Source organism: Palaemon carinicauda, chromosome 28 (genome assembly GCF_036898095.1).
Source record: "Palaemon carinicauda isolate YSFRI2023 chromosome 28, ASM3689809v2, whole genome shotgun sequence".
Taxonomy (NCBI): Eukaryota; Metazoa; Arthropoda; class Malacostraca; order Decapoda; family Palaemonidae; genus Palaemon; species Palaemon carinicauda.
This window is the reverse complement of record NC_090752.1, coordinates 56,493,090-56,637,268: the sequence shown is the minus strand read 5'-3', so window position 1 is coordinate 56,637,268 and position 144,179 is coordinate 56,493,090. Positions and strand designations below refer to the sequence as shown.

At 41.9% G+C, this 144,179-nt stretch overlaps 1 protein-coding gene across 1 annotated transcript; it reads left to right on the top strand.

The window, feature by feature from the left end:
* The first annotated feature begins 23,925 nt into the window (after positions 1-23,925).
* Positions 23,926-133,211, top strand: LOC137621609 (golgin subfamily A member 2-like). Its single transcript, XM_068352033.1, has 18 exons — positions 23,926-24,004; positions 49,409-49,486; positions 51,209-52,160; positions 60,808-60,926; positions 61,540-61,741; positions 62,530-62,695; positions 69,490-69,631; positions 81,959-82,153; positions 91,677-91,877; positions 104,026-104,244; positions 104,587-104,693; positions 106,516-106,714; positions 110,180-110,312; positions 110,787-110,945; positions 119,705-119,866; positions 120,003-120,130; positions 122,265-122,370; positions 132,799-133,211. Exons 1-18 carry the CDS (start codon positions 23,957-23,959, stop codon positions 133,101-133,103), a joined length of 3,621 nt encoding a protein of 1,206 aa, XP_068208134.1. The 5' UTR covers positions 23,926-23,956; the 3' UTR covers positions 133,104-133,211.
* The last annotated feature ends 10,968 nt before the right edge of the window (positions 133,212-144,179 follow it).

Below are 144,179 nucleotides of genomic sequence, written 5' to 3'. Positions count from 1 at the left end.
GGAAATATAAAACAGAGATAAGTTTAGTTAGGAATTATTGATGGAAGGGTGAGTTGGGAATTGGGAATCCAAAACAAAGATAAGTTTAGTTAAGAATTATTGATGGAAGGGTGAGTTGGAAATTGGGAATCCAACACAGCGATGGTGGGAAATTGGGAATTCAAAACAGAGATAAGTTTAGTTAGGAATTATTGATGGAAGGGTGAGTTGGGAATTGGGAATCCAAAACAAAGATAAGTTTAGTTAGGAATTATTGATGGAAGGGTGGGTGAGGAATTGGGAATCCAACACAGCGATGGTGGGGAATTGGGAATTCAAAACAGAGATAAGTTTAGTTAGGAATTATTGATGGAAGGGTGGGTGGGGAATTGGGAATCCAAAACAGAGATAAGTTTAGTTAGGAATTATTAATGGAAGGGTGATTTGGGAATTGGGAATCCAACACAGCGATGGTGGGGAATTGGGAATCCAAAACAGAGATAAGTGGAGGTAGGAATTATTGATGGAAGGGTGAGTTGGGAATTGGGAATCCAACACAGCGATGGTGGGAAATTGGTAATCCAAAACAGAGATAAGTGGAGGTAGGATATATTGATGGAAGGGTGAGTGGGGAATTGGGAATCCAACACAGCGATGGTGGGAAATTGGTAATCCAAAACAGAGATAAGTGGAGGTAGGAATTATTGATGGAAGGGTGAGTTGGGAATTGGGAATCCAACACAGTGATGGTGGGAAATTGGTAATCCAAAACAGAGATAAGTGGAGGTAGGATATATTGATGGAAGGGTGAGTGGGGAATTGGGAATCCAACACAGCGATGGTGGGAAATTGGTAATCCAAAACAGAGATAAGTGGAGGTAGGATATATTGATGGAAGGGTGAGTGGGGAATTGGGAATCCAACACAGCGATGGTGGGAAATTGGTAATCCAAAACAGAGATAAGTGGAGGTAGGATATATTGATGGAAGGGCGAGTGGGGAATTGGGAATCCAACACAGCGATGGTGGGAAATTGGTAATCCAAAACAGAGATAAGTGGAGGAAGGAATTATTGATGGAAGGGTGAGTTGGGAATTGGGAATCCAACACAGCGATGGTGGGAAATTGGGAATTCAAAACAGAGATAAGTGGAGGTAGGAATTATTGATGGAAGGGTGAGTTGGGAATTGGGAATCCAACACAGCGATGGTGGGGAATTGGGAATCCAAAACAGAGATAAGTGGAGGTAGGAATTATTGATGGAAGGGTGAGTTGGGAATTGGGAATCCAACACAGCGATGGTGGGAAATTGGGAATTCAAAACAGAGATAAGTGGAGGTAGGAATTATTGATGGAAGGGCGAGTGGGGAATTGGGAATCCAACACAGCGATGGTGGGGAATTGGGAATCCAAAACAGAGATAAGTGGAGGTAGGAATTATTGATGGAAGGGTGAGTTGGGAATTGGGAATCCAACACAGCGATGGTGGGAAATTGGTAATCCAAAACAGAGATAAGTGGAGGTAGGAATTATTGATGGAAGGGTGAGTTGGGAATTGGGAATCCAACACAGTGATGGTGGGAAATTGGGAATTCAAAACAGAGATAAGTGGAGGTAGGAATTATTGATGGAAGGGTGAGTGGGGAATTGGGAATCCAACACAGCGATGGTGGGAAATTGGGAATTCAAAACAGAGATAAGTGGAGGTAGGAATTATTGATGGAAGGGTGAGTTGGGAATTGGGAATCCAACACAGCGATGGTGGGAAATTGGGAATTCAAAACAGAGATAAGTGGAGGTAGGAATTATTGATGGAAGGGTGAGTTGGGAATTGGGAATCCAACACAGCGATGGTGGGGAATTGGGAATCCAAAACAGAGATAAGTGGAGGTAGGAATTATTGATGGAAGGGTGAGTTGGGAATTGGGAATCCAACACAGCGATGGTGGGAAATTGGGAATTCAAAACAGAGATAAGTGGAGGTAGGAATTATTGATGGAAGGGCGAGTGGGGAATCGGGAATCCAACACAGCGATGGTGGGAAATTGGTAATCCAAAACAGAGATAAGTGGAGGTAGGATATATTGATGGAAGGGTGAGTGGGGAATTGGGAATCCAACACAGCGATGGTGGGAAATTGGTAATCCAAAACAGAGATAAGTGGAGGTAGGAATTATTGATGGAAGGGTGAGTTGGGAATTGGGAATCCAACACAGCGATGGTGGGAAATTGGTAATCCAAAACAGAGATAAGTGGAGGTAGGATATATTGATGGAAGGGTGAGTGGGGAATTGGGAATCCAACACAGCGATGGTGGGAAATTGGTAATCCAAAACAGAGATAAGTGGAGGTAGGATATATTGATGGAAGGGCGAGTGGGGAATTGGGAATCCAACACAGCGATGGTGGGAAATTGGGAATTCAAAACAGAGATAAGTGGAGGTAGGAATTATTGATGGAAGGGTGAGTTGGGAATTGGGAATCCAACACAGCGATGGTGGGGAATTGGGAATCCAAAACAGAGATAAGTGGAGGTAGGAATTATTGATGGAAGGGTGAGTTGGGAATTGGGAATCCAACACAGCGATGGTGGGAAATTGGGAATTCAAAACAGAGATAAGTGGAGGTAGGAATTATTGATGGAAGGGCGAGTGGGGAATTGAGAATCCAACACAGCGATGGTGGGGAATTGGGAATCCAAAACAGAGATAAGTGGAGGTAGGAATTATTGATGGAAGGGTGAGTTGGGAATTGGGAATCCAACACAGCGATGGTGGGAAATTGGTAATCCAAAACAGAGATAAGTGGAGGTAGGAATTATTGATGGAAGGGTGAGTTGGGAATTGGGAATCCAACACAGTGATGGTGGGAAATTGGGAATTCAAAACAGAGATAAGTGGAGGTAGGAATTATTGATGGAAGGGTGAGTTGGGAATTGGGAATCCAACACACCGATGGTGGGAAATTGGGAATTCAAAACAGAGATAAGTGGAGGTAGGAATTATTGATGGAAGGGTGAGTTGGGAATTGGGAATCCAACACAGCGATGGTGGGAAATTGGGAATTCAAAACAGAGATAAGTGGAGGTAGGAATTATTGATGGAAGGGCGAGTCGGGAATTGGGAATCCAACACAGCGATGGTGGGGAATTGGGAATCCAAAACAGAGATAAGTGGAGGTAGGAATTATTGATGAAAGGGTGAGTTGGGAATTGGGAATCCAACACAGCGATGGTGGGAAATTGGTAATCCAAAACAGAGATAAGTGGAGGTAGGAATTATTGATGGAAGGGTGAGTTGGGAATTGGGAATCCAACACAGTGATGGTGGGAAATTGGTAATCCAAAACAGAGATAAGTGGAGGTAGGATATATTGATGGAAGGGTGAGTGGGGAATTGGGAATCCAACACAGCGATGGTGGGAAATTGGTAATCCAAAACAGAGATAAGTGGAGGTAGGAATTATTGATGGAAGGGTGAGTTGGGAATTGGGAATCCAACACAGTGATGGTGGGAAATTGGTAATCCAAAACAGAGATAAGTGGAGGTAGGATATATTGATGGAAGGGTGAGTGGGGAATTGGGAATCCAACACAGCGATGGTGGGAAATTGGTAATCCAAAACAGAGATAAGTGGAGGTAGGATATATTGATGGAAGGGTGAGTGGGGAATTGGGAATCCAACACAGCGATGGTGGGAAATTGGTAATCCAAAACAGAGATAAGTGGAGGTAGGAATTATTGATGGAAGGGTGAGTTGGGAATTGGGAATCCAACACAGCGATGGTGGGAAATTGGTAATCCAAAACAGAGATAAGTGGAGGTAGGAATTATTGATGGAAGGGTGATTTGGGAATTGGGAATCCAACACAGTGATGGTGGGAAATTGGTAATCCAAAACAGAGATAAGTGGAGGTAGGATATATTGATGGAAGGGTGAGTGGGGAATTGGGAATCCAACACAGCGATGGTGGGAAATTGGTAATCCAAAACAGAGATAAGTGGAGGTAGGAATTATTGATGGAAGGGTGAGTTGGGAATTGGGAATCCAACACAGTGATGGTGGGAAATTGGTAATCCAAAACAGAGATAAGTGGAGGTAGGATATATTGATGGAAGGGTGAGTGGGGAATTGGGAATCCAACACAGCGATGGTGGGAAATTGGTAATCCAAAACAGAGATAAGTGGAGGTAGGATATATTGATGGAAGGGTGAGTGGGGAATTGGGAATCCAACACAGCGATGGTGGGAAATTGGTAATCCAAAACAGAGATAAGTGGAGGTAGGAATTATTGATGGAAGGGTGAGTGGGGAATTGGGAATCCAACACAGCGATGGTGGGAAATTGGTAATCCAAAACAGAGATAAGTGGAGGTAGGAATTATTGATGGAAGGGTGAGTTGGGAATTGGGAATCCAACACAGCGATGGTGGGAAATTGGTAATCCAAAACAGAGATAAGTGGAGGTAGGAATTATTGATGGAAGGGTGAGTTGGGAATTGGGAATCCAACACAGCAATGGTGGGAAATTGGGAATTCAAAACAGAGATAAGTGGAGGTAGGAATTATTGATGGAAGGGTGAGTTGGGAATTGGGAATCCAACACAGTGATGGTGGGAAATTGGTAATCCAAAACAGAGATAAGTGGAGGTAGGATATATTGATGGAAGGGTGAGTGGGGAATTGGGAATCCGACACAGCGATGGTGGGAAATTGGTAATCCAAAACAGAGATAAGTGGAGGTAGGATATATTGATGGAAGGGTGAGTGGGGAATTGGGAATCCAACACAGCGATGGTGGGAAATTGGTAATCCAAAACAGAGATAAGTGGAGGTAGGATATATTGATGGAAGGGTGAGTGGGGAATTGGGAATCCAACACAGCGATGGTGGGAAATTGGTAATCCAAAACAGAGATAAGTGGAGGTAGGAATTATTGATGGAAGGGTGAGTTGGGAATTGGGAATCCAACACAGTGATGGTGGGAAATTGGTAATCCAAAACAGAGATAAGTGGAGGTAGGAATTATTGATGGAAGGGTGAGTGGGGAATTGGGAATCCAACACAGCGATGGTGGGAAATTGGTAATCCAAAACAGAGATAAGTGGAGGTAGGATATATTGATGGAAGGGTGAGTGGGGAATTGGGAATCCAACACAGCGATGGTGGGAAATTGGTAATCCAAAACAGAGATAAGTGGAGGTAGGATATATTGATGGAAGGGCGAGTGGGGAATTGGGAATCCAACACAGCGATGGTGGGAAATTGGTAATCCAAAACAGAGATAAGTGGAGGTAGGAATTATTGATGGAAGGGTGAGTTGGGAATTGGGAATCCAACACAGCGATGGTGGGAAATTGGGAATTCAAAACAGAGATAAGTGGAGGTAGGAATTATTGATGGAAGGGTGAGTTGGGAATTGGGAATCCAACACAGCGATAGTGGGAAATTGGTAATCCAAAAAAGAGATAAGTGGAGGTAGGAATTATTGATGGAAGGGTGAGTTGGGAATTGGGAATCCAACACAGCGATGGTGGGAAATTGGTAATCCAAAACAGAGATAAGTGGAGGTAGGAATTATTGATGGAAGGGTGAGTTGGGAATTGGGAATCCAACACAGCGATGGTGGGAAATTGGGAATTCAAAACAGAGATAAGTGGAGGTAGGAATTATTGATGGAAGGGTGAGTTGGGAATTGGGAATCCAACACAGCGATGGTGGGAAATTGGTAATCCAAAACAGAGATAAGTGGAGGTAGGAATTATTGATGGAAGGGTGAGTTGGGAATTGGGAATCCAACACAGCGATGGTGGGAAATTGGTAATCTAAAACAGAGATAAGTGGAGGTAGGAATTATTGATGGAAGGGTGAGTTGGGAATTGGGAATCCAACACAGCGATGGTGGGAAATTGGTAATCCAAAACAGAGATAAGTGGAGGTAGGAATTATTGATGGAAGGGTGAGTGGGGAATTGGGAATCCAACACAGCGATGGTGGGAAATTGGTAATCCAAAACAGAGATAAGTGGAGGTAGGATATATTGATGGAAGGGTGAGTGGGGAATTGGGAATCCAACACAGCGATGGTGGGAAATTGGTAATCCAAAACAGAGATAAGTGGAGGTAGGATATATTGATGGAAGGGTGAGTTGGGAATTGGGAATCCAACACAGCGATGGTGGGAAATTGGTAATCCAAAACAGAGATAAGTGGAGGTAGGATATATTGATGGAAGGGTGAGTGGGGAATTGGGAATCCAACACAGCGATGGTGGGAAATTGGTAATCCAAAACAGAGATAAGTGGAGGTAGGAATTATTGATGGAAGGGTGAGTTGGGAATTGGGAATCCAACACAGCGATGGTGGGAAATTGGTAATCCAAAACAGAGATAAGTGGAGGTAGGATATATTGATGGAAGGGTGAGTGGGGAATTGGGAATCCAACACAGTGATGGTGGGAAATTGGTAATCCAAAACAGAGATAAGTGGAGGTAGGAATTATTGATGGAAGGGTGAGTTGGGAATTGGGAATCCAACACAGCGATGGTGGGAAATTGGTAATCCAAAACAGAGATAAGTGGAGGTAGGATATATTGATGGAAGGGTGAGTGGGGAATTGGGAATCCAACACAGTGATGGTGGGAAATTGGTAATCCAAAACAGAGATAAGTGGAGGTAGGATATATTGATGGAAGGGTGAGTGGGGAATTGGGAATCCAACACAGCAATGGTGGGGAATTGGGAATCCAAAACAGAGACAAGTTATGTTAGGAATCATTGATGGAAGGGTGAGTTGGGAATTGGGAATCCAACACAGCAATGGTGGGGAATTGGAAATCCAAAACAGAGATAAGTTTAGTTAGGAATTATTGATGGAAGGGTGAGTTGGGAATTGGGAATCCAACACAGCAATGGTGGGGAATTGGAAATCCAAAACAGATAAGTTTAGTTAGGAATTATTGATGGAAGGGTGGGTGGGAATTTGGGAATCCAAAACAGAGATAAGTGGAGGTAGGAATTATTGATGGAAGGGGTGAGTGGGGAATTGGGAATCCAAAACAGAGCGAAGTACAATTGGGAATCATTGACGGAAGGGGATGTAGGGAATCGGGACTGCTCAATGGTGAGGGGAAGGAATTGGGAATAGCAGGGGGAGTGGCAGTGAGGAATTAAACATTCTAAAAGAGATAATTTTGGATAAATTGTAGACTTAAGGGGTCTAATGCGAAGGGTGACTGAGATAATCGGGGCTTGACCGGAAGATTGGGAATTCAAAGGGGAAGATTGGTTGATTGATTGATTGATTATGAGTTACCTGGCATCCTGACATCTAAGAGGAGAAGTTGGGAATCTTTGGGGAACGTGAATTAGAAATAGGGAATTCTGATGAATAAGAGGAAAGTGTTTGGAAATATGAGGAAAAAGCAAAGTGGGAAATTGAAAACTGCCTGAGAATGAGGAGTTTGGAAATGGGAAAATGGTATATCACAAAAAATGGGAAAATTTATTACAATATGGAAGGTTGGGAAAAATTTTAGGATGGAATGGAAGGGATTTTAGAATCTGGAATAGGCTGGAGAAAATTGAAATTGAATTATAACAGAGAAATTGGGTGAAATGATTTCGGATGGCCTATTTCAACTATCTTCTTCATTGAAATGGGGAGCTATCTTATGGTAGAACATTGGAACTAAAACGATGTTCTTCTGTGTAATTTGATATTTATTTGTTAATTTTTTCATTCTTTGTCTCAATCTCTGTGCGTCGTCTTCGTGATTATTTTGACTAATATTACTGTCCTTTGCTTTAACACCATTATTATTATTATTATTATTATTATTAATATTAAAATTATTATTATAATTATTAGATAAGAGAGATTATTATTATTAATATTATTACTATAATTATTATCATCTAGGAGAGATTATCATCATCATCATCATTATCATTATCATCATTACTATTATCATTATCATTATTATATAGGAGAGATTATCATCATCATTATCATTATCATCATTACTATTATCATTATTATTATTATATAGGAGAGATTATCATCATCATCATCATCATCACCATTATTATTATCATTCACACCCAAGCTCCTGTTTCTTAGTACATCTAAACAAACATAAGATTTTCCAGAAATCCCAAGTCGAAATAAGAACAGTTAATATGAAAATAAAATCACTGTTTTACAGCATAAAAGAAAAAAAACTGTTGTTAACCCTTGAATTAAAGGTCGTCAAGATTAGCAAAGAAATGGTCCACTAATCCGATCGATACAACATTCAAAAAAGGTCCTCATAAGAGGCTTTAATAAAAGATAGATTATTTAGGAGAGATAGCTATTGATCTCTCTCTCTCTCTCTCTCTCTCTCTCTCTCTCTCTCTCTCTCTCTCTCTCTCTCTCTCTCTCTAAACAGACAGATTGATAGATAGATAAATGCTGCTTTTATTACCCTAATCTCCCCTATATAATAAAGAGCAAGTGTCTGTGTATATATATATATATATATATATATATATATATATATATATATATATATATATATATATATATATATATATGTATATATATATATATATATATATATATGTGTGTGTGTTTATATATATATATATATATATATATATATATATATATATGTTTATATATATAAATTTATATATATGAATATATATATATATATATATATATATATGTGTGTGTGTGTGTTTATATAATATATATATATATATATATATATATATATATATATATATATATATATATATATATATATGTTTATATATATAAATTTATATATATGAATATATATATATATATATATATATATATATATATATATATATATATTCAAGTAGGAGGTAGAGGGAGAGTACATAAGAAAGGGGGAGGGGCTTACAACGGTTGAATCTGTACGTGTGCGTATGTGCATATCTTACTAAATATTTAGCCCTCATTTTGACGGGTCGCATACACTCGTTAACAATATAAAGAATGGTACAAAATTTCCAATTTTGAACTATAAAATTAAAGTCTTCATTTCGATTTTTTTAAGAAGAAAAGGTGAGACAATTATCATTAGGCCTAACTACCTCCCCCCCCCCCCCACACTCACACTAATTTCTCATTCCCATAATATATAGAATAAAACAAGTCTGGCTTAAGAACGACTAAGAAATAAAAACATAATAAAGAGAGACGTAGATAGAGGTTCGGAACCCCAGGGGTGGACCGAGTTAGTAAAGAGGACCACCCTCCCTCTTAATTGATTGTAAATTTAAACGCATACTTACATGCTCTTATTTTCTGACCTTACTTTGGAGGCCTCCCCCCCCCCACACCCACCCCTCATTTGGAGGCCCTGGGAGACTTTTTCAAAAATACCACCGCCCCCTTAATTAATGCACCTTGAGAAAATGCCATCTTTACCAAACGTCCATTACTCCAAATGCTTGGAAAAGCCCGTCTTAGAATTATCACAATAGCCTCAATTTTCGATAACTCCAATTCTCAGACCACAGGGAAAACCTGCATACAAAAGCCTTAATCTTTAAATGTCCTGAAAGAAAAAAACCGAAGAATCACTGTTTTCAGAAGGCACCGTTCTTCCAAAACAAAGGCTAAAGCACGCTATCTAAATGCGCTACTTAACGCGTTTCTCCAAAACCCTGGCTAAAAGCCGGTTATTGAAGAGCAATACTTAATAGGTTCTTTAAAAACTAATGCTAAAACCCGCTGATGAAGAGAACTACTTTACGCACTTATCAAAAACAATGGCTAAAGCTCACTGATGAAGAGCCCTTCTTAAATCGCACTACAATTTTCCGGTCTGAAAATTAACTCGTTCTTTAAAATCAATATCTCTAAACACACGTCCAAGTGGAGCTCCAGTTTTTCAAAGTCTGAAAAAAAGTCAGACTTTATCTAGACACATCACAAACCCGATGGAAAACCTCCCCGCCATAAATTCATGTCCTTAAGAAGACCAAGAACAGCCTATTATTGCTCACCTGGTGTAAACAAGAAGAGGACCAGATGAATATTGGCTTGACAGTGGGTTTAGGCCTATGAAATTCCAGGAGAAGAAGGTAATTCTATTTTCTTAAGCTGCTGCAATCAACGGATAATAGATCTGGTCATACTCAATGCACACACTCGATCATCAAAGCTCGCGTGGAAGTGCACAGTTGCACACGCACACATCTGTACGTTCACTAACAGATGCGCGCGCACACTGACGTGACTGACCGTTAACAAAAGATCCCAGTACTTGGTGTGGTATCACAACACAGGACCTAACGACTGCTAATTAACTGTAAAAAAAATGTCCGAATTTGAGTCACCTGCTGTAAATATGGTGTAGATTTTTCTACATTTGTATAAAGGGTAATCAGATTATACAGAAACATTGCATTTATTTATTTCACAATACACCTCTTCAACTTTTGGAGGATAACTTTAGGGATGAAGTCCCTATCGGCAAACTGCTGGTTTCTTTGTTCCTCTGATATTTTCCGCTAGTTCCTGCTATTTTCCGCGTTAGCAAGAAGTTCTTTTAACACTTGTTGGAGAATTGGTAATGTTACTCCATTGTGTACATGTGTTTGTGGTAGCTCTAGCCCAGTTGATTACCTCCCAATTCCCATAACTCCCATATTATCTCATTTTTTAACGTCTTTTGGTAAAATGACTTAATAGGTATGCTGAGAGTAATCACTGTTCCCTAGTTTACAATTTGGCTTTCGTAATGCCATTCTTACAATTTCCAATGCTATACAGAGATCACTTCATCGTGGTCAGGAAATTTGTATGATTGGCCTTGATTTTAGTGCTGCCTCTGATCGTGTTAATCATTAGATCCATATTTTCAAACTGAAACAATTTGGTGTAGGTGGGTCTTTTCTTTGCATCATTATTAAATTTTTGAGTAATAGATTGCAATGAATTGTGAATGAGGACCATAGTAAGTGTGATATCTGGTGTTCCTCGGGTAGCGTTTTTGGCCTATTACTTTTTATATAGATGATATGTGGTTTGGCCTAGAAAGCAGGCTCGTTGCATATAGGCTACAGATGGTGCTATTCTCTTTATATCAATACTATCTCCTGAATGTAGATCCAGGGTTGCTGAATCCCTTGATAGAGGCCTAGCTAAAATTAGTGTGATGTGCATATTATTGGGCATGAGGCTGAATCCTAATAAAACTCAAAGTATGATTGTAAGTAGGTCGAGAGCAGTGGCTCCTTAACGCCCGAATCCCAGTATTGATAATGTTTCTTTAACTGTATGAATCTTTTAAAATATTAGGTGTGATTCTCGACAGCAAATTTACTTTAGAGAAACACATTCATTCATTCTTTTCTTTAATTACATAAAAATTGGCTTACTGAGAAAGTCTTTTTAAGATTTTCAGTGGTCAATCGATTCTGAAATAGTGTTTAATTTTTTTCATTCTACCTTGTTTCGAGTATTGATCTCCTGTCTGGTCTTCAGCTACTGATTCTCATTTTAATGTGTTGGACAGGAACTTACGGTCTATTAAAATTCTTATTGCTAATCTAGATATTAATCTCTGGCCCCGTCGTTCAATTCGTTCTTTATGAATACTGCCTAAGATTTTTCATAACTCTGACCATCCTTTGCATTCAGATATTCCCAGATAGTAGGCCTACCATTACTAGGTATGCATTTAATTCTATTAGGCCTGCCTTCTCCATCATGAGGCTCAATACTACACAATAATCTAGAAGCTTCATTTCATCTGTGACTAGATCGTGGAATGACCTTCCTAACCAGGCAGTTGAATCGTTTGAAATTCATGAAGCTCAAACTTGCAGCGAATGTTTTCATGTTGAGAAGGCTGACATAAATCCCTCTTCATGGTTCATATATGACAGATAGGTCTATTCTAACCTTGTTACTGATCTAAGATATTTTAATTTGATTATTTATTACTTCTCATGAAGTTTATTTATTTCCTTATTTCCTTTCCTCAATTGGCTATTTTACCCTGTTGGAGCGCTTGGGCTTATAGCATCCTGCTTTTCCAACTAGGGTTGTAGCTTGGAAATATTTGTTTTACAGTTGTTACTATTTTTAAAATATTTCATTTTTCCTTGTTTCCTTTCCTCACTGAGCTATTTTCCCCGTTGAAACCCCTGGGCTTATTGCATCCTGCTTTTCCAACTAGGGTTGTAGCTTAGCAAGCAATAATAATAATAATAATAATAATAATAATAATAATAATATGTCTCACCTAAGGGGAACTGATCTCAAATATACAAAGATACATTCCTACTGATAAAAATGAACCTTTTATCTTATAATCTACACGTACGTACAGTTGGACACAGGAGTCCCTGGCACACCTCGCTCTGAAGAAATGCACCTTGTCACACCGTAACTCCACAGCGAGTAACCAAACAGAAAGATGGCAGAGCAGGTGGGCACTTCCTGTGTCCAATTGTACATTACTACAGAGGCGAATTATCAAAATGCAAACAAACACTCGCAAAAAAAGAAGTTAATAACAGAAAAGAGAAGATGGGAAGAAGGTGATAACAGAAATAAACAGAAGATGAAAAGAAGGTGATAACAGAAAAGAGAAGATGGGTAGAAGGGGAAAACAGAAAAAGAGAAGATGGAAAGGTGATAATAGAAAAAAAGATGGGAAGAAGGTGGTAACAAAAAAACAGAAGATGAAAAGAAGGTGTTAACAGAAAAAGAGAGGATGAAAAGAAGTTGATAACAGAAAAAGGAGAAGAAAAGTTGATAACAAAAAAAAATTTAATAGAAGGTGATAACAAAAAAAATTTAATAGAAGGTGATAACAGAAAAAGATGAAAAGTTGATAACAGAAAAAAAATTGAAAGAAGGTGATAACAGAAAAGCAGAAGATGAAAAGAAAGTGATAACAGAAAAAGAGATGAAAAGAAGGCGATAACAGAAGAAAAGAGAAGAAAAATTGATAACAGAAAAAAAAATTAAAAGAAGGTGATAACAGAAAGAGAGATGAAAAGTTTATAACAGAAAAAAGATAAAAATGTGATAACAGAAAAAATTAGATGAGAAGTTGATAACATGATAAGATAAAAAGGTGATAACAGAAAGAAAGATGAAAAGAAAGTGATAACAGAAAAAAGAAGATAAAAAGTTGAGGACAAAAAATAAAATATGAAAAGGTGATAACAGAAAAAGAGAAGATGAAAAGTTGATAACAGAAAAAAAGATAAAAATGTGATAACAGAAAAAAATGGAGATGAGAAGTTGATAACAGAAAAAGAGATGAAAAGGTGATAACAGAAAAAAAAGATTAAAAGAAGGTGATAACAGAAAAAGAGATGAAAAGTTCATAACAGAAAAAAAGATAAAAAGATAACAGAAAGAATGAAGAAAAGAAGGTCATAACAGAAAAACAAAGATAAAAAGTTGATAACAAAAATAAAAGATGGAAAGAAGGTGATAACGGAAAAAGAGATGAAAAGAAGTTGGTAACAAAAAGAAAATATGAAAATGTGATAACAGAAAAAAAGATGAAAAGAAGTTGATAACAGAAAAAAAGATGAAAATGTGATAACAGAAAAAGAGAAGATAAAAAGGTGATAACAGAAAAAGAGAAGATGAAAAGTTGATAACAAAAAGAAAAGATGAAAATGTGATAACAGAAAAAGATAAGATAACAGAAAACGAGAAGATGAAAACGCCGGGTCTCGCCTTCTCTTGGTAGCGAGGTCAGGACTGGAATGCTCTGGGCTAAAAAAAAGAAAGAAAAAAAAAAGGTTGGCAAATTATATTCCAAAAATCCAAACCGTCTGGAACTTCAATTCTGGGATTGGAAAAGATATGAGAGTGAACTCACGTAAGGTCTCGTAACCTTCCGGACATTTTGGGAATTCCCCAATCTCTTCTTTCCCTCTTCTCTTTTCTGTTTAAAGGTTTAAGGTTTAAAGGTCACTCGTGAATGGCAGAGGCAAGGGACAGTGACATTGCCCTGTCAAGCAGGACAATGCCCTAGATACTGACCATATATACATTAAAATCAAACCATTGTTCTCTAGTCTTGGGTAATGCCATAGCCTCTGTACCATGGTCTTCCGCTGTTTTGGGTTAGAGTTCTCTTGCTTGAGGGTACATTCGAGCACACTATTCTATGTAATTTCTCTTCCTCTGGTTTTGTTAAAGGGTTTTCATAGTTTATAAAGGAGATATTTATTTGAATGTTGTTTCAGATCTTAAAATATTTTATTATTCCTTGTTTCCTATCCTCACTGGGCTATTTTCCCTGTTGGGGCCCCTGGGCTTATAGCATCCTGCTTTCCCAACTAGGGTTGTAGCTTAGCAATTGATAATAATAATATGGTCAGCGGCCAAGCCTCCTCTTCACCCAAGCTAGGACCAAGGAGGACCAGGCAATGGCTGATGATGATTCAGCAGATAGACCTATAGGCTCCCCCCCCCCATCCATTGCTCACAAGAATGGTAAGGTTGCAGCGACCAAAGGAACTAACGAGTTTGAGCGGGACTCGAATCTCAGTCTGGTAATCACCAGGCAAGGACGTTACCACCCGGCCACCACAACCCTTGAAACCTCTTCTCTTTTCCTGTTATTAACTTCTTTCCATCTTCTCTTTTCTCTAATGAACTTCTTTCAACTTTTTTCCATCTTCTCTATTCTGTTATCAACTTTTCATCTCCTTTTTTCTGTTATTAACTTCTTTCCATCTCTTTTCTCTTATGAATTTCTTTCATTTTTTTTTTCATCTTCTCTTTTCTGTTATCAACTTTTTTCCTCTTCTCTTTCCTGTTATCAACTTCTTTTCATCGTCTCTATTCTGTTATCAACTTTTCATCTCCTTTTTTCTGTTATCAATTTCTTTTAATTTCATCTTCTCTTTTCTCTTATGAATTTCTTTCATCTTTTTTTTTATCTTCTCTTTTCTGTTATCAACTTCTTTTTATCTTCTCTTCTCTGTTATCAACTTGTTTCATCTTCTCTTTTCTGTTATCAATTTGTTTCATCTTCTCTTTTCTCTTATGAATTTATTTCGATTTTTTTATCTTCTCTTTTCTCTTATTATCAAGTTCTTTCAACTTCTTTTCATCGTCTCTTTTTGTAATCAACTTCTTTTCATCTTCTCTTTTTTCTGTTATCAACTACTTTCAACTTTTTTCATCTCTTCTATTATCACCATTTCATCCTCTCTTTTCAGCTAGCAACTTCTTTTCCTCTTTTCTTTTATTTTTTCATCACCTTTTCAGCTCCTCTTTTCTGTAATCAATTTCTTTTCATATTGTCTTTTCTGTTATCAACTTCTTTTCATCCTCTCTTTTCAGTTATCAACTTCTTTTCATCCTCTCTTTTCAGTTATCAACTTCTTTTCATATTGTCATTTCAGTTATCAGCTTCTTTTCATCCTCTCTTTTCAGTTATCAATTTCTTTTCATATTGTCATTTCAGTTATCAGCTTCTTTTCATCCTCTCTTTTCAGTTATCAACTTCTCTCCATCTTCTCTTTTTTGTTATCAAGTAATCAAGTTATCAACGCAAAAAAAGAAAAAAAAAACTCTGAAAGAAGCCCATTTTCAAATATAGATGAAATATGTTAGCTAACGATACGTGACCATTAGGAACCCGTAAAAGTATGGAAACTATTTGCCTAGTGTCTGAAAAAACTGCTCTTTTACGTCGATTAGCGAAAAGTCGAGGTTCCACTGTGTCACGAATCCTATCGTGTTCTTAATCACTGCCAGACGTTCACGGAATGTTGGTATTTACAGACTTTTCTTTTATCGGTGTTGCTTAGTATTTACTTGTTAGTTAGTTAGTTAGGAAATATAACAGCTCAAAAACTTGATTTAGTAAAATAAATTTAGAAATTATAGTTAGTTAGTTTGTTAGTAAAAGATGCAAACTATATATAATATTTTTTTTTTTTTTTTTTTTTTTTTTTTTTTTTTTTTGAGGCGCCTTTGCACCGACTCGCAGCGGTGCCCTTTTAGCTCGGAAAAGTTTCCTGCTATCTGATCGGTTAGAATTATCTTGCCTAACCAATAAGCAATCAGGAAACTTTTCCAAGCGAAAAGGGCACCACTGCGAGTCGGTGCAAATCTGCCTCACTAAAAAGAATTGACTATAGTTAGTTAATTTGTAGAAGTTACTTAGTTAGTAGAAGATATTAGAAGTTAGTTAGTTAATTAGTTAGTTAGTTAGCTTGTTTGTTTGTTTGTGTGTTTGTTTGTTTGTTAGTGAGAGGGATTAAAAACCCAAGGTTACTTCTGGTAGAAGTAAATGTCGGAATTCAGTCAAGTGGAGTTAGACACAAATTCCTTATTAAGATATTACAGTTTCTTCATCGAAAAAAAATTGAATGAAAATATTACTTACAATTTGTATTCTTAGTTCAGTACGTTGGACAGTTGTTCAATGAGATCTGCCTAGTTAATGGAAGGATATCTTTAATAGAAGGATATCTTTTAAATGTTTAAAGACCACTCATGAATGACAGGGGCAAGGGACAGTGACATTGCCCTATCGAGCAGGACAATGCCCTAGACTCGGACCATATATATTGTACAAAGGATTAGCGCCCAAGCCCCCTCTCCACCCAAGCGAGGACCAAGGAGGGCCAGGCAGTGGCTGCTGATGACTCAGCAGATAGACCTATAGGCTCCCCAAAACCCTCCACAAGGATGGTAAGATAGTAACGACCAAAGGAACTAACTAGTTTGAGCGGGATATTATAGATATTACCAATAAAAAATGAATTTATGTGAAAGTCCATTGGTTAGTTTGCATCAGATTGGCGTCACAACAACGGGGGTCATCAGTTCTGTGTTTAATTTTGCTTCGTTAAATCCTGTAGTCAAAGGAAAACCTGGATTTCTTTAATGAAATTTTGGGGAAACCAAGAAAGGCTAAAGAAAAATTTATGGGTAAAAGAATGGGACTGGGCCCATGATACCTTTATTCATATGTGTTTGTGTGTGCAAGTATATATACATAAATATATATATATATATATATATATATATATATATATATATATATATATATTATATATATAGATGTATATATATATATATATATATATATATATATATATATATATATATATACATACATATATATATATATATATATATATATATATATATATATATGTGTGTGTGTGTGTGTGTGTGTGTGTGTGTAAAAGTCAAGTTATATATATATATATATATATATATATATATATATATATATATATATATATATATATATATATATATATATATATATATATATATATATATATATATATATATATATATATATATATATATATATATATATAGGCTATATATATATATATATATGTGTGTGTGTGTGTGTGTGTGTGTGTGTGTAATGTGTGTGTTTGTATAGCAGGAAAAGTATACTGACCACTTCAATAGTATCATGAATACAAATACCATTATTTCTTTTTTGCTTATACAACGTGTTAAAAAAATCCACATTTTCTCAAGTACACGACATCAGCGCCAACACAGATACGCCATAATGACGTCCGTATCTTTAAAAAACGACCCTTTTTGCGGACAGCGTTTGAACTTTTTTTTTTTTTAGTCTTTATCTCTAGGTGGTAAATTACACTCAATTAACTTTTTCTATTGACAGACAGACGCTATAAAAAAAAGGGCGAAAAAAAAGCTTCGATCTACAATTATTATCCTTTTATGCCTTAGAGACAAACACGAGGTAAAATCTCCTTCAAAAGCAGACGTTGTTGTTTGGTGTCGTTCTTTGCTGTGCCCTTAAAATAGAATCGTTTGTCGCTCTATCGATTGCTTTGGCCTCTATTAAGCCCCAGATCTGTTTATTATTATTATTATTATTATTATTATTATTATTATTATTATTATTATTATTATTATTATTATGAGTTCGTAATGGAAAAGCATGTTTGGTCTGGAGAGGCCGAAGGGGAAGGTAAATGTTTGTTGGATTTTGAGTTAGCATTCGTGATAAAAAAAAAAATACTCCCCTTAATTAAGTATTAAAGTAAGTGTTATTTCTTTCCATTTGAAGACCCCCCAATATTGTTTTATTTTCATCATGACGCTAACAAAAAGGGTAACCAATTTATTTATATCCAAATCCAACCAAAAAGGCAAACAGTTCATTCGCATTTAGATTCTGACGGAAAAGATGATGTGTTTTTTCACGCTAGAAAGGAGAGGTAACAGTCATAGATTTGGAGACCGAATGAAAATGCGACCAGGTTTGTTTCCTTTATTTTTATTATCGATCGAAATAGCAATCAAATGGGTGTGCGTTTGTATGTGTGCGTGTGTCATTTCATTGGTCAACGGAAAAGACAAACTGCTATTGTTTTTATTTGAAAGTTTATTAAAAAGGCATCCAGACTGCTCATAATTACAGTACATGAAATACCTACTGTAATCATTTGCCATTAGAAGAGACGTGTAGACTCAATGCCAAAATACTACTGAAACGAAGAATTTGTAGAGAAAAACTTTCGAGAATGTGTAATTTGGCGAGTGTTATAAGCATAAGCCTAGATCCGAATTACTAGCTTTGTCACAATGTGCCCATATTCAGCTATTGATAATCCAGAAATAAATTAAATACATTATTCAAATAATAATTCACGATTCATTTGCTGAACATAAAAATAAGTAATTTATAACTGACTCATCTTTATGGAACTTATTCATAACCGAATTGCCACTAATTCGAAAGTTATAACAGACTTGTCTCGTCATTACTTACTTTAAGGGCTGCTTTCCTGGTCCTATCACAAATGGGAACCCTGCACCCTACAGGACCTGCAAAATTTGTTTCGTATAAATTCTCAACTACCGAGAGTATCACAAAGCGTATTCCGTGTTAATTGCCAAATCCACACCATCGAAGCACTTAAAAATCAAGAAAGTCTTCAGTTTCTTCTTGAAAGTCTTAATAGCTTCAGTCTTTCAGATGTCTAGTAGGACCTTGTTGTATAATCTTGGGGGCACATATTTAAAACCTTTAGAACCTTTCAATAACTTGAAACAATCTGTAACCATTTTCGTGTCGACACGATTTGCTGGCTACACGATATATAGCAATTCTCTAAGATATTTCAGACGTCTGGTTCTGATAACTTGGTCTTAAATTATGGAGAAGTGAAATTTTTTATCATCCGCAAACAGTTTAAACTTCACTTCATGTCTCTGTAGTACTTCCGACAGACAGATAGTATAGATACAGAATAAGATTGGGCCTAGAACATTTCCATAGGGTACCCCTCTGTCTAATTCTAATGGTTCATTTGATAAATCATAAATGAGAGTTTCAAATTTGTACATAGTAGTTTCTGTCAACCGAATAGTCTTTGGGATACTCAAAGCTTCAATACCGATGGGCCTTAAATCATTAAGTAGGAGTTCAAGCAGAACTGTATCAAAATAATCATCCATCATTTCCAGCAACTTATTTACATCAGAATATATTGCTGTCTCCGCAGAATCTAATTCTCTGTATGCTGACTGGTTGTCTATCAATGCTTTGATTGTTTCTGAGTGACTAGCTAGTTGTTCAAGAATCACATATTGAAAATTGGCCCAACCAAAAGCTATCTACGTTTGAAAGAGCAGAGCATCCAATACTGGAGGTATGAAAAAAAAAAAAAGTGGGCCTTTGACTCAGTTCACCAACAATGAAAAGTATGAAGAGGAAACTTGTAGCAATTACTGGGTTATGGGAGACTCCATCGCTTGGTGTTATTCGCCTCTTCCGCCACGGCGAGGGGTCGCGGCCTAAAACAGTTTTTAATATATGCTAAAGGACAAAAAAACTCTACATAGATGAATCACGTAAAAAATAATTTTTATCTTGACCTGTCCTTTTTGATGGCTGAAAAACGTAACGCCTACCTTTTTTTATTTAATTGTTATATCAAATTTATATTAAAGAAGCGCATTTGTGCAAATAGAGACTGACCATATACACATAAGATCAGCACCCTAGACCCTCTCCACCCAAGCTAGGACCAGGGAGGGCTATGCAATGGCTGCTGGTGACTCAGCAGGTAGATCTATAGGCTCCTCCAAACCCAACCCCTTCTTAGCTCACAAGGATGGTAAGGTTGCAGACACTACAAGAAACTATTTGAGTGAGACTCGATGTCCCGTCCAGCAGAACGCTAGGCAGGGACGATTTCAATAGGGCCGTGACCTCTGAATGGAAAAATATATTCCTGCAGAACGTGTTTCATCGCAATTTCCATTTGGGAAAACTTTTAATAAAACGTTTTGCATCAAGCATTTTGGAAAAAAAATTATTACCCGAAAAGCAGGAAATAAGGAATCTCTTCATCATTTTTGTTTGGGGGGAAAGTACGATATTGAAATATCGAGTAAAGGAAGGAGGAGGAGAACTGAATAATAAAAGAAAAAACTGAGTAACACCAAAAGTTCTTGAAGGTAAATTTCCTCACCGAAACACTTGGTTGGAAAACCATTATGTTGCTTCTTCGAACTAATTCTTTTTCGCTTTCATTCGTGAGGGGAAAGGGGGAAATTTTCATGAGTTGAGGGTAGGTAGGGTAAGAGGATGACTTTGGGATGCTCTTTTCATATTTCTATTTTCATTATATTCAGTTGGAGGCTTTTTAACACGGCACCTCAGAGGCAAATAATATCATCTCACAACTGGATAAAAAAAGAAAAATGGTTCCACAAACAACTACGACTTTAGCAGAGCAGTTGTCTATAGGCCTATGAGTATGTTTCAATACCAAGTATACCTATACATTAAACACATTATTTGAATGTATTTACGTGGTGTGATTGATAGCATGGTCACCCAAAAGCGAGAGACCTCAGATTAGAAGATTAATCTTATATTTGAAGGGCTTTCATTACGGCTGAGGTTTTGACAGAATCAAATGCTTTCTAATAGTCTAGAAATTCCATACATAATATATTCCCAAAAGGAAAGGTAAATTTTGTATCAATAAAACAAATTTTCATCAAATCGAATTTTCTTATACATTTTTGAACAAATATATACTGTATATATACATACATACATATGTATATATATATATATATATATATATATATATATATATATATATATATATATGTACATATATATATATATATATATATATATATATATATACACACACACACACACACATATATATATATATATATATATATATATATATATATATATATATATATATATATATATACATACACGTGTGTGTGCGTGTGTGCGTGTATTAAGAAAATGCCGGAAGGACGTAAAACTTTTATATGAGGTGAACAAACTACAGAACTAATAATTGTGTGTTTGATAACGTATTAGATTACGACATAGAAGATGGTGTACATTTTGTGACTTGTTAAAAACAGCTGTTGTACAATCACCAGTTTTATCTGTTAAGCTCTCTCTCTCTCTCTCTCTCTCTCTCTCTCTCTCTCTCTCTCTCTCTCTCTCTCTCTCTCTCTCTCTCTCTCTCTCTCATACATACACACACAAAGCATGGCAGTGTAAGTGGTAAATGTAGAAATTATAGATCATGATGTTACAATAACATTGAAGAATATTGAATCATTTTGGCAAATGACTGGAAAAAAATTCCTTTTATAACAAAGATATACATTCATACTCATAATTATTATATACCTTTTGTATAATTATTTCAAATAATTTATATTCTTTATTTTTTCTATTTTTTTATAATGTACTTTAAAAGATTATCAAAAAAAAGATAGGCGTATAGCAGGGGTTGATGCACGGTAGATGTTGAGTGTGCATTAAGCTAAATGATAACTTAAGGAATCAAGAAATTTAATGTTATAGACCTAAAAAACGTTACAATGGAAATGATTGACATATAACATGGAGAGTGTTGAAGTTGTGTTGAAGAAGATAATTTGTTGAGAGTAACTACTGTAGGTCTATTGCATGAAAAGTAATGAATGTACCCCTTATTTCGAAAAATAGGAATGCCAATACTGAAGTCTAGATCCTTCTAAATAGCACATGCAAATACTGGAAGTTAGATCTTCCAAAATAGCACATGCCAATACTGGAGGTTAGATCTTCCAAAATTTAACATGCCAATACTAGAGCCTAGATCTCCAAAATAACACATGTCAATACTGGAGGTTAAATCTTCCAAAATAGCGCAAGCTAATACTAGAGCCTAGATCCTCCAAAATAGCACATGCCAATACTGGAAGTTAGATCTTTCAAAATAGCACATGCCAATACTGGAGCCTATGTTCTCCAAAATAGTACATGCTAATACTAGAACTTAGATCCTCCAAAATAGCATTTGTCAGCACTGGAGTCTAGATCCTTCCCCCATGAAGACCTTTTACATGAAAAGTACTCTTTAGATTCCTTATTTAAAAAAAAAAAAAAAGGTTGTGATAAAAGTAAAGCAAACAGTGTACTATTATAAGTAGACAGGGCAATAAATGGATTGGCGTTAAAGTGGGTCTCGTGGCTCTATGGATGAAGTGATAAGAAAGATAAGAAAAACAGAACTAGACGCAGGCTGTAAGTTCCGGGATAAAAAAAATGTATGATTTATGAATTAGCTCATCGTTACAAGTGATACAACACTAATTGGAGCTAATGGAGAGAAACTGCTAAAACTAATTGGATAGATTGAAAGTAACTGCAGTTGTAAGTGTAGAAAGTAAATGCAAGTAAGAAGATAATGAAGTAAGCCTACATGGAAACCAGGGATGATCAGCAATGAATATTATTTTTCGTAGATGACAGTTTACCATAAGAGACATTTTGGAATTGAATGTAATAGAAGATGATAAAATGAAAGTAGAGATGAGTCAAAGAAAATGTGAAGCGAAAAAGGTAGCAGAGTTATGCAAACACGTGGAAAAGAAGAAGAATAGGCCTATCCATGGAACCCAATTGAAGCCGTTAACCGGATTCGCCTTCAGGAGGGAAACGGCGAATATTAAATACGAAGGTAAAGTAGATTTTAATCATCTGAAATTAGATGAATTACTATCTTAGGGTTGGAATGGATTGTAAATGTGAGAAACATATGGAGCCTTATAGAGAAGTCTAAATATTTGATAGGAATAACATAAGTTTGGCCAGAGAAGATGGCTAGACGATAGTTAATTAAAATGGTTCTATATAATAGCCTACTCTTAGGGAAGAGTTATTATAATGGAAGGACATTCATATCCGGAATATCTGTGTACAATTGGTTTAAAGTGTTATCAATGAATTTTTGGGGAATATTTATGAAGTGGACGATGCTTCGGTAATATTCTCCACAAGGAGAATATTACTGGCATAGTGTAGCTATATACTTTACAATGAGAATCTTATATGAGCAATGTAGAAATTATTGAATCATTTTAATTCCAAGACTAATGGATAAAGTGAAAATCAAGGGTCAAAAGGATCTTCGCCAACAGTACACAGCCCACATGCCGCCTTTAGGCATGTGTGCCATCCACCGCCATCTCGTAAACATACTCCCACACTTATGGATAAATTGGATATTATAGTATTCCCCATCTGGCCCCTCAGCCACAAAATATACCAGTTGTTTCCTATGTTTCTCCATGCATTGTAACCGCATAATACCAGAATTACACTTTAATGTCCATAATATATCACCGTATACTTCCTTCACGACACGAAGCTTTACGTATCTTGTTTTAGATTTTCGCATAAATTAAACCACATTGCCATGTGTTCGTCATATATGTTTAATTTGATACCCTTTCGTATATCTTTCATTTGAAAGTACATAAAAAGCTCTATTGTTTTTCTTATCGTCAACGTATAATAGATCCGCTTGGGATGCTGGTTGCATAAAACATTATAAAATGACGTCATAGGAAAACCACAGTAGCTGATGACGTCAGAGACAACGAATCGTCCAATCACAACAAGAAATTGCAAAGTTCCAACATGGCAGATAACGTCAGGGAGCAGAAATTAGCTGCTGCTAGAAAAAAGGTAAAGCGAGTCATATTCATTCTAGTTTTCTAATCAAATTGCCCGATTGAAGACGACTGAACATTATTGGAGTTCATTGTAAGTGTCATAAGAGGCCATCATGTAATAATTATTCCAAAAACTATCAAACAGGATAGTGGCTGACACTTTCGGATGTAAACAAATCGTGCAACCGATCAGCTGATTCTGTCAGATTTCGAAAGCTGACTTGAGTGTCATTGTTAATGATGCATTTATACTGCTGTATTTATTATCCTTTTTCTAATGAGAAGCATAAGTAGCAGAGGATACCATATAATAAGGATTTCAGTCACTTGCATTACTTTCAAATCGAGTGCATATTGCCCAACTGTTTACTTTTACTAAGCAAACATGCTGTTAACTCGGCTTATAAATGGTTGATAGAATGGTAATTGACCTTAGATTTGCTGGAAATTTCGAGCTCCTGCAGATCAGACGGCATCAGTATTCTATACTCAACTCAAACCAGCATAAAATAACTTAACTTGGTGAAAGCTTTTCTCTCAAATCTTCGCTACCACCCCTAGCCTTCTACTGTTTGCTAGTTTTAAAGTACATACTATAGCTGCAGATAACTCGAAAATTAATTAGAAATCATTTACATTTGCTGAGAATCACATAGCTTAACAAGAATTCAGTAGGTTAAGCCACCCTCTGTTAGCTAGGGTCAGTAGAGGGGATTAAGCCTTAAAATGGTAATACTGTACCACCCACCCAGAATTCTATATAAGAAATGGTCAATTGCTGGCCATTTTGCTTTGTGTTGTTTATAAATAAAAGGGGCAAGAGATATCGTGACACACCTAAAGCGAAATAAATTTCAACAGTACTGCAGTGTATATTATATATATATATATATATATATATATATATATATATATATATATATATATATATATATATATATGCTGCAGTACTGTTGAAATTTATAAATATATATATATATATATAATATATATATATATATATATATATATATATATATATATATATGTGTGTGTGTGTGTGTGTATTCATTGATAATGGAAAAGCATTGGGTACTAATTTTTCATGCCCTATTACCAATTACTTTTGGAACCTCACCTTTTTTAGCTCTGTCATAATTTATGTTAGTACTCAGATATTGCAGGGGCTGAACCTTCCCATAATTTAAGCAAAAGGTGGGGACACAGTACCTTAGGTAAGGTAGGTGTGGCTAGGTTACGACATATCCCTGTTTTTCCTTCCTCATCCCACAACCCCAATTTCCTGTGACGTACATGACGGATGTATTTTTTCCAAACATTTTTGGTATGATATATGTATATTTGTCTTTAGTGCATGGGGTAATACGGTGGTTAAAGGGGGGTTACGTTACCCAAAAAGACCTTCCCCTGGTATTCCCCAATAATCGTTTCATTTGAGTGGAGATGGGAAACAAAAATGTTTGGTTTACATTGACAAGAATTGTCTGCAATGCATAAAACAAAAGTTAACAAGTTGAAAAATATGTGGTTCATGTATTTGTTGGGAAATTAAGTCTACTACAATAATACAGTACTACTGTATGTAAATATTCCATGCATGAAGTGATATAGTAATTGCTTTTTGACTTTAATCGTATATGCCAGTTATCGTTTAAAATACGCTCACCATTGCTGTAGTACATAAACAGAAATATGAATAGTAAAGGGAAGAAAAATAACTTGGTTATTTTTAGTTGATACTATACCGTTGTACCTCAGTTTATGAGTGACTTTGAATACAAACAAAACAGTATACGAGTATAAAAATTAAATCTGCTTACAACCATTGTGTCAGTCTGCTAGCAAACGTTTTCCTCTGTATGTGAATATTTTGTGGACTAGTACTAATGAGACTAGCACGCATACCCGTACACCACCCATGCAGTGTTCACAGGCTTTTTACACTATTTTGTTTTGTATTAGCTCACAACCACCGTCTTTGCTTGGAGACTAACTCTTTCACTCTCCAATTAGCACTGGTAAAGGAACTATCTCTCCCGCTTGTCTTTGGAATTTTTTATTGTATAGTTATGACCGCGTGTTCTTTGTCGAGTTATGATTACTACGATTCATCATAAGGACATTTTGTGCTTGCGTTGTAAAGGTTACAGTATCGTGACAATGACCCTCAAGAAGATTAAGAAAGATGGTAAGAAGGAAAAGATTGTGCGTGTGGCGACTTTCAAAAACAGCACAGTACATTCATACTGTAACATTCGTCTGAACAATAGACGATACAGAACCAGTGCTGTCATTGACGAATCACCGGCAACATGTTGTTAACGCTGAAAGGTTTCTGCTTATCTTTATTGGTGAGAAGCAGTTAGGAGGTGATACTACAGTATTACCGAAAACAATATTCTTGAAAAAGCAATAATATTGGAGCTAGATAATGTGCAGCATCAAAAGAATCCAGAGGAGATGTTAAAAATGTGCGAAACTCTGGAAAATTATGCATAACAAAAGAGTGCAAAAAATAGCAAGTGTCCAGAAAGCATAAATTAAGTGTTGAAGTTAGTGATAGTGAACACCGTTTATTCAAGATACAGAACTCCCTATAAAGTTCTCCTGGAGGTAGATTCTCCCTCCAAGTAGTAACCCCTTCCTCATCCTCTCTAGTCTCCAACACTCCAGCTACGATTTTCCTCAAAGGTAAAGTGCTAGTTAATTTGTCAATACCGTACAGTGTATTCTTATTTTCTTTATTATGAAGTCTTAATTTGTATTCATTTCTGATGTTAGGGGTTAGAATTTTTTCCTTAAATCATTACAAACCTTTAAAAATGAGTGTACAGTGTATTTATGGGTATTATTGCATAAGTTGCCATTGTTCGATAGCTCAAAATACTATGCAAAATCGGTTAGAGCATTAAAAAAGCGATATTTTCAATACCATAAACCTCAGGCGCAAATAAATACCAAAATTGATAATTATATAATTCTTAATAGTTTAAGCCAAATTCATATCAGAAAGTGATAGAACAGTGTGCTACCGGTACGGCTCTACTTGATTGTTCATTATTTTTCGTGTGACCTGCAACGGGGGCCCGGCGAGCTTGTCCCCCCAGTTAGGTTAGGGACCTGTTTCCTTACTAGGTTAGGTTAGCTTTTTATTAGATATTAAAAAAAATGAAGGCGAAGTCCTAGGGGAACCATGCGTTCAGAAAGTGTCTTTTTTTGTCGTTATGTCGTAAGTTGTAAACATTGTTGATGGTTGCCAATGCGTTTTCACTTTCGTGAGTACAGTACTTGTTTTCTCAGTAAAATTGGATAAAAGAATTGTTTTTGTGGCATATTTTCACGTGTTTTGAAAGAAGTTGACAGTTTTTTACTTGGAAATCCATAGGTTGTGGAGTTGAGGCAGTCAATACCCAACTCCACAACTGGTTCCTGGTTCCTAATTTCTCACTACGGGAAATAAGTTTGCGATCACTCTATCGCCTTCTAGATAGGTGCAAAGCTTCTAAGCTTATTTTTCTTATTGTATTATTATTATTATTATTATTAACTGCTAAGCTACAACCCTAGCTGGAAAAGCACAATGCTATAAGCCCAGGGGCTCCAACAGGGAAAATAGCTCAGTGAGGAAAGGAAAAAAAAAAGAAAATTAAATTTTTAAGAAGAGTAACAACATTAAAATAAATATCTCCTATATAAACTATAAACACTTTAACAAAACAAGATGAAGAGAAATAAGATAGAATAGTGTGCCCGAGTGTACCCTCAAGCAAGAGAACTCTAACCCAAGGCAGTGGAAGACCATGGTACAGAGGTTATGGCACTACCCAAGACTAGAGAACAATGGTTTGATTTTGGAGTGTCCTTCTCCTAGAAGAGCTGCTTACCTTGGCTAAAGAGTCTCTTCTACCCTTACCAAGAGGAAAGTTGCCACTGAAAAATTACAGAGCAGTAACCCCTTGGTCGAAGAATTGTTTGGTAATCTTAAGTGTTGTCAGGTGTATGAGGACAGCAGAGAATATGTAAAGAATATGCCAGACTATTCGGTGTGTGTAGGCAAAAGGGAAAATGAACCGTAACCAGAGAGAAGGATCCAAAGTAGTACTGTCTGGCCAGTCAATGGACCCCATAACTCTCTAGCGGTAGTATCTCAACGGGCGGCTGGTGCCCTGGCCAACCTACTACCTATAAAGCTTATGTAATTAAGCTTATTTTACCTGTACCATAAATAAACTATGGATTTGCGCCGATAATCATCATCAGATTCGTTCTGTTATCCACTGGGAATTATTGGCAACTTATGCAAATTTACCTATTTATAGACCTGTAGAAAGCATCAAGTGAATTTCCTTTATTTCTCATGGGAAAAAAGGGTTTGGGTTGTGAGCTCGCATCTTGTAAACATAGGTACCCCTGTATGTAGGCTATATGGAAATTGTGGAGCATGGCCCAGAGTTAGCACTTCTGAGGTCATTTACTGTTGAGGTGCAACTGTAGTAATAACCTGCAACTGCACTAGCAAAAGTTGAAAGAGGTTGGATGACAACATAGAAGTACAGTAAAGTTAGAAGACTCAAATATGAGAACAGCCGTAAACCTTTACCTGTGCATGAGCACAAATAAAGTTGAAACCCCCCACTGTTTCCTAACCCAACCTAGGATGCAGTGTCCTTGTTTATCAGTAGGGTTTAGCCCCCACAACCTCCTATTCACTTATCTTGCAGTGTTTTTAGTCATGGTATATTGAATCATCTCTTAACAACGCACAAGTGAAATTACACGAGGACAGCTAGATGCCACAGGGATGCTTCAAAGACTTTTCACTAATGCCTACGGGGCATTGACGGAACATGCCCTGGTTAAAATGCTTCTCTGATGTTGGCAATGCTGATATTCAGAGTCAAGATTGATGATAATAGTTTTATTTTATTTTCATTGAAAATGAATAGCCCAACTATATTTAGTGTACTTAATTTATTTTAATTATCATTCTTGAGATGACAAAGAACTGCTCCACTAAAATGAGGTGAGAGTTATCAAACTCTGGGAAAACCAGCAGAAATATTTCATTCTAGTAATGGAAAGCATAGTTTTACCTAACCTGCTTATGACTGAAAATAAACCCTAATTATGACCATTTTGGTGTATTTTCAGGGCATTTCCGATAATTTTGGTCCATCTCAGTTTTCTTATATACCAGGATCAAAGTACTAATGTCTTCAGTTGGTTTATGTCCACATTCATTGGTGGGTACAACTTTTATATCTCAAAATTAAGGTACTAGATATGAATAAAAATGTAGGATTAGGTTAAGCTTTTTTGTTTTATAGCTCATTCATATCTGCAGCACATTCCTTTGTTCCATAATTGACATACAAACCACGCTATTTAATAGGGGTTATTACTTTCGGCGTAGCTGAAATGACGAGCCATTAGAATTTTAACGAGGGTTTACTACCCCACCGCTAGTTAGTGGGGGGTATGGAGGGTAGCTTGATACCCCCCCCCCACACACACACACACACACACCTGTGCTTGAGCTCACTTTGCTCTCGGCTCGGGTGGTAGTCGGACATGTCCGCTCTCACCCTCGCCTCTCTGACAGCCATTAATGTCTTTTTGCTTTCTCTCCTACAGGTTTGTGTGCCAAGTTGGCCTCTGCGAAATGCGCAAATATCCTGGTTTACCCGACCGCCCTTGTGGTACATTTATGTCGGCGGTCGAGACAGACCCTCACACCCTTTGTCCTTACTGTAGGGGCCAACGGTGTGATAGTAGTAATAAGTGTGGTAAGTGCAGGGAGTGGTTTACCTCCCAGTGGGAGAGGTTTTCTCGGCAACGGAAGAAGAAGTCCAGGCGGGATATTTCTCCTTCGAAGATTTCTTTGAAATGAGAAAATCCCAGGTACTGTACTCTTCTTCCGCTGCCCAAACCTCCTCCGAAGCTCCCACTCGATCAGTTTCTTTCGAGAGACGGTCGAGTGGTAGCGTAGACCGTAGTTCTGTTTCCCGACCTCGGGGTTCGAGAGATGGCGTTGCCTCCCCTAGCGAGGCAGCTCCACCTCTTCCCCCGGGGAAGGATTTAAATGTTAATGTAACTGATTTATTCCAGCTTTGGTCTTCCTTGGGGCTTGAGGGTTCGCCCTCCAAGGAAGCATTGATTGACATCATCCGGTTGGGTGCCGCTGTCAAGCAATCGCTGACTTTGGCAGAGGTTGATCCTCTGTCTATTGTCGTCATTGTGGTGTCAGAGGTATCCAATGCAGTATCGCCTAATACCTCTGCAACCTCTCAACCTGCAGTAGCTGAAGGCGTAGTTTCTCCCGGTCCTTCACAACCTACGAGGGAGAAACTAAGTCCAACAGTCTCTCCTGCCGGTGATTCTCTCCCTCGGGGGAGTTCACTCACAGAGACTCCTCTTCGGAGGACTGCTGAAGGTCAGCTTGCTGACCTAACGGCTCCCAGAGGGCGTATTCGTCGTAAGGCTCGCCTTCCTCTTCGCCGGAGAGGCCTTCCTTCACCTTATAAGATGGTGAGGAGGCGCCTCTTCGGTTCACCATCACCGTTGCAGTCCCCCGCAGAGGAGCCTCGCCATCGATCTCCGACTGTTCCTGCTACTATCCTGGACCTCTCTGCGGATCGTTCGCGATCCCCTTTGGTGGAAGGTCGTCCTTACAAAGTGCACGACCTTCTACCCGTCAGACCTGCAGACCTGCCGTCGCCGTTCCTGGCTGCTGATGCGGTTTATTCGCCAACCAAACCTGTTTTCAAAAAACAGGCACCGGTCCCTTCAGGGCATCAAGGGCGTACGCGCAAATTAGCGCATACGTCCCTTACGCACCATGCCAAGCATGCACGCCAACGTTCTCCTGACCTCACTGAGGTTTCGGAGATAGTGTGTAAGCGCTCACCTGCTCCTGCTGTTCCTGAGTTAGCGCGCCAGCACTCACCTGCTGCCGAGGTTCCCGATAAAGCGTGCCAGCGCTCACCTGCGCGCCAGCACCCGCCAGCGCGCCACTGCACGCCTGCTCATCAGCGCTCTCCGAGCCAACGATCTCCTGCGCGCCCACGATCTTTGGATCAGGGTGCGGTAGTGAAGTCTAGGACTTCCCCTACTCGCCAGCGCTCGCCAACGCGCCGTCGGTGTTAACCTGCTCGCCAGCGCGCGCCTACACGCGCCCACGAGTCTCCCACAGCAGCAACGCATCATCAGCCTGATGTGCGCCCACAGGAGGCGCGCCAACGAGCACAGGTTCTAGCTGCGCGCCCGCGTGCAAGGGATATCTCCCCTGCGCGTGTGCGACCGATGATATCTTCTGGGACACACGATCTCTCCCGCACGGGCTGTTCATCCTGATCCTGCGCACTCTCCTACGCGCCATCGCTCGCACGCGCGCGCCCTTGCAATCGCCCTTGCGCGCATGCGCATCAGCAGCCTCCCACGCGCGCACGCATCAGCAGTCTCCCGCGCGCATGCACGCGCGACCCCGGGTATTCCCCATCGCGCGAGCGCCAATGCGCTCCCCAGCGCGATCGCCAATGCGCTCCCCAGCGCGATCGCCAATATCCTTCCACGCGCGAGGCTGCAGGACAACGCGCGGCAAGGTCGCTATCGCCTCATTCCCCCCCCCCCCCCCCACAAGCGCAGAACAGCGCGCTCGCCGGTAGGGTGGAAGGTTCCAGAAAGGTCCAGGGACATTTCTTCTTTATCTTCTTTTTCTTTACAGGCGAACCCCCCTATGGAAACTCCTCCCAGGGATCTGTCCCTCCAGAGGGAGTGACTGATAGCGCAGCCATCAGCCAGCAGCCTTGGTTTGGGGCACTTATCAGAGCGGTCACACAGGCTATCAAGCCTGTTCTCTCTGATTTGGGCCACAAATCCTTGGCTGCGTCTACTCCCTTGAAGAGAAAAAGAGGAGTTTCAGACGCGGTGACTTCTCCGAGGACTAAGCTGTCTCCTCGTAAGCCTTCGAGGCAGGCCCACTCCCCCCTCAGACTTTTTCTCCCTCCCCTTCGGACGAGGATTACCTGTCCTCATGGGAGTCACGTGAGGTGGGACGTTCCCCCATCGCACCAATGAGGGAAACCCCACCTCGCGCTGGAAAGTCTTCTCGGGTAGGGGCGGAGAAGAGCCTACCTCTGTCGTTGTTGGAGTCCTGCATCCCTCCCAGGAGGGAGTCGAAGGACTCCAAGACAGTACCGAAGTCCTCGTCAAGACTTAGAATGGAGCCAGCCAGTCAATCGGAGAACGTCCGCGAGTCTACCTAAGAAGAGCCTTTGGGGACAGGAGACTTCGCTGCTATTCCATCCGGAGGAGAGCTGCAGGAGTCAGAACATGCCTTTTGGCAGGTTCTGACCCTTATGAGGACTCTCAATGGGTTTGCTGACCCAGAGATTCCTCCTCAAGAGGGTAAAGACACAGTCTTGGACCGAGTTTTTGGGACTCAAAAACCCTCTAAGGCCAGTGCAGCCTTGCCCTGGTCTCAGGGGGTTAAGAGTTCCAGGGACAAGATCGCAGTTCAGCTCTCTGAGCTAGCCTCCTCCAGCTGATCCAGTGCCGGCAACAAGCTCCTCCCACCTGCTCGTGTGCAGCAGAGGAGGTACTTCGAGATCGTAGAGGAGCCTTGTTCAGCTCTTCCCCTTCACCATTCCTTGGAAGAGCTTACCAGGAGAGTCCCTCTTGAGAGGCTCTCCAACCGGCAGGTCTCATTCTCGGCGACTGAGATCCTTAATCAGGAGAAGATTGCGAAGTGTGCCATGCAGGCCAGTTCATGGCTGGATATCTGGTTAGGGACCTTAGGTATCCTGATACGTTCGGAGGATTTATCCAAAGAACGTACCAGGAAAGCTATGGAGACCTTTCTACTCTCAGGCACTCGCGCGATCGAGTTTCTGGCCCACCAAGTCTCGAACTTGTGGGTGAACACCATCCTGAAACGTCAGGATGCGGTGTCTGAGAGGTTCCACCAGGTCCCTAGCACTGAGATAAGCAGGCTCAGACATTCATCCGTGATGGGAACGAACCTGTTTGAGCCTAAGGACGTGGAGCAGGCTGCTGAGAGGTGGAGGAAGTCCCACCAAGACTCCCTCTTGCATACTGTAGGGCTCTGACATCCAAGCCCTATAAGCCTCCAGCACCCCAGCAGTCCCGTCCTTCGAAGACCACGAAACCGACAACGGTAGCGAAGACAGTGGTATCTAAGCCCTTTCCTGTCAAGGACATGAAAGGCAAGAAGCCCTCCAGGGGAGGGAAGAATCCTAGAGGGAGCAGCCGAGGCCGCAAATGCTAGGATTGGCAGTCCCCCTGCATGTCCACCAGTGGGGGGATGCCTTCAAAGTTGTGCAGACAGGTGCCAGCAACTCGGGGATGATTCCTAGACAATTTCCATAATCAGTCAGGGATATCGCGTCCCGTTCACAACATCTCTACCTCCCTTGACGACTAATCCAGTGTCGTTGAGCTCCCTTGCCATGTGATCAGCAAGGGGGCAGGCCTTTCGGGCAGAAGTCCAGACCATGTTGAAGAAGGGCGCTCTCCAGGAGGTCCTTGACAGGTCCCCAGGCTTCTTCAGTCGACTCTGTCTTGTAAAGAAGGCGTCTGGAGGCTGGAGACCAGTCATCGACCTCTCGGCTCTGAACAAGTTTGTCAAGCAAACTCCGTTCAGCATGGAGACCGCAGACACGGTCAGACTTGCAGTGAGACCTCAAGACTTCATGTGTACACTGGATCTGAAGGACACGTACTTCCAGATCCCAATCCATCCGTCTTCAAAGAAGTATTTAAGATTCAGCCTGGACAACAAGGAATACCAGTTCAAGGTGCTGTGTTTCGGTCTCTCCACAGCACCACAGGTTTTCACCAGAGTGTTCACCCTAATATCGTTGTGGGCACACAGGATCGGCATCCGTCTCCTTTGTTATCTGGACGACTGGCTGATCCTAGCAGACTTGGAGTCATCCCTTCTTCAACACCGAGACAAACTTCTGGGACTTTGCCAGGATCTGGGGATCATGGTAAATCTCGAGAAGTCCTCTCTGCTTCCCACTCAAAGACTGGTATACCTAGGCATGATTATAGACACCAATCTCCACAAAGCCTTCCCATCAGACGACAGGATAGCAAGGCTGAGGAAGGTCGCAAGCCCTTTTCTCAGACGAGAAGAGTTTCCAGCCCAATCGTGGTTACGTCTCCTCGGTCACCTCTCATCTTTGGCTCATCTAGTTCCCAATGGTCGCCTCAGAATGAGATCTCTCCAGTGGCGACTCAAGTCCCGGTGGAATCAAGGTTGCGATTCCCCGGACGTCATGATCGCTATGGGACCTGCGGAACGGACGGACCTCCAGTGGTGGGTGACAGACGAGAACCCATGAAGAGGAGTGGATCTTCTCGTCCTCCCCCCGGATTTGATGCTATTTTCGGACGCCTCAAAGAAAGGGTGGGGGGCCCACGTTCTACACCACAGGACCTCAGGCCTGTGGTCAGAATCAGAAAAGTGCCTCCCTACAAATCTTTTAGAGATGAAGGCCGTTTTCTTGGCCCTTCAGCAGTTACAACAATACCTGGCGGGTCACTCTGTGGTGGTGATGAGCGACAACACCACAGTAGTGGCTTACATCAACAAGCAAGGAGGTACCTTTTTGAGGCAGCTATCCCATCTTGCAGTAGAGATACTGAGATGGACCGAAGTCCACTCGATCCCACTATCGGCACGTTTCATTCCAGGCAAGAGGAATGTGCTCGCCAACAATCTGAGCAGAGCGTCTCAGATAGTGAGTACCGAGTGGTCTTTGGATCATCTAGTAGCCAACAAAGTCCTGACTTTGTGGGGTTCCCCGACTGTGGATCTGTTCGTGACAGCGTTAAACTTCAAGCTTCCACTATACTGCTCCCCAGTCCCGGATCCCAAGGCGCTCTGGCAAGATGCCTTCCAACAACGGTGGAACAACATCGACGTGTACGCCTTTCCCCCGTTCTGTCTGATGAGGAGGGTGCTCAACAAGACCAAAATATCTGTCAATTTTTCAATGACCCTCATAGCTCCGCTATGGCATCACGCGGAATGGTTTCCGGACCTTCTGCAACTCCTAACGGAACTTCCGAGATAATTCCCTCCACGACACAATCTACTCAGACAACCGCGTGCCAACATCTTCCACAAAGCCGTAGCTTCGCTAAGACTTCACGCCTGGAGACTATCCAGCATCTCCTCGCTGAGAGAGGATTTTCGCAGCAAGTTGCGATTAGAATGTCTGGACATCTGGGAAAATCATCCGCATCTGTCTACCAGGCAAAGTGGAAAGTCTTCTGTGGTTGGTGTCGTGGAAGGGGTATCTCTCCACTCGATGCCACTATTACAGCAATAGCGGAGTTCCTCGTGTATTTGCGGGAAGAAATACGCCTTTCAGTCTCGGCGGTGAAAGGTTATCGCTCAGCCTTAAGTCTAGCCTTCAGGCTCAAAGGAATAGACATTTCTTCCTTGTTGGAACTTTCCCTACTCATACGAAGTTATGAAAAGTGAGACCTCCTCCATGGAACGTGGTTCGAGTTCTCAGGTCTCTTAAGAGACCTCCCTATGAACCATTACGCCAGGCTTCAGATCGCCACCTAACTTGGAAGACGGTGTTCCTACTAGCTTTGGCATCAGCCAAGCGAGTCAGTGAACTTCATGGTCTCTCATATGACATCGCCCATTCAGGGGGATGGGGGGAGGTAACGTTCAAATTCGTCCCTGAGTTTATTGCTAAGACTCAAAATCCGGGGGTACCGGACCCTCGGTTCGACTCCTTCCAGATTTCGAGTCTTCGTTCTGTAACAGATGACCCAGACCATCTCCTACTTTGTCCAGTAAGGAGTCTGAGGCTATATCTCAAAAGAACATCTGCAGTCCGTCCTCAGGTGCAGGCATTGTTTGTTAGCACTGGGAGGACTAAGAGGAGGGTCACCAAGAACACCATCTCGGCATGGATTCGAAGGGTGATCCATCTGTCCCTGAATCCAGACCCTCCTCCGTCACGACACCCTAGAGCACATGATGTCAGGGGCGTAGCTACGTCCCTGGCCTTCAAGAAGAATTTCTCAGTGACGCAGGTTCTTCAGGCTGGGTTGTGGAAGCGTCAGACAACCTTCACAGCCCACTATCTGCAAGACGTGACCCACAGGAGGTTCGATACGTTCTCTATCGGCCCTGTGGTGGCTGCACAACAGCTGGTTTAGAACCTCAGGCTCCTTAGTTGACAAGTAGCAGAAGGTTGAGGGTATTGTTACCCGGTCTTAGTCTGCATGAATGGAAAGGTTTGTCTGGCCCTTATTCTTTTCTTCATCTTCCCTTCTCTTGGGGAAAGCAGCATCCTGGGTTCTCTGCACAGCTGACCTCAAACCACTGTAGGTAAACCATGTTTCCTTGTGTTCCTAGTATTAAGCTAATACTGTCACGTCCCCATACCCTGACGAGGTGGTATTGGGAGAGTCCTAGCCTAAAGTTTCCATCTAAAGGACTACAGTACAGGTCAACTTCCTAGGACGAGTCACACTTTATTATACCTTCACACACAGCTTGCGTAGGCCGCAGTCCTTGCGTAGCAAGGTTCTAGCGAGGTGCAGGGACTCCTTATTGTTGAGTGCTGACACACTTAAATAATGAGTCCCCTGGCAAAGCCAAGAGCCAGTACTGGCTGGGACTTTCCACCCTTCCCAAGGGGTGAGTCACCCCTATTAAATAGCGTGGTTTGTATGTCAGTTACGGAACAAATGTCAAATTCGTAGATAATTTGTATTTTTCCTAACTATACAAACCTTAGCTATTTAATCAAACTTGCTCGCCAGCCCTATCCCCCTTGAAGTCCTACCTCCTAGCAAAGTGAGCTCAAGCACAGGTGTGTGTGAGGGGGGAGGGTAGCAAGCTACCCTCCCTACCCCCCGCTAACTAGCGGTAGGGTAGTAAACCCTCGTTAAAATTCTAATGGCTCGTCATTTCAGCTACGCCGAAAGTAATAACCCCTTATTAAATAGCTAAGGTTTATATAGTTAGGAAAAATACAAATTATCTACAAATTTGTCATATTTAGACAGTTTATAAGGCAGTTTTGAGTCTGCAGCATGCTTAGCTTACAGGAGTACTGGACAATACTTTAGACCCTTATCCAATAGGTTAACCTGAATGATTTTTGTTAGATGTTCACTACACCATAGCATTATCACAGGGGGAGCTCGGCTATTAGTTGTGAATTGGCAATACTGTATGTATTTTCTGGTTCATTTGTTTAAAGTGAATTTGATTGTGGATGTTTGTCAACCATACATAGTTTTTGAGTTGGGGAGAAACCCCTTCTCTCAAATGGAAAACCTGTTAATTTCCCAGCAAAAATTTTACTTTGAAACTTAAAAATTTCTGAGTAGGATACATTGTAACCTACCCTAGCCTAACATTTGGTGCTACATTCTTCCTGGTCGAGGGTACCCATGAATACTTCAGAAAAATCTAGAAGTTAGACAAAGCACATGAAAATGCATGAGGAAAACTTTACTCAATATATAGTTAATTGTTCCTACACTAAATACAAACTCTCATTCTTTACTATAGGAGATATTCTAGCGCGAGTTGGAAAATACGGCAGAAAACCTTAACAAGGTCGTTAACGACCGGGCCGGTAGTTATCCCCCTGTTGGGGGTGGGGGACTGCCGGCCGGTAGCTACTGAGTACCTTCAATCGATTTCTAGCCGTCGCAGTGGTAACACCGCTGCTCCCGCTTTTGTTTGACTGGCAGACTAGCCTTTCTTTAAGTGTGTATTTTTCATTAACTTTTTCTTTTACTCCTTAAATAGATGTGATGTCCTCTAATATGAGAAAGTGTCCTGGGATTCCCCCGAAATCTTGTGGCACATTTATGTCACCATTGGAGGTGGATCCTCATTCCCTATGCCCTTCATGCAGAGGTCATAGGTGTGCTGAAGGCTCCCCCTGCCAAGTATGTAAGGAATTGTCGCCTACGCAGTGGGATAAGTTCATAAAGAGGAAGAAGAAGAAATCCAAGAAGGATTCGTTACCTCCAGGTTCGCCGTCGAAAGGTAAGGAGTCTCGGGCCTCTTCTTTGACCTCTCGATCTCTTCCTTCAGTGTCTTCCTTGCCTCCTTCCTCCGGGGGGGAAGTCAAGGAAGAGCGACACCATTGACTTACACCCATTCCCCCGGGGCAGGCGAATCGAGTTGCCCCTCCCAGTGGGATAGTTTCTTCCGTCATCGGAAATAATAATATTACCGCTTCTATTCCAGATAACGTGCGAGCGGTATGGCCTGCCCTTGGACTTTCTGATTTTCCTTCGGTGGAGGTGTGGAACCAGTTCCTCGCAGGCACAGTTTTACCTCAGGTCCCTTCTGTTTTGGAACCCTCGGGAGTTCCGGACCTCGCCGACATCTCGTCAGCTCAATTGGCGGCCGCTGAAGTGTCAGCAGAGGTAATAACGTCAGCCCTTGCTGAGCCTACTTCGCTCCTCGCTTGCATTACTACGAAACAACTTCGCAAGCGTGATCATCGCGATACCTCTTCCTTCTCCTCCTCCTCCTCCTCGTCTTCGTCCTCCTTAGAGGATAGGAGGGAGAGAGAAGAGGAAAAGGAGAGCTCGCTCTCCTTTGCCAAGAGGTTCTCGTCGGAGAGAAGGGCGACATAGGAAGAGACGTCATCGTTCTTGTTCTTCCTCGCCTTCTATCTCTTCACGAAATGTCTCGCCGAGAAGTGATAAGCTCTCTCGTCACAAACATAAGAGGAATACTTCCTCGCGTTATCGCTCTGCTTCGCGATCGTCTTCCTCTCGTGGGAAATCATCTAGGCGCTATAAGAAGAGCAGCTCTACGAGACGTTCGCTCTCTTCTTCACGAGAGAGTCCTCTCAAGCACAATAAACGCTCCCGTTGGGGCGAGCTTAAATCTGATTGCGCCCAGAGTGCAACCAAGGAAAGATAACACTCTTACTGTAGCGCGATTCCTCTCCTTCACATTTTATCGCGAGGAGCTCAGTTCGCGCTTGGGAAGCGAGAGAGAACACTTCTTCTCGCCATCGCCAAGTATCATCAGAGAGAGAGCGCTCCCGTAGGTCAAACTTCCGAGCGCGCAAGTGTCCAGACATATCCGCGCGAGGTCATTCACCGCGCCCTCGTGTTTCAGACAGAACAGCTCCCATTCCCATACTTAATAATGAGTTACGAAATATGGGCTTCGCGAGAACTTCGGAAGAAGACGCAGGGGTTCAGCCCTTCTCCTCTTCGGCTGATAACAGAGGAGAAAGGCCAGACCGCCGATCATTGCATTCTCTTATTGAGACAGTACCGTTAATTCGGTCGCCTTCGCCTAAACCTTCAAATTCCAGGCAAGATCTTGCGCGCGCGGTGCCATCAACCAGCACTCAGCCTTCCTCTGGATTGTCGGCAATGGAGTATGATACCTCGCCGTTACCTTCAGACATTCGGGCTTCGACCGCCCTCCCTCACGAGGAATTAGCGCAACCTGAAGATTCCTTGGAGGAACAACCATCAAAAGATTTAGAGTCCGCCTATCTGAGGGCTCTAAGAACAATGTATAATATCTCAGGTCTAGGAAATTTACACCTGTCACCTCGCCATACCGACGCTCCAGCTTTAGACAGGCTATGTCGTCCTCCACCAAACGCTAAGACCAGAATTGAACTTCCCTGGTCTATTCACACTGCAGGCCGTCTGAGGAAGGTCTCGCAGGCGGTCTCGGGGGAAACGAGTTCCTTGAAGTCTCAAGGATCCCATAAACTACTGCAGTTTCCTTTTTCGAGGCAAAGGCGCTTTTACAAGGTCAGAGACGCCAACCCTTCGCCTCTGACACTAGATCCCCTCACAACAAGGCTTATACCTGGCTGCTCTGCAGAGAGACTATCTTCCCTTCCAGTCTCCTTCACCGCCGCGGAAGCCTCGACAATGGAAGCAGCGTCGATGTCTCTTCTAGAGGCACTATCCTGGTTTGACACATGGTCTGGCACAGCGGGCTACCTTGCAAGTCACGAGGACCTTTCAAACCAAAATTCCATGCAGTCCCTGCATGAAGTCCTGGCTGCTGGGGCCAAGACAATGGACTTTCTAACTGCTACTGCTGCAACAATGTGGGGCAACTGGATTCTCAAAAGGAGGGAATCAGTAGTCTCCAGACTGCATAGGAGCATCGGTAAATCTGAGAAATCTGATTTGAGGAACTCTGATCTTTTACAACCTCTCCTCTTCTCTAGAAAAGCAGTCTCCTCTACCTTAGAGACTTGGAGGAAGGGGACGCAGGACACCGCAATGCAAAAGGCTGCTTCCTTTCGTCCAATGCAACAGCAGCCAACTCCACAACCCAAAGCAACAATCGCAACTCCACTGCCAGCCAAAAACCTCAGCCGCTCCTCTTTTACACCCAAACCTATGGGCAGAGGAAAGTCGGCTCCTCCTAAGGCTAAAGGCAGAGGGAGGAACCCTAGACAGAAATAGGGTCACGACTCCCCCCTCACAGTGCGTAGGGGGGTGCCTGCAGGGGAGTTGGAGGAAGTGGAAAGCTATGGGGGCCATGCAATGGATCATAACGGTGCTTCGTTGGGGATACCGCATTTCCTTCATAGACACTCCTCCTCCTCTAATTCCTCCCCTGATCTCGTCCTCCCAGGTCCCTCGGGATCCCGGGAAACAGCAAGCCCTAGCTCAGGAGATACAGAGCATGCTTCTAAAAGACGCCATTCAAGAGGTCTCCGACGCTTCCCCGTGTTTTATCAGTCGCCTCTTTCTGGTAGAGAAAGCCTCGGGAAGTTGGAGACCAGTGATAGATCTTTCGACTCTGAACCAGTTCGTGAAGCAGACTCCATTCAAAATGGAGACAGCGGCCTCCGTGACCCAAGCGGTAAGTCCAGGAGACTTCATGGCATTTTTAGATTTAAGAGATGCATATTTCCAAGTGCCAATCCATCGCACATCTCGGAAATTCCTACGCTTCCTGGTTCAGGGTCGAATCTTCGAGTTCAAAGTCCTGTGCTTCGGCCTCTCGACCGCCCCACTGCCCCACAGGTCTTTACGAAGATCTTCGAACTCGTATCTTCGTGGGCGCACAAACATGGAATTCGTCTGCTAAGATATCTGGACGATTGGCTACTCGGCTACTCCTGTCCTTGTACAAGGAGCTAGCTCTGGCTCATCTGAGAAGACTTCTGAATCTTTGCAAGGATCTGGGGATCCTTGTAAATGCAGAGAAGTCTTGCTTAACTCCGACCCAAGTCTTAAACTACCTGGGTATGTCCATCAACACCCAGGCAGGGAGTGTGTTTCCGTCGGAAGACAGGCTTCGGAAAGTGGATCAGTCCATCGCCCATCTCTTGTCTCCACTGCCACCTTCAGCCAAGTCGTGGCAGTGTCTTCTGGGCCATCTTGCCTCTCTGGAAAAACTGGTTCCAGGCGGGAGATCGAGAATGAGAAGTCTCCAATGGCATCTGAAGACCCATTGGTCTCAAAAGTCAGATTCCCCATTCAGGGCAGTGGAGGTTCCAAGTCTGGTGCTACAAGATCTTCATTGGTGGTCGACCAGAGAGAACACCCAAAAGGGCATTCCCCTCCAAAACCCGAGTCCGAAGTTAAAACTTTTCGGACGCGTCGCTACGGGGATGGGGTTCCCACCTAGGCTCCAAATTAGCATCAGGAGTTTGGTCTTCGATAGAGAAGTCTCCATATAAACCACCTAGAATTATTAGCTGCCTGGAAAGGCCTAAAATTCTTTGTAGAAGATCTACACGGACGAGAGGTGGTTCTGATGAGCGACAACTCCACAGCCGTCTCGTACATCAACAAGCAAGGGGGTACTCTGGCAAGAGACCTCTGTCTGTTAGCAGTCCAGATCTGCCAGTGAGCAGAAAGCCACAACGTTTCTCTTTCAGCCAGGTTTATTCCGGGCCGGAGAAACATGGTGGCGGATCAGCTGAGCAGACATCACCAAGTGCTGAGTGGAGAATGGTCTTTGGATCCTCGAGTAGCGAAGACAGTAATAGCTTTGTGGGGTTTACCCACAATAGAGCTGTTCGCCACTTCTCTGAATGCGAAAATTTCCTGCTACGGGTCCCCAGTTCCAGACCATCAGGCAGCGATCCAGGACGCCCTTCAACACTCCTGGGACAACCTGGACGCTTATGCCTTCTCTCCCTTTTGCCTGCTCAGAAGGGTGATCAACAAACTCAGGATCTCACGGAACTGCAAACTAACACTAATAGCTCTGGCTTGGCCAAGCAGAGAGTGGTACGCAGATCTTCTTTCCCTGCTGGTTCAAGTGCCGAGGTTCCTGCCTCCAGAACCCCGTCTGTTGACGCAGCCACACAGTGGTATCCCCCACGGGAGAATCCACTTCCTGAAACTTCACGCCTGGAAGCTGTCCAGTCTCTCCTCAGAAGCAGAGGCTTTTCAGGAAAGGTGGCTGAACACATGTCCAGGCACCTGCGCCAATCTTCCACAAACCTCTACCAAGCAAAATGGAGTGTGTTTGCAGCTTGGTGTAGAGGGCGAGACGTGTCTCCACTCGATCCCTCTCTTCCTTTAGTGGCAGACTTCCTAGTTTACCTCAGGGAGGAGGAACTCCTTTCAGTCTTGGCAATTAAGGGCTATCGTTCAGCCTTAAGCCTCGTCTGCAGACTGAGAGGAGTTGATCTTTCCACCTCAGAAGATATCACCTTGTTGATTTGAGGTTTTGAGAGATCTTGCCCCCCAGTGGAGATTAGACCACCACCTTGGGACGTGTCCCTGGTCTTACGCTCCTTAAAGGGACCTCCATATGAGCCCTTATATAGGGTCTCTGATTTCTTCCTTACCCTTAAGACCATCTTCCTAGTAGCTCTGGCCTCGGCAAAAAGGGTTAGTGAACTTCTCGGTCTATCCTACGAAGTCACCCATACTAGAGGATGGGGGAAGTCTCTCTCAACTTCGTGCCAAGCTTTGTGGCCAAAACCCAGAATCCTTCATCTGCCGATGAGAGGTTTAGAGAATTTCAATTTTCCAGCCTCAATAGGGCAACTCAGGATACTGACCAATTGCTACTGTGCCCGGTCAGGGCACTAAGGAAGTACCTGAAGCCCACCAGACCAGACCACACTCCGTCATCTCTTCCTCAGTACCAACAAGGTTAAGAAGAGAATCTCGCAACACCATCTCTTTCTGGCTCAAGTAAGTTATTGCGAGAGCCATTCACGGAGACCCTGAGGCAGCTCAACCCAAAGCCCATCAAGTTATGGGAGTGGCTGCCTCGCTGGCATTTAATAAGAATTTCTCTGTCTCCCAAGTCTTAAGAGTTGGAGTCTGGAAGCACCAATCTACATTCACCTCTCACCATTTATCAGATGTGACACATAGGTCTCTAAACACCTTTTCTATAGGACCTATTGTGGCAGGTCAGCAGGTGCTGTAACTACCTGTGTGCCCTTTCAGGGGACAGTAGCCATTGATCGAGGATTCTGAGTTACACTTGGTTTAGAAGAACATCCATCTATCTTCTGCTATTTTCTTCTTCCTCCCATCTGGGTATCCTAGTCTGTGACCAGTTTCGGCTGGACTCATCAATGGAAATAAGGTATGAAACTCATCTGACTCCTATCACAGGGTATAAGTTATACTCGTAGTCACGAGGGTTCCCCTTTTCAAGGTCAGGGGAACCCTTTGTATGAAAGGGTCCTGGTATTGCTCCCGACACTCTTCATGCTGAAACTTTGGTTTCTATGTATTTACAAACCTTCAGTTATGCTGGATTTTGGGGATCTACAAGGAAAGTTAATGGGAGATTGTTCGTTAATAGAGTCTAGTCTGAGGACTATCTTCTCTATGAATAGATAACCCTTCATACACCCTGACCTCAAGACTAAGTCTCCTATAGTAAAGAATGAGGGTTTGTATTTAGTGTAGGAACAAATGACAAACTTATAACAGAGATTGTATTTTTTTTAACATACAAACCCAAATTCTTTACTCAAATCTTCCCTCTGTCACCACCCCCTAATATAGTCTTAGCTAGAATCCGATTGAAGGTACTCAGTAGCTACCGGCCGGCAGTCCCCCACCTCCAACAGGGGGATAACTACCGGCCCGGTCGTTAACGACCTTGTTAAGGTTTTCTGCCGTATTTTCCAGCTCGCGCTAGAATATCTCCTATAGTAAAGAATTCGGGTTTGTATGTTAGGAAAAATTCAAACTCTGTTATAAGTTTGTCATTTTTTGTTTGTTTGAACCTTCATTGGAGAGGTAGTCAATCAGGATAAAGTTTTCTCTGACTATACAGTACATTAGGAATACTGTACTGTATATCAAAATTTATGGTATACTGTACACCATTCTGGCACCACAGTACTGTATAGTTAACTATTAGTAATACAATTTTACATCATTATCATCATATCCAACACCTATTGATGCAAAGGGCCTCCCGAGGATTCATTGGCTAGATACTTCAAAGGATAGCCAGTTTCTTGTATTGCGCAGTGCCTTTTTAACTAAGGCAAGTGACTACTGCTGGTCCATACTAATTCTAGTAAGATCAATTGCCAGGCAACAAGAGTAAAAGCCGAAGAGACAGTTTGTCGATTGCCTTAAACCCAATCCGTCACCCTGCTGCCAGTGACTTCCTTGAGATTTAGGTGGTGCATTTCCTCCACACCCAAAGCTCTCATTACTCCACCAGGTTGCTCATCCACTTACATGAGTATAAGTGCAGAAATTCTGTTATGTAAAAATGATCTTAGTTTCAAATAATTTTGATGTTCAATTCCACTGAAAATGGTTTCTTACCCAATTTTGGATGTCCTTAGTGGGAACCCAGGGCATTAGTAGCAGCTGGAGCAAAACGATGTCAATGAAATGCAGGAATATGATAAAATGAACACATCCTATCCTGATCTAGGGTACCAGTTCAACTTGGCCAAGCTTCATTCTTAACATGTGGTATGCTATTTGGCAGCAGTATTTAGCAAGATATATCCTTAAAATACATAAGGGTGCTTGCTCCTACATGGCAGAGTTTAAAACCGCACCTTGGACATTTAAAACCATAGATAGCACCAAGTCCTGTACACATTCTTCAATGTCTCTCACTGTTCACATCATTTTCCCTCTTGGAGCAAATTAATCGTTTATCTAGGAACCACACATTCGGCTTTAAGTATAATTTTGTTTCTGCACAAATACAAACCATCGTCTTTTAATAGGAGTATGATTTAAGCAAAGCTACAAACGGTCTTTAGACTTTTAGTTAGGAGATCGTGGTTGCTGACTGGTTGAGGGTAGGTCCCACCCACCTAACAGGCATAGCAACCATCACTTTAATTTCAATTGTAGTGCAGGGCACTTAACTTCTCTGCTGGCTGTTTACTAGGCCGCTTTAACTTTTTCTCTTTTCAGATTGTGTTTGCTTTAGTAATGGAGACTCCACAAGCATACATAAGGGTGTCCCCCTGGAAACTTGCTCATGAACAAGCCCTTAGCAGATCCCCATCAACTTAATACATTTTGGAGGGGGGGGTGGCATGATTGTTTGCAGTCATCCCCTTTGGGATGAGTGTAGATCATTGCCTCCTCTGCCGTGGGTTAAGTTTGAAAAGAAGAAAATGAAGGCTAAGAGAGATTCTTCAGCTTTAAGCTTAGCAATGCTTAAGCTGATGCTCAAGAAATTTTATGGTTCCTTTTTTCTTCCGAAAGTTCGAACTCTGCTGTCTCCAGATTCCCCTAAGGTTGGGTCCTTTTGAGGAATTCAGAAGAGACTGACTTACTCTTTGGGCCTACTTTGAAGGGAGCATACTGCAAGTATCACCTCCCTCTAGTAAAAGTAATACTCCTATGCCTATTTCTCAAAGTTAGCCTGAGTGCTGCTTGAAGGGTACTTGAACCTGCGGAAGTTGTGTCCTTCCTTGAGTATCGATGGCACCCTGTCGGCGGGGAAGCTTCTGGAGATTCTGGCTTCCACCAGGACTTTGAAGACTTCCCTTGCTGCACCATCCTCATTGGCTATTCCACCTGCAGAGGAGTTTCGCGACATGGTAACCATCAACAACTCCTTGTCTGCTGCTGGGGAGAAACCTGTTTCTTCTTCCACTGCAGGATTGTCGTTGTCAACCCCCAAATCCTTGACGTAAAGGGGGAAAGAATCGTTTGCGCTTGTCTTCTCTTCCCCCCCTCGGCACTCCTGTATCTTCAACCTTGCCATCTGCTGAGCCTTTTTGTGAGATGCCTGACACTCCGAAGAAGAGTAAGAAGGAGAGGTGGTGCGGTACCAATACCCAACGCAGCTTCACTGTCATCCCCTTCCTACTCCTGGATGTTCACTTGACTTGTCGGTTTGCCTACGAAAATGACTGCCCCAAAGAAGTCTACCCCTGGTGGAGGAGCGAAGTAGAAAGTAGGTTTCTTTGTGATCGTCACAGAAAAACCTGGGTCTACACTCCGTCTCCTAGGAAGGGAGAAAAGGGAAGCTGAAATCGACATTCCCCATGGAAGAAAAGCACTTGCATGTTAACCTGCTAGAAATGCTAGCAGTGCTACTAGTATGGCAAGCTTTCAGACAGAGTTTGATAGGGTACAGTACTTGGTAGCCTTGATGAGCAACAACATTACCGTTGCGGCCTACACCAACAAGCAAGGGGGCACTGTTTTACAGACCTTTTGTGAATTGGCAAAGCAGGTGCACACTTTGGCTTTCAACAATGCGGTAGAGTTGTCAACAAGGTTCATTTCAAGCAAGAGGAATGTTTAGCGGACATGCTCAGTCACCAGAGACAGGTAGTAGAGCCGGAGTGGTTCCTACATCCCTGCATGACAGAAAGGCTTCCTTCTTGGCCTTTGGGGTTCCCAATCGATCGATTGTTTGCCCTCCGGCTGAATAAAAAGCCTCCAGTCTATTACTCTCTGGTTCCAGACCCATCTGCAGGCTAGAAGACACCTTCCAACATCCCTGGAATGGCTTAGATGCATTCTCCTGCTTGATTCATCAATTGCTAAACAGACTGCTGGCAACATCATTGAGTCTCAGGATAACCCTTGTGGCTCTCGAGTGGCTATACACCAAGTGGTATCCAGCCCTTGTCAAGGAACTGAGACAACTACCTCAGTGGCTTAACCTCCTGCGTCAGCTCCATCTACAGAGGTACCACAACTTATGTCATACTGTACTTTGAACTTCATGGGTAGCGACTATCCAGATGTCTGGATATATGCAAAGATCCTTTGCAGCTGTCTATTAGGGGAAGTGGGCCATATTTTGCAGTTGGTATCGTAGAAGTAATACTTCTCGGGTCGAAGCCACTCTGCAATTGATTTGGTAATTATCTCATCTGCCTTCGTCAAGAAAAGCTCCACTCAGTATCCCCAATGACAGGCTATTGCTCAGCTGAAGCTAGGTTTCAGACTAAGAGCTTAGACCTCTTTGTGGGAATTGTCTAAGTTCATGAGAAGCTTTGAACAATCTTGTCCTCCCAGAGAACTCAGCCCCCAGCATGAGATGTCACTTGTGTCCTCAGCTCTCTCAATCGAGCCTCTTATGAGCCCTTGAGAAAGGCATCAGATAGAGATCTTGACCCTCTAGACTGTTTTTGTACTAGTCTTGGTGAAGAGGATGGGCAAACTGCATTTGAAAGGAAGCACCTTCGACTTTATCCCAGACTTTGTGGCCAAGACCCAGAACCCAGCCATTTATGACTCAAGGTTCAAATACTTATCCGTCTCCTTTTCAAGAAGCAGCTAGTGGGGATCAGGATAGACCTACTTCTCTGTCCTGTGAGGGTGCTGCTGTGTTACCTGATGAGAACTCGGTGCTTCAGGTTGAAATTCCAGACTCTCTACCGTAGCAGCGGAAGAGTAAAAAAGATATTAAAAAACAATTTCACTCTGGTGTGAGTTTTGAAGGCTTGAGTTTGGAAACGACAGACAACCTTTGCCGTCCACTATCTATGGGAGTATACCCACAAGCCCTTGGATACTTTTACCCTTAAGTTGGGTTTATGCTGTCGAACGGTTGGTCGAACCCGGTTGTCAAATGGTTTGAATAGGTGGATTCAGTCACAAATGCACAAGGTTTGTGGGCAATGAAGCCCCGCCCACAAAAGTCAGGCGAGAACAGACTTTTTTTGAACCGTTCGATGTGCGTGTTCGACAACCGAATACCCGGTTCACACGTTCGAACAACACTTCAAACACTTGTTTGTCAAACGGCGTTCGATGAACCGTTTGACCGTGTAAACTCGCCTTAAGACTAGAATGAAAGGTTTTTGTCCTTTTTTTTTTTTTCTCTTCCTGGGAGTGCAGCAGTCGTGCCATTATGTGCTGGACTGGATGCTAGATACAGTGTAGCCTCACGATTCAGTAATTTTTCTTGAAAGCAATGTTTTTGTTGAAGTATCTCCCCATCCTCCCAGACGAGGGGGGTGGTGGACAGAATGTATGCAATCCAATTTCTCATAAAAAACTATACATCCAAACATCATATCCTTAGGGATATAGGTTATAGGTTCTTCCATGAGCTCTTACCAATCTCCTAGTAGGGACCTAGTTTAACATCTGCGACATCTCCATGCTCAGGTTGTTAGGAGGTTGACGGGAGTCGACATTTTCGTACCTGTACAGGACCAGAGTAGCTTGACATTTTCCAGCTTAGTAAACCAATCAGTTTGGTTATAGGGACTTTCGCCCTCTTAAGACTGCAACTCTCATGTGATGCCAGACATACGTGCGGAGTGACGGATGGAAGTAGAACATACATATTGAGTTCTCATGCTCATGTAGTGTTGGCAATGGTAATATAACTACCCTGAAAATATCTAGTTACTGAGTAAAATAGTAATTTTTTTATCAATATTTTTGTGTTTGGAAGTGATCTTGGCCTTAATTATAAGTCTCCTATTAAAGGGTGATTGTTATTTTATGAAGTGACGGTGGCTCTGATTAGTGGGTGGTTTAAGCCTACCTCCACCTACCAGCAACTGCAATCACCTCACTAAAAGTTTAAACGGCAGTTTCCAGCTTTGCCAATATCATACTCATATTAAAAGGCTCAGCTTTGTATACAGTAGTTAGTAAAATACAAATTACTTTGAAAATGTGGAATGTTACTATATACGTATTATCTATTTACACATGTGATTGTCTTGTTTTTTATTCTTTATAGCTATGATTATCCAAACATTGAATTTTTATCTCCAGGCTGCATGATAAAGTTCTGTAAAGAATTATTTAGGTGAACAATAGCTTTTCCCCTTTTAATGGGTGTGCACCTACTCTATGTATGCAGGGCATTTATCATCATAAATTTTCCCTGTATTAGAGCACTGAACAGTACAGTACAATATTGTCATTTATGCTGTGGGCTCAGTGATTTGTCTTTTATGTTGGAAAATTCTTGTAAATTAACAGTGTGTATTCTATTTTATAGCTGAGGCAGTTCCAGAAAAAGAAGGGCTCAAGACGCGTTGCGGAAAACATCAGCAAGGAAAGTACCCCAGATGTAGAGGTGTGTATTTTGTTCAGTGAGGTTCTGCTAGAGTGTAGGAGTATGTGTTATACAATGATATTTCAGTGTAGTTACTGGTGTCTATGTACTTGTGGAAACATTTTCACTGAACGTATTATAGTAGTGCATGCAAAGGTAACTTTAAACAGAAGCCCCTTGTTGTTGTTTTTACTTTTGCTTATTAACCAGCCAATTATGCTTTTGCCTACACGAACACAAACTTTCGTCCTTTAATATGAGAATTGATTCAAGTGCAGATGGAGTTCAGTACAGTAGTTAAAACTTATAAGGAGATGTCGGCAGTAACAGGTAGTTAGCAGCTGGCGAAAGGGAGGTCCTGCCCCTTCTCCCGGTACACTGAACAGTCACTTTGATTCTGGTCACCGAATAGCACAGACTTGCTTTCAGCATCTGTGCAGACTTGTATTTTAAAATGTTCTTTTTTAACTCTTGGACTCCTGGCCTCTTTGATGATGCTGTGTTATGCCTTTGGGAATGCACTTGCAAACCTCTAATACATTTTCACTAGGAACTGTGATTGTTGCTCAGCAAGTCTTGTATCTGTACTTATCTTAGCTCCTTTACAGAACCAAAACTATCATGTCATAAGGTAACAGTTACAAGGTAAGCCTAAGATGAGAGTGAGAGAGTGTAACCCCCTTTCATTCTTTCTCTCCCTTGGGATATAGCGATTGGAACTCCATAGAGCTGGACAGATGTTGATTCAGGTCAAACTCCACTGATAACTAGCATCATTTCTGTTTCTGTTAAAATAGAAATGTTTGTTCCACCAACTTCTTCACAAGGGGGAAAAGGGATACATACTGGTAAACTCATTAATTTAGTTTTGCCTTACTTAACAGACTTACTATTCAAGAGAGAGAGAGATTTTCTTGCACAACAGCCTTAGTTGCCTGGGCTGTGAACCTGACAGTACTTTTGACCTTGGTTCACAAGATGCTTAGGATTCTACGGTCTGTACCTTATCAGTTCCAAGATTAGCTGTCCCGGGATTTTAGCCAGCCAGTTTGGTAATAGGGACTTACACCTACCTAAGAATGAGTCTTCTGTCAAAGGACGGAGGTTTTCATTCGTGTAGGAACAAATCACAAATTTTTAAAGTAATTTGTATTTTTCCTAACTATAAAAACTTGAGTCCTTTAACTTAACTTCCCGTCTTCACCTCCCCCGTAAGTCCCAGAAGCAATCAAAGTGACTGCTTAGTATACTGGCAGAAGGGGCGGATTCTCCCCTCCTCCGCTAACTACCAGCTATTGATGACACCTCGTTATAAGTTTTTAACTGCCGAGTCCCAGCTCCTCTTGAAGCAATTTTCATATTAAGGAATGAAAGTTTACGTACTGCAGTTAGAAAAAATACAAATTCCCTTTAAAATTTGTGCTTTTTAACTAGTCCTAGTTTTGCAATGAAGTTGAGTATTGGTTTAACCAAAAAGTACAGTATTACAATTATCTAGAAAGCTTTCATAGAACTTACAAGCATGGGTAATCAAGCATTATCTTTAATTATTCTTTACTACAGTTATGCAAAGGCATATGAAAATAGTCTATGGCAATTAAGCTTATTAATAATTAGGATTTTATCACTAGCAGGTTCTTTTGAATTAGATTCAATATGTAGAAAATAATTTCGATTGTGTCAGTATGTGTTAAGTATTTTGTTATATTTATTAAGTAATTGAAAGCTATCGTCCATTTTCAGGGCACAGCAATAGAAGAATCAAGCTTATTGTCAGAATCTGGTACGCTGTCCTCTAGGGCATCATCAGTCGACTTAGCATCAGAAGAGTTCCCTGACCCACCCCAAGAAGTAAAGATAAATGATAACCTAAAAAGTTCAAGTGCAATACCAGTAGATCAGTACGTTAACGGCGAGGCAACTAATTCGTCGTGCAGCCCAATATCGGAGCACGAACCACCTGATCATACGCAGCCTGAAGCTTTGCAGAACTCTTCCATTGTTGAAACCAGGGTAGATTCAGTCCCAACTCAAGCAACAGAAATTGCTCCTTTGCCAACAAGTACTGCCGAATCAAACTTTGGTCAAGTGTTAAGTGGGGTCATTGATAATAATTATGAAAACACAGTCAATGGAGTACCTGGTATATTACATCAGCCAACAATAACATTAGCAGAGCAGCAACAGAATTCATTAGCTTCTTATTTCCAAGCTAATGCAGTACAGAGTGATCCATTTGCATTCATTTCCGAGACATCTGTTGATGCGGTCTCGCATGGTGATACGCCTTACAATAATTTTGTCGGCCAAGAGGAACATCTGCCAGTTGTTGCAAGTCCCACTGTTATAGAACCAGATGACATTGATAGTCAAGACTGTATTGAACCAGAAAATGCCATATGCCATCAAGAACTTCCTGCTTCATCTACTAACATCCTTGAGCAACCAAAACAAGATGCCCCTGAGGAGGCCTCAGCTCCCTCCAAAACGACAGACAACTCCGATCGACAAAGCGCTGTCGACTGCATTGACAGAGACGGTTCTGTCAGTTCAGAGACCACAGCGAGCGTTACGACGGCAATACATCTGACATCAGGTGACCAAACAAGTCAGCCAGTTTTGAAGTCTTCCTCAGAAAGTCTTCGACAGATATCCTTGCAACTGAGTGGTCTAATGAGTGAAACAGAAGGTGCAGGTAAATGCCTATGTATGAATAGTATTTGCTAAATTTAGAATTATTTTCTTCTTGTACAATAATTTAGTTGAAATTATTGTTGTTCCGTAACCGAAATACAAACCACGCTATTTACAGAGGGCTACCTTTTAGCGCAGCTGAAATGGCGAGCCATTAGAATTTAACGAGGGTGTATTACCCCCGCGCTAATTAGCGGGGTTAGGGGAGTGTTAGCTAGCTACCCCTCCCCCCCTCACACACAGATGAATGCACACTACTTTCACTTTTGGCTCAGACTGTGACAGACGTCTCTGTCTTGGTCCTCTCTTGGCAGCCATTGTTTGTTTTGTCTTTACTTAAACGCTTACTTTTCATTTACTCAATATATATGTACACTAAACATGTTTTCATGTTTGTATATATATTTGAGTATAGAAATAAGTAAGTTTCCTTTTCAGAGTTGTGTGTGTAGTGTACGATATCTACGTGGAGTCCTCGGCAGTTAGGCCACCACGGCGTTTTTTATGGGTGGCGATCGAGTTTGACTTATGTCTTTCTCTCTCTCTCTCTTGAGGTCGTTCACCCTTTTACTGTGTGTTACTACGCCCTTGTAGCTTCCTTTCCGTGTGGGGGGGGGTTGCTACGCCGTACGTTTGTCTCAATTAGTTATGAATCTAATTGTAGTTGTTTTTTGTTTTTCAGCTTGTAGAACGATTCCTTTCGGGATTTTCGTTCTTTCTTTAGTGTTCATTCATTTTTAAATTACATAGTTACATAGTTACATAATTATAATTGTTATAATTCTGTTTTTGGTTACAGCTCTCCTTCCGTGAGTGTAAGTGGTTGTGAGGGCACGTGCCTGTTGTGTAATTCTTGTTTCCTTTCCCTCGGGATTCCTCTTCGGAGCCTTCCCGGGGGAATGAATGTGTACTAATATTATTTGTTTTATTTTTTTTTACAGTTACCGATCTAGTTCGTTTCTGTAATATGGCAACGGTGTGAGCTGTCTTGTTGAGTCCTGGGGATTCGGCTGTTGCTGCCTCCCCCCTTGTATTTTCGTCAGGGGCGTGTCTCCTTCTACTGGAAGTACTCCCGTGATGACGGACAGCTCTCCAGTTCATTTTAGAACTCTCAGGAGGCTTGCCTCCTTGGGCGGGTAACTTTCCTTCCGAGGGAAGTTTTTCCTGTCCAGGCTTGAGTTTTTCCCCTTTTGGGGGGTTCTTCTCTTGCCTTTTTTTCGTGCGGCTATGCTCTTGGTGCTGAGCGGTCACACCTGCAGTTTCGCTCAAGGGCCTGGGCAACTGCAGGAGCTCCTCTTCGGAGGATTGCTCCTTTTAGGTCACTGGCTGACCAGTCTCTTCTACGAAGTGTTTCTCTTTCGTTCGCGAGAGAGTACACTCATAGAGACTCCTCTTCGGAGGTTTCTTCTGTTGCTGTTGCTGTTGGCCTCCCTCGCCGTAAGGCCCACCGTCCGCCTCGTCGTAAGGGCCTCTCATCTCCCTATAAGGGTGCTTGAGGCGCCTTTTTGAATCTCCGTTTGCAGCCTACAACTCCTTTTTCTCGATCTTCCGCCTTGGTGCAGATGGACAGCAGTCTGATCTCGTCTTCCGACGGGCAACGGTCTTCCCGACGGACAACGGTCTTCCCGACGGACAGCGGTCTTCCGACGGACATCAGTCTCCCGGCGGACAACGATCCCTTCGGGGCAAAGGGTTGCCTCCCACGGGGGTTCTTCCCTTGTGTGTCAGGGTTTCCCTGCGCGCCCTTCTGCTGTGTTCTCTCCTGCTCCTGCTCAGTGTTAGCGCACAGGCGCTCTTCTGCTCATCAGCGCTCTCCTGTTCGTCAGCGCTTACATGATGATCATCCCTGCTGTTCCTGTTGGTTCCTGTTACGCGCCCTGTGCGCCCACGTTCGCCCTCGCGATCTAGAACTTCGGTTCAGGTCGGGGTCAAGGACTCTTCTTCTATGCGCAGGCTTCCACGCGTAGCCTTCTGCTCGTCAGCGATCATCAGCTCGTCAGCGATCATCAGCTCGCCAGCGATCACCTGTCTCTCGGCGATCTCCGGATCGCCCGCGTGTGTTACAGCCGGCACGCCAACGTTCTCCAACACTTCTGAAGGAACATGGTTCACCAGCTACTAGCTCACCTGCGCATGCTGATCGCCATCGCGCGACCCTCAACTGCGGATGCTGATCGCCATCGCGCGACCCTCAACTGCGGATGCTGATCGCCATCGCGCGACCCTCAACTGCGGATGCTGATCGCCATCGCGCGACCCTCAACTGCGGATGCTGATTGCCATCGCGCGACCCTCAACTGCGGATGCTGATTGCCATCGCGCGACCCTCAACTGCGGATGCTGATCGCCATCGCGCGACCCTCAACTGCGGATGCTGATCGCCATCGCGCGACCCTCAACTGCGGATGCTGATCGCCATCGCGCGACCCTCAACTGCGGATGCTGATCGCCATCGCGCGACCTCACACCTGCGGATGCTGATCGCCATCGCGCGACCGCACACCTGCGGATGCTGATCACCATCGCGCGACCCTGCGCATGCTGATCGCCATCGCGAGACCCTCAACTGCGGATGCTGATCGCCGTCGCGCGACCTCACACCTGCGGATGCTGATCACCATCGCGCGACCGCACACCTGCGGATGCTGATCGCCATCGCGCGACCCTCAACTGCGGATGCTGCTCGCCATCGCGCGACCCTCAACTGCGGATGCTGCTTGCCATCGCGCGACCCTCAACTGCGGATGCTGCTCGCCATCGCGCGATCGCCCACCTGCAGAGGCTGCTCGCCATCGCGCGACCGCCCACCTGCACATGCTGATCGCCATCGCGCACCTTCGCATACTGCTCGCCAACGCACGATCGCTCACCTGCGCATGCTGCTCGATCATCGCGTCGGCATAACACAACGCGCCGTCGCCAACCTGCGCGTTAGCGCTCACCAGCTCACCACCGATCGCTTGTTGATCCATATCGCCAGCGGTCTTCCTCGCCCACGCGGCAGCGCGTTTCCTCGCCATCGCGCTAACGCTTGCGTTCGCCGCCTCGGACTTGCGCTCATCCACCTGCCCACCCTCATGACCGCTCGCCCGCGCGACCGCTTCCCTGTGCACCCGCGCGACCATTCGCCTGCGCGCCCACACGCCTGCACGTCTACGCTCATGCGCGCGAACCGACGGTTTTCCATCGCGCGGACGGATGGTGTTCCGTCGCGCGAACCTACAGTGTTTCTTCGCACAAACGTCGGCTTATTTCTTGCAGTATCCATTGCTCGTCTATGGGTTATCGCTCGCCGACCACCAGCTCTCGCCCTTCCTACCACGCTCGCCCTCCTTCTGCGCTCCTTCGCTCACCTTCGTTTGCGTTACCGCGCATGGGCGCTTCCACGTTCGCCCACGCGAAAATCTTTGAATTACCGTCGCGCGAGCTCCAGGGCGATTGCGACCACGATTCCCAATGGGGTTTTCGCAGCATGGCCAGCCTGGCGAGTTCTTCTGGAGCGTATTTCCAGAACACGGCCTCACCCCGTAAACGCAGAGCATGGCACTTGCAAGAATAGGAGAAACTTAAGGGAGATCTGAGCAACACTCCTCTTTCCTGAACCTGGGTTAGCCCTTCCCCGTCATTCCCTGGAAGGATTTTTGGCGGGGGGGGCTTTCCGTTCGAGATTTCTCCATCGGACAAGGGGTGACTGCTTACCCCTTCCTCTGGGAGCTTACCAGGTTCTTTCCAGGTTCTTTCCCTCCTCGGTTACGGCCCGAGGTTTGGTTCAAGGAAGCTACAGGAAGATCATGGGTACTTTCCTCCTCTCGAGCTCAGGCACCTTGGCCTTTCGTCGTTAAGTATCTAACTTGCGGACAAGCTCGATGTTGTACCATCTAGACGCGCTGACTGAGGGCTTCCTTCTTGTGTCTCATCTGTGGAGGTCGACGACCTCAGACACCCTTCCATCCTTGAGAAGAGTTTGTTTGTGCCCAAGGACAGAGACTTAGACAGCGGCTGTGCGGAGGAAATCGACTTCCGTTTTCACTCCTCCAAGGCGCTTTCTTCCAGACTCTGCAGGGCTCCAGCGCCCTTTTCTTTCAACCACGTCGGCCTAAGTTATCGGCTACGACAACTGGGACAAGGTGTCCAATTGCAGTTTCCTCCTGTCAGGAACAGATGGCACGGGAGACTCCCCCGGGGGGGCATAGTCCTAAAAGGAGTTCACGAACTCTAGGATTGCAGGTTTTTTGCTGGGAGGATGCTTAAGGTTATTCATCCGAATGACAGCTTCCTTATGCCCATTCCCGCACAATCTCTGTGATCAGCCAAGGATATCGCGCCTGCCGTCTCTGTCAGCGAATTCAGTGTCTCTGAACCTCTATGCCATAGCGTGAGCAGAGTTGCCCGGTTGGGCAGAATGATCCATACCTTAGGCGAAGGTCTTCCCTAGGATCATCGACGGCTTCACCCCTGGCCTCCTCAGTCGATCCTTTCTTGTAAGGAAGGATCTGAGAGGGGATGTCCGTAGTCGACCTCTCAGCCCTGATCAAGTTTGTCGAACAAACTTCGGCCAGCGTAGACCAGCAGAATCGATCAGACTGGTAACGAGGCGACAGGACTCCTTAAACCCTGGATCAGAGGGACGGGTACTTTCAGTTTCCATTCCATCCATCTTCCAGGGTGCTCGTCGAATTCAGCCTAGACTGCAAGTATTCCTGCTTATGATGCAGTGTGGCTATCCCGCCGTGGCATAGCAGGTTTGTTTCCCCAGAGAACTCTCCCTGCCTTCCTCTTGGCCGCTCAGGTGCAGGCTTCCGCCTCCTCTGCTTTTTGGAAGGCTGGTCAACTCCGGTAGGCTCGGGTTCGACCTTCTTCAGCGCCGGGACAAGCTTCCGGATGCTTACCATGAGTGTGGGCTCATGGTATTTTGCTTGGAGCCTTCTCTTCCTCGGCCTCAACATCTGGAGTATCTGGCCATGATATTGAGTCAACGGCCTTACCACGTTGGAAACCCCGCTTCTCGTCCGTCCAGCGAGGTTAAGCAACGTCGGTACTTGGATGGGTGACCACCTGGGGACGCCAGATTCTGTTACCACATCCTCCGAGCCTTCCTTTCGGTTGACTGTGGCAAGACTGAGGAGAGTCGCAGTACCTGTTCTCAGTCAAGCAGAGCTTTCAGCCCTACCTTGGAACGTTTCCTAGTTCTCCTTTCCTCATTGACCCGTCTATAGTCCGAACGGTCGCCTCAGGATAAGTTCCATGTGGGGCGATCCAAGTTCCGGTGGCTTCAGGCAATGTTTAACCGGACTTCCTGGCCCCTATGGGACCAGCGGAACTATTAGACCTGCAATGGGTGTTGACCTATGGAGCCTCTTGATGGTAGTGGATATTCTCGTCCTTTCCCCACATTCTTGATGCTGTTCTCGGACTCGTCAAAGGAAAGGGGGGGGGGGCATGTTCCGGTCCAGGCCTATGGTCAAGACCTGAAGGATACCTCTCCATCATTCAGGCAGGCTTAGGGGCCTTAGTCTGGCCCCTCTACAACTCCTGCCGAGTCGCCCCGTGCGCGTCGACTTCATGATTCTTGCGTATTCTAACCGGCAGGGGACGCATTTTCACACCTTCACATCTTGCAGTAGAGATACCGGGATGATTGAGATTCTCTCAATACCACCATCGGTTCTCTCATTCCAGGCAGGGGAATGTTCTCTCAGACTATCCGAGCAGAGCCTCGTAGAGAGAGTGTACCTGGGGGTCTTTGACCTTGGGTAACCAGCAAGTACTGGTCTGGGGGACCTGATCGCGACAGCTTGGAACCTCAAGCTTCCGCTATTCTTCCCCCCAGTCTCAGACCCCGAGACTCTGGCAAGATGCATTCCGGTGATGGTGGGACAACTTCGACGCCTGCGTCTTCCCTCCTTTTTGTCTGTGTACAATGGGTCTCAACAAGACCAGGTTGTCTGTCAACCTTTCAATGGGAGAGCTCCACTGGGACTATGCGCAGAACGGTTTCTGGACCCTCTGCTTCCCCTGACGGAACTCCCGGGAGAGCTTCTCCCACGGCGCAGACTACTCAAGCAACCACACTGCGACATCTCTCCCGAACCGGGGCGTCGCTTCGGCTTCATGCCTGGAGACACTACGCCTCCTCCTCAAGAAGAGACAACCCGACACAGTCGCGGTACGGAGGTCGCGTCATCTGCGATAGTCATCCACAGGGGTCTCCCAGGCAAAGTGGAGAGTCTAAGGTGGTTGGTGCCTTGGGAGATATACCTCTTCCCTTGAGGCCTCTTCTCCAGCAATAACGGTCTTATTGCCTTTCGGCGGGAGGAAACTCCTTTCCGCTCTCGGCAATGAAGCCTGTCGCTCAGCCTTTCCCTGACCTTCAGGCTTAAAGGAATAACTTTTTCCTGCCCGCTGGATCTATCCTCGCTCATGCGAAGCTACGATCGTCCCTGCCCTAGTCGGAGGAAGACCTCCAACTTGGAGCATGGCTCGGACTTTTAGTCCTTTAAGAGATCTTCTCAAGACCCTTTACGACAGGCCTCGGATTGTATTCCGCCTTGGGTCTCCTGCTCACTCTGGCCACGGCCAGTGTGTAAGCAATCTTCTTGGTCTCTTACGACTCCGCCCTTTCTAAGGAAGAGGGGAAGGCAACATTCAGGCTCGCTCCTGAGTTGTTGGCTAGACTCAGAATCTGGGGGTCCCGGCCCTTCGGTCCGATTCATTCAAGATTTTGAGTCTCCATTCTGTATCTGATGTCCCAAGACCTTCTCTTTCTTGCCAGTAAAGGAATCGAGAGGTTAGCGCTGGGAACAGCTGCAGTTTGTCCTCAGTTGCAGCCGATTTGGGAGCACAAGGAGGACATGGGGGAGAGTCACCAGTATACCTCTTCAGCCCGGACTCAAGGACATTCATCTCGACCTGTCTCCAGACCCTCCCCCGTCACGTCGCCCTACAGCACGATGTTAGATACATCGCAACGTCCCTCGCCTTCGAGTAATACTACTCTGTGACGCAGGTGCTACAAGCTGGAGTCTGGAAGCGTCTAATGACCTTCGCAGCCCGCTTCCTGCAGGGCGTGACCCACAGGAGTCTCGATACGTTTTCTATCGCTCTGTGGTGGCTACACAACAGCTGGTCTAACCTCAGGCTCCTTTTTGGACAGGTAGCAGAAGGTTGAGGGCATTGTTATCAGGTTTTAGTCTGCATGAACGAAAGAAGTATGTCTGGCCCTTACTTCTTTCTTCATCATCCCCTCTACGGGGAAGCAGCATCCTGGTCTCTGCATAGCTGACCTCGAACCTCTGCAGGTAAACCATGCTTCCTTGTGTTCCGAGTATTGAGTCAATACTGTCGCGTCCCCCATACCCTGACGAGGTGGTATTGGGAACGTCCTAACCCAGAGTTCCTTCTGGAACTCCAGGTCAACTGCCTAGGACGGGTCACACTTCTTCCTTCACACACAAGCTTACGTAGGCCACATGGTTCCTTGCGGAGCAAGGAACTTGTGAGGTGCAGGGACTCCTTTTCTCGAGTGCGACTCACTCGGATTCTGAGTCCCCGGGTAAAGCCAAAGCCAGTATGGCTGGGGACTTTCCACCCTACCTAAGGGGTAAGTCACCCTCTGTAAATAGCGTGGTTTGTATTTCGGTTACGGAACAAATGACAAATTCGAAGATAATTTGTATTTTTCCTAACCATACAAACCTTAGCTATTTACACATATTTGCCCGCCAGCCCTGTCCCCCAAGACAAGTACTACCTCTAAGTGAAAGTGAGCATTCATCTGTGTGTGAGGGGGGGGAGGGGTAGCTAGCTACCACTCCCCTACCCCCCGCTAACTAGCGCGGGGGTAATACACCCTCGTTAAATTCTAATGGCTCGCCATTTCAGCTGCGCTAAAAGGTAACCCTCTGTAAATAGCTAAGGTTTGTATGGTTAGGAAAAATACAAATTATCTTCGAATTTGTCATATTTTCATGATGTGTCATTTGTTTGCAGCTCTCATACTTGGATTTTGAAATGCTTTAGAGATGAGCGATATATTTTAGAAGTGATGTTAAATTATCACAACATAAAGTATATAATTGTTGCTTAGTCATCAATGTTTACAAAATTATGTAAAGAGATGTTTAGTTATCCAGCAAATTCTAATCTCACTTATATACCATAGGTGCTAACTATGGAAAATATTTAGATAAGTGTATTTTTGGTAGTTCAAAAATATTTTCTTAGATGCCCTGGTAGCAGGACAAGATATTTGCCAAATTTCAAGTTTAATGGTCTCTTTTTTAATCTTGTCATACTAAGATGGATTTAAAGATGTAGCCAGTCAAGTACTAAATTTTGCTCTAGATATTATAGTACTAACATCAGCCACTTGCTTCCATATAAGAATACAAACACAGCATAAATACTGTAGCAAGGTGAAACAAGGCCACAGTACTTTGCTCAAATATAATTGCTCTTAATCAAGAGGAATCTTATTTGTAATTCAGTATCAAGAGCAAAATAGTAATAATTGTGGTCATAGAAAAGGTGGTTTAAAGAAAAGCCTTCAGTATGATAGCAATTGTAACCAATTGAGAGGTTTTAATGGCACTATTTTTTTAATTAGTGCACTTTTTTAAACGTTGACCCAATACTGAATATCACTCCAGTTTCAGACTCGGCAAACATGACCATAACAGAGTTGGAACGGCGTAATAGTGAACTAGCTGCATTACTGCAACAAGAACGCCAAACTTCACAGCAGCAAGCACAGCACATTGACCAAATGGTAAGAGTCCTTATTAATTTTATCAGTTATTTTATTCATGGAAACCAACACATTAACATCATGAGCAAACTCTGGACTGACAAGTGAAGGCAAGGGTGCAGCTTACATCCCTTGTCTTTAACTCTGGAGTCCTGGGTTCGATCCTGATGTGGAGTAGAAATTTATTGTGTATACGACCAAGTGCTAATATCCATCATATTTACTCCACTTAATTAAATGAGATACTGTAATTTCATCTCTTATCCTTTTACACTGTACCTTATTTTAGGACACAGTAGATTGTACAAAAGGCTCATGACATTGTCCCTTTCAACACAACTGCATTACCTTATGTTTATAATCCATTCCTTTTTCTCTTTCCTCCTAACTTTCTCTCCTATATAAATCTACCTTTCTTCATTTCACCACTCATGAAAGAAGAGTCTAGGAATGATTTAGTTAAAGTAATATTTTTTAATGATTATAATGATCCTGTTTTCACAGCTTGGTTAGGGTCCTACCTCAAGTTTGCTCTTATGGCAAAAGAGCAGATTGTATATCAGTGGATATTCATTAGCATATTTAAAATGATTTTGGTTGACTGACAATTCTTTATATTTTCATGTCCGTCTAGAAAGCACGATTAGAGAGGGTTGAAGCCGAGCTGAGTGCCGCTCAAGTTCTTAATTCCAGCGTTGGAGGTGGCGTAAGAGAAATAGAAAGCATGAGGGAACAATTGCAAGTCCATATACAGACCATTGGAATTTTAGTATCGGAAAAATCAGAACTCCAGTCTTCCCTTACTCATGCCAACCATGCCCTCAAACAGAAAGCAGGTGAGTGTGTTGTTTGACAAGAGCTAGTTTGTTTCACTGCAGTATTTATGGATTTTTTCTTTTATTCTATTTCATCTTGCTTACTCTCACATGACAAGGTATACAAAAATCTTTAATAATCATCATCATCATCATAAACATCTCTTTGCCCCATCTTTCTTTTTCGATTCCGTTCTCTGTCGTGTTAAAGTCATATCTTGTCTAACTCTTCATCTGTTTGTTTTTATATGATTTCATGAGCATTCATACAGGTCTTTATTTTTTACTCCCTGTTACAAGCAATTCGTATTTATATTATAGAGTTTGTAAGTCCCAGTCCCTTAGGGTTGTCACCACTTATAGTCTCCCCTTTCCTCGGCAATTGTTGTTTGTACCTTTCACCTTTCATCGGTTCTTAATGGTGCCTTTCCACTTTGCTGTGCAATTCGACTTTTAATTTTCAATTTTCATTATTGATTAGGTTATTGGTCTGCCTAAATTACTTAGTAATGACATAACAAAAATAAATATAATAATAAATGTTGCACTTAGGTTTAGGATTAGATAATATAGTACTGTATTTTAAATTTTGCTGACAGTTTTTTTATATCTCTTTCAATAGCGTTCCTGTATGAGAATTACTGTACATTAAGCATATATTACAATAAATAAGATTTATTTCAAATGAAGAATTTGGCTAAAGATGTTTGCATAAAATGCTCATTTATGTTTCTCTCATATTTGGTGTGGGAAGTATACAGATGTATGCAAAATTAGGATCTAAATATCCCACTTTATTTACATTTCAGGTGAAGTATCAGAATTGGATGGAAGGCTTAGCGGTTCTCGACAGAGAGTGAGCGAGCTGGAATCCAGCCTAAAAGACTTGACATCCCAGTATGATGCTCTGAAAGGCCAACAAACTAATATTTCCAAAGACCTAGATGTCAATAAGATGTCCAATTTCAAGCTCAAGTATGTATTATTTGTTTAATCTTATTGAGTAATTTGTCTTAAACTATACAGTATGCTTGGGTATGCATTCTTTGCCCAGAAATAGATTTTTCCTTCATCAAAATCCCTTTTGTGGTTTGAAAACTCAATTTTCATGAATGTTTCAAAAACCTCAAATTGTTTGTGAACTGATTTGGAGGAGTTTGTTATTGCAGTTCTATAAGCAATTTGCTGTACTGTGCTATCCTTCAGGCAGAATAATTTTATCCATCTCTTTGAATGACAGTACATTACTACCGAACAGTAAACTATTACTAAATAGTATAGATCAACCTAATTGTAATTACAATAATTTATGACCTTTAATCTAGTTGTTTAAAAATTTTATAGCAATGAAAAAAACTATAATGATGATAAAACAAATAGGGAACATCTCTTTCCCTAGAGAATATTCTTTAGTAATGCATATTTTAAAATAAAATACATAATACAACTTGATTATGTAAACCATACTTTCCTGGTAAAGCATTAGTGGCATATCTAAGATGCAAATAGGTTCACAGTACTACCAAAATTTAATTGTTCTTATACGTATACGAAGAATTTAATTGTTCATATACGTATACAAAGTCTTGTCCGTTAATAGGAGTACAGTACATTAGGTTTTCAGCGTAGCTAAAATTTGGCTGTTAGAATTATAATGAGGTGTTGGTAGTTACTGGTGGGAAAGCCCGGCCTCATCACCAGCATGCCGAGTAGCAACTTTCTTTCAGCCACTGGTTAGTGGAGACAAACTTCCGGCACCTTCATCTAGCTGTTTTAATCTTTTGCTTTTCTTTTAGATAATTTATTGGCAAAGCATCATGTATGAGGGAGGTTAAGGAAGACAGGACTTGCAGCTGTTTTCCAATAACTGTAACTGTGTGGCAGTTGTCTGTGCAACTGCCAATGTCCACATTCTTGTTTCTGTTAGACAGCAGTCCTGTTTGCTGTTTATTTCTTTGCAAGTGTGATCTTGGGATGAGGACGGTAACATAATCATGATCGTTGGAGGAAGAAGGCTATGCTGCTACCAAATTTGAGGGAAATTTTGCTGCCCTTCATTCCTTCAGTGTATTCCCAATCCCTGGAAGACATTAAGAAATTATTATTATTATTATTATCATTATTATTATTATTATTACTACTGCTATCTAAGCTACAACCCTAGTTTGAAAAGCAGGATGCCATAAGACCAGTAAGGAAAGGAAATGAGGAAACATAGAATAATGAGCCTGAGTGTACTGTCAAGCAAGAGAACTCTAACCCAAGACAGTGGAAGACCATGGTAGAGAGGCTATGGCCCTACCCAAGACTAGAGAACAATGGTTTGATATTGGAGTGTTCTCCTAGAAGAGCTGCTTACCATATCTAAAGAGTCTTTTACCCTTACCAAATGGAAAGTAGCCACGGAAAAATTACAGTGCAGTAGTTAATCCCTGACTTCCACACGTATCTGAGATCCACTTTCTCTGGGTACCAACATACAATTGGCCTCCAGGCATTAAGACTTAATACTATTACTGTACTACTTTTTCAGAAGAAAATGACACCATCCTAGAAGGATTGATCGGTAGCAGTTGTCTCCCCGATCGACCTTGCTCCACTTACACAAGGAGGGTACGTACCAAGAGGAATAGTACATGCCAAGAGGAACGATACATGTCAGGATGAGCCATATATACCAGGATCATGATCATACCCAACACAGAGTTGTTTTGGTACATTGCTCCCTGTAGTACTTGGTCTCGCAAGACACCAAATGCTTTCTCCTTCATCAAAGATAAGGCAATGGCTCTCTTCCTTTTCCTTCATCATAGAGCTCATGAAGTCTCCTAGAAGGTTTACAGAAGATGTCTTGGAAAAAGTCAAAGAGCCCAGTCGATAAGAGTTATGTACGCATGATTCTACCTTTTCTCTCCCTTTGGGAAAGAGTTAAGTACTGAGAACATTTCACTTGGAAAAGCGATCGCAGTACGATTTTGCCTCGTTCACTAGGTTAGTGGGTACACACCAGGAAGGTTTTTATTGCCAAACATACATGTCTGTGTAAGGTACAGGTGCTCACATGTCTGCTACCTGTTCTCCGTTTCGTACGAGTTTGAGAACGCTTAGTGCTGTTAGGAATGTAAGGGCCTGCCCTCTTTTCCCTTATTGGACAATCTCTCTTTTGGTAGAGAAGGAAGCAGTATGCAGAGTTACCTCTTCAGGAACAAACATCGGTACCCTCAATTTTGTGTCACAGATGATCTCTCTCCGTATGCCGTATGCGACGATGGTACATACAAAGATCGTACCCAGCTCTAACCAGTAGAAGATACAGTACTGATATTCACGCACCTGTTACCAACACACAGTCTTGTACCCTTGATCGGGATAAAGAGCTCTGCTCTCTTTCCCATCCTTCATCTGACAGTTAATGAGAGATGAGGAGATCATGACCAATCTCAACACACTGAAGATCATTGGGACATCACGTCACATACAAGCTATCAACGACAAGACTTCTCTCCACCAACAGGCCTTCACACAAAGTGCCTGAGCAATGCTCATTGCCACACTCTTATGCTTGCTCATCAGGAACTGAAGTAATTAGGGTTTCTCCAGCTTTTAAGGCCATGGGAACTTGGAGCACTTCGGCCTCTTAGGAGTCAGACCTTCAATTTGTTGTCACTTTCTCTTCCATTTTACTTTGATTCCATTCTCGGTCTGGTACTGTACCAGAATACATAGGATTTTCGTGAGCTGATAAGCCTTTGGACGTGACACCAGATGTTCCGAAAAGAAGAAGAAACCAACTCTGAAGATCGTTCATTCAACGTCTTAGAAGACAATGCCTAACCTCGCCCCATGTACGCATGAGAGGGTCATTGTGTCACCCTCCAACCCAACACAGGGAGGTGGGTTGGTCTGAGGTGCAGTTGCTCACTCTATTGCTACCAGTACTCTATTCGTTTCGAGAATGAATACACAAACTGTTGGTCAAGATTAAGGCCACTGCCCTTGCCCTCTACCTTCTTCAGAGAGACGTCTTCACTCTGAAGAATGAACTCCTGTGACCTCTCGTGTCAAGAGGAGGAGTCCAAATCTCATGAGACTGACCTTTTCCTCTACAAAGTTTCGTAGGAGGATGAGCGCTTTACATAAACCCAACTCTCCAACGGAAGTGTTTTGGTACAAGATACAGGAGATCGCACTCCTACTGCCAGGTGACCAACCACAAGCGCTGCCACTCAGAATGTTGGTACCCACGCATGTTCCTCTCCTGCGCCGGAACATTTCCATGGCACTTCAGTGGTGCTCAGACTTCAAAGAACATGAGAGAACCACTGGTACATACTAAGAGCATTTCCACTCTGTTATAGAATCTTGGTACGTTCTTACCACCTAAGCAGGCCAAATGTTTCATATTAGGAATGTTTCCTTCCTAAAGAATACATATCTGTACACAGCACAGCACAGTATATGGAGTGCATAAGCCTTCTTTCATTGCTCAGTTTTCTACTGAACATGCGCACTCCCATGCAGGAGGATAGGTACTACCTACCTTCCCTTCCCTCTTCAGAGAGTTCCAGAGACAACAACCCAGACCTTGCCTTCCATATCACCACACTGCTTGAGTTGTCCCGTTATGACCAATCATAATGAAATTAGTATTATACACTGGTCATACACCACGCGATTGGACACCTAAGTGTTACAGAATTTTTGGCATCTGCTTCATTCCAGCTTTATCAGTTCAGGATACTGGTGAAAGAGGAACCTAAGATCGTTCATTGCAAGCATGGGCTGCAAGAAAATTTAGACTACCTTCGTAGGACATCACCCATTTTCTATGGTACCTCAACCCGGCCTATCATCTGAGATTTTTCTCAGGTGATGCGAGGTGGACAGGAGTCAACACTTTTATACCTTCCCAGGTCAAAGTGTTCGGACATCCCTGGATTTTAAATCGGCCAGCTTTGTTATAGGAACTTCATCCTTCCTTAGGAGATGTTTTCTATTAAAGGACAAGAATTTTTATACATGTAGAACAAAATTACAAGGTTTTAAAGTATAGTAGTTTGTATTTTTCCTAACTAAACAAACCCAAGTTCTTCAAATTATTCCACCAATAGCTACCAAAACCTCATTATAGTTTTAACAGTCGAGATCTAGCTACACTGATAGCATACAGTATTCCTATTAGGACTTTGGGTTTGTATGAGTAGGAAAAGTACAAATTACTTTGAAAATGTTATATCTTTTAGAAAAACCAGGGCCCAGGTTTACCAAGGCTTAAATGTCATGAGGATCTTATTTTCTCAGTATACTTTATAGAAGCTACATTATGTTTTTAGTTAGTAAGCATTAAATGGTTTCTAGATTTTAGATTCTCAACAAAGTCTAATAAGATAGTACTGTACTCTACTGTACTTCATATAATTTTTTTTTTCTTTTTTTTTTACTTTTGATTTAATTTTTTCCCCAAGAAGTTGTTTTTTGGAACGGTATCTCTAACATCATGTTTACTAATACCATGCTTCCCTTGAAAATAAATTTGTATATTGTTAATTGTGAATAGAACAAAACTGACTATTCAAACATTAGTCTGCTAAGGGTGCATTATAAGTTTTAAATCAGATTCAAGTTTATACTACAATACAGGTATTGTGTATTATATACAGTGGAACCTTGACATACGAATTTGATTCGTTCCGTTACCATCGTTGTATATCAAAACAGTTGTATCTCAAAGCAATTTTTCCCATTCAAAATAATATAATATGCATTAATTCGTTCTAGCGCTATTAAACCACACCAAAACACAGCTAAATTACATATAATATACACTATTTATACACAAATAAACGAGTAATAACACACATAATGATAAAATAATATAGTGATGTGATAAACGATAATAAATTTAATAAGATCAATAAAAAAAAAAATAAAGGAATTCAACTTACCACAACGAAAGATGACGTGAGGCCAGCAGGAGGAGGAGGTAGGGATGGGTGGCAGGGAACGATTTGTTTTCTTTTTATTTACGTATGTAGACTAATAACTACATAATAAACAAATATGAAATAACATTGCTAAACGAATTTTTATTTAGTTTTTTTTTATTACGTAAACACTTACTCATCATCACCTTCATGTCTGGCCTTTTGGGCTCCACTTTCCAGACTTTCATCACTTTCAGGTCTGGGCCTATCGTGCCAACTCTTTGGGTTGTCTTTATTTTTCGCGATTTTATTCATCTTCACTTTTTTAGCATTCATTCGTCATTTTTATCTAATTAATCATTCTAAACGCCTTCTAATCCCTCATTCCACGTATTCCCATTCCTATTTTTCATTCCTTGTCGCATTTCCCAAATTCATAGATTTCGCTAATTTATTTGATTTAGCGTAGATTTATCTTAGGAAATGTGCTACTGCAAGGTCCAGACAATCTGAACACATGCACGCACGCTACCGCTTCCCCCTGTCTTGTCTCTTTGTCATTTTGTTTCGTCCTTGTTTCTCACTGGCGTTTTACTTAACTGTATCCAATAATAATGCATGTAATATTCACATTTTAGTATCATATTTATAATTAAAAACATAGCGAATTATAATCTTATGCATTGTTTACATTCAAATCAGCTGATCAACCCTGCCTAGTCCGTCGTCAGCCTCAATTTTCGAATCAAATAATTCCCTTATTAATAAGACATGCTACCACCGATGCACGATATTTTAGTTTTTAGCTCTGTGGTGCTTGATTATACAGCGTCTAAAGAGATTTAGCAAAGAAAAAAAAGATTTCATTTATTTTACACACACACACACACACACACACACACACACACAGAATTCATATTTCTCTCTCACCAAATATTCTATTTCGTTTTGGAAGCATTATTGCCTTTTCGAAATAATTTTCTTATGTTTTTACTTATCACCTGCTTTGTCTTTAGCTGTGGGACCCATGGTAAATCATTTATTACAGAGAGAGAGAAAGAGAGATCATTCATATTTCTCTCTCACACCAAATATTCTATTTCGTTTTGGAAGCATTATTGCCTTTTCGAAATAATTTTCTTGTTTTTTTTTCTTATCACCTGCTTTGTCTTTAGCTTTGGGACCCATGGTAAATAATAAAATAGACAAAATAACACGAAAAATAGGCAGAAATACAACGAACTACACAACAAAGTGTTAAGGATGCAGCAATAACAAACAAACAGACCGAACGCCTTCTATCGGTCGCCTATAGAACTATCACATCCCAAAATCGTATCTCAAATATTTCATTGTATATCAAAGCATATATTTTCGAAAATTTTCTGTTGTATCTCAAAACATTCGTATATTAGGGCAATCGTATGTCAAGGTTCCAGTGTATACAGCATCTGCATGATATACTTTATATTAGTTGAAGTTGTTTGGCTCGTATAGAATTTATACTTATTAAGTCTTATACTGTACCTTTGTAATATTTGTTAATTTCTGTTTACAATTGGCAGACCTTGTGAGTAAATTTGTTTTTGTAAATGTGACTGGGTAAAATTACTTAATCATGATAATATTGATAATACATTGTAGTGATAATAATTTACATACAGTTCATGACTTGACTGAAATGTTTATTCTAAGCACATTGATATTTTTTCAATGATTTACAAATTGCTTTTATCTTTTTCTTCAATTAATATTTACATTACATATCTTTGCTTTAAATAATTCATGAGCTTTTTCTTATTCACAAGGAAATTAGTGTATACATATACAGTATCATATCCTCAGCAAGCTGTGTGAAGAACTCAAAGCATCGGTTGCAGAGCTTACAGAGCGGCTCAGCGTCAAAACGAAAGATTATGAACAGCTCGCAACTCAACTGGCAGATACTAAAAATCAGCTGGCCATGTCACAGCTGCACGTGCAACAGGTAATTATTATCACGTACAACTGATAGTCATTACCAGCGGGTAATCATTATCATGTACAGTGCAACAGGTAATCATCCAATTTTTAGTTTACTACTTTACCTCCATTCCCAATTCCTTTCTTCCATATGCTGTCCACTCTTAACTTTTGTTTCAGTGTACCCCAATGCTGAATGATATCACCTGCTCAGCACTTGGTCGTGTAACTCAGATACAATAAATCTAACCACATAAATCAACAGATAATCATCATCAAGATCCTTTGCTGGAAAGAATTCTATGCTGTGTCTGAACAGCACTCTACAATAGTACTAACTTCGACCCTAGTTGCATTTTTTCTGCTAATTGTCGGTACTTTTCATCAATTGCATTTTGATCTCATTTCACTTTCTTTTCTAACTTCTAGAACTTCTCTGTGTTTAATTTTAAGTTCTAATTTGAAATCAGACCCAATAGGTGAGCCTAGGAGAGAGTGGCTAAACAAATCTGTGGTTCTATTAAATGATTTTATAGTTATCTACCAAAATATGCGGGTGTTAGAGGTATGAGCATGCAGATTTGATGATTCATGAATAATCCTTGGTATTCAACCTGCCATATAGGTTAGGCAAGGCCACCAGAAACTAATTGTTTCAATGAATTGGGTCATAAATTGAACTTGGAACACATATCACCCAAGATTTTTTAGAAACCACGGCAATTATAAGTAACCAATGAGAAAAAAAAAACCACACCAATATTCTTTTCAGATTGAATAAGGTTAATGTCACTAGTAAAAACTCTCAATCCCACTCTCATATAGAAACTGATTTTAAATGCCTTTTGCATATACAATACTGTCTTTGCAATAGCTCCTTAGTACTCTTTTCTGATCTTTATTCATATGAAACTTTTCTGTTATCCTATTTTACATTTTTCATAGGAATGTACTAGTATTTTTAAAAATATTTATAATATTTTTCTGGGCTCAACCTGTGCTGGCCAGTGAAATGCTCCTATAGCACCACTTCTAAGGAATATAACTGCTAAAATATTACCAGAGAAAAAAATGTATAGGAATGCTAGGTTGAACTAGCTCGCTCACCTATAGGTGTCGGTATAATCTAGGGCGAAACAGACCAGAGGTCTCGTACCATTTAGATATCTCCTCTTCAAAATCCCTCAGTAGTGAGGTGCGGTTCAACCTCCCCTGCCGCGCAGACTAGTACTACTAACTCTACCCACGCTTGCCCATCACTCCTTTTTTAGCACCTGATACAATTTAGTTTGTTTTGTTTTTTTTGGTGTTTTTTTGCATTATTTTCTCCTCTACGCATCGATGGCAGAATCCCAAGTTACTCCATCGAAGTTAAGTACTTTATCCATGAGTTTTAAGCGTGAATGGGCAGTGTAACCGTTGTTTTATTATTTCAGAAGTGTTTTATAGTGTTAGCGTTCCTTCTAACCGTTCATGGTTTCACGGTCCTGCCTTTTCTCACTAGTTCGTTCGTTGCTATTTTCATTATTGTTATTCGTTCGAACTTTTTGGGAGATTTTACCTTTACACCGATTATATTCTTGCAACTATAGCGTATCATTATCATTATTATACTATGGTATCAGTGTTAGCGTATCATTAAGGCTCAGTTATGTTGGTATGCCTGCCTTCGTGCATATAGTGGATAGCGTTCCCGCGGGAACTGTTTTGCTGTTTTTTCTAGGAGCTTTTCACTTTGATGTTATATTGACTATTAGTTTTATTTTCGCTCCACATAGTTTTACGTTTTGGTTCGAGTGGGACTCTCGCGTAGCTCTTTATTTGTGTTACTGTTCGGTTCAGTAGTAAGGTTGGTACCCCTGTTTTCCATCTTCCGAGATGACGTCATGCCTCCTCCCGTGCCACTCGCTCGAGTCCCTCTCTTGCCTTATTAACTTAGCATGCCTAGCCATTTTTACGTGATTACGCTTTTTTCATTATTTACTTTTAAGTATTTTTAACAGTTCATATTGTTTTTATTGCCAAACTCCATTATGATCATATTTTTGGGTATTCCATGTTGTGTTGAGGGGGTCTCCAGTTGGTAGCCCTGCCTACCACCACCTGTCCACGTGATTCCCCTGTACAAACCCCCCCATCCCCCCCCAGAGCACGTCTCTCCTCTCACTCAATGGTTGTTGGTTATGACATACGGGCCAAGCATGCTTGTTCCTCAGTCTTCCCTCAACATTCCAACATACTGAGGAGTCCCAGAGTTGCCAGGTTTTATAAACGAGAACAGGCCAACTTCTAATCATCCACAGCTTTAAAAGGCCAACCTGTTATTAGAAAAAAGGCCAAAAATAGAGTATTTAAGACCCAGTTTTTTCATTGTTATTAAAGGCCAACCAATTTCAAAAGGCCAAACGAGGTTTTTGGGCCTGGAAAAAGGCCAACCTGGCAACCCTGCTGAGGACCGAGATTATCTCACGGGGTGCTACATAGTCTCATTCATCCCGGGCGGTTCTCGTTTCCCCCCCCTCCTCCCGTCGTCTCGATTGGCCATCAGTCGGGGGAGGAGGAGGGTCGGGACCGCCGGGGACTATATCACGTGCCCTATCCACGTAATCGGGCAGTCTACTTTACGCCTTCTTAGTATGGCTTTTGCTTTTAGCTTAATGGAATTAGGAATGAGACCTTATCTATAGGTTAGGAGTGTCCCCATCATACGGTACCTCCTGCCATTATCGTTCGTAGTAGGACATATTATTAACCTACAATCATAGCATTCTACACGAATCATTACCTTCGTCCCGGTACATTCTCCCACCGTACCCTCCCGTCATTAGACATTGGGACCTCCGGGCTTACAATACTGCCGGATCTGATGACACTGACACAGTTTATGATTCCTACTTTCCCTACGGGAACCCTATATTTTCACGGATGTTAATGTATTGGATCATAATTATAGGAGTTTTTTATTATATGTATTAAGGATGTAACTTTAAGTTTACTTTAAGTATTTCTGTTCCCAGTCCGGGACTATTATTTTCTACTATTTAATCCCTTATTTATACATCCTTTTTATACCTCCCTGGTAATGACGGGATGGTATATTCCTCGCTATGACAATATTATTTCTTTGATAATCTTAACTTATTATGTTTCAACAATGTCAGTTAATTTTTGATAATTTTTTCCCCGGTTACTATACCGGTCCGAATTTTGTTCATAGCCTTTTGCCCCGATTTCATATTGGTCTATTTTAAGAATCCGGTCCACCCGGATCTTTTTAGGTTATTAACCTATTATGGGATACTCATGTATCTGTATTTTATTCTATACTTCCCAAGTAACGACGGGATAGTGTATTTCAAGCTATGACAATATTATTTCATTGATAACCTTAACTTATTACGGAATTGTTTTAACAATGTCAGTTTATTTATAAGTTTTTCCCCGGTTACTAAACCGGTCCTAGAGTTTGTTCATAGCTTTTTGCCCCGGTTTCATATCGGTCTATTTTAAGAATCCGTAACAAACGGATCCTTTTAGGTTACTAACCTATTATGGGATACTCATGTATCTTTATTTCATTCTATACTTCCCAAGTAGCAACGGGATAGTATATCTCTCGCGATGACAATATTATTTCATTGATAATCTTAACTTATTACGCAGTTTCATATTGGTCTAATTTAAGAATTCGGAGCAACCGGATCTCTTTAGGTTACTGACCTGCTATGGGATACTTATGTATCTTTATATTATTCTATACTTCCCCAGTACCGACGGGATAGTATATTTCTCGCTATGACAATATTATTTCATTGATAATCTTCACCTTTTACGGAATTATTTTAACAATGTCAGTTAATTTATGAAAAGTTTTTCCCCCGGTTACTATACCAGTCCGGAATTTTGTTCATAGCCTTTGATCCCGGTTTCATACCTGTCTATTTTAGGAAGTCGGAGCACCCGTATCTTTTTGGGTTACTACCCTACTATGGGACACACTGTAGGTGCCCCTGTCATTACTATCTATAATTTTAACTTCGGATATAATCTTTTGGGATTTTCATTTTATTTCCTTTGTGATTGATCGGTTTAAACATTTATTCTCGATCTATTTATTTTACATTCCCAACGGAGTTACCTTGTTCATTAGTAACGATATACCCTCTTTCGGAGCTCGCAGTCTTCCCTGACTTCTACCTTGGCGACTCTTTAGATCTGGGTTGGCGGGTTCGCCCGGAGTGTCAGGCCAAAGAGACCCTGTGTCTCTTCCTTTTAGGGGTTTTCAAGGAAGAACGTGGCTGATGTCAGGCCACGTCCTGTTGTCCCTAAAGTTAAGGCTACCCGCCAGCCCCTATCAAAGACTCACAGGTCTTCCAAATCACCAAACCAGTTAAGTCTTAGGGACCACGGCTAGATAAGGTCCCTAAGGAGACCGTTACCTTCCCAAAAGAACAGGCTCAGTCTGTTTGGGTTAGAACCCTGAACGAGTGGGGTTGCACGAACACCATGCTGACTCCCCACAAGAGCACATACACTATGTTTCTTGTGGACGAGCAGACCCCTACTCCTGGCGTCACCAAGATGGTGAACTTAGCTCTTCAGGCAGTGGCCGAAGACAAACCTTTGCCCCAGCTTCGGGAGACAGACCCTACATCTCTTCTGCTCCCATCAGGTAATGAATGTTGGCTTAACATTCAGTCAACATTTACCTCTGGTAAGTTATCTGCTGATTGTGCGTCGACGCGATTTAGGGAACGTCTTCCAAGACTTCCTGAAACCTTATTTCGACTCGAGTTCGAGTCCCGGTCTAAGTTTAGAAGGAGCCTAAACGTCTCGACGGTGGGGGAGATGTTTTCCCACAACAATGGGGGGAACACGATTTTAAGGTCATGATAAAGGCCACCTTACAATCCTTGTTATCGGATTGCTATGACTTCTTGGTAGCCAGAAGACGTTGCCGTAGACATGTTCTATCAGAGGCTACTATCCGCCATGAGCCGAATAAACTCATTAAAGCCTCCGCTTGGGGCCCGGACCTGTTCCCGGAGGACATGGTCAACTCGGTGTTAAGCGAAGCTGCCAAGGTGAACCAGAACCTCAAAGTCCGTTGGGGTCTCACTCCCAAACGGAAGTTCGAACAGTCGAACGTTCAATCCCGGGGCAGGAAAAGGCTACGTCCTTATAACTCTGCCCAGTTCCGCCAGCCTCTCCAGGTAGTCCAGCCGGTCCCGGTTGCTCAGACCATCCAACCCTCCACCTCCAAGCCTCAGCCCCAAGAGGAATATGTTCTCTTCCCTAAAAGCCAAGTGGCTTTGAGTTCGTTCACCTCACCGGCTTATAACCCTGCCTATGAGTCCCGGGGTTCCTCTCAAGGATACCAGCGAGGCAGGGGCCTTGGTTCACGAGGATCCTTTCAGAACAGAGGCAAGGGGAGATATTTCTCCCGTGGAAAGGGATCACGTGGAGGCCGTGGCGGAAAACCCTCCACCTACTGAGATTCTTCAGGTAGGAGGGAGGCTTTATGCGTTCAGGGGTCTCTGGAGGTTCAGTCCTGGGGCCTTCAGCATAATTTCCAAGGGCCTGGGGTGGAGTTGGATAGAAGGGCCTCCTCCACCGAACAAATTCCATCAACTCCCGCCACCGGATCTGACCCTGTTTACCCAGGATCTATTGCGCAAGAACGCGATCAAAGAAACAAAACATCTGAAGTTTCAAGGTCGCTTATTCAGAGTCCCGAAAAAAGACTCAGGCACCTGGAGAGTCATCCTCGATCTTGCCCGGCTAAACTTGTTCATTCAATGCGACAAGTTTCACATACTTACCGTCTCGCAGGTACGGACCTTACTTCCCCATGGGGCCGTCACCACCTCCATCGATCTTACCGATGATTACTATCATGTTCCAATAGCGAGACATTTCCGCCCATTCCTAGGGTTCAGACTAGGCAACAAGGCTTACACGTTCAAAGTGTTGCCTTTCGGGCTCAACATCGCGCCCAGAATCTTCACGAAATTGGCGGAATCAGTCATTCCAGAACTTCGAACCCAAGGGGTCCAAGTCGTCGCATATCTGGACGATTGGCTAATCTGGTCAGACAACGTCGAGGATTGTCTCAAAGCGACAAACAAAGTGACCCAGTATCTTCAGTCTCTGGGATCCAAAATAAATTTCAAAAGTCCCGCCTAACACCGAAGACCAAGTTTCAGTGGCTGGGATTACAATGGGGCCTACGCTCTCACACCCTATGTCTCCCCAGGTCCAAGAGAATAGAGATTGCGAAGAATACCAAACGCTTTCTCGGGGAAAAGATAACATCCAGAAGGAACCAAGAGATGACCCTAGGATCCCTACAATTCGCTTCAGTGACAGAACTTCTTCTGAAAGCGAAACTGAAGGACATAAACCGGGTTTGGCGCTCCAGAGCGAGCAACAAATTTCGAGACAAGAAGACCCGTCTTCCTCCCATTCTTCGGAAGAGGCTTCTCCCATGGACAACCACCAAGAGCCTGTCGAAATCGGTCCCGCTACGGTACCCTCCTATCAGGTTGGGGAGGTTATTCCCAACACAGGAAGGTTCAGGGCCTTTGGTCCACAATGTTCCAACAGTTCCATATAAACGTCCTAGAAGCCATGGAGGTCTTACTAACTCTAAAAACGTCTTTCCCCGGCCAAGAAGCAACACCTAAGACTAGTTCTCGACAACGAAGTTATAGTTCGTTACCTAAACAGAGGGGGCTCCAAGTCAGGCACCATCAACCATGTGATGGTAGCACTCTTTTCCCTAGCAGCCTCGAACCAATGGCACCTATCAGCTGTCCATCTGGCTGGAGTTCGGAACGTTGTGGCAGACGAACTCTCAAGGGCGTCCCCGTTGGAATCAGAATGGTCACTAGACCGGAAATCGTTTCAGTGGATCCTCTCCCAGGTACCAGACCTCCAGGTAGACCTCTTCGCGACGGAGTCCAACCACAAACTGAAATGTTATGTGGCCCCCAACCTGGACCCTCGGGCTTATGCCACAGATGCCATGTCTCTGAACTGGAACACCTGGAAAAGGATTTATCTTTCCCACCGGTGAACCTATTGATGAAGGTGCTGGACAAACTTCGAACCTTCAAAGGTCAAGTAGCCCTGGTGGGCCCCAATTGACCCAAGAGCAATTGGTTTCCTCTTTTACTGGAGCCGAGTCTTCGCCCTCGCCAGATTCCCAACCCGGCTTTGACCCAAATAGTACAAACGCGCACTGTGTTCGTTTCCTCAAACATTCGGAACGCCCTAACTTTATGGACCTCATAAAGTTTGCGGCCCACAAGGGCTAACATAGATCCCCAGAATACTTTCTTAGAATCAGATAAAAGAGACTCCACTCTTCGTCAATATGACTCAGCGGTCAAAAAACTAGCAAAGTTTTTGAAGGATTCTAATGTTGTCTTTATGACATTAAACCTAACAGTTACCCTTTTCAGGACCTTGTTTGAGTCAGGTTTGGCAGCTAACACTATTACTACCATTAAATCTGCCTTGAAGAAAATTTTCCTGTTCGGGTTTAATATAGATCTAACAGGCTCATTGCTAGCTTCAATCCCAAGAGCTAGTGCCAGACTGAAACCATCCATTCGTCCTAACTCGGTTTCCTGGTTTCTCAATGATGTCCTCAAACTGGCGTCAGAAACCATCAACGACTCATGTGAGTATATACCTCTACTCAGAAAAACTCTATTCCTTGTGAGTTTAGCATTCGACGCTAGAATTTCGGAATTAGAGACCTTGTCAAGAGATCCAGGCCACATCGAGTTCCTTCCATCAGGAGAAGTCCTCCTCTCCCCAGACAAAGTCTTCTTGGCCAAAAATGAAGACCCTCAGAACAGATGGTCCTCCTGGAAAATTATCCCGCTCCCTCAGGATCCTTCCCTGTGCCCTGTTGCCACTCTAAAGTCCTTTCTATCAAGGACTTCCTATAAGACCTCAGGACCCTTGTTCGTCAGAGAACAGGGAGGGACTATAACTTTAAAAGGGATCAGACAACAGATTTTGTATTTTATCAAACAGGCTAATCCTGAGTCTTTCCCTCACGTCCATGACATAACGGGCGGTAGCAACCTCAATAAATTTTTTCCATCACATGAACTTTGCAGTTCTTACTAAATATACCGGATGGAAATCCCCGTTAGTGTTCAGGCGGTACTATCTTAAACATCTATAGGCCCTTCAGCTCGCTACCGTAGCCGCAGGGAGCGTGGTATCCCCCGAACAAATTAATTCCTAATTAATTCCTGAATGTACTATGTCTTGCCATCTTCTTCCTCTTACCTGCCTCACTTACAGTTCCTACCTGAGTTCAGTTTGTTGTGTCACCCATGGGTGTCCCTATGTCTTAGATATTGTTTATCTCTATTATTAATTGTCATATTTACATTCTGTCCTGCAAATTATATTTCTTTTATGTCCAGTTTTATATGGTTTTATCTAAGATATTCTGACCTCAGATCATATTTTGTTTTCAAGTTATATTTTTTTACATTTTGTCATCCCTTCCTGGGATATTATACCCTGTCAGTTTTTGATGTTATAAAAGACTATCGTCTACTACTGCAACTCTTGATTAAACCACTGTTATGTTATGTTGATTTTAATTCGTTCCCTTATATTTACTGAAGTTTGGGTTCGTTTCTCTGGTACTATTTCACTGGCCGGCACAGGTTGAGCCCAGAAAAGGGATTTTGACGAAGGAAAAATCTATTTCTGGGCGAGAGACCTGTGCCGCCCAGTGAACCCACCCTAGTTGTCCCCCCCTGATCAGACCCCAAACTTAGGGGTGCTATAAGGAGTGCTGGGCAAGCGTGGGTAGAGTTAGTAGTACTAGTCTGCGCGGCAGGGGAGGTTGAACCGCACCTCACTATTGAGGGATTTTGAAGAGGAGATATCTAAATGGTACGAGACCTATGGTCTGTTTCGCCCTAGATTATACCGACACCTATAGGTGAGCGAGCTAGTTCAACCTAGCATTCCTATACATTTTTTTCTCTGGTAATATTTTAGCAGTTATATTCCTTAGAAATGGTGCTATAGGAGCATTTCACTGGGTGGCACAGGTCTCTCGCCCAGAAATAGATTTTTCCTTCGTCAAAATCCCTTCATTAAATGAGCAGAACCACAAAGTTGAGGCTCATGTGTTTAGATGATCGATAGTATAATATTTATAATCGTAATAATCTCAGACTTTCTGCTTGAATTCCCATCTGGATTAGTTTGTCAGCTGCGCCCATTTTTCTTTGAGTATTCTAGCCTCTGTTGGGTTCCCCGAGCCTCCAATTCCATATCTAGTAAAGTACCTTTCTGACTAATTCTTCCTCACCATTCTCATTTTTTGTCCTAACCATCTTGATCTATTTTCCATCCATGGGATATCACATCTTTCTACATAATGTTTTCCTCTATTACAATATAATCTCCCCAATGTTGTCCAGCCTTGACTCGTAGCATTATGTAGTCACACTTCTTAAAAATATCCTATATTTTTCAAAGTGTCCATGCCTCATTTGTGTTGGGTAGGAGATGCATTATTTATGCTTCTCAAAATTTTATTCGTTTCACCAAAAGGAATTGCAGAACACTTTACCCATGCTGTTGCTACTCGATCTTACTTCTCTCTCAATACCTGCTTCTCACTTCAGTTTATATCCAAAGTAATGTAATGGTTCTTTTTTAAGGCCTGTCGAATTGCAGAACACTTTAACCATGCTGTTGCTACTCGATCTTACTTCTCTCTCAATACCTGCTTCTAACTCCAGTTTATATCCAAAGTAATGTAGTGGTTCTTTTTTAAGGCCTGTCCTTATTCTCCTCTATTTGCTTTTCGTTTACATTCTGCTCTTTTAGGTCTATTTCCTCTTGGCTGCCCAACTTCTTTCACTTTATCCTGCTTTTTTATTCACTGTTTAAGAATAAATTCTGTTGCAAGAGTTGTTTTAAAGTTTAAAAATGACTCTGGAGTCTCATTGAACTATCATATTAATGTTATACATTTTGGATATTAAAGATCTCATGAACTAGGCCATTCATTTATTTGTCCCTATGCATGTACAAACCTTTCATCCTTTTTAATGAGGATATGTCTTCAGCGGTGCTTGAATGGCCATGCAATTATTAACAAGATAGTTTGTTAATGATAGGTGGCATAAAAGAGGAGCCCCACCCATCTGCCTTTTACAGAATAGTTACTTTTATCTTTGTCCCTAAAGGGTCACAGACATGCCATCACGTTCTCTTGACTGTTGGATCTTTTCTTTCGTTTGTTTGTGATGAGTGTTGCTTTTTTATTTATGCGAGCGCTCTCGCTTGTTAGCAAAAGCGTACCGAAAGACAAGTATATGGCTTAGTGAATTTGGTTCCTATGAAGATAAAACTTCGAAACCCAATGTGCTGTGGGAACGGTTGACTGTAAGCAACTTCACCCCCCTCCTTTGGAGTATTGTTCTTGCTCTTTTGATCTGGAAGACGAAATAACTCTGAGCATCCCTCCTCTTGCTTCATGATAGTTTCTCTGTATCGGGAAGGAGTTAACTTGATTTATACAGTGTTGCCCATACCTGCGTGCCATAGGGATCATCCTTCAAGACTGTCTCTCTTTTCTACATCAGTAAGAGAGTAGGAGAGTTTCAGGCTCTTATGATATAAGGCTTTTAAGGGATAGGGGTTTTGTTGCCTTTTTAATCTCACAGACTATGGCAAGAAGACCCGGTATCAGTTGGTCCCGAACACCAGTTAAAACCATCTCAATTCTATCTCTCTTTTTAAATGAACAAAGTTACCTAGTTGCACATCTGGGCACTACAGTGCTACTTGAGGGGGACTCAACACGTAGATTGGAGTGTCGCAGCCTTTTCATTAGCCCTAGCAGGAACAAGAAGGAAGTGTTTAGACACTAACCCTGTTGGCTTGACGAGGTGGTTTGTTTGCAGGTGCATCTTTGGTTGTTGCATACCTTTGTCATTCCAAGTAAGACCTCTCAAGCTTAGCCCTTTCAGTAGCCTTCCAGTTTACCTACTGGCATACTTAGAGCTGAAAGTGTCGGAGCCCCTTTGCCCTTCCGTACCTTTCAGACGTTACCCAAAGAGCTTTAGACCACTTTTCCTTGGGTCTTGACGTGACTGTTTAGTAGTTGTGTAGCACTTCCAGCTCCCTCACAGGACTTAGTATACATCTCGTCTAAGGTAATGTATTCAACATGAGTCTTGAGGAGAGGTAGAATGACTTGCTCTTTTACCTTTCTTTCTTTCTTGATGCAGCAGTCGTAACCATTATACGCTGGTCGGACATTTTTTTGCTGGCAAGTTACATGACAGAGCACTTTATTGCAGACATCTCACAAGAAGCAACTCCTGCCAGGAGGATAGGTGGAAGAGATGTACCTGGTTTGACACTGCCAATGCCTCCTGTTTTCAGGATCCTAGTACTAGTTTCCTTTTAAGCCAGTAAATGTCCAGGGAAGAAAGTAACCCTCCGGTTTTATTCTTGGGAACTAACTCCCACCATTGAGTGAGTCTCCTTGTTTTTAATTAAAGGATGAAAGACTTGTATATACAAATTTTTAAAATATTTGTACAAGCCGGAGTCCATTAAATTAATTTTCCCACCTCAACAACTTTTCTCAGTCCCAGGACTAAAGACAAAAGTTGATATTCTGTGACAGGGTTGTGGACGGGGCTTTCTCCTCGTACCACCTGTCGCTAACCAACTACCTTGTTAGTGATTCAATGTTTTACCAATGTCGCTGAAGACATACCCCTATTTTAAAGGACACAGGTTAGAATACCTATGAAAAGCATAGATTACTGTTGAAATTTTTTATATATTGCTATCTTGAGCATATCTCAGAACACCATTGGTTAGATCTGAATCATGGTACAATGCAGTAGTAAGTTGGCCTTCACATATTTTTCATTAAAGTGTACCTCACTATTTAGAAAATGAACACTGCCCAGAAAGAAAACTGGTCTTTCAAAAGATAGGTATTGTATGCAAGAAAGTACGTACTTGCATATGTTTGTGATGATAACCTATCCATCTCTCTATTTTTTCCTTTATCTCTGTAACTATAATTGAGAACAAGTAAGAAAACCTAAGACAGGTTTCTTGTTTGCAATCATCTTTCTGGCAACCCATCTGAGAATTAGAGTACAGTACTGTACTTTAGTATATGAGATCAAATATAACAATTCATTATTTGATTTTACACATGAATTAACTTTAGTGGAGATTTGTTTGATTTTACTGTATATGAAATTTTAACTACTATCTAAAATTATTTTTACTAGAATATGATTAAAATTATGTTTTGTCATCTTTCCAGCTGAGAGACGGTACAAGCGATGAAATTAGGGCTCAGCTTGAGCAAGTTCAGGCTGCCCATGCTGAAAGCCAGAGGCAGTTGGCATCCGCAGAAGCAGCTTTAACCCAAGCACGCACCGAGAATACACAGGTGGCTTCCCAGTACCAGCAGTATACAACAAAGCTTGCAGAGGAGACCCAGGCCCTTCGTCATATGGTAATGTCACTATAATATTCAAGAGCTTTATTTAATTGTTGCGGATTAAACAAATTTCAGTTTGTTCAGTTATATTTATCTGTCAGCTTTACCAGGTGAATTGAATGCACTTTTACTCTTAATCTGCATCCATCCACAAAACCTGGCATAGTTACCCTATCATCTCTGTCATATCTATAATCTGAAATAAAGATAATGCTTATCAAAGTTTCATCACAGGTGGATGTAAATTGTTTCTTCCCATGACTAACCTAATTTTTTGATAAGAGTTATTGCTGAAAATACTTTTAAGAATGTTAGTTAGTGTTGCACGCAGAACCTCTGGCCTTTGAAGTCCCACATTTTCATAAAGATATCATATTGTGATTGCATCCTGTGTAGTTCTCCATTATCTCCTTTGGAAGTGTAACCAAGACTGGTATTCGGTATCGTGTAAGGATCACTTCGTCTCTTACTATCTTTAGGTTGTTTGTGATGACCCCCACAAGATGCTATTGTGGCCTCTTGTAGAGGTTTTAGTGTCATCAGTGCTCCTCCTACAGTGCACTGTAAGCATTACTAAGGGATCTTTGCAGTCCTTAGCTATACCCGCATTGTAGCTTTCTACAAGATCTATGTTTCCGCTAACCCTCTTCCATCTTGCTGTCCAACTTCTCTTAACTTATGCTTCGTAGTTCAACAACTGGGTTTTCTCCCGGCACCTGGGTGCTGAATGACCGCCCAGTCCCCAGTACCAGACTGTATGGCCTAGATTCATAAATTTATGCTGTTGTGCCCAGTGAGAGTTGTGAACTGGTATCTGCAGAGGATTCAACATCTTTGCTTTAGTGTCAACAATTCTTAGTTAGCACTGGCAGGCACAAGAAAACATTTTCTTTCTGCAGGCGATAATAAAACAGGCGTATAAGTCTTCAGACGAGGGTGTCAATTTCTTACCCAAGCCAGAGCTCGGTAAGTCAGAGTTATTGCCCCATTGTGCACTTTTCCAAACTTTCCAGTCGTTTGGGTATTGAGAACAGGTGTATGGCGCTGACAGACCACCTTCACCTCTTTCTGGATTAGGGATGTAGCCCACAAGTTTTTTTTACATGTACTGCTTGTTTTTTCCTTAGGACCTATCGTGATCACCTAATAAGTTGTGTGATATAGCTCCATCTGGACAGAATAGCATCTTGTCTAATGATTATGATAGTGTCAGGTACTACGACAGTTTGTTTTGCCTCTCACATCACAGCCATTGACCATAGTCATTCTGGACGAACCAGATTTAAGTGAATCCCAAGATAATTGAGTTTGTAGTGGTGACTCCTTGATCATTCTATCAAAGGGGTGTCCACAGACAGTATAGCATTACATTCTGAGCTGGTATATTTTCGTTGCTCATAGGTATACCAGACCCTTTACTGATTACATGATCTTTAAACACCTCTTACTCTGGCATGGGTCCTGTGTAGCCTACCATCCCAGCATTGTACTAGCATCATTCATTCCTTGCTAACATATGTGACCAGGAAGCTAACATTTCTGGGTAAGGATGAACATTCCGTTTGGTAACTGATAATACATCCCACTTGACCCTTTAAATTTCACCCCCTCACCAAAACATTTGTCACTCAAGCTCCAGGCCCTTTCTTGGGGACATTTTACTTAAATTATCTTGGCACAAAAACTGTTGAAGCTAGGAATTAAAATATTTTCTGTTTGTATAACTGAAGAAGGTTCTGGTTCCATTGCTATATAATTTTACATATTTTGTAAAATTGTCATACACAATAAATTAAGGAGAAATAAATAAAAATTACTGGCAATGCAGTATGTCCAATTTCCTCTCAAGGGGTTATTAGGAACAACTTTGAAATCTAGATGGTTATTTGATTTTTTCTTAAAGTAAAAACTTAAGTCATAGAAACCTCACCTCAAATCAACCCCACTATCTTGTCCTAATGCCAAACGGAGAAGTGACAATGAACCTCGCCAGCTAGCCACAAATCAACCACCATGTTAACCATTTCATTGTAAAAGAGATCCAAATAAATGACTTTGGTTCACATTAAAGGAAAAATATAAATTATCTTCCATATTTGCAATATAAGGATTTTCTATCCTTATAAGGAAACATATCTTGCGGTTCATAATTTTCTGGTTAAATATGGTAACATCAGTTAATTGGAAAATAAACTGTTTTAATAACTGCAAAAAGTGGTCATATTCTGCATTTTTTCAATATTAAACTTACCCGATAATCATGTAGCTGTCAACTCCGTTGCCCGACAGAAATCTAAGGAGGGATACGCCAGCTATCACAATACTAGAAGGGGGTGTACTAACAGCGCCACCTGTGGCCAGGTACTCAAGTACTTCTTGTTGACACCTCCTCAATTATTCCTCTGTCGTGCCTCCGGCTAGACGTTCTGGGATACGCTCATGGTCTTCGAGTTTATTCTCGCTTATTTGGTGATGTATTCTCTTTGATTTACGGCTGTCGCATTACTGGAAACCTTCTGATATTAGCTAGATAGCTTTTATTTAATTCAGTTTAACGGTTAACGAATTTTTGCTTGTTTTTTGGATCTCCCTTTGACTTCTCTTGAAACAAAATGTCTGACATTTCGCAAGCCCCCTCCCATAGACGTTGTAGGTCTTGCAATAGACGTATTCCGAAGGTCTCGGTAGATCCTCACACCGCTTGTTCTGACTGTAGGGACATACCCTGTCAGTTAGAAAATCGATGTGAGGAATGCGCCGGTCTTTCGGAATTGGAATTTGTCCGACTTTTAAAGTATTCTTCTAAGTTAGAGAGAATTAGAGCTAGGAGGAGTTCTTCTCACTCTTCTTTATTTTCCTCATCTCATGATCCTCTTCCTGATCCTACCCCTGTAGTGGCTACCCCCGAACCTACTGTGTGCCCTCCGCCTGATATGTCAGTGGTTTTACGTGCTATTCAGGCTTTAGGCGATAAGGTAGAGTCAGTGGTAAGTGACCATAAGTCTCTGATGGCCGAAGTGAAAGAGTTGAAGGCCAAGAGTGCAGTGGGTGAAGTTAGTGCCAGTGCTGTGACGAGTGCTAGTGTCGGTGCAGTGCCTTGTACTAGTGTTAGTGCCAGTGTGGTGCGTGGGGATTTTTCTGTGCGAGCCAGTCGTTCTCCCAGTCCGGGACCTCTTGCAAGCTCCCAAGCCCAGGGGAGAAGCAATGTCGAAGGGCATAAGGGTTCGGCAGGCCTTGTTAGGCGCACAGAATCATCCTCAGTGGTTGCGGGCGTGTCTACCACAGACCGTCACTCCCACTTGCAGACGATTGAGCCCGTCTTCCGCTCGTCCGCTGATCTTCCCTCGGGGAAGAAACGTTGGTCTCAGGTCTCTAGACCTCTTAAACGCAGAGTCCAACCCTCGAGTGCTCAGCCAGGTTGCAGTCGTTGGCTCAGCTCTGACTCGCCTCAGTCTTCTAGCGATTGTACTCCGCCCAAGAGGAGTAAGGTACAACAGAGCTGCACCGGTGGTGCAACCACTGTTATGGCTTTGCCTCAGTCTGCTACTGTCTCTGCTGATCCCAAGTGGTCTATGCTTCAGTCCATGCAAGCACAGCTTTCGGACCTGATGCGTGAGTGTCGTGCTGAGAGTGCTGCACCTCCTGCACCTGTGGTACACCTATCTCCTGCACCGGTTCAGTCTGTGCTGCACCCGCCTGCACCGGTGGTGCACCAACCTCCTGCACCCCGTTCAGCCTGTGCTGCACCCGCCTGCACCGGTGGTGCACCTACCTCCTGCACCGGTTCAGCCTGTGCTGCACCCGCCTGCACCGGTGGTGCACCAACCTCCTGCACCCGTTCAGTCTTTGCTGCACCCGCCTGTACCGGTGGTGCACCAACCTCCTGCACCGGTTCAGCCTGTGCTGCACCCGCCTGCACTCGCTGCACCCAGTCGCAGCTCCATCTGCCAGGCGTACGATGTTGAACCAGTTTCACCTGTGAGTCAGTCTGCTCAGCTGCTGCACCGAGCTCTACCCGTGCACCCTGATCCTGCTCCTCAGACATCTCTGCTTGCGGGAACTTTACCTTGTTCTGCACAGCCTCGATCTATTCACGCTCCACTTATACCACAGGAACAGGAACTTGCTGCACCTCCTCCTTCCACCTCTGTTGTTGTTCCTGCTCGTTCTGACTCTGCGGTTCAGCATTCGTTTCCGATCCCGTCGCCTCATTCTGGGGTTGAGATTTCGGATGATGAGGAAGCACACCCTTGATCCCTCTTCGGACGTGGACGAATCCAGACCCTCTCCACAGTCTCTTGATTTTCGCAAGGTCTTGGCTCTTCTCAGGGAGGTTTATCCAGACCATTTTGTCTCAGCTATACCCCGCTCTCCACCATCTGAGTTTTCGCTGGGAGTGCAACAAGCTCAGTCTTCCTATACCAAGCTTGTCCTAGCTAGATCCTCCAAGAGGGCTTTTAGGATCTTAGGGGAATGGCTGCAGTCTAAGCAACTTCTTGGCAAGACTTCCTTCTTGTTCCCTCCAACGAAGCTCACTTCGAAAGCGAGCGTTTGGTATGCCACAGGGGAAGCACCAGGCTTGGGAATACCTGCCTCTGCCCAGGCTGACTTCTCAAGTCTGGTAGACTCGCCTCGAAGATCTGCTATGAGACGCTCAAAAGTGTGTTGGACCTTCTCGGACTTGGATCACTTGCTTAAAGGAGTGTTTAGAGCTTTTGAAATGTTTAATTTTCTCGACTGGTGCCTGGGGGCCCTCAGCAAGAAAACCTCCCATACGGACAAAGATTCTGCCATGCTGTTAATGTCCTGTATGGATAAGGCCATCAGAGATGGATCGGGCGAGCTAGCGTCCTTGTTTGTATCAGGGGTTTTGAAGAAAAGGGAACAGCTGTGTTCTTTCCTTTCAGCCAGCATTACCCCTTGCCAACGTTCACAACTTCTGTTTGCTCCTCTTTCGAAGTTTATTTTTCCCGAAGAGCTCATTAAAGATTTGTCGGCTGCTTTGATACAGAAGGACACGCACGATCTTGTAGCTTCTTCGGCTCGTAAGTCTAAGGCTCCCACCTCAGCCCCTAAGACTTACCGCTCCCCAGTGGCTGATACCCCTGCGACTAGATTCATACCGCCCTTTCGTGGTAGAGCCCCCAGCCGAGGAAGCTCCCGTCCAGACTCTTACAGAGGCAAGTCCAGGAAAGGATCCAAGTCATCCAAAGGAAAACACTGACTCTCCGATTCTCCAGACGACAGTAGGAGCCAGACTCAAGACCTTCTGGCGAGCTTGGGAGATGAGAGGTGCAGACGCACAGTCTGTCAGTTGGCTGAGGTTCGGTTACAGGATTCCATTCTTCCTTCAACCACCTCTGACCACTTCGCCCATCAACCTCTCTCCCAACTACAAAGAGGAGGACAAGAGGCTAGCTTTGCACCAGGAGGTGTCGCTTCTTGTGCAGAAGAAGGCTGTGGTTGTAGTCCGGGACCATCAATCCCCGGGCTTCTACAACCGCCTCTTTCTTGTGGCCAAGAAGACAGGAGGTTGGAGACCTGTGCTGGACGTCAGCGCTCTCAACGAGTATGTCACCAAGCTGACGTTCACGATGGAGACAACCAAGACGGTCTTGGCAGCGGTCAGACAGGAGGACTGGATGGTCTCATTGGACTTGAAAGATGCTTATTTTCACGTTCCGATTCATCCAGACTCCCAACCTTTCCTAAGATTCGTTTTCGGAAAGGTCGTCTACCAATTCCAAGCCCTGTGTTTTGGCCTAAGCACAGCTCCTATGGTCTTTACCCTTCTGATGAGGAATGTAGCCAAATTCCTTCACTTGTCAAACATCAGAGCCTCCCTCTACCTAGACGACTGGCTGTTGAGAGCCTCCTCGAGTCGTCGTTGTCTGGAGAATCTTCATTGGACTTTAGACCTTATCAGAGACCTGGGTCTATTAGTCAATTTGGAAAAATCTCAACTCATTCCCTCACAATCCATCGTGTATCTGGGAATGGAAATTCAGAGTCAGAGTTTTCGGGCTTTTCCATCGGCCCCCAGGATAAGCCAAGCCCTAGAGTGCATCATGAGCATGCTGAAGAGGAACAGTTGCTCAGTGAGACAGTGGATGAGTCTCACAGGGACTCTCTCGTCCCTAGCCCTGTTTGTCGAGCTGGGCAGACTCCACCTCCGCCCTCTTCAATTCCACCTTGCAGCTCATTGGGACAAGAGTTCTACCCTGGAAGCAATCTCTATCCCTATCAACCAAGAGATGAAGACCACTCTCCTGTGGTGGAAGCACAACCTCCTTCTCAGAGAGGGTCTATCCTTGGCCATTCAGACCCCCAATCTTCATCTCTTCTCAGATGCATCGGACTCGGGCTGGGGTGCAACCTTGGACGGAAGGGAATGCTCCGGAATGTGGAACGAGGAACAACGTTCTCTCCACATCAACTGCAAGGAACTGCTGGCAGTTCATCTAGCCCTGTTGAACTTCAAGTCCCTCCTGCTAGGCAAAGTGGTGGAGGTGAACTCGGACAACACCACAGCCTTGGCTTACATCTCCAAGCAAGGGGGGACCCATTCGAGGAGCCTTTACGAGATCGCAAGGGACCTCCTCATTTGGTCAAGAAGTCTAAACCTCTCTCTAGTCACGAGGTTCATCCAGGGCAATATGAACGTGTCAGCAGATCGTCTGAGCAGAAGGAATCAGGTCATTCCCACGGAATGGACCCTCCACAAGAGTGTGTGCAACAGACTTTGGACCTTGTGGGGTCTCCTACCATAGATCTGTTTGCCACCTCCATGACCAAGAGACTTCCTCTGTTTTGTTCTCCTGTTCCAGACCCTGCAGCAGTTCATGTGGATGCCTTTCTACTGAACTGGTCCCATCTCGACCTGTACGCATTCCCTCCGTTCAAGATAATCAACAAGGTTCTGCAGAAATTCGTCTCGCACGAAGGGACACGGCTGACGCTGGTTGCTCCCCTTTGGCCTGCAAGAGAATGGTTCACAGAGGTACTACAATGGCTAGTAGACTTCCCCAGGACTCTACCTCTAAGAGTGGACCTTCTACGTCAACCTCACGTAGACAGGTTACATCCAAACCTCCACGCTCTTCAACTGACTGCCTTCAGACTGTCGAAAGATTCGCTAGAGCTCGAGGCTTTTCGAAGGAGGCAGCCAGGGCTATTGCCAGAGCAAGAAGGGTTTCCACTCGTAGGGTCTACCAGTCTAAGTGGGAGGTCTTCCGAAGCTGGTGTAGAGCCAATTCAATATCCTCTACCAATACCTCTGTGACCCAAATAGCTGACTTCCTGCTTCATCTTAGGAATGAGAGATCCCTTTCAGCTCCTACGATTAAGGGATATAGGAGTATGTTGGCCTCAGTTCTCCGCCATAGAGGTTTGGACCTGTCTTCCAACAAGGACCTTCAAGACATTCTTAAGTCTTTTGAGACGTCTAAAGATCGTCGTCTTTCCACTCCAGGCTGGAATTTAGACGTAGTCTTAAGGTTCCTTATGACATCTAGGTTCGAACCTCTCCAGTCAGCTTCATTCAAGGACCTTACCCTCAAGACTCTTTTTCTCGTTTGCCTGGCAACAGCTAAGAGAGTCAGTGAGGTTCATGCCTTCAGCAAGAACATTGGTTTCACGACCGAGTCTGCTACATGTTCTTTCCAGCTTGGATTCCTAGCAAAGAACGAACTTCCTTCACGTCCTTGGCCTAGATCGTTCGAGATACCTAGCCTTTCCAACATGGTAGGTAACGAACTTGAGAGAGTTCTTTGCCCTGTCAGAGCTCTCAAATATTATCTCAAGAGGTCTAAACCTCTCCGAGGACAGTCAGAAGCCTTATGGTGTGCCATCAGGAAACCCTCGAGACCCATGTCCAAGAATGGGCTTTCGTATTATATAAGGCTTCTGATTAGAGAAGCACATTCTCACTTAAAGGAGGAAGACCTTGCATTGCTGAAGGTAAGGACCCACGAAGTAAGAGCCGTAGCTACTTCGATGGCCTTTAATAAAAACCGTTCTCTGCAGAGTGTAATGGATGCAACCTATTGGAGGAGCAAGTCAGTGTTTGCATCATTTTATCTGAAAGATGTCCAGTCTCTTTACGAGAACTGCTACACCCTGGGACCATTCGTAGCAGCGAGTGCAGTAGTAGGTGAGGGCTCAGCCACTACATTCCCTTAATCCCATAACCTTTTTAACTTTTCTCTTGAATTCTTTTTGTTGTTTTTATGGTTGTTACGGTAGGCTAAGAAGCCTTCCGCATCCTTTTGATTTGGCGGGTGGTCAATTCATTCTTGAGAAGCGCCTAGGTTAAAGGTTGTGTAGAGGTCCTTTAGTAGGGGTTGCAACCCTATATACTTTAGCACCTTGGGTTGATTCAGCCTCCAAGAGGAACGCTGCGCTCAGTAAGGAAGACGAACTTAAAAAAGAGGCAGAGTAACGGTTCAATTCGACTTCCTTACCAGGTACTTATTATTTCATTTGTTATTAGAGATAACTGTTATATGAAATTTGGGGATACTTGGCTATCCTTTAATCTTGTTCACTGGTTTTCACCCACCCCCCTGGGTGCGAATCAGCTACATGATTATCGGGTAAGTTTAATATTGAAAAATGTTATTTTCATTAGTAAAATAAATTTTTGAATATACTTACCCGATAATCATGATTTAATTGACCCTCCCTTCCTCCCCATAAAGAACCAGTGGGATCGAGGAATAATTGAGGAGGTGTCAACAAGAAGTACTTGAGTACCTGGCCACAGGTGGCGCTGTTAGTACACCCCCTTCTAGTATTGTGATAGCTGGCGTATCCCTCCTTAGATTTCTGTCGGGCAACGGAGTTGACAGCTACATGATTATCGGGTAAGTATATTCAAAAATTTATTTTACTAATGAAAATAACATATTCCTTGCTGTTGACCATATCAACAAGAATTTTTTTTAATTGCAATGCCAAAATATATATAGAAGCTTAAGTAATGCTTGTGGTTATTGAAGTCATTACCTGATGGCTTTTTTTTTTTTTGTGGAGGGATCTTTTGGTTCCATTTTAGTTTTTCTGTCAAGTTCCACAATTGCGGTATTGAGATATCTGTTGTCTTAGTAACTACATGGTTTAAGGTAACTTGAAATGTAGAGGAGATTCACCATATCCTGTCATGTTTTCCCTGAACACTTGCTATCTCTTATTATTTTTGTTAATGCTGTAGATTGAAAATAAGGAACACAGACTCAAAACTCGTATGTTTCTTTTTTCCATGTTTTAGGATTGTCATGATCTAAACTTTGAACAAAACAGTATTTATATTAATATACATATGATTGTAGTATTTAAATTAAACCCTTTAAAAATACTCTTTTAAAAGTATAGTAGTACTGTATCTGTCCCTCTAAGACTATATCTTGCCAACCTCATATTTATTAATTGTAAGACCAAATTTTTATTCTTCAATTTTTATAACATGAATAAAAATGCACTATATGTACTTAATAATACCATTGTGTTATTGTACATCTTTTCATGTTACCTTTTGTAGGTTGAACAGTTAACCGCAGAGAAACAGTCTCTGAGTGAAAACCTTGACGATACAAAAAGGAAACTAGAGTCAGCCTTGAGTGTCACTCCACCATCTGGAATTAATGAAGAGACAGTTCATGCGGAGAGAGAAAACCTAAACAAGAAAATTTCCACACTAGAAGAGGAAAAACACCAGCTACAGGAACAAAATAACGCCATGGTGAGGAACATGTCCCAGTTGTTTGTCTGTCAGTAGGTGAACATTACAGTATATTGTTTGTGATGTCGAAGAGTAACCAGCAATAAGGATGTCCCTAGCATGCTGTTAATCCCAAGCTCCATTGCACATCTACATTCACCTATTATTTAATCATTTTGGTCTCCTCTTTTTTTTTTTTTTTTTTTTGTCCAATATCTTGGTTCAGTGTTTTTCTATCCTTATAGATCTAATATTTCAGTGGTCTGATTGACTGGCTGGGAATAATAATTGTTGTCTATCTGTATCAAAGATTTTTCTTAGAATTTGTATAGTATTTGAATTCACAGGACTACAGTAGTATTGTTTTTGAAGATACTGTATATACAGCAAAACACGAAGGAACTTGGAATATGTTAATTTGTGATAGAATTGGATACAGGTTGATGCTAATATTAATCGGTAGTTTACCCAAACCACCAAGTTGAAATTCTCAACTATCATAGTTGTAGCCCAAAGTCTCTGTTATTCAAAGTAAATTATTTCATTCAATTAATTGTAACTCTTTAGAAATATGACTGTACTGTATAAATTTAAAATAGGGTAATATATGGCAAAACTACTGTATTTTAATTTCAAAACTTGAAATTCATTGTTGCTTGAAGTTTGGACATTCACATGAAATGTGTTTTAATTAAGTACCCCTCAATCTATGCATACATTGATTAGGTCCTGAAGGTTTCTCATCATATAAATATTCATGCCTTAAACATGTGCGACTAATTTGATAAGCAGGTAAAATTACCACATTCATATCCAGGGGTTGCAAAGGACAGAGTAGGCTGTTCTGACTTTAAAATGTCATCTGCTTAGGTTTTTTATCTGTAGAGGATATAGGAGCTACTCATTTAACCATATTTTCTACTGCTTTATTCGAAATAAAATTATCTATCCTACATAATGAGCCTGCAAGTATAGAGGAACTGGTATTTTCTGTAGAAATTTCCAAGAAACTTTGTTGCTATTTTTTTTGTTAATCAGCTTATTTTTTCAAGAAATTCTAGAGCTAGAATGTATTTTAATAGCAGAGTTTTATCTTTATTGCATATTTGATGCTTGGAAAATAATAATTCCCAGCAGTGAAGGAACTTATGGAGCATGAAATCTTTTTCAATATAATTAGCAAAGAACAAAGAAGCAAATGATGTGTAAGAAGGAAATGTTTTGAGACTTGCAAAACCATCAGGTTAACAGTCATCTCTTCTAGTTATCCATCTTCCCTCTCATTACCCAAGACTACATCAACACCTTCATTTACCAGATTTCTTCTTCAGTGATAGAAAAATGTCTTAATTAGAATAGATAATCTGTTCAATTTATAATTAAAAAGAGGAGAATGCTCCTTATTACTCAGTAAAACAGATCCTGTACTTTTAGAGTTGAATTTTTGTGTAATTCACATGAGCAATGTTAACCATCCTTTGCATTTTGTTACTGCAAATATTCTGATCCCTGGTCAGAGTTGAATGTGTGGCCTTCTCCCCATAATGACCTCATTTTTTACTGGAATACACATTTTAGGATGTTCATTTCACCTTTCTGGTCCCCTGTATCATTTGAGACCTTTCTTATGTAGCTCAACCTCCTTCACATTGAAAACAATTATCCATGAAATTTTCCTATTGATATCAGATGGAGATTATAGATTTCTGAATGATATTGTCCATGAATGAAATGGTGCATGTCGTCACATTTTTTAATCGTAATTTTAGGATTCTGTGACTTCTTGAACCTTTACATACATACATATACCAAAGGCACTTCCCCCAATTTTGGGGGGTAGCCGACATCAACAATGAAACAAAACAAAAAGGGGACCTCTACTCTCTACGTTCCTTCAGCCTAACCAGGGACTCAACCGAGTTCAGCTGGTACTGCTAGGGTGCCACAGCCCAACCTCCCACATTATCCACCACAGATGAAGCTTCATAATGCTGAATCCCCTACTGCTGCTACCTCCGCGGTCATCTAAGGCACCGGAGGAAGCAGCAGGGCCTACCGGAACTGCGTCACAATCGCTCGCCATTCATTCCTATTTCGAGCACGCTCTCTTGCCTCTCTCAAATCTATCCTCCTATCACCCAGAGCTTTCTTCACACCATCCATCCACCCAAACCTTGGCCTTCCTCTTGTACTTCTCCCATCAACTCTTGCATTCATCACCTTCTTTAGCAGACAACCATTTTCCATTCTCTCAACATGGCCAAACCACCTCAACACATTCATATCCACTCTAGCCGCTAACTCATTTCTTACACCCGTTCTCTCCCTCACCACTTCGTTCCTAACCCTATCTACTCGAGATACACCAGCCATACTCCTTAGACACTTCATCTCAAACACATTCAATTTCTGTCTCTCCATCACTTTCATTCCCCACAACTCCGATCCATACATCACAGTTGGTACAATCACTTTCTCATATAGAACTCTCTTTACATTCATGCCCAATCCTCTATTTTTTACTACTCCCTTAACTGCCCCCAACACTTTGCAACCTTCATTCACTCTCTGACGTACATCTGCTTCCACTCCACCATTTGCTGCAACAACAGACCCCAAGTACTTAAACTGATCCACCTCCTCAAGTAACTCTCCATTCAACATGACATTCAACCTTGCACCACCTTCCCTTCTCGCACATCTCATAACCTTACTCTTACCCACATTAACTCTCAACTTCCTTCTCTCACACACCCTTCCAAATTCTGTCACTAGTCGGTCAAGCTTCTCTTCTGTGTCTGCTACCAGTACAGTATCATCCGCAAACAACAACTGATTTACCTCCCATTCATGGTCATTCTCGCCTACCAGTTTTAATCCTCATCCAAGCACTCGAGCATTCACCTCTCTCACCACTTCATCAACATACAAGTTAAACAACCACGGCGACATCACACATCCCTGTCTCAGCCCCACTCTCACCGGAAACCAATCACTCACTTCATTTCCTATTCTAACACATACTTTACTACCTTTGTAGAAACTTTTCACTGCTTGCAACAACCTTCCACCAACTCCATATAACCTCATCACATTCCACATTGCTTCCCTATCAACTCTATCATATGCTTTCTCCAGATCCATAAACGCAACATACACCTCCTTACCTTTTGCTAAATATTTCTCGCATATCTGCCTAACTGTAAAAATCTGATTCATACAACCCCTACCTCTTCTAAAACCACCCTGTACTTCCAAGATTGCATTCTCTGTTTTATCCTTAATCCTATTAATCATTACTCTACCATACACTTTTCCAACTACTGTACACTCAACAAACTAATACCTCTTGAATTACAATACTCATGCACATCTCCCTTACCCTTATATAGTGGTACAATACATGCACAAACCCAATCTACTGGTACCATTGACAACACAAAACACATATTAAACAATCTCACCAACCATTCAAGTACAGTCACACCCCCTTCCTTCAACATCTCAGCTTTCACACCATCCATACCAGATGCTTTTCCTACTCTCGTTTCATCTAGTGCTCTCCTCACTTCCTCTATTGTAATCTCTCTCTCATTCTCATCTCCCATCATTGGCACCTCAACACCTGGAACAGCAATTATATCTGCCTCCCTATTATCCTCAACATTCAGCAAACTTTCAAAATATTCCGCCCACCTTTTCCTTGCCTCCTCTCCTTTTAACAACCTTCCATTTCCATCTTTCACTGTCTCTTCAATTCTTGCGCCAGCCTTCCTTACTCTCTTCACTTCTTTCCAAAACTTCTTCTTATTCTCTTCATATGACTGACCCAATCCCTGACCCCACCTCAGGTCAGCTGCCTTCTTTGCCTCACGTACCTTGCGCTTTACTTCCACATTTTTCTCTCTATATTTTTCATACTTCTCTATACTATTACTCTGCAGCCATTCTTCAAAAGCCCTCTTTTTCTCTTCCACTTTTACCTTCATTCCTTCATTCCACCATTCACTGCCCTTCCTCATGCTGCCTCCAACAACCTTCTTGCCACATACATCACTTGCAATCCCAACAAAATTTTCTTTTGCTAACTTCCACTCCTCTAAATTACCAGTTTCTCTTACTCTCACCTCGTCATATGCCATTTTCAACCTTTCCTGATATTTACTTTTTACCCCCGGTTTTATTAGCTCATCAACCCTCACTAGCTCCCTTTTACATCCACCTACTCTATTCCCCCACTCTTTTGCTACAACTAATTTTCCTTCCACCAAAAAATGATCAGACATACCGTTAGCCATACCCCTAAACACGTGCACGTCTTTCAATCTTCCAAACTTTCTTTTAGTTATCAACCCATAATCCATTAATGCCCTTTCTACTACTCTTCCATTTGCCACTCTTACCCATGTATACTTATTTTTCAATATTAATCTTACCCGATAATCATGTAGCTGTCAACTCTGTTGCCGACAGAAATCTACGGTCGGGATACGCCAGCGATCGCTATACAGGTGGGGGTGAACACCACAGCGCCATCTGTGGTCAGGTACTCCAGTACTTCTTGTCAACACCACCTCAATTTTTCCTCTGTCGTGCCTCCGGCTAGACCTACATGGATACGCTGTTGATTCTGGAGTTATTGCTCACGATTTGGTGATGTATTTGCTCTAGAGTTTAGCTTTCGCTATTCAGGAAGTTTTATCATTAGCTTAGCTAGCTTTTGGAATTAATTTGATTATTTATGGTGACGAAGAGAGTATGAACTCTCTTTTACTTTTAAATGGCCGACCCTTCCCTTAGACGGAAGTGTTGGTGTCGAAGAGAGTATAGACTCTCTTTCTTAATTTTGCTTAACAAAAGTTATAGATTTATTTTATATCTCTCCGCCTTTTATAGGCCTCTTCGATTAACTTCCTTTTATTATAAACTTATTAAAATTAATTTTTCTATTTGTTTATATTCGACCTTTCCTAATAGTAGGCGGTCTTTTCTTGGAACCGAAGTTAATTTACATTGAGCCCTTCATTTCGTTTTTACCTTTTAACATATTATGCTATTTTAATGTTTTTGAAAGAATTTCTTTGATAGTCTCGTACTGTTTTCAAAGTTGAACTAACGTTTTGTTTTGTCTCTGCAGTTGTTGACGTTCAGAACGTTCAACTTGCGCTCTATCGTTACGATAGAGAGAGAGCATTCACGGTGTCACGTTGCAGTAAGAGTAAACCGATTCTAGCGTTTTGTTCATTCTTTCTTAGCTTAAATGGTTTTAATTCTAATAAAGGAACTTTTTATTTGGGAAATCTTTCAGTTTTTTTCCTTTAACAATAATATGTTTTAACGATATATATAATTGGGCTCTTCTCTCAGGTTCTAAGTCAAGAGAGAGAGGGAGAGAGAGATAGAGACGGAGGGAGAGAGAGGAGGATAAACGTTTCGTTCAAGCGGGTAACGTTGTTATCGTTTTTGCTCTTCTCCCTAGTCTCTTTAGGGGAAGAAGGTAAACGTTTCTAGAGTTTTATTCTTGTTCTCAAGCTTTATGCGGTGAGAGATTTTAAACGTAGTTTATTTGATCTAGTGTTTAGTCTCTTTTCCAGCCACTGAATTATTTATCTTTCATTATGTTTTTCTGTTACATTGTAATACTGTTTTCGCAATTACTAACTTTTAATGAAGGATAGAATTGCGTGTTTCAGGTACAAACCACTTAAAGTTTCGAGTTCAGTGAAATAAGTGCAAACAGAAAATCAAAAGTGATAAAGTGATAAGCGCAAAGTGTTACAGTGCTGCGTTCGAGGGTTCGTCTGTTCGTGCCAGTTGTTCGCCTAGTCTGGGACCTCTTACAAGCTCCCAAGCCCAGGGGAGAAGTAATGTCGAAGGACTTATGGGTTCAGCAGGCCTTGATCGACGAACAGACGTTTCCCTCCGTGGTTTCGGGTGTATCTACACACGTTGCCGACGTGATCACCCCACCCACACAAAGACGAGAGAGCCCTTTTATTCCTCGTCTGCGGAAGAGGTTTCTCGCAGAAACCATGGACCAAATCTTGCAGCTTTTAAGTGCAAGTCGGTCCCTTCCGCGCAAGTCCAACTCCTAGGTGGTGCCATTAGCACTGGGTCAGTTCAGACTTGCTGCAGTACGACAACTGCACACCTCCCAGAGAGGCAAGGTGGTATCGCAACAGGCAGTAACTCTGTCTGTTGCCGCACCAGCTGTTTTAGACCCTCAGTCTCAACGGACAGTAGCTCCGTTTGTTGTTGTCTTTCTTAAACTCTAGTGGTCTATGCTGCAGACAATGCAGTCTCAGCTTGCGGTGTTGATGCAGGAGTTTCAGGCAGAGAAGGTTAGCACACCTCCTCCTGCGAGCGCTCCTCCACCTCTGCGCAGTCCATCCTGCCAGACGTATGATGTTGAGGTTCCTCAACCTGCCTCCATGCGTGAGCTGCCATTTTGGGAGTTGCCAGATACCAGCGCTGTGCAGCAACCTCCACTTTCCTTGAGGCAGGAGCCTCTTGCTATGCGGCAACCTCCTCAACACTTGAGGCAGGAGCCTTATGCTTTGCATCCACCATCCTTGAGGCAGCAACCTCAACTCTTGCGGCAGCCACCTCAACTCTTGAGGCAAGAACCTCAACTCTTGAGGCGAGAACCTCAACTCTCGAGGCAAGCACCTCAACTCTTGAGGCAAGAACCTCAACTCTTGCGGCAGCCACCTCAACTCTTGAGGCAAGAACCTCAACTCTTGAGGCAAGAGCCTCAACTCTTGAGGCAAGAACCTCAACTCTTGAGGCAAGAGCCTCAACTCTTGAGGCAAGAACCTCAACTCTTGGGCAAGAACCTCAACTCTTGAGGCAAGAGCCTCAACTCTTGAGGCAAGAACCTCAACTCTTGAGGCAAGAACCTCAACTCTTGAGGCAAGAGCCTCAACTCTTGAGGCAGACGCTACTCTTGAGGCAGGAACCTCATGCTATGAGGCAGCCGCCTCAACGCATGCAGCAACCGCATTCTTCACAGCATGAGCCTCTCTCTGCACAGCTACCTCCTCAACCCTTGAGGCAGACGCAACTCTTGAGGCAGGAACCTCACAGGAGCCTCATGCTATGCGGCATCCTCCTCAAACCATGAGGCAGGAGCCTCATGCTATGCGGCATCCTCCTCAACCCATGAGGTAGGAGCCTCATACTATGCGGCATCCTCCTCAACCCATGAGGCAGGAGTCTCATGCTATGAGGAGCCTCATGCTATGCGGCATCCTCCTCAAACCATGAGGCAGGAGCCTCATGCTATGCGGCAACCGCCTCAACCCATGAGGCAGGAGCCTCATACTATGCGGCATCCTCCTCAACGCATGCGGCATGAGCCTCATCCCTTGCAGCATGAGCCTCATCCCATGCAGCATGAGCCTCATACCATGCAGCATGAGCCTCATCCCATGCAGCATGAGCCTCATCCCATGCAGCATAAGCCGCACGCCATGCAACATGCTCTGCTTACCTTACAGCATGCTCTACATACAGCATGCTCTGCATACAGCATGCTCTGCATACCTTACCGCATGCTCCTCAGTCACACATCTTTGGTTGTTGCCAACTCACTAGACTGTCAAGCAGTTTCATAACGTTGCCTTCTAGTCTGCTGCTTTTGCACCAGTGAAACCCTCACTGAGAGAACTTAGCTTTTCTCGGATATGGTTCCTGTAGATGAGAAAGTGCTATTCTCCCTCCTTCTGATATTCCCTTGAGGACTCTGTCATTTGGAGAGGAGCCTTTAGCTGCTTAGCCTCCTATTGACTTTTATTTAAGCATAACATGCTTCCAGGGAGGGTAATGGTTCCACTTCAGTCGCTAACCCCGTCTGTTACCACTCCTGCTCCCATAGACCTTGAGCTTTGTTGCAAGACATGTAGTCCAAGCTTAGTCCTTGTTAGAGGATTTTTTGTTTACGGAGTCAGTGTGTCACTGGGAAGACGTTCAACAACCAGCAGAAGTGACTTGTTGTGACGCAGTGCGGCAACCTCAGCAACCCGATAAGGAGTTGTCTGTACGACCCAGACAGTCTAGACAGCTTCGGGTTGTAGCGGTACTTCCTCGCTTCCCCATGGTTGACAGTTCACAGACTGTGCAGCAGTCCCATGATCTTGTGTCCGGCTCCGTCAGACGACTAGCTTTTAAGAGCTCCCACAAGTCGTCGCTGTCTGGAGATTCTCAGATGGACTATGGATCTGACCTAGGAACTGGGCCTCCTGGTCAATTTTGAGGAGTCCCAGCTCGTCCCATCCCAGACCATTGTCTACCTGGGTATGGATCTTCAGAGTCAAGCTTTTCGGGCTTTTCCGTCGGCCCCAAGGATCTATTAAGCCCTAGATTGCATCCAGAGCATGCTGAGAAGGAACCGATGCTCAGTCAGGTAGTGGATGAGTCTAACAGGGACACTTTCATCGCTGGCCCTGTTCATCGAGTTAGGGGGACGCCACCTCCGCCCCCTTCAGTATCATCTAGCGGCTCACTGGATAAAGGACATGACGCTAGAGACGATCTCAGTTCCTGTTTCCGAAGAGAGGAGGTCTTCTCTCACGTGGTGAAAGAACAGCTTTCTTCTCAAGGAAGTCTACCTTTGGCTGTTCAGAAACCCGACCGCCGTCTCTTCTCTGACGCTTCAGACACGGGCTGGGGTGCGACTTTGGACGGACAGGAATGCTCGGGAACATGGAATCAGGAGCTAAGGACACTTTACATCTATTGCAAGGAGCTGTTGGCGGTTCATCTGGCCTTGATAAACTTCAAGTCCCTCCAGCTTAACAAGGTGGTGGAGGTGGACTCTGACAACACCACAGCCTTGGCTTACATGTCCAAGCAGGGAGGGACTCATTCGTGGAAGTTGTTCTAGATCGCAAGGGACCGCCTCATCTGGTTAAAAGATCGAAAGCTCACGCTGGTAACGAGGTTCATTCAGGGCGATATGAATGTCATGGCAGATCGCCTTAGCCGGAAGGGTCAGGTCATCCCCACAGAGTGGACCCTTCACAAGAATGTTTGCAGCAGACTTTGGGCCCTGTGGGGTCAGCCAACCATAGATCTGTTCGCTACCTCGATAACCTAGAGACTCCCGTTGTATTGTTCTCCGATTCCAGACCCAGCAGCAGTTCACGTGGATGCTTTTCTGCTGGATTGGTCCCATCTCGACCTGTATGCATTCCCGCCGTTCAAGATTGCCAACAGGGTACTTCAGAAGTTCGCCTCTCGCAAAGGGACACGGCTGACGTTGGTTGGCTCCGCTCTGGCCCGCGAGAGAATGGTTCATAGAGGTACTGCAATGGCTGGTCGACATTCCCAGGACTCTTCTTCTAGGAGTGGACCTTCTACGTCTACCTCACGTAAAGAAGGTACATCCAAACCTCCACGCTCTTCGTCTGACTGCCTTCAGACTTTCGAAAGACACTCAAGAGCTAGGGGCTTTTCGAAGGAGGCAGCCAGAGCGATTGCCAGAGCAAGGAGGACATCCACTCTCAGAGTCTATCAGTCTAAAGGGAAGTCTTCCGAAGCTGGTACAAGGCCAATGCAGTTTCCTCATCCAGTACCACTGTAACCCAGATTGCTGACTTCCTGTTACATCTAAGGAACGTAAGATCCCTTTCAGCTCCTACGATTAAGGGTTACAGAAGTATGTTGGCAGCGGTTTTCCGCCACAGAGGCTTGGATCTTTCCACCAACAAAGACCTACAGGACCTCCTTAGGTCTTTTGAGACCTCAAAGGAACGTCGGTTGTCCACTCCAGGCTGGAATCTAGACGTGGTCCTAAGGTTCCTTATGTCATCGAGATTTGAACCTCTCCAATCAGCCTCTTTTAAGGACCTCACATTAAAAACTCTTTTCCTCGTGTGCTTGACAACAGCTAAAAGAGTAAGTGAGATCCACGCCTTCAGCAGGAACATAGTTTTCACATCTGAAACGGCTACATGTTCCTTGCAGCTCGGTTTTTTGCTAAAACGAGCTTCCTTCACGTCCTTGGCCTAAGTCGTTCGAGATCCCAAACCTGTCCAACTTGGTGGGGGACGAACTGGAGAGAGTACTTTGCCCAGTTAGAGCTCTTAGGTACTATCTAAAAAGGTCATAACCTTTACGAGGACAATCAGTAGCCTTATGGTGTGCTATCAAGAAGCCTTCTCTTCCAAGGTCTAAGAACTCAGTTTCTTACCTATTCAGGCTCCTGATTAGGGAAGCACATTCTCATCTGAAGGAAGAAGACCTTGCTTTGCTGAAGGTAAGGACACATGAAGTGAGAGCTGTGGCTACTTCAGTGGCCCTCAAACAGAACCGTTCTCTGCAGAGTGTTATGGATGCAACCTATTGGAGAAGCAAGTCAGTGTTCGCATCATTCTATCTCAAAGATGTCCAGTCTCTTTACGGGAACTGCTACACCCTGGGACCATTCGTAGCAACGAATGCAGTAGTAGGCGGGGGCTCAGCCACTACATTCCCATAATCCCATAACCTTTTTAACCTTTCTCTTGAATACTTTTTATGGGTTGTACGGTCGGCTAAGAAGCCTTCCACATCCTTGTTGATTTGGCGGGTGGTCAATTTTTTCTTGAGAAGCGCCGAGGTTAAAGGTTGTGATGAGGTCCTTTAGTATGGGTTGCAGCCCTTTATACTTCAGCACCTAAGAGTCGTTCAGCATCCTAAGAGGACCGCTACGCTCAGTAAGGAAGACGTACTTAATAAAGGCAGAGTAATGGTTCAAGTCGTCTTCCTTACCAGGTACTTATTTATTTTGTTATTTTTGAATAACTAATAAAATAAAATACGGGATACTTAGCTTCTTTGTTAACATGTATGCTGGTCTCCACCCACCACCCTGGGTGTGAATCAGCTACATGATTATCGGGTAAGATTAATATTGAAAAATGTTATTTTCATTAGTAAAATAAATTTTTGAATATACTTACCCGATAATCATGATTTAATTGACCCACCCTTCCTCCCCATAGAGAACCAGTGGACCGAGGAAAAAATTGAGGTGGTGTTGACAAGAAGTACTGGAGTACCTGACCACAGATGGCGCTGTGGTGTTCACCCCCACCTGTATAGCGATCGCTGGCGTATCCCGACCGTAGATTTCTGTCGGCAACAGAGTTGACAGCTACATGATTATCGGGTAAGTATATTCAAAAATTTATTTTACTAATGAAAATAACATTTTTATCTTTCTTTTTAAAAAAGCTAGCACTTATTACCATCTCTTGTTCAACACACATATCTACCAGTCTCTCACCACTCTCATTTTCACCTGGTACGCCATACTTCCCAATGACACCTTCTACCTCTCCAGCGCCCACTCTAGCATTTAAGTCACCCATGACAACTACATAATTCCTTCTTCCCAGTCCTTCTACACACCTAGTTAATTCATTCCAGAACTCATTCCGCTCTTCTTCACTTTTCTCACTACCTGGCCCATACGCACTGACTAACGCCTAACATTCCCTACCCAACCTAACCCTTACCCACATTAACCTAGATGATATCTCCTTCCATTCCACTACTTTACCTGTCATCCATTCACTCAGCAATAACGCCACACTCTCTCTCGCTCTTCCCCTTTCAATCCCAGACACTCTATCAGACATTTCACCAAACATCACTTCACCCTTTCCTTTCATCTTTGTCTCACACAAGGCCAATACATCCATCCTTCTACTTCTAAACATACTTCCAATCTCACATCTTTTACTCTCTATCGTACTACATCCACGCACATTCAAACACCCCAAAACTAGAGTGCGGGGAGCAGTCACTCTCCCCCCAGCTCCATCTCTTTGTCGATGTCTCGTAGGATTTTTATACAGGAGAGGGGGTTCCCAGCCCCCCTCGTCCCGTCCCTTTTAGTCGCCTCTTACGACACGCAGGGATAACGTTGGCGCTATTCTAATTTTTATATGCCCCGTGGCCACAGCAAGTTCTTTCTAATTTCAATCTATTTGGCTTATGAGAAATGACTGAAATTATTTCAGTTTAAAGAGTGCCCTAAGTTCTGTATACAGTAGTCAACTTTTTCTTTTATCAAACGGATATGGTATTTTTTGTCAGGAAACGTAAAACCAGTTTGATAACTGCTCAGATAGTTTATCAATACGGAAAAAATTCTATTGTTGAACCTTTTCTAATTTTCCAGACCAGTGATAACAGCCAGCTCTCCAGACTTGTAGACCAGTTGTCTCGTAACGTAGAGGAACTGGAGATGAAGCTGGAACGCACGAAAACAGAAGAGGTTGATACGTCAAGACTTTTGGCAGCCATGCAGAGTGACAAGGTTGCAGCGGCAAGAGCTTTAACTCAGAATAAACAACTTAAAGAACAACTAGAGGAGCTACAAAGTGGTTTTATAATAATGGTACAGTATAGTATACATTTCTTTATTTTCTTACCTGAATGTAATGATTGAGTCTGCAATAAAATTTTGCAATAATTCCATGTTTTATATTCAAATTAAATGTCATAAGAGTATTTTTCTTAACAAAAAAAGAGTGATCATCTGTGCAGTATTAGGTCTATTTTGAGTTGACCAATGATAAGAATATTCTGTTATAAGTGTCTATTGTTGTACTAAACTTGTTGATCATTGATTTTGTTTACACCTTATTCAATTTGTGTATGGTACTTTGTAATACACGTATCATTCATATACTTTTCTTTTGACATTAACTTACTAACATTTTACGTCATATGATTCCAGAGCAATAAAAAGTTAGAACTCACTGAAAAATTGGAAAAGGAATTGCATGTGAAGAAAGGCCTTAATCAGGAGATTGCATCACTGAATGAGGAACTGGCAAATATGGAGTAAGTTTATTCTTTCTCTCACTTTTTATGTACTATTTATAGAGATTTATTTTTAATGAATTGTTACTCTAGCATTGTATGAATATTCTCAAGTAGTGTTAATGAAGTATTGTATAATCTTTACAGTATGGATTTTAAATGTCCCACGTGACATCCGTAGTACCTGTATTTGAAACTTTGTTCATCAACCAGAATGTTTTCTCTTTCTTTGTGATAAATTTGCAAATTTACTTTTGAGAATCACATTAGGTCCAAGTCTTCTTCAATTTCACAAAAAAATTGACTTATTGAGAGTCTTTTAAGATTTTCGGTGATCAATCTATTCTGAAGAAGTGGTTTAATTTTTTTCATTCTACCTAGTTTCAAGTATTTTTCTCCTGTCTGGTCTTCAGCTGCTGATTTTCATCTTAATTTGTTGGACAGGCACTTTCTATTAAATTTCTAATTCCTAATCTAGATATTAATCTCTGACACTCGTTCAATTAGTTCATTAGGCATGTTGCAGAAGATTTATAATTCTGACCATCCTTTGCATTCAGATCTTCCCGGACAGTTCCATCCTATTCGTAATATTAGGCATGCAGTTAATTCTAATAGTCAGGCCTTCATCATGAGGCTCAATTGCACAATACAAAAGAAGTTTTATTCCAGCTGTGACCAAGTTGTGGAATGATCTTCCTAATCGGGTAGTTAAATCAGTAGAACTTCAAATGTTCAAACTTGCAGCAAATGATTTTATGTTGAACAGGCTTACATAATTCTTTTTATAGTTTATAAATGAAATATGTTTTAATGTTGTTAATGTTTTTAAAATATTTTATTTTAATCATTCATTACTTCTTATATCGTTTATTTAGTTCCTTCTTTCCCTTGGGCTTATAGCATCTTGCTTTTCCAACTAGGGTTTTAGCTTAGCTAGTAATAATAATAATAATAATAATGATAAATGTATTTACTGTACCCACTTTCTTTTCCGATATTTTTCATACAAAATATATCTCTCTCTCTCTCTCTCTCTCTCTCTCTCTCTCTCTCTCTCTCTCTCTCTCTCTCTCTCTCTCTCTCTCTCTCTCATATATATACTGTATATTAGGGTAATTATCAATGTCTTTATGATTAGTTCAGTATCAATGTTGTTGTGCAGTTGAGTATTGTACATATTCCTCAAAACTCATTCAGTTAAGATAGGAATCACTGGCATTCAAGTCCAGCTTGATCAAAAGGGTCAATAAATTTTAGTAAAGGTATTTTTTTTTTGGATGGTATGGTGTATAAAAAAGCTGTGAGATACACCTGTTAGGACAGATGATCTCTGCAGGCCAGGTGTTCACTGCCACATGTGTTGAGACATTCCTCTGGACTACTTAGTTTTAGTTGAAATTTTGAATGGTTTTGCCAATGTGCTTTCATAATTATTTTTGTAGATTTATTCATATATAATACAGGTATAGTTATAGTGTCTTCCTGTGATTAAATTAATTTTGAAGTAGGCTAGGCATATAGTGATAAAAAGTTATGTAACTCCTTTCATGTAATTGGAATAGCTTGTGATATCTGGTAATTTTGTATAACGGAATTATCATTCAGTGTAGCCGGTGTGCTGTGCTGAATCAGTCTTGTACAATTGGGATCATAGTATTGACATTTGTTTATTAGCAGTTATTCTATGTGTATGTGTACCTAAACATACTGCACTTGTTTTTTATACCACATAATTGTGCTTCAGAGAGTACATTTTTAAGGGACTTGAGGATAAACTTGATGATACCCTTCTAGTATCATTCAGTTACATCCAAGCGTTTTTTTTTTTTCCCTCATACAGGCAACAAATGGTCGAGAAAGATAGGGAAATGGCCTCTCTAAAGGAGAATGCAGAATCCCTGGGAACGCAATTGATGAAGCTACGTAGCCAGAGCCATTTACCAGCGGAGCATGGATCCGGAGAACAGCACTCCTCTGAGGAAATTATGAGGTATCAAGCATTAATTCAGCAACTGGAAGACAAATTGAGAATTTCTAATGTAAGTATTATTCATATGCAAATTTTCTTTGTTATACTGCACAGTACTATTCTCTCTCTAAATTGTTTATTATTTTTTGCAAGTTAGCAAGATGTTCTTTTTACACTTGTTGGAGAATTAGTAATGTTACTCCCATTAGGTAAATGTGTTTGTGGCAGCTCTAGAGCTAATGATTACTGCCCAGTCTCCATAACACCCATATCTAAAAAAATTTTAACGTCTTCTAGCAAAACGTCTTAATAGGTTTGCTGAAAGTAATCATCTGCTTCCTAGTTTGCAATTCGGCTTTTATAAAGGCCTTAGAGCATGTGGTGCCTTTCTTACAACTTCCAATGGCGTACAGAAATCCCTGGATTGTGGTCTGAAGTTCGTATGATTGGTTTTGATTGTAGCGTTGCCTTTAACAGTGTTAATCATGAGGCCCTTGTTTTCAAACTCAAAACAGTTGAGAATAAATGGGTCTTTTCTTAGCATCATTATTAAATTTTTAAGTAATATATTGCAAAGAATTTTTATTGATGGGCACTATAGTGAATATAGGAATGTGATATCTGGCCTATTGTTCTCCTGTCTGATCATCAGCAGTCTATTAGATTTCTTATTTCTGATCTAGATCATTATCTCTGGCACCATCCTTCAATTAGTTCTTTATGCATGTTGCATAAGATTTTTCATAACTCTGACCATCCTTTGCATTCAGATCTTCTCTGACTGTACCATCCTGTACATAGGTATGAAGTTAATTCTAACAGTCTTGCCCTCTTCATCATGAGGCTCAATACTAGACAGTATTCAAGAAGTTTTATTCCAGCTGTGACAGTACTGGTAAACAAGGGTATAGAGAAAGCGCAGTGGTGTGAAAATTACAGGAAAAAAAATTTCAACATGCAATGGAAATATTAGAATAATGCTCGAGCAACAGGAGCAATATTAAGAGTGAGTTAATTACATGGAAAGTGTTGCAAAAGGGAAGAGATTGTACCACGTGTACTGAGGGGCCTGGATTTGGAAATTTCAGACCACATTTACTTCATATTATCTACATGATGTTGCCTGCAAGTCCTTGGACACTTTCTTCTTGGATTCTGTGTTAACTGTTCAACAAGTTTTGTAATTTAACAGCTCTTCAGGATGAAATAGCATCTTGTAAGTATCATTTAGCATAAGCCTGGGGATGAGAGGTTGAATGAGTGGCTCTTTCTCCTTCTTCACCTCTCTTTGGGTTCAGCAGCCTAGTCAAGTACATCTTCAGCTTGGCAAGTAAGCAGGTAAGCTGTGTAAAAGAGTAACAGTACCCTTACTTACAGACTGTCTCATAAGGAACAACTCCCCTTCTTTCTTTTAACTAGGGAGGAGGGGTTAAGTAAAGTGTAACCTCCACAGCCATTTCTTATTTGCTTTTGGGGAATAGACTATCTATGACATCATTTTTTGTTAACAAATAAGATTTTTCTTGATTGTCCTTGTACAAATTTCACATTAACTCATACAGACCCAGGCTTAAACAGCTTCAACATCCAATATGTGATGCTGATTAGATAGATGCCACACTCTTTGAATGATGAAAGTAACATTACCAGAAAGGAATGAACCTTAGCCAGTCTCTTCAAAGGGACCATCTCTCACCACATAAAAGATGAAGGTTTGTATTTGCGTAGGGACAAATATCAAATTTTTAAGATCATTTGTATATTTTCTTAGCTATACCCCTCTCCATCCAATACCTGAAAGATAAAAGAGGCTTGACTACCTCTGACGGATAGGCGGTACCCCTCACACACCTGTTAATCCCAAACTACCTTATTAGGTTTCAGCGTCCATTCCAGCATGCTGACTTGGTCATCTACTTAAGAACTTAGGTTCATATGACAAGCAAATATATAGATCTATGAAAATTGCTACATTTTGAATGGATATTCAACAAGCACATCTACAAACATGCTCTTCTAAACCATCAGCAACAGAGGTAAATAACCATCATCAGCAGATTTATATCTGCCAATGATCAATAAATCTCGAGCAGAAAACCAGAATGTGCTTATCCACTGTTAATCTATTAGTGTGCATACTTTGAGAAATTCCTGCCATCTTAAGATATTTTTGTGTGCGGCAAGGGTTTTTTTATCATTAATATTGTTATAAGTATCAATGTTCCAGTTGCCGTTAAATGCGTAACACCCGCTGCTTTTATAATTTTTATTGAAATAAAGAACATAATTGGTCTTTTCATATCAGATTTAAGAACACTTTCCAAAGAGTAAAGGTTGTTTAAGGTGGCTTTCTAAGTTTCCCTGTCTTCTATCTCATTACTACAAATTTCCACACAAGATCTAGAGTGAAGGCAAGTATGGAGTCTGTCAAGAATCAGCTGTAAGATGCAATTCATCTTAGAAATGGAGAAAGTTACTAAGGCGTGTATGAATAGCGCCCTTGGAACTGCTTCATACAAATGACTTGGCATTAACAGCAGAATTTGAGGAAGAGGCATTGGAAGTGTTTAAAAGCTGGAAGGGGGGAGTAGTACATGTCCTGAAAATAGATTCAAGCAAACTTAGCTAATGGTAACTGGAAAGGAAAAATTAAAATCAGGAAAGTGTCTTTGTGGCTGTTCTGGGGTTGAACTTTGTGCTGTTTACCAGATGTAACAGATGGTATCACAAGAAGTGCTCTGCTGTGGTAGAGAAAAAGTTTAAGAAAAGGTAGAACATTTCTGTGATCTTGGTCTGTAAATTGGGAGTTGAACAAACTGTAAGAAAAAGATCGGTGGCAATATGGAGCAATGGAGAGAAATGGAGAGACTTTAGGTAAATAAAAAGACCCCAATCGTTGAAAGAAGTCTGAGAACATGAAGATTGAAATCGTTTGGGTATTTGATGTGAAGGAATGATTAACAGTTAGTCAGAAAAACTAAATAAGGAAATGGAAGAACAAAGTCTGGTAGGAAGCCCCAAGAAATTGTCGTAAAAGGTGATATATTTTTACGTCGATATGATAACCCACTGCTATGAATGAACTATCTCTATTAACTGATAACCTTTTTATTTTCTTATTTTCAAGAAGATTTTGTACCTTTAATTTTTTCCTGTCAAATTTTATACAGTTTGTATAAGGTATTGCTATATTTAAAAAAAAAAAAAAACTTGTCTCTCGTTTACAAAACTATTTGTATTCATAGGCTGTCTTAAAGAAAATTCCTTGAACTCTTAAATACTGTACTGTATTGTCAAGTGTCCTAAGACTGGCCAAATCAGTGATTTGGAAGTGGGAAATTAATTGCTTTGATATGTTCACAAAATATTTCTCATACCGTAATGCTTAAATTATACTAATAATGCAATCCAATATTGCTTTAGATCTAGAATCTTCCCCTAGTAATTAAATCTTTATAGTTAAATAGAACAATCAGATGTTTTTCAATAAGTTCACACCCAAATATTGTTAAATTGGAAAAAAAAACCTTTTCAGGACCAGATACAACAGATTACAACCAGAAATAATGAGCTCCAGGCCTTGATCTCCGAGTACAGCAGACAGACATCAGAACAAACGAACGGAAACTTAGTTAATGGAGATGCCACTGATGAAAGGATCTCGGAGGGTAAGACAATATGAAGTGTATTGAGAATTGAAATATTATTCAGAAATAAATTTGAAATTAAAAAAAGACTTATTATGTGTATTGTACACATATCATTTTAAAGGTAAAATAAGTTTATTAATAGCCATTGGTCAAATTATCAATATTCGTCTTCCTTCCCATGTGTGGTTATAATAATCCAAAGTCAGTCAGATTTTTTTTTATTGGTATATGAAAAGCACTTATCTTCATAACATATAATTGTTTTATTTTAGGATATTGAAAATATTGAGGTAAGATTACCTGTTTATTGGTGGATTAAGAAAAATACTTAAATAATTTTTAAAACTTGAAACATCCAAGTTGAGTAGTACTGTACCATTTAGGCAGAATTCACGTCCCCTTCTTACTGCATATATGAATTTTGTTTATAATATTTATCCTTATTCTTAAGTATATTTTTTAATATGTTCCTGGCATGTCTTTCATATTCAGCCAACAAAGATCTGATATTGAAAGTAGCTAAGCTCACAACATCCGTGAATGAGTTAGAAGCAGAAAAAATACAGCTGAAGGCACAATTAGAAGAAGAGAAAAACAAGAGAATTACATCAAAGACAGACGGAGAAAAGAAACCGGATCCTATAACATTAGGTACAGTATCATTTTGCTCAGAATCTTAGTCCTAATTACCTTTCATGATTGTTATTGTAGAAATTTCATTCAGAATTAGAAATAGTTTCAAAGAGCTCAGATGTTTCGCATCAATGAAGTTTGTTGTTAGCTCACAATCACTCTTGAAATTTATTGCTTTCATGGTACTTTTTTACTTATCCATTTCTTGCACTTGCATACCAAGCCTTGGTCCTTTTTCTTGTGTCGCAAGAATTTTCTTCAATTGGTTTTCTTCTTATTCAGCAGCAAAGCTGGAAAAGAAGATGGTAAAACCATGATTTAAAAGTTAACCGTTACAGAAAAATTTAATTTATTGAGGCATAATCTTTTTTTCTACTAATATTTGAATAGTAAGTCTCTTCAGTAAGAACTTTTAATGATAAGAATGTATGTTCAATAGTTGAAAAAAGTCTTCAATTAGGGCAAAACAACATACAAACTAATCAACTATATTTAACATCCTCATTTTGTTTATAGCTGTAGGGATTCTTGATATATCTGTAGAGTAGCTCTCTAGCGTTAGCGAGATCAGCCAACTGAAAACAATGGAGAATAGAGCGTGCATCTTGTTCCCATGTAGGAAACTTACCCTAGTATTTTATGTCCTTGTGACAACTACCCAAGTGAAACAAGGCATTTCTAAAATGATTGGGTGGCTGCTATATACTACTTCTTAAGTACTGTACTTTGTTGCATGTCCTTCATTATGAAACCATTCTACTTTAGTATCTCACTTGAAAAATAAACCACTTTATTTTAAAATAGCAAAATAATTTATCATAACAGTAATGAATGAAAACAGTTACATTTTTCAATATTTAACTTAGCCGGTGATTATATAAGCTGCAACTCTGTTGCTCGACAGAAAACTCTACGTTAAAAATCCGCCAGCGATCGCTATGCAGGTAGGGGGTGTACTTCAACAGCGCCATCTGTCGTGCAGGTACTCAGTACTCAATGTAAACAAAGAACTCAATTTTCTCTCTGTCGGGCTACCGGCAAGACCTACTAATTCGCTGTTGCTAACTGGATTTGTTTTCACAACTATTTGGTGAAGTACACTATTCTAGTTTTGAGCTTTCGCTATGCAGGTGTTTTATCTTCATCTCAAAACTTGAACTCGTTTTGGATAGATTTAATTATGGTGACAAAGAGAGTATGGACTTTCTTTCACTTTTAAATGGCCGACCCTTCCCTTAGACGGAAGTGTGTTTAGGCTTTTAGTAATTATCTTATCACGTTATAGATCTATATATTTTATATCTCTCCGCCTTTATTAGGCCTCTTCGATTAACTTTCCATTTATTATAAACATGTAAAAATAAATTTTAATGTTTTGTTTATATGCGACCTTTCCTGATAGTAGGCGGTCCTAACTTGGAACCGAAGTTAATCAACGTTGAGCCCTTTATATCGTAATTAGCTTTTAAAGAATTTAAAACTTTTTAAATGTAATATTTTATGAAAGAATTTCTTTGATAGTCTTCGTACTGTTTTCAAAGATGAACTAACGCAGTTGTTGACGTTCAGGACGTTCAACATGCGCTCTATCGTTACGATAGAGAGAGAGTGTATCACGGTTTCACTTTGCAGTAAGAGTAAATCGATTCTGACGTTTTGTTCATTCTTTCTTAGCTTTAATGTTTTAAATTCTAATTTAAAGGAACTTTTTATTTGAAAAACCTTTCAGTTTTTTCCTTTAGTCAAATAACATGTTTTTTTGACGATATATAATTGGGCTCTTCTCTTAGGTGCGAAATCAAGAGAGAAAGAGAGAGAGAAATAGAGACGGAGGGAGAGAGAGGAGAGAAAACGTTCCGTTCAAGCGGGTAACGTTGTTCTCGTGTTACTCTCGTCCCTAGTCTCTGTACGGGGAGGAAGGATAAAACGTTTTAAGGTTTTTATTCTCGTCCCCAGGCTATGTGCGGTGAGAGATTGAAAACGTAGTTATATGAACTAGTGTTTAGTCTCTTTCCCAGCCACTGATTTTTCTTTTTATCTTAAAATATGTTTTCTGTTTTTTGCTGGTATTATGAGCTTGCATTATACGACTAATTTCGCAATTACTACCTTTTAATGAAGGGTAGAATTGCGTGTTTCAGGTAGAAATAAGTGCAAAACAGAAAATCGAAGTGATAAAGTGATATGCGCAAAGTGTTACAGTGTTGCGTTCGAGGCGCAAAGTGTTACAGTGTTGCGTCCGAGGGTTCGTCTGTTCGTGCCTGTCGTTCACCTAGTCCGGGACCTCTTGCATGCTCCCAAGCCCAGGGGAGAAGTAATGTCAAACGACTTATGGGTTCGAGAGGCCTTGACCAACGAACAGACGTTTTCCCTCTATGGTATCGGGTGTTTCTTACCAAGATCTCCCCTACCATAAGACGAGAGAGACGTTGTTTCTCCTCGCCATCCGTAGGCTTTTCGCATAAGAAACCTGTCACAAGGTTTCGAAGCCCTTAAGCGAAAGTCAGTCCTTTCAGGACAGGTCCAGCGTCCTGGTTACAGCCATTAGGACAGCTCTGACCCTATGCAGTCATCGGATAACTGCTCGCCGCCTAACAAAAGCGTAACACAGACTCCGAAAGTCTTTTTTTGTAGGCAAAGTGTTGCGGTCACAGACGTTACCCTCGTCTATTACCACAACCATTTCCGTTGATCCTTAAGGGGTTGTATGGCAAAACATGCAGTATATGCTTGCCTCCCTTATGGAAGACTATTCTGCCGATTAGTCCGTTGAGTCTAGCCGTTTATCTCATCGATATCCTGGCTTTCAGCCAACCTAACGTTCCTTTGTGCTTACTGTTGACGTTGGCGTAGCTTAGTCACGTCAGTCAGGTTGTTTAGAACCACACTCGATGCGGTCTCGTGTGGTTTTTCAGCCGCATTTGGACGTTAGGCCACTGGCTGATGCTCCTGTTGACGTTCTAGACGTTCACTAACAATCGGAGTTGACTTGTTTTGACGCTGTGCGTCAACCTCCGCATTCTAGAGTTGTTTTGACTGCTCAGTCTAGGCAGTCAAAGCAGTCTCGAGTGGACGCTGTACGTCCTCACGCACCTGTTGTGGTTGACAGTTCAGTTGTTGACAGTTCACAGACTGTCAAGCAGTTACATGACGTTGCGTTCTGGTCCGCTACTAATGCACCAGTGAGAGACTCAGCTTTTATCGGACAAGGTTCCTGTAGATGAGGAAGTTGCTGTTCTCCCTCCTACTAATATTCCCTTGAGGACTCTGTCAGATGGAGAGGAGCCTTAAGCTGCTTAGCCTCCTATGGACTTTAATTAAATCATGATGATTTTTTTTAAGGATCTTCGTCCGGATCTTGTAACTGCTGCTCCTCGTTCGCCTAAACGTCAGAGCTTACACTAGGCCTAGCTACTTCGAAGCCGTTGTTTTTAAGCTAGTGCTCTCTCGCTCTCCTAGAGAGCGTTACGTTGGCTAGGCGACTGGTTTTTCACCAGGAGGAGTTTGGGGGATACAGCCTTTGCTTTCCCTTCTTTTAAACTGGTTTATAGAGCGAGAGTCTGATATGACACGAGAGAAGTTCTCGGCTTGGGAGTTCATGCCTCTGCCCAGATAGACTTCTCAATTCTGGTAGACTCTCCCTGGCGCCTAGCCAGGAGACGCTCCAAGTTGTTTACAGGTCAACTTCTCAGCTGTTGTCGAGCCTTTGAAGTTTTGCTGTACTATTATGTCACGCATAACAAGGCTTTCAGGGATGGTAAACGGTTCCGCCTCAGTCGCTAACCCCGTCTGTTGCCACACCTGCTCCCGTAGACCCTAAATGGACTTTGCTGCAAGACATGCAGTCCAAGCTTGCGTCCTTGATAGAGGACTTAAATGCGGAGAAGAACCTTCTGGCCAACAACCTTCCAACCGGAGGTTGTGCGCCCTGTTGACGCTGAGGTAACCTACTCGCGTCTGCCAGTTGAGGTGGTTCCTCCACCGATGCGACCCAGTGTGGGTTGCCAGCCGCACGTTGACGTTAAGCGACGCTCGGAGGTGGTTGTTGACGTTCAGGACGTTCAACAACCAGCAGAGGTGACTTGTTGTGACGCAGTGCGTCAACCTCAGCAACCCGGTAGGGTGTTGACTGCACAACCCAGACGGTCTAGACAGTTTCGGGTTGACGCTGTGCTTCCTCGCGCACCCATGGTTGTTGACAGTTCACAGACTGTGCAGCAGTTCCATGATATTGCGTCCGGCTCCGTCACGCATCCACCAGTGCGACCGGATTCAGCGAGTCAGACGTTGCCCACTCCGTTGCCGTTTTCCTCATCAGTTTCGGATGAGGAACCATCTGATGAGGACGTTGCTGAACAAGACGATCAGCCCCCAGCCCTGCTATCCATCCAGAAGATGCTGAAGAAGGAACGCTGCTCAGTCAGGCTGTGGATGAGTCTGGTAGGGACGCTGTCATCCGTGGATCAATTTGTGTCACTAGGAAGACTACACCTCCGTCCTCTTCTATACCATCTAGCTTTTCACTGGAAAAAGGACAAGACGCTAGAAGCGGTCTCGATCCCGGTTTCCGAAAAGATAAAGTCTTGTCTGACTTGGTGAAAGGACTATATCAACTTAAGAGAGGGTCTTCCCCTGACTGTTCAGACTCCCAACCACGTTCTCTTCTCGGACGCATCGGACGTAGGCTGGGGTGCGACATTAGACGGTCGGGAATGCTCGGGAATATGGAACTCGAGTCAAAGGACAATGCATTTCAACTGCAAGGAGCTACTGGCAGTACGTCTGGCCTGGAAAAGCTTCAGGTCTCTCCTTCAAGGCAAAGTGGTGGAGGTGAACTCGGACAACACCACGGCTTTGGCGTACATCTCCAAGCAAGGAGGGACCTACTCTGACGTTGTACGAGATCGCAAGGGACCTCCTCACCTGGTCAAAAGGTCTAGACATATCACTAGTAACGAGGTTCATCCAAGGCAACTTGAATGTCATGGCAGATTGTCTCAGTCGGAAGGGACAAATAATTCCAACAGAATGGACCCTCCACAAGGATGTATGCAAGAGACTTTGGGCCACCTGGGGCCAGCCAACCATAGATCTCTTCGCAACCTCGATGACCAAGAGGCTCCCAATATTTTGCTCACCAATCCCGGACCCAGCAGCAGTTCATATAGATGCCTTTCTCCTAGATTGGTCACATCTAGATCTATATGCATTCCCTCCGTTCAAGATTGTCAACAAGGTACTGCAGAAGTTCGCCTCTCACGAAGGGACAAGGTTGACGCTAGTTGCTTCCCTCTGGCCCGCGAGAGAATGGTTCACCGAGGTACTTCGATGGCTAGTAGACGTTCCCAGAACACTTCCCCTAAGGGTGGACCTTTTACGTCAGCCACACGTAAAGAAGGTACACCAAGGCCTCCACGCTCTTCGTCTGACTGCCTTCAGACTATCGAAAGACTCTCGAGAGCTAGAGGCTTTTCGAAAGAGGCAGCCAGAGCGATTGCTAGAGCAAGGAGAACATCCACCCTTAGAGTCTACCAATTGAAGTGGGAAATCTTCCGAAACTGGTGCAAGTCAGTATCCGTATCCTCGACCAGTACCTCTGTAACTCAAATAGCTGACTTCCTCTTATATCTGAGGAAAGAACGATCTCTTTCAGCTCCCACTATCAAGGGTTACAGAAGCATGTTGGCATCAGTCTTCCGTCACAGAGGCTTAGATCTTTCCAACAATAAAGATCTACAGGACCTCCTTAAGTCTTTTGAGACCACGAAGGAGCGTCGTTTGGTTACACCTGGTTGGAATTTAGACGTGGTACTAAGATTCCTTATGTCAGACAGGTTCAAACCGCTACAATCAGCCTCCCTGAAAGATCTCACCTTAAAGACACTTTTCCTGGTATGCTTAGCCACAGCTAAAAGAGTCAGTGAGATTCATGCCTTCAGCAAGAACATCGGATTCTCATCCGAAACGGCTACATGTTCTACAACTTGGTTTTCTAGCCAAAAACGAGCTGCCTTCTCGGCCTTGGCCAATATCGTTCGATATTCCAAACTTATCGTATGGTTGGAAATGAACTAGAAAGAGTCTTATGCCCTGTAAGAGCTCTTAAGTTCTATTTAAAACGAACTAAACCTTTACGAGGCCCGTCTGAAGCTTTATGGTGTTCAGTTAAGAAACCATCTTTGCCTATGTCAAAGAATGCTTTATCCTATTTTATCAGACTGTTAATACGAGAAGCTCATTCCCATCTGAATGAGGAAGACCAAGCTTTGCTGAAGGTAAGGACACACGAAGTTAGAGCTGTCGCAACTTCCGTGGCCTTTAAACAAAATAGATCTCTGCAAAGTATAATCGACGCAACCTATTGGAAAAGCAAGTCAGTGTTCGCGTCTTTTTATCTTAAGAATGTCCAGTCTCTTTACGAGAACTGCTACACTCTGGGACCATTCGTAGCAACGAGTGCAGTAGTGGGTGAGGGCTCAACCACTACAATTCCCTAATTCCATAACCTTTTTAATCTTTCTCTTGAAATGTTTTATTATTGTTTTTGGGTTGTCCGGAAGGCTAAGAAGCCTTTCGCATCCTACTTGATTTGGCGGGTGGTCAAAGTCATTTCTTGAGAAGCGCCTAGATTAGAGGTTTTGATGAGGTCCTGTTGTATGGGTTGCAACCCTTCATACTTCAGCTCCTAGGGGTCGCTCAGCATCCTAAGAGGATCGCGAGGCTCCGTAAGGAAGACGTACTTAAAAAGGCAGAGTAATTGTTCAAGTCGACTTCCTTACCAGGTACTTATTTATTTTAAGTTTGTTATTTTGATAACTGCTAAAATGAAATAAAAAATCCTTAGCTCATAATAATGTAAACATTTATTGCTGGTCTTTACCCACCCCCCTGGGTGTGAATCAGCTTATATAATCACCGGCTAAGTTAAATATTGAAAAATGTTATTTTTATAATAAAATAAATTTTTGAATATACTTACCCGGTGATTATATATTAAAGGACCCTCCCTTCCTCCCCAATAGAGACGCAGTGGACCGAGGAGAAAATTGAGTTCTTTGTTTACATTGAGTACTGAGTACCTGCACGACAGATGGCGCTGTTGAAGTACACCCCCTACCTGCATAGCGATCGCTGGCGGATTTTTAACGTAGAGTTTTCTGTCGAGCAACAGAGTTGCAGCTTATATAATCACCGGGTAAGTATATTCAAAAATTTATTTTATTATAAAAATAACATTTTAAGCTGAAATTTTATGCAACATCCTGTTATATACAAAAGAAGTACTCGGTTTATGAGTTTAATCCATTCCAGGAGAAGCTCGTAACCCAGAACAATTTTTCACATAAGAAATATAGGAAATTGACTCTGTGATCTACACATGCATACATATATACACTCAATTTTTAAGGTTTGCAATATTATTTAAGGAATAAATTATAACCTTCAACATAAAAAATAGATGCAAATTAATAATTCGCAATAGGAAATAGAAATATATTGACAAATTAACTCACCCTTCACCTTTGCTTTTGACAAGGAACTTATCTAGAGCTGACTGCATTGACCTTTTCTTTAAAATGTCATGGACATGCATCATAGCATTGTCGGTATTAAATAGAGATTCACTTCGCCCTGACGAAGACGTATCTTTCATAAAATTTTGTCTCCAGTGCTGTTGCTATTTCAATAATAGTATTTTTGGTAATCATATTACCTTCTAACTGTTTCTCATTAATCCAGATAAGCAGATAACTTTCAGTTTTAAGAACATGTCATTGATTCATCAATGACATGATTCCTCACTAGTGCTACTGGGAGAGTGAAAGTTACGCTCTAAGCAAGGAGGTGGTTGCGAGCTAATGTTAAACAAAATGGTGTAAGACACCTGTGAACCTGCTGTGTGGTTGGCGTGAGGGGAGGTACCCTCACTTTAGAGGTTACTGCACTGTAATTGTTCAGTGGCCACTTTCCTCTTGTTAAGGGTACAAGAGACTCTTTAGCTATGGTTAGCAGCTCTTCTAGGAGAAGGACACTGCAAAATCAAACCATTGCTCTCTAGTTTTGGGTAGTGCCATAGCCTCTGTACCATTGTCTTCCACTGTCTTGGGTTAGAGTTCTCTTGCTTGAGGGTACACTTGGGCATGCTGTCCTGTCTTGTTTCCCTTCCTCTTGTTTTTTTGAAGTTTTTAATAGTTTATATAGGAGATATTTATTTTAATGTTGTTACTCTTCTTAAAAATTTTATTTTTCCTTGTTTCCTTTCCTCACTGGGCTATTTTCCCTGTTGGAGCCCCTAGACTTAAAGCATCCTGCTTTTCCAACTAGGGTTTTAGCTTAGCAAGTAGTAGTAGTAGTAGTAGTAGTAGTAGTAGTAGTAGTAGTAGTAGTAGTAGTAGTAGTAGTAGTAGTAGTAATAATAATAATAATAATAATAATACATATACCAAGGAACTTCCCCCAAATTTGGGGGTAGCCAACATCAAACAAATGAAAAAAAAGGGGACCTCTCCTCTCTACGTTCCTCCCAGCCTGACAAGGGACTCAAACCGAGTTTGGCTGGTACTGCTATGGTGCCACAGCCCACCCTCCCCTGTTATCCACCACAGATGAAGCTTCATAACGCTGAATCCTCAACTGCTACTACCTACTACCTGTGTTATAGTAGTCTTATTAGTACTTGTCCACAAAAAATGCACAAGTACCTCTATTAAAATAGTTTACATAGATGAAATGAGGTTCCTTGAGTAATAAATTTTTCTTACTGGTATATGTTACAGATGTGGAATTCAATCCTGAGGAATTTAGAAAGTTAAAGGAAGCTCAAGAAGCCTTGGAGAAAAGGTTCAGTCGGAGCATGGACAAGGTTGCAGAACTAAGCGATGAAAAACAAAACCTAGAGCATATTATACAACAGTTACAAATTGAAAATGATTCCATAGGTTAGTGCAGCATTTTTTTTACTGAATATTTAATTGTTCTTGTCATATTTGGTTGAAATAACCTTTACACACTATTTTTTTTAAATTTTAGTATGGAATTATTGGATGGATAAGTCATCAAACCTTTTCATTTAAGGTGACTACATTACAATATACCAGTTTCAACGGGGTGTGATGAAGCAGCAGGCGAGAGAGCGAGAGCTTGAGCTGTCAAGCCTTAAACATGAAAGAGAGGAGGTGAAGATTAAGTTAGCAACATTGCAGGTAAATATAATGGTTATACATAGCATTCATAGATCAACGTTAATTCAATGTTTATTTTCTTGCATCATTGTAACCAGTGGTGATTTTCATAGATATATGCACAAGAAACTATAGATTAGGTATAGAATTGAAGAGACAGTGAAAGATGGAAATGGAAGGTTGTTAAAAGGAGAGGAGGCAAGGAAAAGGTGGGCGGAATATTTTGAAAGTTTGCTGAATGTTGGGGATGATAGGGAGGCAGATATAATTGCGGTTCCAGGTGTTGAGGTGCCAGTGATGGGAGATGAGAATGAGAGAGAGATTACAATAGAGGAAGTGAGGAGAGCACTAGATGAAACGAGAGTAGGAAAAGCATCGGGTATGGATGGTGTGAAAGCTGAGATGTTGAAGGAAGGGGGTGTGACTGTACTTGAATGGTTGGTGAGATTGTTTAATGTGTGTTTTGTGTTGTCAATGGTACCAGTAGATTGGGTCTGTGCATGTATTGTACCACTATATAAGGGTAAGGGAGATGTGCATGAGTGTTGTAATTCAAGAGGTATTAGTTTGTTGAGTGTAGTTGGAAAAGTGTATGGTAGAATACTGATTAATAGGATTAAGGATAAAACAGAGAATGCAATCTTGGAAGTACAGGGTGGTTTTAGAAGAGGTAGGGGTTGTATGAATCAGATTTTTACAGTTAGGCAGATATGCGAGAAATATTTAGCAAAAGGTAAGGAGGTGTATGTTGCGTTTATGGATCTGGAGAAAGCATATGATAGAGTTGATAGGGAAGCAATGTGGAATGTGATGAGGTTATATGGAGTTGGTGGAAGGTTGTTGCAAGCAGTGAAAAGTTTCTACACAGGTAGTAAAGCATGTGTTAGAATAGGAAATGAGGTGAGCGATTGGTTTCCGGTGAGAGTGGGGCTGAGACAGGGATGTGTGATGTCGCCGTGGTTGTTTAACTTGTATGTTGATGGAGTGGTGAGAGAGGTGAATGCTAGAGTGCTTGGACGAGGATTAAAACTGGTAGGCGAGAATGATCATGAATGGGAGGTAAATCAGTTGTTGTTTGCGGATGATACTGTACTGGTAGCAGACACAGAAGAGAAGCTTGACCGACTAGTGACAGAATTTGGAAGGGTGTGTGAGAGAAGGAAGTTGAGAGTTAATGTGGGTAAGAGTAAGGTTATGAGATGTACGAGAAGGGAAGGTGGTGCAAGGTTGAATGTCATGTTGAATGGAGAGTTACTTGAGGAGGTGGATCAGTTTAAGTACTTGGGGTCTGTTGTTGCAGCAAATGGTGGAGTGGAAGCAGATGTACGTCAGAGAGTGAATGAAGGTTGCAAAGTGTTGGGGGCAGTTAAGGGAGTAGTAAAAAATAGAGGATTGGGCATGAATGTAAAGAGAGTTCTATATGAGAAAGTGATTGTACCAACTGTGATGTATGGATCGGAGTTGTGGGGAATGAAAGTGATGGAGAGACAGAAATTGAATGTGTTTGAGATGAAGTGTCTGAGGAGTATGGCTGGTGTATCTCGAGTAGATAGGGTTAGGAACGAAGTGGTGAGGGTGAGAATGGGTGTAAGAAATGAGTTAGCGGCTAGAGTGGATATGAATGTGTTGAGGTGGTTTGGCCATGTTGAGAGAATGGAAAATGGCTGTCTGCTAAAGAAGGTGATGAATGCAAGAGTTGATGGGAGAAGTACAAGAGGAAGGCCAAGGTTTGGGTGGATGGATGGTGTGAAGAAAGCTCTGGGTGATAGGAGGATAGATGTGAGAGAGGCAAGAGAGCGTGCTAGAAATAGGAATGAATGGCGAGCGATTGTGACGCAGTTCCGGTAGGCCCTGCTGCTTCCTCCGGTGCCTTAGATGACCGCGGAGGTAGCAGCAGTAGGGGACTCAGCAGTATGAAGCTTCATCTGTGGTGGAAATGTGGGAGGTTGGGCTGTGGCACCCTAGCAGTACCAGCTGAACTCGGCTGAGTCCCTGGTTAGGCTGGAGGAACGTAGAGAGTAGAGGTCCCCTTTTTGTTTTGTTTCTTGTTGTTGTCGGCTACCCCCCAAAATTGGGGGAAGTGCCTTTGGTATGTGTGTGTGTGTGTGTGTATATTTTATGTTGTCACCATCTTGACAATTATATATCATTGCAGGAGCTAATGGCTTCATTAGCCCTAGAAAATGGTCACAATCAACAGCAGCTACGTAAAATGGAAACTGTCATTAAACAACAGCCAGCTCCAGAGACTAACATGATAGGTAAGTGAAATTAATTTGTTTAACAACACCCTAAGTAGCAGAACAGATAGGTTTCCATGATATTTGAAATTTTCCTCTCACCATGAATGAAAATGTAATCTCTTCAGACCATTTTTCATGTGTGGTAAAGTTTTTCATCATGTAGAATATAGTTGTTGTTGCTAAAAAGATCAAAGAAATGTGTTAGTTGTCCAGGTACATATAAAAACCCTCTTCTTTTACATAGGATAGATAACAGCAAAGCTGGAGCACACGGCTGTTAAAATTCATAACAAGGTGCAAACAGCTGTCCCCCTAGTTACCAGTCTCAGTAGCAGTGGGAAGAACCCCCTCCCTTCACGCTGGCTTACTGATAAACCTCTTTGATTTCAGCCATTGGTGTGAATGAACGTTCTCACCACTGGAGTACTGGTTTATAATATTTTCTTTTGATTTTCCTCAGTGTTTCAGTGAGGATGTTGAATATGCCCGTGTGTGTCAGGCCATAAGTGTGGCACCTTCATATCCAAAGGAGAGACTGATCCTCATCTTTTGTGCTTAGCTTGCAGAGGACACACTATAGCCAGACCTCACCCTACAACAAGTGTCGAAAGTGGCCATCCTTCTACTGGGAGGTGTACGATGAAGGGTAAAAGTGATGGCCCTTTAACTTTAGGGCAAACCTCGAAGCGGGTAGATTCTCCCATTTCCCCGTAGAGAAATGAGAAGGCATGTCTGATCATCAGATGAATGATGCTTTATAAGACTGTTGTGGCCTTCCTTGGGTCTGAAGGTTTCATCCTCCATGGATAGACTGGTGGAGTCGCTGGTTGGGAGGCCTATGCAGGAGAGTTTCTGTTCCTGCTAGAGATATCATTGGCTTGTTTCCTTCCAGAGGCAAGAAGTCTCTCTTTTTTGTTCTCTAGAGCTGCGTCCTCTGTAGGTGCTCTTCCAGGTGACCCCTCTGCTTGAGTCTCCCTCGGTAGTTTTCCTCCTGCACGCTTTCCCTAAGGCAAACGCATTAGTTCTTCTCTCAGCACGTAAGTAGGCATAACTGCTCGTACTCTTGAGTTCATGAGCCCTTTGTTACCTGTGCCTGACAGAGGACTGAAACACAAATGCACGTACCTGTCCTTCCTGTTAGGATCCCGATTGCTCTACAGAAAGTTCAGATGATTCTACTTCTTGATCACCGACTTAACCAGAATTCCCTAAACAGTCTTCAGTTCTATCAGTTCAGTACTTCTGAGGGTGATAAAATCATTCAACTTCAGTTTAGCACAAAACCTCATGATTTTCCCATTTGTGTGTATGCTCATATACGCCAGCATTGTTTCGTCAAGGAAAATTGACAATGGTTTTCCCAGGTACTAGTCATGTTTGGTCATGGTGGGTACACCTTCTATTGACCTCAAAGTAATTTAAGTTGTGATCTCACTCATCTATCCCTGGCCCTAGAAGAAATTACATCGTCTTCTGATGGGATCCCCTAATGCAACATGCAACACCCCTCTCTTCCTCTTCCTACTCCAAATTTCAGGAGTGTAAGAGTCATTAGAGTAGCATCAGTCCTTTGTGGAGGCATGGAGCTGATGAGAGGGAGCTGTAGAAATAGCTTATTCATGTCTGGCTCCTCATCATTGTCATCAATTCCTTCCCTAGAGCAACCTGAAGATCATCCCAGGTCATGTGAATTTTAGCACAGAATAACTCACACAAAATATTGATGTATTTTATCATATACAAATTTTTTCAAACGCTTCTTTTTCATATATTCAACTAACAGTAATTCCTTATTTTCTAGCCCTAACTTCTCATGCATACTAGGTTCATTATGAGAGTCATCAATGCACACTGGACTGTAGGAGTGCTTATGTTCCTGAGCACAGTTGTCTACCTGTTCGTGTATGCTAGGTATCTCGGCTCTTACCACCTCCTCCCAAACCTGAGGAGAGAGGACATGCTATGATACATGTCATTCATCAGCGCTCTACCTCAGCTACTTGCACATCCGCTTTGCTTATGCTGACACTTATTTGGAGACAGGTAAACAACACCTGAGCTACCTGTTACAAATTTCTAGCACTCACATGCTAGTGCACTCGCTCACCATCCAATTATAGGCCTCAAGCTTCCAAGGATTCCCAGGGAAACTCTATCTTGGTTAAGGTTCAAGAGAACCTTGGACTGATCCCAGGGCCATAGGCCCTTAGATTAAATCACCACTTACAGCCCTCACAATTTCAAGATCACCTACTTGAGGGCATAAGGACTTGCGCACTTCAGAGGGTTAACTGAATGACTTGGGGATTGTCCCCATTAAGTTAAACGTCAATACTAGTTAACTCTCCATCCAGGTGACATATTTCATCCTAGGCACCATAGGGGCTTGAAGTCACCTAAGGTAGTCTCGTACATGGAAGAGTTCCATCCCTTGCCTGTTGAGGTTCCCCATGAACACACTGCTGAGCAGTTGCAAGTCCATCCCGATTTTGTCTCAAGAGTTTAGAAGGAAAAGCGGGTGTCCCCCAGCCTCCTTACTTCTCTCTCAGCTGACCCTAGGTGTAGGAAATGCAAGGCTCTAAAAATAGTCCCAAAGAATAGGACTACCCATTCGACTATTGGGTCAAGGACCTCACAGGAGTCCAGCATTTGGAAGTGCCAGCTTCACCTTGAAAGGGCAAAGTAGAAGGCCCCCTCCAATTCCCACTTCTCTTACCAGAGGGATGAAGGGAAATCTTATCTTCACTAAAACCCCCTTTGGCACCGACCAGGAAGGGGGCCAGAGGGGGAAGACTTAGAGGAGTCATTTAACAACTCATATCAGCTAGCCTGTCTGAAGGCCCCTGACATGGAGGAGGGAAATTCAGAGTCCATCTTTTTGCTGATTTTTGCCTATATTAGAAAGGCGAATGTCTTAGGTAAGGCTCCTTCCTCCCCTCCTAAGGGGAGAAAGGCAGCCATTGATAGGCTTTGTAGGGCCAATAGATCACAGTTGGAGCTTCCCTGATTGATCTTAGCTTCGAAAGCTCTAGATAAGGTTGATGCCCAGGTGTCAGCAAGGAGACTCACTGGGGACAGGGAGGTATGTCAATATCATTCCTCCAGCATTTTTTCACCAAAGAAAATGTTACAGGACACGTAACCGTGGTTACACCATTCCAGTAGAACGTTTAGATTCCTAACCTATTATTTTTGCAGCATCTTATGCTCTAAACAAGGTGAGCACAGCTATGGCAACTTCCTCGGTGGACTACTAGTCCGACACACTCGGTTTTCTTACCAAGACGGACCCTATTGAGCGTAAGGCTATAAAAAGTTGTTCTTACTGGGACAAGTACCATAGAGTTCCTCACCCATCAAGTTGCCAAACAGTGGGCATCAAGTTCTAAAGAAACACAATTTCATGGCCTCCAAGTTTCAAAGACCGATCACTTGTAAGAAGGTTCTGCAGCTCAGAAACACTACCGTTAAAGGTCCCATCTTGTTTCCAACAGATGTAGATGTGGTTGCAGAGAAGTGGAGGAAAGCGAGTCAGGTCTCCCTCCTATATCGGGCCTTTCCATTCAGGCAGCCACGGGGTTCCACCTCCGGCCAGCAGAAACCATTGCAATTAACAAGACAGGCACACAACGTAATGACGTCAAAAGATAATTCCTGCCCTACACAGTCCAATTCCAGACAGTGTCTGCAACAGAAGTGCCCTTTTCTAACAGAGCCAAGGGCACTGAAAACGAGGAGGTAAGAAGAGAGTTCAATGACCCTGCTAGGGGGAAAATCCCTCTACAGTACCACTGATGGAGGGATGCCTGCAACCCAGATGGAGGAGGTGGTTACACCATGGAGTTGAACAGTGGGCGGTAGATTTATTGCATTTCGGGTACCACGTCCTGTTCCTCAGCTCTCCCTCCTCTATTTCCTCCATTGACGAAGTGAATGAAAGACAAAATCATCGTCCTTTCATCATGGGTCAACCAGACCATGGTAGAGAAGGGTGCTGTCCAGGATGTCGTCAAAGGGTCCCTCAGGCTTCTTCTGTTGACTCTTTCTTGTTGATAAAGGCATCTGGAGGCTTTAAAAAATGTGTTCTGCAAACTCCATTCAAAATGGAGAGTGCAGCCACGGTCAGGCAGGCAATCAGGCCATTAGACAGTAGTTCTCAAGGTTGTTTACAGTACTTCCAGATCACAGTACTGTACATCCTCCCTCCAGCAAGTACCTTTGGTTTGTCATACTGGACAAAATCTACTAGTTTGAGGTGTTATGTTCAGTCTGTCGACAGCACCGCAATTATTCACCATGGTGCTTACCCTCGTATCAGTGTGGGCTCATGCCAATGAGATACAACTGTGATGTTACTTGGATAACTGGCTGATATTGGCGGACTCGGTGAAAACAAGTCTCTACCAAGACAGGCTTCTCTCGTTCTGGCATAGCTGGAGATTGTCTGGGAACAGAGACATACATTTCGGAATGGAGATAGACACAATCCGCGGGAGTCTTCCCATCACGGAGATAGACACAATCCGCGGGAGTCTTCCCATCACGCCTACTGGAGGTGGCACTTCCCTTCCTTCAACATCCTAAGCTGCAAGCCCTAGACCCAATGGTCCTCAAGGGCTAATAGGCATTCCTGACTTTACTGAAGATTGACAGGAGTACAGTATGTTCCTAACAACAGAGGTGGAGGAAGTTCAGGCGAATGCGGAGATTGTTGGTGGACAGCGGCAAGATAGCGCAGTGTATGCTGAGCAGATTGCGCCTGGAAGAGAGATTTCCGGAATGTATCCAGAAAAATCGCTCTGAGAACACATGTTAGGGATTAACAGCTGCTCATAGTGGGGAAAAGGTGAATGATTAGGATGAGGGATATCAGCGGGAAGCAAGTATGACGGCTGAAGTGAAATCTAAAGCCAAAGGATAAGTGTCAATAGTAAGAATCCTTGGCCTCATGTTGAAGGGCAAGTGGAACTATGTCATAGATATTCATAAAAAAAAAAAAAACCATGGTCACCTTCCCCCATTATTGTGTCCTTGATAAGACCTGATAACGAAGGACCAGACAGGGGAAGATCTGGGCTAGAAAGAGAAGATCTAAATTTCTTACTCACCGAAGTAATCAAAGGAGAGTAATCGCGTGTAGCCTTCTTCTTTTGTCAGCCATGGAGCTTCTATCACTTGTTTCACATTCATTTTGTAACTGAAAAAGAAACAGTGATTAAACAATGCAAGAAAACTGGAGGCTAGTAACAAACTTCTTGAATCACTTCAGCAGCCAAAAGACGAGGGAGATATCAGCCACAAGCAACATCATACCAACCTATTCAATATGAGGGAGGGTGATGCAGCTATACTAAGCTGCCAAACCCTTGATAATTCTTCACACAGGAAGCTGATAACCCAACCCAGCAACATCAGGATCCCTAGACTGGAGTGTAGAGGAATTAGATGGGCCCCATCTGAGTGGGCTAACTACAGTATAAAGGGAGCTGATCAATGCCTCTGCTATATTAGATTTCACTAGTTGTCAGTGAGGCATCTACATGGACTCAAGCATATTAAATCCAGGCAGATCGGTCACCTACTTAGTGGAACCCTGACCTGAATCCAACCTAGGCAGTGAAGTGATTACTGAAATGTTTCCAGGGGGATGCTTCCTTAAGCAACCCAAGGGATCCTTTGAGGATCCTGTAGTAAGTCGTCCTCTGCAGAGTTCAGTCTATCCACAGATCCAAAGTCAACAACATGGATAAGGGCCTGGTTCATTAGGCCCATCCCTGAAATCCTTAACTGCTGAAATTGGGATACAGTATCCAAACCAAAGAAACCTTCTGGATCCTTGTTGGCTAAATACTCAGCAGGCCCCACGATCTAAGAGTCTTTTCACCCACATAGAAAAAGAGGAAAACGGCCTTAGCTCATAGGTGTTCTACCCAAGGCTCCGAATTCTGAGCGGAAATGATGCACTCCAAACAAATAAAACATTTTTAAGGCCCAAAACTCTGTTCCAACCAGCCAAAAAATCATAATGCACCAAACAACATATGTAACCTCATACAGTTTAGAAGAGTTATAGCAAACACTGATGTATCCTGATTAATGACAGTCATTTGAGTTATCGTGTAGGTAGCTGGAGTCACCAAATTTTGTCCAACAATTTACTTGCTCATTTGACTAATGCGCGTAGCCCAACATGCTCTGCATGTCAGAACAGAGGAGTAATGAGATAATGTTTATTAGTGAGTGAAACAAGCCACAGCTGAGCATACCAGTTAGTGAATAATTAGTATATGTTTGTGTACCAACATACTAACAGATACACTTATTAGTGTAAGTGAAGACAGACACAGATATGAAGGATTCTCATTTTCTACACGAGTGACAGGTCTAGTGACCCAATAGTCTATGCCTGTACCCTCATGTAATAAAAATATTTTTTTGAGTAAACCCTCTTGACAGGGGTTAAGAAGTCTACCAAATACCCACTAGCTAAGATATTCATTTCAGTAAGACAGGTGATGTGTATCCTAGACCCAATATTATATAACCTCATGGTTTACCAAGCTAAAGGTTATGAGAACTACAACCAAAATGAAGCTGCCCCTTCTTTGTAAAAGAGATTCACTTGTGATAGTCATAACTGTTTTCTCTCCCACCAATACCCACTTCAAGTGAATATGGAAAGGCAAGTACCAGTAAGAACATCTGACTGATGAGTCAGACGCCTCCTCTCATGGTCATATACTCAATGTAGGAGGATGGGAACATCACCCCTCACTAAATTATTGTCTTCAATACAATCATGTGGGAATACAGTCTAGAAATAGGCTTTAATGAAACACTCTGATACAGCTGAATAAGCAGACTAATCCTACCTCAATACTAACCTTACCAAGTTTATAACCAATAGGCTAAGGAACACTCGGTTGGGATTCACTAACATTGAGCTAGAAACTGACTACCATACAGTTAAATTAAAGGTAGTAATATTCACCCTTAAACCAGCTAGACAGCCTCCAATGAGGTTATGCTAGCCTAACCAAGGTGTAGATATGCAAAATTAAAATTCCTTCATACTTATAACAATGTAATAATTGGAACTTGTTGAAAATGAAATGATTACTAAAATGGTGCCAGCAGTCAACAAACACCTTTTACATTACTAAGAGACTACTGTACAGGACAGTAAAATTACTTACAAAGTTATAGTCAACACAACTAACTTTTGGAGGGCAAGAAACAAAGCCAATTACTTGAATGCTGGTGCTAACTAAAAACTAGTTCTTGAAGGGGATATTGTTTACTATACTATAAACACAAAGAATGGAGGTTAAGGATTTGTTGTGACATACGTACTCTGACTAGAACTAGAACAGTGATTCCTTTCTGGGATGCCGTGCATTACACGACTCATAGCAGATGACTTTCAACTAATGGTGTGATGTCGCAAGTTCAACAAAGCCTGAACTTGCAAGGTTTCCCTATACACATTGAGTCTGTGCCTTGCACATCGATATGCTGGCCCTAGAGCAGGGGAGACTATTTCTTTGGTATTTATGTTGTATTGGATTCCCTTTTCTAGCCTTTTAAAGGAACGTCCTTAGAGACCAATCAACACTTTAACTCAAAAACTGCATTACAGTATACCCTTGATAAAAACAACTTTTCATATTACCCCACATTAAAATATAATCAGTGTTAGGCTAGCTTCCCTTTGGATTAATTTTGGTCAGAGGGGGATCAAAGCCTTAAAAGGTAGAGTGGAATAGTCTCTATCCCTTGAAGGAGATGACTGACTGTCACACCTTTCAATGTCTTAAGGTAACAATGCAGACCTAGACGAGGGTGTAATAAGGTGGTGACAAACCCTACACTGATTGAAGAAAATTGTCCTGTGTACTGTAACAAAGACAACGTCGTCTCCTGTAATGAAGGATTAATTAAAGGAATAATTTTTTACTACACTTGCAAAAAAAAAATTACTTTAAATGGGAAAAACTTTCCACCAAAACAAATACAAAAGTATTTAACTGGAGCTAAATTGAATGGGTTTAATATAATAGGCATCCTTGAGCTCCAAGGAAACCACTACCTGATGAAGCCTCAAATTGTATGCCTGCTATGTGTTAATAGGCAAATGTCATTGATAGGATACATCCTTCAGCTGCTCTAGGAACCAGAAAGATACCTCTTGCCTGCTTTAGTAGTGTCATCTCATTTTATTGCCTAGTACTGAAATCCCCTGATCATAAACTTAAATATACTGGGTCCAATGCTATTGTGAAGTAAATATTTCTTGATGAAATGCGACTAAAAGCTTGGCCTCTGATTGTATTTACTGTCTTAAGAATTCCAGAAGACACCAAGCCACTTTCAAAAGAGAAATCTGCTGAGGACCAACTTATTACCTCCGCCAACAAAGTTGGAAGGAGATTATGTTTTCATCCCTATTTGTGTGTTTGTTTGTGAACAGCTTCCTGGCCACAATTTTAATCGTAGAGTAATGAAACTTGCAGCAATTAACTTATGTAAAAAGCTGGAAATTATTAAATTTTGGGAGGTCAAGGTCAAAGGTCACGGTCAAGCAAAATGAAATTTTCTTTTGTCACCCTTGACAAGTGACTACGTCTCCTGTGCTAGAAACAGACTTCAGTTACTTTGTTAGTAGTTTTTTTTTCTAGAGGAAGGATATGGATAGGATCAAGTCGACCTTTTGTGAATCCTTGCTGCCTATTCCTCTGGCATCCTGACTTGTTTGGTCACTGAGTTCACAAAGATAGCTCAGCTTGATTAAGAGTTCCTAAAGTGAAAGGATTAAAAATCTATTAAGAGACACCAACATCCTCAGCCTTGACAATGCCCTACAACTGATATGAGCTGATTACACCTAAAATAATTCTAATTCCTACGAGTTAGCCATGGTCATGAACTCGCTAAGAAAATGCCCATTCATGTCCACATGCTACCATGAGGGAAGGAAGAAGGTATTTAAAGGTGTACTGATCAAAGGAGGTTAATGTATTTAGTGTCATCTTCCATTCTATAAATTTGGACCACTGGTGAAGAAGGATAAAATTTTGTTGAAACCTTTTGTCTTCCATGTGATCCTTTACATCTTTTATGATATTTACAACCATACTGACCACATAACAGGTTGAACATCAAATTCAGCATCACCCATAGTTGGATCTGTCTAGGTTTTTACAGCTGAAACCTCTATCCTCGGTTTCTGCATCCCCCCTTTCTATTGAGTGTTACAGATCCTGTCCTGGATTTCTATAAAAAGAAGAATGATCCTGCTGGGCCATGGAAGCCTTTGGTGTGTCCTCTGTATGAATGTCAGAGGTTGAAACTTTAGCCAGGTTCCTGTAGCATCTCACCTTCTTAGTCAGAGTGCCTGGCATCTTGGTGCCCAAGCTTGAAAGAATAGCAAGCATGCTGTCTAGGGTCACAAGAACTTTTGTATGCATGTAATGGATGGGTCTTAATCCTCAAACAGTCCAAGAAGAAAAAGGTAAATAAATCTAGATAAAAGGCTCTCCTCAAGAAGGAGCCAGGTTATGTCTACCTGTAGACTACCTATGGGAGTCCTCCTAGCATGATGGCGTGACCTGTTAAACTCATTTGGTTGGCCCCAGTATAAGACCAGTCAAGTCACTGTCATTTACAAGACTTCTAACAAATGGATAAATAACTAATTAGTGCCATAGTCACAAACTCTCATCATTATCACTGGCACAGCTTCAGTCTTGATGTGCCTGTGGTCAGCTTCTCAGTCTGAGCACTGCTACTGCTGCTAACCTGACATTTTGCACAGTATCACAACTAAGTAATGACTGCTACCACTTATATCTAATAATGAAGTTGCCCGATTCTTTCATTTTCTACTTGTAATAGTTTTTCCCATTTGCATACCATCTTTGCAACTAACTGTCCAATTTCTTTAGTTTTTTCTTATTTCCCTTTTTATATTTATTTTTCAAATGGTAAGGTTGAGAACAAATTAGTGTTTGCAAATGCTATGCCCATTATTATTATATTCAAGACTGGGTGTAGGGTGAGGCTGGATGACATGCCCCCTTATCTGAGGAGCTCAAGAAGTTTACATGGTTGAATGACAAAAATTTCATGCCAGGCTTGAAATTCATTGTTGGGCCTGATATCAGTACACTGACAGTCTTTTAAGTAATGAAGGTCAGTTATTAGTGTATATCCAGGCTGTTTTCCTAGACCAGTTATAACTTGGATATAGCTTTAATGTTCATCTTTGGTAGAACTCTTATAAAGAGTTGACATTCATCATAGAGAAAACTATGGATGACTGTGGAATATTATATCCACCAAAAAGTAAATTATAAGCAGATTTGTATACTTTGTCTTTGATCATTTAAAAATCGAAGTAGCTCGTCAGTACTTTAAATTCATTGATCTTTTGTCCTCTTTTTACAGAGCCAGTAGTAAATGGGACAATTGAAGAAAATCATGTTGAAGCTGCAGAGGAGGCTTCTGAAAAGCCAGATGAGGATAATAGTAGTAAGCCTTTAATACCACAGACAGATGCTGAAAGTACTTTCCATGTCAATGGAACACAAGAATTGCAAGTTAAAAGTAACGACGAAGCAACCAAGAGTCCAACTGTTCAAAGAATAATAGATTTGTTAAATGAAATGGAGTCCACAAGCCAAATGGAACACTGTGGTCTCCAGAAGTTCCATCCGTGTCCACTATGTTCAGGGAAGCTTATAACTGTTTGAGATTTGTATATAGCTATCTTTTTATCAAAGTATGTGCTGAGATATTTTGTTATAGCATAGTTCTTGTTACTGTATAATGAAGGGCCTTACATTGCATGATATTTGCCAGTAACTAGTTTTAATATTTCCTACACTTTGTCACCTATGTGGCACTTATGGTGGGATAGATGTGTATTGTATATACTTTTGGGGCTTCAAACCTTTCTCTCATTTAGGCTTGAACTTTGTAAGTTTTGTACTTAAGTTTTTTTATTCAATATCCAAAGGCAATTTAAGATTATTCAAGTATATACAGTACCCAGTACTCTTAGTACTATAATATTATGGCAAAACTTAAGGTCCCACCAAAATTGAATTTGTCCAAAGTGATATTTCGTAATAGCAAAGGAGATCTTTCCAGAAAACATTCAAAGAAGTCTCTTATCTTCTCGGTCTTGTAATATACATACATACATAGTTTTTATTTATTTATTTTTTTTTTTTTGAAGATGCCCATTTTGTTTTTACCTTTATTTCAAGCTGGACCAACTTTCCTTTCATATAGTATATCAGCTCCTCTTAGTTGCTATGGATAAAAATGTTAAAGCGATACTATCTACGATAATGTTACATAAAGAAACTCAAAAAGTAAATTACCTGCTAAACAAGTTAACACAATAATGGAGGTAACTATATTAGTTTTCTCTCTAATTCAAGAGTGCAAGTAGAGTAATGGTTTCATGGGTGTAATTAACAGCTATATTATTCAGGCAATTGGTAATTTATCGTAAGTTTATACATCATAAGGAATTTAGTATTTTAACAATTAAATACTAATATCATCTGTGAGAAGTAGATATGGGGTATGACAAAAATATTTTTCTCCCAAGACATTACATACCAAAAATTCAGACTGGCAACAAAATGCAATGCATGTGGTAACAAGTCCAATTTTATTTTTTATAAGAGGCTTGCCACTCAACACCTATTGGCTCTCTCAAATGGAATTTATATTTATTTTATGGGTAGTGAAAATTGTAGGAGCAAATTTTGCATTTATAACTATTTTGTACTATGTTGATGTTTATATTATTTTATTTAGCTACTGTCCTCTGTATGTTAAGTTTTTAATGGCCTTCCTGAATTTGTGTATATTTAACGAAATATGGTCATTAGAATTGGCTGTGTACAGTATTCTCATCTTTAAATTCACATAATAATTGCTATTCAAGTTGAGAAATTTGGCTTTGTGGTCTGAAATACAACTTAATAAAATCCATAATTTTGTAACAAACTTTTGTCATATGCATTTTATTTTATAAATTCTCTGAGAACAGTATAAATGGAAATGGTCACTTGCACACACAAACAAGCCTTCATGACTGCTTCATGCCTTCAGAGTTTCAAGAATTTGAAGAAAGGAAGAGGTAAAAATATATTTGCCATATTTACAATGGTTTGCTTGCAACGTGAGTGTACAGTCAGACCTCAATCTTCGTAGGAGGTAGGTAACAGAAATACAGCAAAAACAGTGTAATATTGGTGGCCTAAGGTAGGCCAACTTGTAATAACCCCAAAACAAATGAATACTGCCTACAATGGTTGACTAACACCCTAAATAACTCGCTGTACCCTAAAACTTGTTTGTTTTCACATGGTTTCTATTAACATTTTGTAGTTTACATTACAAAGGTAACTGCACATTACTAATACAGCTTCAATACAATGTAAGACTAATGACATGTAAGTCGTCACCGTGTCACATCATGGTTAAAAGTACAACAAAACACTATTGTTCCTATCTAACAACAGTCCCTGATACTGTCCTGTATATTACCGTAATATATGTACAGTACTATCACTATAGTATAGCTAATGTGAAACGGCACATCACTATGTGATTGCTGTCTTTGCTAGGTCGCCTCACGACCCTACTATTACCATTACTATTATTTGCTAAGCTACAACCCTAGTTGGAAAAGCAGGATGCTATAAACCCAAGGGCTCCAACAGGGAAAATAGCCCAGTGAGGAAAGGAAATAAGGAAAAACTAGAGAAGTTTAAGAACAATGATACATTATAATAAATCACCTCATAGCCTGTAACTACGTACAGTACTGTATGGTAAATTCCAGAATAAATACCACCATTAGCAGTTTTTCAATGAACTATTAATATTAAAAATAAAATTAAATAAAAGAAAAAACTGTTCAGTTCATGTACAACACATACCATTCGTGAAGATGTTCTACGCAGTGAAACTCATGATGCAATCCTCAAGGCGCATCAGTTGCGTTCAATATTGATCATGAAGTATACAGTACATGTACACAATACTATATGTAACAAATCTTAACATGAGAAACGTAGCTTAACTCATACCAAGAACTTCTACCTTCTCTCTAAGAGTCCTGATCTTCCTCTGTCACTTAGCAGTAGCTTAAGGAGATGAAGCAGCTCTCTTTTCGGGGCCATGGTGCAGGTAATGAAAGAGTACTTGTTGCTTGACAAACCCTTGTGGATAGATGCTTATGCAATAAAGGACATTGCAAGAATGAGAGAGTTAGCCATAGAAGTGGCCTTGTGTCCATGTGAAGATAGGGTGCGAGGAGTCTGTAAATGTCAGCTACTCGCATTAATTCTAACTGAGATATGTAAAGAATCAAAATGATGTAAAATATTATACAGATTTCAGTAAGTGGAATATTAAAACCATGTCTTTGCCTGTTTTCTAGATCCCCTGTAGGCCAGGTTACCAATAGCCTTTGTTTGGAAGCTTTTGCTCATTATATGGCATTACAAACTTGATAGATTTCATAGGCCCCCATGTAAGACTTCATAACGTGTACCAAGCTTCAGAGGAGAAAGAATTATGCTATCCTAAACTTAAGTAAACTTCAACCCTTTCAATACATGATGGTAGGTCATGTGGCTCCTAAAAATTTACTTAGAAAATAACTGTGCACTCAAACTATTGTTTTCACAAATACTCAGTTGATACAGTAGAAGTTAGCGCACATGATTTAGCAAGCCATAATAAAATGATAAACTTAAATTAAAGGTGTACTATAATCATTCAGTATACAATCATCATTAGAAGGCTTTGTTCAACTTGAAACTGTAAGAAATATATATAACCAATTCAATGGCAGATCCAGAAAAAAAAGTACTTGTTTCTCAGCAATCATCAAGTTATGCATAGACATATTTCAGGTTAGTTTCAAGTAGTTAATTTTTCATAAGTGGATCAAATTGTTTAACTCAAGTTTGACACCTAAACAGAACAGACAATGGACAAAATATCCATTACTGTATATATCTTTTCTGACTTAACCTGATTATTATGGGTAGTAGACTGGCTACCCCATGCTGGTGAAATAATTCTTTTTAAATCTTTTGATGTTAAATTTGTATGGTGATACTCCAAATGCATCAAACAATCAATGAAGGCAGTTCATAAAAATAATATTCAATTAAATAATATTCAATTCCACAAAGGTAAAAAAACAAAACTCTTGTTACCTGCATGTATGATTTCCAGTAAACGGATAATGATGGCTGGTCAGCAGAGGTACTTCAACCCTTATACGTCAGCACCGTGGGATTTTAATCAGCAGTTCTTCGCTGTGTAGCTCTTTGCCATTGTTGGATTAATGGTTCACAAAATTTCACCGAGGTCTGTTCTTTCTGTCAAAAGAGTTGAAAGTATATACATATGCATGGGATAACTTGGAAAGATATTTTGCCTAAAACTCAAAGTCAGGTAGAAAACTAAGATAGAAATCTTTGAGAAACTAAAGGTATATCACAAGAAATATGTTCACTAGCGTTACCATCACAAGATTTTAGAACAATATACAGGTCTGGGCTACCTCTCCTATCTACATGGTAATACATTTGGCTATGCTTTGCTCATACCATAGAAAATCGACGTTAAGAGTCAGAAGAGCGAGGGCCAGATTCACAATGCAGTGGTCTTCAATTAATGACTTGCCCCCATGATAAAGGAAAAGTTTACCAAAGAAAGCAAGAAATTGAATGACACTCATGAGCTGAAAGGCCTAAGATCCTAACGCTTGGCTATGTGACCCAGATTCATAAATACTGTAAAAACAAAACTCAACTAAAATAAGTGCTAACTTAAGACATCTTGATTAATACAAGTGTCAGTAAAGTCAAGAGTAGTCTTTACATTGCAATATACAAGATCGGTTGGTCATAACTTATTGCTGTAGAGGCTTTCAAGATCACTCCTCGAGAAGGTAATAGTATCCACTTTGTCCTCCTTTTACCAATGAATGGTTCACATGTAAAGCTGTGTCAAACAGATTTTTTTTTCTAACCGACTAATATTTGAACTAAAACAGCAAGGTTAGATTCACATGAAAAAATATGTAGTTCAAGCAACACACATTTGCCAAATTCCATTCCCCACAAATTATATTCAGTATCTAAAGATGAATTTTTGCTCCCCATGGAAGAAAGACCATTTTTATAGGTGTTGAAAGTCATCGTTCAGTACATATGGTAGTTTGTTGAAGAATGCTCTGTTGGTATTAGATCTGCAGTATGATTTTCTACACTTAAGTAGTCGAGTCCAATACAAAATTTGACTAGCTACTGCCATGGCTTGAGATTATTCACATCATTTGTCCAGATTAAGTGCTCGAGATGTACCTTGAATTAATAACCAATGTCTGATATTCTAATTAATGGTCATAATGCATTACTAGAATTGCATTCCTAACTTTGAATTTCATGGCTAAGGTTGGTAGTGTGTGCTTTCATCAAGCTTCTGTTTGAAGTAAAGCAAGCAATATTACTTCTAGTCTTTACAAAGATTAGTTACCAGCAGTCTAATATATTTATATTATTCTTCAGAATGTTTAGTTTGGATTTTTCTCATCAATTTCAGTCAACTTTGATCAAGAAGTGGAATCCTCACATTTAGGTCAGCATCAAAGCAAACTAGCTTTAGGATGGACATGAAATTGCAAATTGGATGGCAAGTTTATACACCATATTTGAACTAGACTTGAAACAACCAAACTTCATAAGCCTTTATAACATTAGACTTAATCTATTAGAAATATTTGACTTCTCTTTATGTGCTGTTGTCATGACAAGGTATTGGTGAAATAATGATTATACTGTATATGACCATAAAAATTACCTTAGTGCTTTATAGGATTTACCTAATATATGTCTTTAAATACACTGCCAAAAATTTGTGTTACATAGCATACAGTTGTTTTACAGTTCCTATTACAGGATCATCTTATATAAGCACCATTAAGGTAAGATATCTAATGTAAAGATCATTTCAACAGACCACAAAGTAAAATTTAGAACTAAAACATTTTTATGTAAAAAGAATAACAACGTAGGCAGCCCCTCAACTTATATGTTCCAAATTCATAAATCTGTTTATCTACACCTTTGAAGCCAACATTAACTTCAATTAACGTGTAAAGGAAAATAATTTGTATTTTACACTTTATTATTCAATTTACAAAATTTGTCAGTAAGACATCCCTTCTTAAAGGGTAACCTATCAAAAAAAAATAATCATAATAGAGTAATGGACAAGTAGAAAATCCTGATAAAATTTATGCACACGATATGTTTGGGGTGGGCTACGTCAGTAATGCAGCTGTGGTATAAAAGGACACTGCAAAAAAAAAAAATTTCGGAAATTATTATTGTCCAAGCACGTTGTACTTCAAACTATACACAATAGTTAGCTGAAGGTATTGATGTTAATTTTTTTTTTTTTTTAATTACATTATCTATTTTTCCTTTTAGCCTATTTTATTTGTTTATTTAGTGGTGGGTACATACATACAGTATATTCCTTGATAATATAACATAGGTGCGGGCAAAAGTGATGTTGCTTATTGCTGTGTATGGAATTACCCCTCTTCCGATTTCAAAATGTTTCCTTAATTTGTATGCATTCTCTTAGCACATTGTAGTAGTTTTTTGGGTTAAAATACTACTACTGCAACCTTTGAAAAACAAATATTCGGATGTTTTTTTAATAATACACATCTTTGTACGAATCTTTTCACTTCTTACATTAGCAATGTCTTTCTCAGGGGTAAATTCAGTATACAGTATAGGTAATACCCTACTTAATACTATAGTTTTGACTGTAGATAAGCCTTTCTACACGGTACTGTACATTATATGTTTTCTATTTGTTAAATTTTTAATTCTTTATGTATGGTGAAAATTACTTTGGAATTTATACTAAAATATTCTTGATATTTCCAATGATTTTGACAGGTTGATTATTATTGGAGTGAGTATTTCATTATTCTTGAAAATATTTTTGTTATATTAACCCCTTGGGCTAAGTGAAACATTTAAAATTTATATATATTATATTATTATTACTAGCTAAACCACAACAATAGTTGGATGATATAACCGCATGGCCCCAAAGGGCTCCAACAGGAAATAAACTATATGAAAAGTAATGAATAACTAATATAAAATATTTTAAGATCAGTAAAAACTTTAAAATAGATTTGTCATATATTAACTATGAAGAGAGACTCGTGTCAGCCTGTTCAAAAAAAAAAAATAAATTCAACTGCCTGATTAGGAAGATTATTCTGCAATCTGGTCATAGTTAGAATAAAACTTCTACAATACAAGTGTTCCTGGATATTATTGACTCCCCATATTGCCAACCAAGCTTGGCAGGACAGTAGTGCAAATACATTGTTACATCTTTCAATTTTTTTATTGTTGATATTGCAGTACAGCAACATGGATTTGTGCTGTTTCGTACAATGAAAACTGAATAAGATTTTGATGCTTTAAGTAGTATTTGCCAAAACTCAATAGTTAAATCTAAAGCTTTTAAGCCTTTTTACTTAGATCTTGTCCTAAAAGTCTTTAAAACCTCTTACATTTTTCATCAACTGTAGGTTACTAAAATTTATGCAGTGGTTACAAATAATGTTATAACTTAGTAGTTCGTAGCCTGCTGACACGTCAGTTTTTCCAATGAGGTGCTCTCCTGTTAATAGTTTTGTAGACCAAGAAGTATGCTTAGGTAACAGTTTTGTAATATTTATTTGTGAATTTGCATTTAATATTTTTAAATAAAAAATCAATATGCATCTACTTTCTCTTTGTTTCCTTTACAATCCTTAATAGGCAGTTATAGTAGTACCTCGATTTAAGAGTTTTCAATATTAAACTTACCCGATAATCATGTAGCTGTCAACTCCGTTGCCCGACAGAATTCTATGGAGGGATACGCCAGCTATCACAATACTAGAAGGGGGTGTACTTACCAGCGCCACCTGTGGCCAGGTACTCAATCATTTGTTGTTTACACCTCCTCAATTATTCCTCTGTCGTGCTTCCGGCTAGACGTTCTGGGATACGCTCATGGTCTTCGAGTTTATTCATGGATATTTGGTGAAGTATTCTCTTAGATTAACGGCTGTCGCATACTGGAATCCTTTTTATATTAGCTAGTTAGCTTTTATATAAACTCTGATTAACGGTTAATGAATTTTTGCTTGTTTTTTGGATCACCCTTTGACTTACTCTTTGAAACAAGATGTCTGACGTTTCGCAAGCTCCCTCCCATAGACGATGTAGGTCTTGCAATAGGCGTATTCCGAAGGTCTCGGTAGATCCTCACACCGCTTGTTCTGACTGTAGGGACAGGCCCTGTCTATTAGAAAATCGGTGTGAGGAGTGCGCCGGACTTTCGGAATTGGATTTTGTACGTCTTTTAAAATATTCATCCAAGTTAGAGAGAACTAGAGCTAGGAGAAGTTCTTCTCACTCTTCTATGTTTTCCTCACCTCATGATCCCCTACCTTTTCCTACCCCTGTAGTGGCTACCCCCGAACCTACTGTGTTCCCTCCGCCTGATATGTCAACTGTTTTGCGTGCTATTCAGGCTTTAGGAGACAAGGTAGAATCAGTGGTAAGTGACCATAAGTCTCTGATGGCCGAGGTTAAAGAACTGAAGGTCAAGAGTGCAGTGGGTGGAAATAGTGCCAGTGCTGTGACAAGTGCTAGTGTCTGTGCAGTGCCAAGTGCTAGTGGTGCCAGTGTGGTGCGTGAGGATTTTTCTGTGCGAGCCAGTCGTCCTCCCAGTCCGGGACCTCTTGCAAGCTCCCATGCCCAGGGGAGAAGCAATGTCGAAGGGCTTAAGGGTTCGACAGGCCTTGTTAGGCGCACAGAATTATCCTCGGTGGTTGCGGGCGTGTCTTCCTTAGACCGTCACTCCCACCTGCAGACGATTGAGCCCGTCTTCTCGTCCGCTGATCTTCATGCAGGGAAGAAACGTTGGTCTCAGGTCTCGAGACCGCTTAAACGTAGAGTTCAGGCAGCGAGTGCTCAGCCAGGTTGCAGTCATTGGCTCAGCTCCGACTCGCCTCTGTCATCGGTCGACTGTACTCCGTCCAAGAGGAGTAAGGTTCTGCCTATACAGACCCCGACTGTGACTTTACCTCAGTCTTTTATCGCTTCTGCCGACCCCAAGTGGACCCTGCTTCAGTCCATGCAAGTTCAGCTTTCGGACTTGATGCGTGAATGTCGGGCTGAGAGTGTTGCACCTCCTGCACTCCCTCCACCTGTTCTCGCTGCACCTGTGCTCGCCCAGCCTGCACCTGCTCCGCCTGTGCTCGCCCAGCCTGCACCTGCTCCGCCTGGTCGCAGCACCATCTGCCAGGCGTACGATGTTGAACCACTTTCGGAGTTTGCTGTTCACAGTGTTGTTCAGCCTCAGCCTTCTTTAAGGCAACCTTTGCTTGGCGATCAGGAGAGTTACACTCTTCCTCCTCCTCCCCTTGCTGCTCCACCAGTGGTGCAACTCTCGGTTGGGGTACAACAACCTCTCCCCTCCGTGAGCCTGTCTGCTGCACCAGCGCTGCACCGAGTTCAACCCTCATCTAGGCAAGCTCATCTACACCATGCACTTGCGCCTCAGGAGCCTCAGCTTGCTAGAACTTTACCTTGTTCTGCGCAGCCTCAACCTTCTCATGCTCCACTCATCTCTCAGGAACAGGAACGGACTACTCCGCCTCCGTCCTCCGCTCAGCTGGTGCATTCCTTGGGTGCAACTCTTGCTAGGAGTCAACCTCCTTCACCCTTGCACCTGCCTTCTGCTCCGACTGTTGTTCAACCTATGCAGTCTGAACCTCAGGTTTTCCCTCAAGTTGAGGAAACCTCTGCTGTTGTTCCTACCCGTTCTGACTCTGCGGTTCAGCATTCTGGTCCTTTTGCTTCGCTACCTTCTGCTGATGAAGTGTCGGATGATGAGGAGGCACATCTTGATCCCTCATCAGACGTGGAGGAGTCTAAGCTTTCTCCATTGTCTGTTGATTTTAGAAAGGTCTTGGCTCTACTCAGGGAGCTTTACCCTGACCACTTCGTCTCTGCTGTTCCCCGCTCTCCTCCTTCTGAGTTTTCGCTAGGCGTGCAACAAGCTAAGTCGTGCTATACTAAGCTTGTCCTAGCTAGATCCTCCAAGAGGGCCTTAAGGATCTTAGGGGATTGGCTTCAGTCTAAACAACACCTGGGCAAGACTTCCTTCATGTTCCCTCCAACGAAGCTCGCATCGAAAGGTTGCGTTTGGTATGCCACAGGGGAAGCACCAGGCTTGGGAGTTCCTGCCTCTGCCCAGGCTGACTTCTCAAGTCTGGTGGACTCGCCTAGGAGGACTGCGATGAGACGCTCGAAGGTTTGTTGGACCTTCTCAGACCTGGATCATCTTCTGAAAGGGTTGTTCAGAGCCTTCGAAATGTTCAATTTTCAATATTAAACTTACCCGATAATCATGTAGCTGTCAACTCCGTTGCCCGACAGAATTCTATGGAGGGATACGCCAGCTATCACAATACTAGAAGGGGGTGTACTTACCAGCGCCACCTGTGGCCAGGTACTCAATCATTTGTTGTTTACACCTCCTCAATTATTCCTCTGTCGTGCTTCCGGCTAGACGTTCTGGGATACGCTCATGGTCTTCGAGTTTATTCATGGATATTTGGTGAAGTATTCTCTTAGATTAACGGCTGTCGCATACTGGAATCCTTTTTATATTAGCTAGTTAGCTTTTATATAAACTCTGATTAACGGTTAATGAATTTTTGCTTGTTTTTTGGATCACCCTTTGACTTACTCTTTGAAACAAGATGTCTGACGTTTCGCAAGCTCCCTCCCATAGACGATGTAGGTCTTGCAATAGGCGTATTCCGAAGGTCTCGGTAGATCCTCACACCGCTTGTTCTGACTGTAGGGACAGGCCCTGTCTATTAGAAAATCGGTGTGAGGAGTGCGCCGGACTTTCGGAATTGGATTTTGTACGTCTTTTAAAATATTCATCCAAGTTAGAGAGAACTAGAGCTAGGAGAAGTTCTTCTCACTCTTCTATGTTTTCCTCACCTCATGATCCCCTACCTTTTCCTACCCCTGTAGTGGCTACCCCCGAACCTACTGTGTTCCCTCCGCCTGATATGTCAACTGTTTTGCGTGCTATTCAGGCTTTAGGAGACAAGGTAGAATCAGTGGTAAGTGACCATAAGTCTCTGATGGCCGAGGTTAAAGAACTGAAGGTCAAGAGTGCAGTGGGTGGAAATAGTGCCAGTGCTGTGACAAGTGCTAGTGTCTGTGCAGTGCCAAGTGCTAGTGGTGCCAGTGTGGTGCGTGAGGATTTTTCTGTGCGAGCCAGTCGTCCTCCCAGTCCGGGACCTCTTGCAAGCTCCCATGCCCAGGGGAGAAGCAATGTCGAAGGGCTTAAGGGTTCGACAGGCCTTGTTAGGCGCACAGAATTATCCTCGGTGGTTGCGGGCGTGTCTTCCTTAGACCGTCACTCCCACCTGCAGACGATTGAGCCCGTCTTCTCGTCCGCTGATCTTCATGCAGGGAAGAAACGTTGGTCTCAGGTCTCGAGACCGCTTAAACGTAGAGTTCAGGCAGCGAGTGCTCAGCCAGGTTGCAGTCATTGGCTCAGCTCCGACTCGCCTCTGTCATCGGTCGACTGTACTCCGCCCAAGAGGAGTAAGGTTCTGCCTATACAGACCCCGACTGTGACTTTACCTCAGTCTTTTATCGCTTCTGCCG

What these genes read in the sequence shown, in the direction of transcription:
- LOC137621609 (XM_068352033.1), top strand. Translation starts at nt 23,957, where the DNA reads ATGGCAGATAACGTCAGGGAGCAGAAATTAGCTGCTGCTAGAAAAAAG. An exon ending in GAGTGAAACAGAAGGTGCAG is followed by an intron (nt 52,161 to 60,807) that starts GTAAATGCCTAT and finishes ATATCACTCCAG; the next exon opens with TTTCAGACTCGGCAAACATG. An exon ending in AATTGAAAATGATTCCATAG is followed by an intron (nt 119,867 to 120,002) that starts GTTAGTGCAGCA and finishes TTTTCATTTAAG; the next exon opens with GTGACTACATTACAATATAC.